At 40.1% G+C, this 113,757-nt stretch overlaps 3 protein-coding genes across 3 annotated transcripts; 1 reads left to right on the top strand and 2 right to left on the bottom strand.

Annotated features, from left to right (window-relative positions):
* The first annotated feature begins 22,190 nt into the window (after positions 1 to 22,190).
* On the top strand, positions 22,191 to 35,519 carry LOC145994224 (toll-interacting protein-like). Its single transcript, XM_083130320.1, has 6 exons — positions 22,191 to 22,303; positions 22,745 to 22,909; positions 27,116 to 27,249; positions 30,196 to 30,397; positions 33,201 to 33,392; positions 34,482 to 35,519. The coding sequence occupies exons 1-6, from the start codon at positions 22,244 to 22,246 to the stop codon at positions 34,590 to 34,592; spliced, it is 864 nt and encodes a 287-aa protein (XP_082986446.1). The 5' UTR covers positions 22,191 to 22,243; the 3' UTR covers positions 34,593 to 35,519.
* A 7,943-nt stretch (positions 35,520 to 43,462) lies between these two features.
* On the bottom strand, positions 43,463 to 87,523 carry LOC145994223 (ganglioside GM2 activator-like). Its single transcript, XM_083130319.1, has 4 exons — positions 87,351 to 87,523; positions 47,531 to 47,698; positions 45,738 to 45,908; positions 43,463 to 43,892 (listed from the first exon to the last, which is right to left on the bottom strand). Exons 1-4 carry the CDS (start codon positions 87,423 to 87,425, stop codon positions 43,746 to 43,748), a joined length of 561 nt encoding a protein of 186 aa, XP_082986445.1. The 5' UTR covers positions 87,426 to 87,523; the 3' UTR covers positions 43,463 to 43,745.
* A 3,501-nt stretch (positions 87,524 to 91,024) lies between these two features.
* LOC145994222 (ganglioside GM2 activator-like) lies at positions 91,025 to 105,969 on the bottom strand. Its single transcript, XM_083130318.1, has 4 exons — positions 105,746 to 105,969; positions 101,158 to 101,316; positions 100,009 to 100,179; positions 91,025 to 91,817 (listed from the first exon to the last, which is right to left on the bottom strand). The coding sequence occupies exons 1-4, from the start codon at positions 105,833 to 105,835 to the stop codon at positions 91,671 to 91,673; spliced, it is 567 nt and encodes a 188-aa protein (XP_082986444.1). The 5' UTR covers positions 105,836 to 105,969; the 3' UTR covers positions 91,025 to 91,670.
* Between the last annotated feature and the right edge of the window lie 7,788 nt (positions 105,970 to 113,757).

The raw sequence follows: 113,757 nt of genomic DNA, 5'->3' as shown, positions 1-113,757 counted from the left end.
CAGTAGACGTAGCATAATGTAAAGGAACGATTCTTCAAAAGGTCTAATTCGTAGAGTATCCCTAGCTGCACTCTTGCGGAGAAACTAGGCTGTACCGCTCAGACCCACAAGTGATAGTAAAACAAACCAAATCAATAATATTTTCAACACTTCCAAAACATGAAGTATCCCTTGGGACCCTTCAATGCACCCACAGGATAGGCATGACCCTGTTTAGCTTAATTGATATTTTATCTCACAAATTCGCATTATTTACTTTGCATTATTCTTCCTTTGCTCTCGAGTTTTCGTTTCGCTTCAAACTGTTCTCTTATGCAAAGAGTACTTCGAGATGGCAAATGAGAATAATGAATAATTCACTTCCAATAAGAATTGTATTTGCCCGCATTTTGCCGCGTATCCTAAAATTCCGTGATTTCACAAAATCAAGATTTGCACAGGACCAGGTGAACAGAACCCAGGTAATATTAATCATGTAGCTAGCTATACGTTTCTCTTTCATGATGAAAATCTTATGTACGCAGTTGTGTGCCACAAAAATGTGAACAGCGGTTTAAAATGTCGGCACCCTCAATTATTTCCGTTAGTCCCCTTTTTCCACGTAGTACACACTGGACTGCATTTTGCAGACTAGCCAGGCACTGGCGTCTGGACTCTCACCTCTGTTGTGTCGTCCCTACATGCTTGTGATTTTTCATTCATTTATCACCAGTTAGCCAAAGTGGCAGAAAAAGCGAAAGAAAAGGTTAAAATTTATTATCCTTCGGATACCAATAACTTCTTCGTTCCGTCATTTTTTTGACATTCGTACTTACCTATCTGCTTTGCGGAACATTCCTTAAGGCCTATGACGTTTTTTTCATCAAAGTAATTGCAATTTTTCACATTACGAGTACTTCTTTCTCGTAGTCTTTTCGCTTGCCTGAGACACAATACGGCGCGTACACCCTCCTACATAATCGCGCGTCGTGCTTGTGTTTTGTCGATTTTCATTCGCTATGCAGTGTTTCAACCTTCGGAACCCAAGAAATACCCGTGAAGAAAGCTCATCTGACCATTTTTCTTTTAAAAAAAAAAAACTTTTTCGCATTGTTTTACGAAGAAAATTGTAATGTTTCGTGGCGCTATCCATGAATGGTTTTTGGGGCTATCCGTCCCGGAATCGGTGGGAAATTTAAACTAAAAAATTATTTTCGTTTGAAATTTTTGAGTCCAATTTCCAACCGATTCCGGGCTCCGCCCCTGGGAAAATTGACCTACCGCTACCGCGGCCCCGCCTCCGCTCCGACTACCCGACTTTCTCTATAGCGTTCATGTTAAAGGCATGTTAGAAATTGCCCGGAGTCACCAGCCCCCAAATGAGCCCCAAACTTTTAAATTTGAAGAAATCCGTTTCCAGGATGCGGAAAACTTACCTGAATTTCACCACGCATCCACGACACGTCATATTAGGCATATACCCATAGCCCATTTCTTTTAACTAGTAGCTTACATTTACTGCCACATTTTCGACATTCCTTTCCTTTCATCACGATCCCGTGTTCAATTAAATGAAAAAATCCACTGGATCTTCCACACCCGGTACGAATTTCACCACGCATCCACGACACGTCATGTTTCTAACTTTCGTTGGAAACACAGACAGTTCGAAACACTGGATACCCAATGAACATGAACAAAACACCATCACGACGCGTGATGATGTACGAACGTGTACGCGCCAAATGCTATTGTCCGTCGGAGAATTAAATTCCAACAAAGAACATGAATTTCCCCTATCATACATTCCCACATCACACAACACACCTTCCCGATGTTAGACAATACTACAGGAACTTATTACCGTAAGTAGTTTCTTCTGTAAAAATGAAGAAATATGTCCAAACAATAGTAAACTAGTACCGAACTAACAAGTCAAACTAGTTTCTGTATTTTGCGGATTGCAGGGTTCAGTGTCCTTATATTGAATGATTGAGTTGGTGTTTTGAGTCCACTTTATGCACGGTAAGGCTAATCGGGACTGGACCTACAGTTTAAAGTGGGATCCGAATCACTATGTGTCTCCACCGGGCATCGAACCCCAGGGTCCTTAGAAATGGGGCTCTTTGTTGTTCGTTCCTTCTGTGTATTTTCGATATTATTCCTGCAAAATATATTCGACTTCAAAATTAATTGTTTATCTTTGTGTTTTTAGAACAAAAGCTCCCCCCAGGAAAGTTTGGTGGAAGGGAAATTTTAGGACAAGATTGTTGGTGAAGGAATTCCCCCCGTGTACCCCCCGGGATTTCGCACTCTGCTGCACACTATGATAAGGTATTAATGGAGGATTTATTTAATTTCACATTACCTTTTTCATTTTTTCAGCATTAGGTATTTCTTTTTATTTCCTAACGATCTGATATCTACGTCATACAAATTTATTTGGTGTTGAAATATGGGTATATTCCGAACAAATTATCTCTAAACTTCTAGGCTTCTTTGAATGTTAGCAAATTAAATCAAATACTTGCAAAAGCAAACGTACCTTAAACACAACGCAAACAAAAGGCTGCTATTTCTTAATTAAATCTCATACACATGAGTCAAAACAAAGTGGTGAGAATAAGGCAGGTCAGCTCGGTATAAGAAGACTCGTACATCGTCCTAGCACAATCGGCAAGAGAATAAAATATTCAATTTACGTTCTGCTTACAATATCTAGTAAAGCTCAAGCTGAACAGAATGACGCACAGGCACAAAACGATAAAAAATCTAATTACCAGCAGAAACTATTTGAGCGTGGGAATATATTTCAAAAATGCGTTTTGCTGAAATTTCTAAGAAAACAATAGCATGGAATCGATCAAAAAATATAGTTTATGCTACGTGTCAATGAATGAAGAATAATGACCTAACCTGAAAGTAATTTAATCATCATTGTTTTGGCTAAAGGGTCTGGAATAGTATGGCGGCGGGGGCCTTGAGTGATTGTACCTTCACGGAATTACGTCGATTTTTTCCGATGGATAGATTTCGACGTTTCATGTGTTGTGATTCAGGTCGGGGAAAGCCCGAAGTACGACTCGCGTATGTAAAAAAAACCCTATCCCGGACTACTTTCATCATTTTCATTCGTAAAAACCAGTCATATACACACTAAAAAAAATCACGTGCAAATGCTAACAGCATCAATCCTAGCACTCATAACCTAACAAAAACGTCTGAGATTATTATTATAAGCTCTTTTAGTTGTTACGGCGTCCGCTCTAGAAGCTGGCAAGGGGAAGTGGAGAGCGGGGAAACGACCTATCCAGCGCAACCAGACAGGCCGGTTAGAGAGAGATACTGCAGCGTTGCCAGAGTAGGGGGAAAGGCGAGTTGAAATCGAAAGAACCATGAAATACAGACGTCCCATTGTTCGCGTATGGCCTGAGAATGTGTATTATCCCCATCTTGTGGTCAGTAGAATACCGATAAGTGTATGATATCAAGTAGATACGTTGTAGGAATTCTTTCCAAGTGTACCGAATGGTAGCTGTAGCATTGTCCATTACAATCACTGCGTCTTTGATGTTCCTTTCGTCAAGCGTATCTAAAAACTACAAACACCACTGAAAACTAATTTACATTCCTGTAGAAAACCAGTGTGACTGGAACCTATGTGACAAACACCCACGGGCACTTTTAAACCCTCTGTACCCTCTTTATTTTGCCAGATTTTCGTTGGAGCGTAATTCTGATGTATATGTACGTTTCATCTAAATAAAATACCTATATAGGACAAAGGTTCCTTATTTTTTAGAAGATGCATTTTTCGCAACAACGTTCATCTGGCTGTAACTATATCGGCTCTCTCCATCAGAAATCGTTTACCATCATTGCTCTTTTTGTACTTGAACCCCATAGACTTCAGTATCCTCCACTACGACGAAACTCCCCACTGAAAGCTTATTAGTGCATGCAAATCAACGAAAACTTGTTCAGTGTTGGATATTCACCCTTTACATAATACCCGAGGATAATTCTTCTTATTATATCTTTATCGCAACCGTCGATTGCCTTTGTGATACTGTTCCTTTTGATTCGTTTGCGCGGTGATTAAAATGACGTGGAACCCAAAGCCTCAAGACTGTCTTTGCCTTCCCTAACAATACGCTGCACAGTTCGCGTACTGACTCCACAATCTTCCGACACTCTCTGTTGCACTTTGTGCACACTTACCAAGGGACCACTGTTTTCTGCTTCCTTTTGAAAATTTTCATGAACCCTACTGATTATTTTCCTGCCTTGGCTACGAACTACCTTCTTCCTGCTCGCCATCGTACGATACTTACTGCGTTGATAAACACAAAGCTCCCAATGCAACAACGAGAGTACAAATTAACGTCACATCACATGCCACATACACGTTTAACGACGAAAGAATGCAGTTAGGCAATACACGACGCGACAACAATTACTCCCACGTATGTTATTCCTACATTCCGCTCATAACAAACAGGAATCAACACTGGGGCAAAACACCATCAGCAACGCGGTGAATTGGCAACACAGCAACACGAAGTTATAACCTGCCGCAAAATTAGTTTGGTATTGACGCTTGTGAAGCACGTGGAGAAATCGGGTCTACGTCACTGCGGGAGGGTGGGTTGCTGGCATTCGAGCCAATCAAAATCTTCCCAGTGCTTCACCCAAGCCCTGGTTACCTAGCAACAGAAAACGTTTATCTCGGTGTTGCCGCTTATCGGGCGATTCTTCCTGCGATCAGTTTTAATGTTGTTGGGAAAGGACGTGTTGTTTGTTTGTTGCGTTGCGTTGCGTTGCTGTGATATTTTAACCGGTCCATTTGTTTAGTGTTTATTGAATTTAGAGTATTCTTTGTTGTATATAGCGTGTTGTTTTAGTGTTATCTTTTTGTACATAATTTTCTGTATTCTGCTTGAGTGTGTCGTGTGCTTGTGTGAAGAATGTCAAGCACAGGAGGCAATACTCGAGATGACAATGTACCAAAGAGGCCATGCACTAAAAGAAAAAGGAATTCTTCTCAAAGGCCAAACGCGGGAGATGGTTTGTTCTGAGCGCTAATAATTTGAGCAAGATAAAAATAATGGGGGTCTAATCATTTCTGTAAATAAAGTTCTGGACAGGACTGCTGCTGCTCTCGGCGTGTCTAAGAACACTATTGTTAACATAGGGAAAGAAAAATATAATGTGGTGGAAATAAATAAATAAATACGAGGTTTCAAACTGGAAACCCCAGGAAAGAAGAGGAATATCAATAAACGCGTAACAAATTTAGATAGCTTTCAGCAAGACGCTATTCGTCTCCATATTTACTCCAGTCGTCTCCATTTATTATAGGAGGAAAGATCATCTCACTGTTGGGAAACTGCGCGTTTCGTTGAAAGATTCGGGACTTTTTCAAGGTGGGGAAACATCTTTAAGGACAGTCATAAAATCTCTGGGATTCTCATATGAAAAAATTAATGGACTCAAAATAAAGTAAATTATGGAGGCATATGGGGATGTGGAGGTAGGGCTCCACACATTCTCGACCTCGAGAGGTGATGCGGTGATGTGGTTCGCCAAACGCCTTTACCCCAGATACTACTCACTTGGGCTGAGTCGACTCCGGAGCCGCTCGGGATATTTGAAAAAGTTCCACAAACCACCGCGGGTCTCCCGCGTGAAAGTCAGACCCCCCCCCCCCCAACTGGACTTTGTGCAATTCAGTTGCGGTATAATTGAAAGATGGGCAGACTTTAACGGCGACTTCGGAAAGAAATGATTATTGAAAGTACATATATTCAATATTTCCAGAATGGATTGAAAAGGTAACATGTAAACAATGCTCGTTTCGTTAATTCGTTCATGTTATAAGGGAGATGGAAATGAAGAGAGAAAACAATAACATATTTCATCATTCTTGTTCCTTTTCATAACAGGCTTTCCTCGACACAGCGTCAGAAGGCTGCACTGCGTACCGTACCGCATGATATGGCAACACCGTGACGCGTGTTCCTTCAGCTCTCAATACCAAACTAATTTTACGGCATGTTCCCCGCTCCCAACTCCCCCTGCCAGCTTCGAGCAAGGAATATAGAGATTAGGTAAAGCCATCCGAAGATTTCTGATCTTGCACGAACGCGTGACGTCACCGGAGAAGCAGTGAGCTCGGCTGAAGCAGACGGCCCCTAGCATTTATATGGGAGATTCAGAGAGCGAAAGTATATTATTACTTTTAGGAGGAGGAAAATAATAATTGTCATCCTTCAAGATGGTATTGAGACATCCTTTTAATGATTAGTAACATAATTGAAAACGCGCTACTTTTAAAAGGGGGCAAAGTACATGTGAAAAAATGTATTTTGAAAATCCATATTCCTGAAACTTTCTGACCGATGCGCTACAAAGAAAGTTGCGTGTTCTCCTTTAGAATTTCGTCATTTTACAAATCGTAATATAATTTTAACAAAAACGTGGCATGCTAAAGAAGAATTAAAGAGTTTAAAAAAATAATTGATTAATAGACTTAGTTTATTTTACTTCGCTTATCTGTCACATATGGCTAATCGCAAAGATGAGGATGCGTGATGATATGATGAAATTGAAGAAAGGAAAGTAGACCCATGCCCGGGCGGGGATTCGAACCTGGGGGCACTTGGCATCGTAAAGCGTTGTGCTAACCACTTCGCCACGGAGGTCAGCATTACAAGGAAATAAACAGAAATTGGCATCTATGTTTTAATATGCGAGACGTTGTGATGAAAATTATTAATATATCTGAAATATCGGGAGTTGACCTTGCAGTCTCTAAATGTACTTTTAGGGTTACACAAAACCTTTACTCAAAATTGCTAGTGTAAATTTATAAGCTATTAAAATTTAAAACTTATTCCTGTTCGAAAAGAGAAACTACCAAGTCAAATTAATATTTCGTAGAAATACATATATTTGTATTTTATGAGGCCAAGAGAGTATTTGGAGGGGACACTGGCTTGGGAAGGATCTCGATCTGCAAAGGGGCTTCCAGTGGGAAAACATTCCTATGAAATAGTCCAGAAAAAGGGGCGAAATGATTTTTTTTAAATGGCTCAAGAATACAAAGATATAAGTGGATATTTGACAAGCTTAGTCTAAAACTTACAACTGAAGTCGTACGTGTGGGGGGGGGTGGCTACGTGAGGTAACACAGTGGAATATGATTCACAATACTAAAATTAAAATAAATATGTGGGAACAATAGAAATCAAAATATGTTGTAGCTAGTGACAGCGCAATAGTAAAGATGGAGGGGTAAATCATATTTTCCCCGGGCAATCATTTTTATTATTCCGTTACATACGACACAAAAATGCATATTTTGGCTAAAAGAGCATTCATTCATTTATTTATTTTGTCGTTTTACTGGAGGCAGATAAGAGATAGAGAGAGAAATTGTCGAACGAGAATTGGGGGGCGTTCCTGCCCCCCCTCCCCGTAGTGTGGTCACTGCCTATGGCTATGCTGCAGAAGAATGTACCAATTAATACGCTATTAAATAAAACAGATACTTTTAAAACTTTTAATCAAATTATTTGTGAACTATGATTTAAATTTAGAGAGAGCACATACCTGTTTAATTTAATTTGGATGAGTTAACTTCTGAAGCCTGCCATTTCCGAGCCTTCTTCCGGTGTAACTACACTGCCCTTTGAGCCGTAGCTGCTGCGTTCAGGTGGCGGAACGAGCAGAATACTAATTAAAACAAATATGTGACAAATATATATAAAAAAACAACGTGTTGAAGCTATTGACGGCGCCAAAGAAAAGACAGAAGAAGAAGAACGTGGAGAGTGTAGTGATATTTTACGGGAAGCAGCAGGCACGTATCCAGGAAATCCTTTCGGGGCGGCGGCTGAACACCATTTTTTAAAGGGGTATCACAATTGTATGTTTAAGGCCAGTGGTGGCAATTGGGTTCCAAAATGTGGGGGTGGGGGGACAAGGAGACAAGCATTAAGAGGTCATAGTGTGATAGTGTGGAGGCAACTATCTCCTAAATCGTCGCCACTGTTCAAGGCTGTCATTTTAATCAGAACGTGAAATCGGGACATTTTCTACCACTCAACTCCTCTGTTTCCATGCATTAATATTGTGTGCCCGAACCATCTCAGTATGTATGTTTGTTCATTTCTTCTCCTCAGGCATCAAAACATCTATGTACCAGAAGTGTTTTTACGAAGGTGTTACACATGCACGGAATGCACAATCCACTCGGCAACACAAGATTCAAACTGTGTGCTGGGAACTGGAATCAGACAGTTCATGAATATTTCTCTCTCATTCGAGCCTGAACACCACTAATGTGTCTTGTCCTCCCATGTTTGCAGCTCTTATAAAAGCCGAAACCCACCAAATTGTTCATATTCATGCCTAAGCACTCGCAAGTGTCCAAAATTGTCTGTTGAGTGTGTGTCGAACCCAGTAGCCTTAAACAAAAGTATTTTTTTATGCCATGAAATTCTCGGGCTGTATACACAAAATTTGGTCCTGGCACAACCAAATCATCACTCAAAACTTTGATTTTCAGTTGATCTGTGCAGCTTATTTCTTTTTTAATAAATCGCTCCAATGCCCAGCCCGATACTGCCGAAATATTTATTCACTTTAGAGAGAGATACCTTCGATTTCTTCGTCTTTCGACCCGAACTACTCGTAGCACTACTCGAAGTTCCGCTGTCGTCAATGTCTTTAGCTTTGGGACCGAACTGGAACTAGTGGTAGACTTCGTTACTTTACGGTATTTAGTCCATTTCATTTTCGAATCACTAGATCTTATAAAGCAACCAATGGACACTGACTGATCACTAATCGACTGTATGAATTGTCACACTTACCTCTGAAGTCTCCATCTATTCTGTTGTACAGATCAACCGGGAAATTGAAGCCGCGTATTAATATCCTCATGATATTCTAGAACGTTTCGCAGATAAAACGATTCGTAAATATTGCCAGTAGTTCGACTCCTTCTCTTTTTAAAGAACGTTCCCTCTCGCGCTTTCCAGAGATTAAAAAATTACAATGAATCCGAATCGCCCTACCTGCGGCGCTACCTTTGTTGTGCACCTTCCAAATGCTGACAAGTCTCTTCTACATAGTGTTCAAGTTCGCTACGACAACACCGAAAGCGTAAGAAAAGTTTACGTGCAATTTTATCAACAACAGGGTTATAGAACATTCTCCGTCTTGCCTTTATAAGTATTTCTCTCCTAACATTATCGTCACATTATTCAAGAACACAAAAACCTAATTTTATCTAGTGTAAAATGAAAACTTTCCTGGTGGGGGGAGTCCACGAGTTACGATCCCCACCTAGGATACGCGCTATAAACAATAACAGGGTCCGTAGAACATTCTCCGTCTTACCTCGATAATTATTTATCTCCTTAAATTATCGTCACAGTATTCAAGAAGTCAAAAACCTAATTTTATCAGTGTAAACTGAACCACCTGATCCCTACCTTGGATACGCGCTATTAACAATAACAGGCTTATAGAACATTCTCCGTCTTGCCTAGATAATTATCTCTCTCAAATTATCACCATATTATTCAAGAAGCCAAAAACCTAATTTTATCTAGCGTAAACTGAAAATTTTCTGAAGGGGGGCTTGAGCCCCCTGATTCCCACCTTGGATATGAGCTGTTACCAATAACAGGGTTATAGAATATTCTCCGTCTTTCCTCGATAATTATTTCTCTCCTTAAATTAACGTCACATTATTTTATTTGACACGACAAGAAACAAAAAATCTCATTTTATCTAGTGTATTTGATTTGATTTAGTTTATTTTACTTCGCGTTTTGTGCCTCTTGGCTAATTTGCGAAGATGGGGATGAGTGATGAAATGATGAAATTGATGAATGGACATTCACAAACAACCAAGCCCGACCGGGATTCGAACCCGGGACCCTTGGCGTCGCAGCGCGATATGCTAACCACTCGGCAACAGGGTCGGGCATTTTATCTAGTGTAAACCGAAAACTTTCGGGGGGGGCTTGAGCCTCCTAAGCCCCCTTGGATACGTGCCTGGGAAGCAGTCACGTTTATTACACCCTTACATTTACATACAATATTATAAAGTTCTGCTTTTAGATCTCGCACAATGCCTTTTTCACAAAAATGGGCAATCTCGCATTTTTTTATATCAATCAAGCTGTTATATTTTAGATTTCTTCCGTTAATTTTCTGATAATAGTTTTCACAGCTTTCCATAGCATTTAGGCATGATTTCAGTTGACAAGAACAAAATAATCTTATTTCAAAACATAGAGCAAAAAGAAATCCAACGCGCTTAAGTTAAAACTCCCTTACATTGGAAGCCTGGAGAGAACAAAACAGAGGTTCCTTCGTAACACGATTTCTTGAAAACCATTTTACACATTTGAATCAACTTTGTGATAAATTGATTAGAAAGGATGAATCTTAACAGTAAAAGTTGTAACTTTTCCCTTGCTACTATATTTTAGAAGATATTCGTTGTCAAATTTCTCAATATTTACATAAGGAACCAGCCTTTTCCGTGCCGAGTGTTTCTATGATGACGTCATGCATCCACGGACAACTGCGCATACGATCTGCGCCGCCGAACGAGCACCCCCTGAGCTTCTAGAGCGCACGCCGTAAGAACTGAAAAGTGTCAAATCTACCACTCCTAACACAACGAAACAAATCACTATCAGCATTAATCCCTACACTACTAAACAAAGAACGTAAAATTAGCACCGTTAAATCTAACATATTCAAACAAAATAAAACCGATCATATCTAAAAGAACATCATAGTAAAAAAATGTACGTACGTACAGTGAATCCATGAGTATTACAGTGGAAATTGTTCATCACCACGTTCGTGCACTTTATTTGACCCAATGAGAGCTTCAAGAATTAAAAGAAAACTCAAAACAAGCTGTTGACAACTTCTGCACCAGCATCAGGGCCGGATCAACCTATGGGCAACTGGAACAATTGCCCCGGGGCCCCCACCAAAAAAAAATTAACCAGCTGGCTATGCTTGTGAAAAATTGTCGTATGTCTACACCCTTCTGGATCCAATTGTAGCACAGCTCTCAGTCGATCTGTTTTTAGATATCTGAAGCTCAGTATACTTTATACCATGGATGAAAGACAAGAAAAGTGTGTCTACTATAAATGTTAAGCCTTTGGGAATTTTCTTGAAGAAAATGTAGTTACTACAATTTCCACAATGAACCTGTCGGTAATTGTCCAGTAGATGGACCGTGCATATGTAAATTGTAATTGTAAATATAATAAATTATGTACTTAAGTACAGTCTACTGCTCAGTTCTCTGATTCCGTCTGAACCGTCTTAGTATTTATTACATATTGTAGTTACGGTGTTCACTCTTTCATAATATAGCCTACTGTAGACATTTACACGCAGAATTTTACTGCTGCTATAGCGCTACAATTTTCGTTCTGTAACTTTATTTTACTGCGCTATTCTCCCTGCAAACCTATCTGCGACATCTTCGATTGTGAATGACTACTGATTCTAAAATCAGGTCTCCCATTTCAACTGCTGAAAATTGGTGGTTAACATATTGAGTTAATAAAGCTCCTGTAGAAAAATAATAAAAAAATGGGGGGCCCACAAAACATTTTGCCCAGGGGCCCCCACAAACCTTGATAGTACGGCCCTGAGCAGCATACATAAAAGCACATCGCTTAAAAACACACAGGATGTAAGATAAAAATTAATGAAAATAGTCATGGACAATTTGCACGGTAATACTCATGGATCCCACCGTACATACATATCTTGATCGTTTGATTGACTTGGTTTATTTTACTTCGCTTTTCTGCCAATTTTGGCTAATCACGAAGATGAAGATCACTGATGATGAAATTGATGAAGGAACACTCGCAAAGAACACCTATGCCCAAGCCTGGATTCGAACCCGAGACCATATACGTATACCTTGAAAAATGTATCAAGTTGCACAAGAATGACGTTCTACAAACGCAGTGTCGTATCCCATGGAACTTTCTTTGCACCGTTGTGTACACAAACATAAAACAAAAAACACGTGGAAATTCTAACAATGAACCTGACGATAACGTAAAATTACTGTCAAACCTGCAACCATGCTCACGTACGAAATCCACCTGCATGAGTGAGTTTGGTTTGAGTTGGTGTTTTAAGTCCACTTTATGCACAGTAAGGCTAATCGGGACTGGACCTACAGTTTAAAGTGGGATCCGAACCACTTGTGCCTCCACCGGGTATCGAACCCGGGACCCCTTGATTACAAGGCAATGACGCTACCACTGTGCCATGGGGGAGGCCGTACCTGCATGAGTGAACACTAGGATTATCTCTTCGCAACCAAAGCCATGAACAGTGGGTTCTGTTTTATACTCCAGTGCAGGGGGGGGGCACTTTGACAGTGTAGGTGCCACAACGGAGCCGTTTACCCAATGCACCCCCTCGAGAATTACGTCGAATTTTTATTTAGTCGACAGATTTCAACGTTTTACGTAATATAAAAGTGGTTCCAGCGTAAGGAAACCAAAAATAACGGAGATATTTGATCGCAAAGTATGACCCGCGTAAGCACAAGAAACTCCTATTTCGGACTACTATCACTCATTTTTCCCATAAAAAAATTACCAAACAGCAGCAAAAATAACACTCCTGGCATAATAAAAACGTGAAATCACTATCGGTACCAAATATGGCCCTCCTAACCTAACAACCATTTCCAATACGAACGAGAATACATAATTTTTTAAAGTACTAAGAAAACAACGTGAAATCACTATTGTGGCCAAACCTGGCCGGTAAAATTTTCGTTTCCGCAAAACATATTTCTTCAATTTTACAGGAGAAAGAACTTACCGAAATGAGTTTATTTATACTTTAGGAAGGTCTTGAAAATGCGTTTTCCCCTCGCCCAATTTTTTTTTTGCCGGTAAATCATGTAATTTTCGACATTAATTTCACTCCGATGCACGAAAGCCGTTCCCTAGATGTCTCTCTACTACGTGAACCAAATTTTTGCGTGCGTTTCATGACGTAACAACCGGTCAGTGTTTCCAAATACGCGGTTTTGTAACTGTGTAACAGTTGTATAGCGTAAATAAACGTGCGTTACTGTTCATCATTTCTGATTACGAACTTGCGAAAACATGACGTGCACAGGGTGCGTGGTGAAATTGCACGGCGTTGAAGATCCAGTAGAATGTCTAATTCACCATGTAATTGTGAAGGAATTGGAATGTCCCAAAAAATAAATTATCTTCAATTTTTCTGATTTTAAAAAACAATTTTAACTATGTTTGCCTAACCTAACAGAACCTAACCTAACCTTGCCGTGCATGGTTCGTCGGGCTATTTATGAATGGTTCGTGTGGCTATACGTGAATGGTTCGTGGGGCTATACGTGAATGGTCCGTGGGGCTATCCGTGAATGGTTCGTGGGGCTATTTATGAATGGTTCGTGGGGCTATCAGTGCATGGTTCGTGGGGTTTTTGAACGATTGATAAATAGCCCCACGAACCATGCACGGCAACGTAAGGTTAGATTCTGTTAGGTTAAGAAAACATAGTTAAAATTGTTTTTTTAAAATTAGAAAAATATTTATGTGTTTGTGTTTGTGTTGCAACACTGCATAACCATTGATCATGAACAACGCTAGTCAAGATCTCTCCGCCATATTGCGTGTAACGCAAGCGAAAACGAACAAACAAGAATTACTCGATATGTCGAAAGTTGAGATTATTTGCGTGGAAAAAACGAAATGGCACCTTGAAGAATCCTTAGGAATGCAGAATACGTAAATACCAATGTTAAAAAGAAGAAAATAAGGGAACAACACAGATGGCTGCTCTGCAGTTGACATGTTTCCCGCTTGGAAGCAGCACCGTAAAGTGCATTTTTTTCGAGGGATTACTTTGCCCCAGGGGATCGTTATGCCCCGGTCTCCTATACTGAAAAGAGAAAATGTGAGGGGGTCAACTGCCCCTCCATAATAGCCGCCACTGGTTGGATGAGTAATTCCACCTCGAATTCCTCATCCAATAACACCGAGACCGGATTGATTTTATTTAGTTTATTTGACGCCGCTCTTTGACATTTGGCTAATCGTGACGCTGGTGTTACGAGCCACAAGAGCAGCGAATTTAAATAAATGAAAACAAGTGTCACTACCAGACACTAAGAAGCTTCGAAGTGAGAAAATTAAATTTAAAGCGGACAATAAGTTACTTGAAATAGAAAAATGTGCATTATATAACACTATGATACATACGAGCAAAGAATGTAAGATAATTTATGGGTAAGATAATAATATTTAATTATAAGTAAGGGTGCGCATATGGAAATAATCGCTATATGCTAAAAGTACTAACTAGACGCCGATCATGGATCTGTAATCCTTGTGAAATGGATACAATTGTTTTTAGTTGCCATTAAACTTCCTTTGACTTGAGGGGTAGCCAGTGTAGCCAAACTGGATCCGCATAAAAAAGCTAGATTTTGGAAAACGCCATAAACTGCCTCCTAGGGTAATTTTAGGTATAAATAGGGAGGGGGCTGCTATTAACTTTAAAGTGATGGCAATTTATTCGTAGTCTTCAACGTCTTGATCGGGCCTTACCACCCCTCAATAATCAACCGTATGAAATCGAAAATGAAGGATTATCGGGGAGTAATACTTCATCTGCACATCAGCCACGGCGCTAGAAAAAAAAAGTACCTGGGGAGGCAGCGGGGACAGCCGATATACATCTAATATCATGTACAAAATGCATATTCAGAGCAAAAGCTCATTGAATTATTAATTCCCTCTTTGTCTATGAGGGCCGGAACTAGTGATGGCACCATAAATATTAAAATTTAAAATCCATTATTGAAACTGCAACTCACAAATCTTTTATTAATTGATTAATAACAATTATACAAGAATCATTAGATGACTGAGAGGCCAGGCTGTATTTTACAGCTTAATTTTGAATATTTGCTCCAATGAGTAACATCGAAAGCATTTCCCCTGTCTTCCCTTTAGAGCTTACTACCTCTATACAACATAGAGTTCTGTAAGCCACCCGTCTGAAATATAACATGATTTTTACTTCGTAAGCTGAACGAACAGTGTTAGCTATCATGAAGAACACACTGTGAATACAAATTTATTGACAGTGTAATACTAAAAAGGCTAGATTTGGAGGTAAATTTACCCTCGTAGAGCTAAAAAGCTCCTTGGAGTATTTCGAAATTTTAGAAGCCAACCGAATGTGCAAAAGAGCTAGATCTGGCTCCAAAAGAGCTAAATTGTCAACAGTAAGGGTAGCAGAAGGACCACACAAACAAAGGATTATCCTGGCTGTGGGTCCACGCGCTGGAGCCTAGTCAGCCTGCAAAAGTTCTGTTCAGGGTGTGCTACTTGGAAGAGACGTTGGTATTGAGTGCCTTCAGAGATCACGCCTTTCTCTAGAGTACTAAGCGGCATTTGACCGATTAGGCCGGGCATGGGTAACTCGTGCACGAATGTGCAGTCTCGCAAGCGCTCCGTGACCTCCTACACAATACACAAGGCCTGCCTCACTCACGCTCTACCAGCCCAGCGTTGTCAGTGTATGTGTAATTTCATAAAATGTGTGTATTATCGGTGCCTAAGTCTAATCCTGTGTGTGATGGAATGATGTGTCTCTATTGTGTGAATTGTTTAAAAACGATATAATTTCAGTGACGTGCACTGAGGAGTAGCTAGTCTAGCAGAGATAGATCAATCAATCTAAAATCTCTAATTATTTTCAAATCACAATATTTATTGTTTTGTTGAAGCCACAGTTCATATGCAACACTTTTTTCACGCGCTTCTCGTCCCTCGGTGCGTTCAGCGGCCTAGCTCGCTCTTCTTCCGCCTTAGCAGTTCCAGGTAGAAACGGGTTTTCGAAGGGAAAGGGAAGATTTCTGCCTCTACCTCCCTTGCTCCCTCGCCCCCGCTCCCATGGTTGGAAGCCCGTGCTTTCAGGTCCTCCAGTCTATCTTCTATAGGACATATAGGGGATCGGATTCCCTTCCCTTCCTTTGTAAATCCTCTAAAGAACTAAGTGAAAAATTTTCTGCAGTACTTCTGTTCTACGTATTTACACTACTTTTTACACGTTGTACAATATGTATGGGATGTACTTTTATTATTTATGCAATTGGAACGTCTTATGTGCAGACAAAAATGTTATGCTTTTTTTAAAAATATGGAATATATAATGATTAATTAACAAATTTTGCTCACGCTCTCTCTTGTTCTCGTTTTAGTAGTGTTTTATTTAAATACACTAATCTCTTGGCCTCCAATAAAAAAAAAATGGATAAGCTAAAGAATCATAAATACGGATGTACTTATTTGGGCAAGTGAACGCGCGTTCTAATTCTTGTTGTTGGTTTCGTTTATTTTACTTCGCATTTCTGCCACATTTGGTTATCGCGAATATGAGGATGAGTGATGATATGATGAAACTGATGAACGGACCTCACAAATAACAATTCAGGTCGGAATTCGTGACGAGCGTGCATTCTTGTTCTTATGTGTTGTACTCTGCCTGCAGTGAATAATGAAAAAAATAGAAATGAAAAATGTATCCTAGAACTCAGAAAACCAAATGAATATCATTGAAGAAAGTAGAAAAAAGGTTTGTTTAAAGGTGTGTTTTGTTACCCATCGCTTTTTCTAGCTGTATAGATTTAATCGGAATAAGTAGCTAAGAGCTTGGAAAGTCGAGAGGGACAACCATAAACAGAGAATTCTAGGCTCCTGATTTCACAGTGCCCTGCAGATGCACTGGGAAGAAATTATTTGTATTTTCTTCTCTCATCCATCGCTTTACCTAATTTCTGCCATGACGATGAACGTTGATTAAATTAAACTGGTGAAGATTGGTTGCAAAGAAACACTCATGCAAAGGGCAGGGCTTGAACCCGGATCCTTCCATCGTGAGATGGGGAAATGATGGAAATCAAGCAATGCAAAATTTTTGAAAAAAACGTTAATCATATATAAAGATAGATGGTATTTCAAAAATTCAATTGAAAATTACTACTCAGGAAAAATGCAGTTTGCTTTACCGATACCAACGTATCCGAATGGTTAGCGCCTTCCTCACATGTTTGCTGTCGGTCGACCTCCGTGGAGGACTGCAAGTGGTCCCGGATCTGTACCCGATGGAGGTATATAGTGGTTCGGATCCCACATTAAACTATAGGTCTAGTCCCGATTAGCCTTTCTGTGTATAAAATGGACTTAAAACGTCAAATCAACCAACCGAGGGGGGGGGGGGGGAGTGATTACCACAACGCGCTACAACACCAGAAGTTGCGGGTTCGAACCCCTACCTGGATAGGGTGTTCTTTGTGTTTGTCCCTTCATTAATTTTGTTGTATCATCTTCGCGATTAACCAAATGTGTCAAAAAAGCGAATCAAATCAAATCATTCATTGATTGATTGTTTGATTTGGTTTATTTTACTTCGCTTTCCGCCATTTTTGGTTAATCGCGAAGACGATACGATAGAATTGATGAAGGGACACACAAAGATGTGGCATCTCTGGCTCAGTAGTCAAATCAAATCGTTTTTGATTTTCGAAAGTGGGTGGAAGTTATGTGTACAATTTTTTGTAGTCATTCCTAACTTTGCGATTTTTCCTGTATTTGACGTTCTTCTTTTAGGAATACTGGGCCCTAAAGGGGAGGGGGGTTATGACCCGTTCGGCACGCCACTCATTGCTACCCCAAGTGTCGACGTCACCGCACGTCACTGTATAATTTATAAAATTTTATGAGTAACAAGGGAGCCCGTAAGACGGGGCAGAGGGGCACATGCCATCCTGATAAAGCTGGAAAAGTTACAACAATTACCGTAATTCCATGTCAAAGAAAATAAAGAGAGAACATTCTTCATTGATTACATTCAGCCAATTTTCTGTTCTCACGTTCTGCGGCTCCATTAAGGCAAGGTGGTTCTGAACTTGACTCCTTTTTCTTGCAATAAAGACTTCACTTTTGTATTATCAAATTCCTTCCCTCAGTCAACAATTCTTTCACTACATGACTTGAAGGACTGACTTAAGCAAAAAACTGTTTTAGTTTTGCAGCATTATCTTCGTGGCAACCGGGCCCTCCCGATGGCGCAGTGGTAGCGTCGTCGCCTTGTAATCAAGGGGTTCTGGGTTCGATACCCGGTGGAGGAACAAGTGGTTTGGATCCCACTTTAAACTGTAGGTCCAGTCCCGATTAGCCTTACTGTGCATAAAGTGAACTTAAAAACAACATATCAACATTCTTGGCAACCGGAGAATATATTGACCGGAGCGTGGTGCTGATCACACTTCATCTACTATGCCAGAGAGCGATGTATTTGCTTTTATAGTTAGCCTCCCTTTTCTGCCACTTTGACTTATCGCGACGATGAGATGAGCGATTAGTTGATGAAATTGATGAAGTGACACAAACATGGACGTCCGCAGGTTTTTCTAGGGAGGGGCAAGGAAGGTGTTTTTCCAGGGGGAGCAAACAAGCCATATTTTACCCAATAATAGTGTTGTTCCCTCAAAAAACATTGCTTAAATTTGAATTTATCATATTCATGCAATTATTAACACATATTATTGTAGCTGGAATGAAATCATATGTGAAAATGTATAATTTTGGTTGACTTTCATTTTCCAGGTGGTCACGGCCCCCCTTGCCCCCCTTCCGGACGCCCATGGGCACAAAGAACACCCATGTCTAGGCCGGGACCCGAACCCGGAAACTTTGGTAGCGAGAATCCCGGCAGAGATCAATGGAACAGTGCTACATACGCAGGGAATTACTTTGGTGTTACAGCAATAAAATATAATAAATTAAATATCGAGTGCTATGTTCAGGTTTTCTCGTCAATAGTTTTAAAGAAATCACAAGTTTTCAACGGTAATTTGATGAAAGAGACGCACGCACTCATTTGGCTTTCTACACACCGTCGTCATCTCTCTCGTAAAATAAATGAGCCTGGAAGTAGTTCCCAGAAGTTTCACCAGAGAACACTAGCAACAACGGACAGAGCCATCTACGGCAATTGTGTGAACTACGTGCAATGTGGATACACGAATTTCCATATGACTGGAAATTTTAGCCATACACTCCTCCCCCGAATTATTTTGTAATTGCTACATTAAATATTTCTCCAGTACTTAAAAAATGGAAAATGCGTTTGATTCTCAGGTCCTGAAGGTAATTTGTTGGGTCACTCGAAGCAGTGCTCGAAGTAGAGTTCCTAGCTGGGGGGGGGGGGGAAGGGGTCCAGATCGAATTGGAACACAGGTGGATGGAAGTATGGATCAACATGGAGACAATGCTGTAGGTGGGAAATCTAATGCAAATTATCCTAGCTGGAGAGATACTTTATAAATATTTTCTTGACTGGTGGGGGATACCATCTCCCCCCTCTCCCAACTTTGAGCACTGGCTGAGAATGATCTGCACCCCATAATGTAAAAATGTTGGATCAGATGGGAGAGATGAAAAACAATGTACTGGCCACAACAAAAATTATTAGCATCTGTAGCCATGGACGTCCGCAGGATTTTTTCCAGGGAGGGGCAAGCAAGGTAATTTTTTCCCAGGTGGGGCAAAGGACACATATTTTCTTCCAAAATAGTGATGCCCTTTCAAAAAACACTATTTCAGTCTGAAATTATCATGTTTCTTCAACTAATTTATAATAATTAACATAAATTACTGTGATTGAAATGAAATTATGTGTGAAATATATAATTTTTAGGTACACATTCATTTTCCAGGGGGGGCGTGACCCCCCTTGCTCCCCTTCCGGACGCCCATGTCTGTAGCTTATATGCTTCACAGACAAATGAAGTTAAAATGCTTTTCATGCATTCAGGCCACTGGCGTGTGCAGGGTGTTTTTTTGGGGGGGGAAGGGGCTGGAATTGTGCAGGTGAATAATAGGTACATAGCTGTTTTCCAGGGAGGCGGAATAGACAACATGATATTTTGTATATTTAGAACTTTCCACTCTCAAATATAGCAATCAGGCCTCATTTTAGGTATTTCGGTTTTTCCAGAGTTCTTCACTGCTTTTATTCGAAAATGTTGATTTTCTCTAAATTTCGGAGGGAGGCTGTAGTCCCATCAGCCCCCTCTGCGTACGCCAGTGATTCAGGCTACACTATCATACTCAAGTTTTCTTTTCATTTGTTACCAGGCGCTACAAAGTACTTCATAATTCTATGAAATCAGTTTATTATGAATATTTTGATTCAATCACATGTCTACAATGTTACATTTTGTTTGTAAAATGTCACACACATAACGCTGGAATGCTCCAAGTTGTTATAATTTTGCATAAAAGACAATGGATAGAAGACAATTTGTACTTATAAATAAAAACCTAACTTGACTGAATGCAACAAAAAAATAGTCTAAAGACCTGACACATGTACATGTACTCAATATTTACATTCGAAGTATTTTTTAAAAAATAATTTATCGCTTAAATGTAATCTTGGAATAACTATTAAAAAGATAGTGTTCTTGGGCTACTGAAAGTTTATGCCCAACCCTTTTCACATTTTTTATCTACGTTAGAAATGGGAAAGATCAAAGTGTGTTCTACGCTCAATGCAGAACATATTATGAAAAGAATAACGAGTTCATACAACATAGTCTGGCTTCCTAAACACTTGAACTACTTTTCATTAGATAAAAATATACAGTATTCAGGCACGGCTTTCGTGTGTTTTGTAGAAAAATGAAAGAAATACAACTCTAATGTTCTATTGGAAGATCACGGATTGGCTTTATTACCCTTCAATTTTCTCCCTCCATGAAGACTTATTGTCGTACTCCGTATTTCCCTGTCCTGCCATGGAATGTTACTCTAAGTTCACGGGGGTGTAATAATTGTGCATTACTATATATTAAATTCTCTAGTCATCCCAAAAATGTTAACGTTCTTAATTAGTTCTAATTTTATAATGCAGAATATTGCCTTTGGTTCATAAAAGATGGATATAAGCAAAGATAAAAATGTTGAAAATGCAGTAAAATGTTAAACTCTCATCCCTATTACTAATACTTTGTAACTTATCTCGAAATGAAGTATAGAATACTAAAGACAATACACTGAAATATATTTTAGTCTGTATGCTTCACATTTCACATATAAAAAAAACATTCTAGTCGCGGGAACAGCACGCTGACTGCATTAACATTTTCTCTGGTTTTAACACAGGAAAACTACAATATAGTAATGCATATATTATATTCAGTCCGAACTACTAAACTTCCAGTGAGAAATTAACACACAAAGCCCCTTCATTACTAACCGTTAAGCTTTGGAAAATAAACTGTAATGAACATCGGTAACTACCGATCAAAACAGTTTAGAAATTCGCGATTTTTGTTTCACAAGAACTAAAATAGAATCGCCTAGTAGAAAGGTGAAATTTTTACCGAATTGTAATGTGAGTTTGGCTATAACGGAATTTGATTATTCACTTGAATTTAAATACTGTAGCATTGTATCATACGGCATAGAGAAAAATATCCTCCCAATCATTCTGCAAATTTTCCTAATTGTAAATTATACATGTATAAAAACACTAAACATTCTACTTTTTGAAAATAGAGTAAGTACTTACATTATTTATAAGTTACGTCTATCTTTTTAAGTATGAAACTTGCTAACGTGCAAGTTAAGAATATTAAATGCAATCCTTTCCATCTACAGAAACATGAACAGACATGTTCCGAAAATATATATATATTAACAGGATATATCTCAAGGCCCGCAAAATAGTGACAAATTCACTAGCGCCACCAATCGGTCGGAACTAAGAAATTGCACCTTTACTGTCGAATTACGAAATGCAGAAGCGTAGATGAATGAAGAATGCTGTGCTAGATTTTAAGGTTTGCACAAAAAGGAATTGAATAATTCTCAGTGTTATGCAGAGGAGTTTGTATAATTCTAAAAACTAAACTAATGTAAGGAACCCCGCCCCCCGTAACCCCACTCTGTACGCCACTCCCTCATTGCACTATTGACTTCGAATTTAATTTGAAATCATCTCCGGTGATTTTTTTCTAGTTAGTGCCTATTAGTAGAACCCTGCATTAGTTTTATGTTCTATTACTTTCCGATCACTATCCATTCGCGAGCAACCCACTACCATACGAAAAGAAAGAAGAACAAACGCGAACATGAAAGCAAATATGGCTGACGTTACAGCTGTTGAGAAAAATGCTGAACGTAGAAAACGCGTAAGTTATGTATTAAATCACATGGGAATGTATTTGTCACGTAGAAATAAGTGTATAAAAATTACGTTAGGCAACATTATATTAAAATACTGGATCATTGGTATCCATTCCAAATTACGTCAGGAAAAAAAGTGGGCGAAATTATTTATCAAGTATTATGTAATTTCACCATAAAAATTATGTTTTCGTCAATTTGTAAGTTTTGGACTTGTAAAGTGTATGTCTTTATCTATAGACTTTTAAAAAACAGTGCACAAATTCATATAATAAATAAATTTCAGAATATAGCTTCAGAACTCCTCTGCTTGAAGAACTGAAGTGTACACCAGTGGCAGTGGTATACCATCCCTATAATTACAAATAATTTAGCTAATTTTGTTGAATGTTGATAAGTTAAATTTCTGCTTTATTAGCAGGTCTTGATTGATAATTTTTTTCCAGGTTTACCTTGGAAATTTACCACCAGATTTTCTTCGTATAACAGCAGTTTCACAGCAGCAGCAGGAAGCTGCAGATCAACAAGCAGCTCTTGCCTTGCAGCAGCAAATGGTTGGCCTTCCATTTTCCCAAAATGCAGTTGGCAGACTTAGTATTACTGTTGCACAGGTAATCATAACATCAGATGGTTATAAAATTGTTATAGGTAAAAGTTTACTATCCGTCGGGCACCTATAAATTCTGAGTTTCGTCAATTTTTGACAATGGTACTTACCTATCTGCTGTGAAGTGTTTTTGGGGCCATCCATCCCAGAATCGGTGCGAAATTTAAACAAAAAAAATATTTTCGTTTGGAATTTCTGACTCAAATTTTCCACCGATTCCGGGCTCCGCCCCCAACCGCTAACGCGGCTCCACCTCCACTCCACTCTGGCTCCCCGGCTTTTTTCTATATACTCCCTGTTATAGGAATGTTAAAAATTGGACAGAGTCACCTGCCCCCAAATGAGCCCTAAACTCTTAAAGGTAAATGTTTACTATCCTTCGGACACCCATAACTTCTGAGTTTCGTCAATTATTGACATTTCTACTTACCTATCTGCTTCGCGAATCATTTTTTAACGTGTATTCACGTTTTTTTGATCATTTTTTTTTTAAAAAAAAGTGTTTTTGTAACTGAAGAACGTACGTTTCCGCAAATGGTTTGTGGGGCTATGCGGGAATGGTGTGTGGGGCTATGCGAGAATGTTGTGTGGGGCTACGCATATTTTTTTCGAAACCAATTTTTAACTATTGTAACCTATTGTGACCCTACCTAACCTAACCTTACCGGAAATGGTTCGTGGGGCTATGCATCAATGGTTGAATTTCCGCTATGAAACATTCCCACATCACACAAAACACCTTCCAGATGTTAGACAATACTACAGGAACTTATTACGGTAAGTAGTTTCTTCCGTAGAAATGAAGAAATCTGTCCGAAGGATAGTAAACTAGTACCGTTAGACAATGCTACAGGAACTTATTACGGTAAGTAGTTTCTTCTGTAGAATTGAAGAAATCTGTCCGACGGATAGTAAACAAGTACCCGGTTATATTTGATACCACATGTTAAAAATGCATACCTTTATTAGTCGTAATTTTCAGATCTATGTCGATCCTTTTTACAGAATGGGAGACATGGTGAAATGTTAAAAACCTTGGTTAAAATTACTTAAAATGACAAAATGTAACGTATATAATACTGGTGCAAAACTAATGAAAATATTCAATTTTGCATAATTTCCCAGATAATTACACTCCGTAAAAGTGATGCCATGAATTTTTATTATTATTATTACTACAAATCCCACAATATATCAGATGCCAGAAGAGTATCAGCTGGTGTCTGGTATTAAATTCCAACCAATACTTTCAGACACGGATGTATTGACATTGTTAAAAGCTGACCACTATTAAAAACATGGTAAATTTCTCGTAAGGGACAGACGGATTTCATCAAATTTACGGGAGAAATTACTTACCGAATGCAGTTTCTTTATACTTCTGGAAGTTCGGGGAAATGTTTTCTCGCATCATTCATTAAATTTTGCGGTTAATCATATATTTTTCGATATAAATGTGTGACCGATGCACGAGAGCTCGTCCATCCGTTTACTTCCAGTTGGATGTAGCCTGTGTGTGATGACGTAAGTGTTTCCAAACATGCGTTTATGTAACTGGTCACACATTTAAATACGTATGTTCAGTTGAACGTGCTCAACATTTTGAAAATGACGTGTGCAGGATGTGTGGTGCAATTGAAAGGGGTTGAAGATTTTGTAGAGTTCGTAGTACAGTATGGTATTGTTAAAGAAGAAATTGAATGTCTGAAATGTGGTTGCACATTTTACGTACACGTAAATGGAAATTTGTTTGTACAAAGCGAGTGGCAGGACGTGGCAAAATGAGGCACCAAAGAGTTCCCTGTGGTTTTTGATGATGTATCATGATGATTTGTGATTTTTCATTTCTTACATCCCTTTAACAGGGACTCTATAGAGAAAGGCGGAGAGGAGGCGGGGCTGCTGTAGTGGTAGGGGGTGGTAGGTCAATTACCCCAGGGGCGGAGCCCGGAATCGGTGGGAAATTTGAACTTAAGAATAATTTTTGGGTCCAAATTTCCCACCGATTCCGGGCTCTGCCCCTGGGGTAGTTGGCCTACCACCCCCTACCGTTACCACGGCCCCGCCTCCACTCCGCTCCGGCTACCTGGCTTTCTCTATAGAGTCCGTGTTAAAGGCAAGTTAGAAATTGGCCGGAGTCACCTGGCCCCAAATGAGTTCCAAACTTCAACTGCGCATTCACTATTAGGAGACCAAAAATAGCAAGTATAACGAATTTCACATTTTCGACATTCCTCTTCACCGGTAAATAATGAGCAATTGTGCCGATCATGGTCCACTCAATTTCGCTTATCTTGCACTTTCTACGCGTGGTGGGGTGGAAACATTGCATAGTGACTACGGTGGTGAAACTGTGACGGCCATTTCACGTGTTACGGAAGGGAAGAAACAACCAAGAAAACTTACTCAATATGTCGCAAATATAGCTTCTTTCGGTGAAACAAGCGAAATGTCACCTTCAACAATGTTTCTCAATGCAGAATACGTAAGGAGGAAAATTGAAATAAAAAAAAGTAGCAAATTTCATCCGTCTGACCCTTACGAGAAATTTACCAAAAACGTATATAGTAGTATCATTGACTAAAAGTTTGGGAATTTTGTTCACAAGAATTCATTCTAGAGTTTAATTATTTTTTAACTTAAATGTGGCAATTTCACATTATTTGCTAACACATTTCCTGGTAAAGTATATTGTTTACTCTGAATAGTAGTCTTACTTTCTGCTTATATTGATCTTGTAGCCCAAAGTAGAGTCCAACACAGATATTTCTGTCATGCGATGCGCGTCACAACTAAAGAAGCAGTGTTGCTAATGGAGCAGATAGAAAAATCACTGCAGTGCACCGATGCACAGCTGTTACGTACAACAAGAAAATTAGAGAATTCAGGTCTATCTAGCGTTGAGTTTTAAACGTCATGCATTATACCAGGACTAGGATTAATATGTACTAACAAGTGGCTTTGTATGTAGCTACATACATATGGACTAAAAATTCGCAAAATATGAACTAACACATACGTAAAATTACCAAAAATGCTGCAAAGAAGACTTCTTCATACGATTCCTTATTTGAGTGATTTCAAACAAAATAAAAATATTATTATTTTTCATTGCATTAATGCACTGGTGGCATTCTAACTGTTCACTCCCAAAACCCATATACACTGGTACGGAACTGCAACAGCAGATAAATAACATGCCAACGTGTTAAAACCGCGACAATTGGACCACAACACTCCTCCTCAAGCAGTATTATTATTTTCTCTCTGTGATCGGTGACAGTCGGTTGCCTTTGTTGTACATTTACAAATGATGCCGGCTTCCACAACAATAACAAGTACATATACTGCCACTAGACGATAAGCTGTGCGGCTTTTTCTTTTGCTATGAACCAGGGCCGGCACTAGTCATTTTGCCGTGCTATATTGCCACATTACCGTCCCTGCTGAACGGTGTGAACCGCGAGCTGGAGCGCTATTCAATTGTTTTCAATGATGTGTGCGCGAGTGTGTCCAGGAATGGAATGACAATATGGCAACAATAGCGAAGGTTGGCGAGCAGGGCAGAACACGTGATGCTAAGAGAGAGGGAGACGAAACGAAAATTGGTATCTACGCAACGGCAAAGATATGTGTGTTGTACTCTAAACATTAAACATAGGCAGGTTGAGACTGAACCTACAGTTTAATGTGACTGGCACTACATGACTGCAAATTGGTTTTGACATGTATTTTTTCAGTATTAAATATGAAAATATTAAAATGTTATTTATCATAATGGATATATGGTGACTATCCCAGTATAGTTTGCTATCTAGAACTCAATCATGTTAATTTATAGCCTTGTCAAACTGTTAGATATTCCACACTTGAACACAAACAAGTGATCTCAATATTTCGTGACTAGTAGCTGCCATTCTCCAAAGATATTTGGCAGAACACTTCAGGGTATTATCAATACCCACATGATTGGCAATATTTTGTAGGTATAAATCATTGACACATGTAATTAGGTACTGTTAAAGTGTATCACTTCTAACAATGATGTTTATTTTCTTCATTACATTTAAGGAACTAGCAGTTGCACATGGATTGTACAGCTGCATTAGAATTTTTTAATGTAAAATACATTTATTATTTCTTAAACATTTCTTATAGCAGTGAGAATAAAATGTACTGTATTATCTAATACCTGAACTGATATTTGCAGGCCAAATTAGTGAAGAATTATGGCATGACCCGAATGGATCCATATGTTCGGTTACGGGTTGGGCATTGTGTGTACGAAACACATACTGATCCAAATGGCGGGAAGAATCCAAGATGGAATAAAGTTGTATGGTGGTATGTTTGAGTTTTGTTAATATTTGTAACACATTTAGAACTAAGTAATGGACTTTTAATTTTATAACCAACTAAGCACTTTGCCACAGCTGATGAACTCTAAAAGATGCTATCACTGCATGGTTGAATACATTGGCTGCAACCGAGTACAATTACTGTATGAACAAGCTGATATCACACATGATCAGTTCTTGCATGGGTATGACAAATATGCGGAAAAGTAGAGTAAGGTATGCAGTTTCTGCACTGTGAATTTTTACACACATGATTTGTCGTTTGCGTTTTACACTAAAATGTTTCTTTTTTTCTGGATGACCCTCATATGTAAATAATAGCCTGTGGTACAATGGCCCTTGAGGGCCAGGGCCTACCTACCGACTCTGAGCTTCACTCCCACCTAGGTGGGAGATAATTCACCCAGTTACGGGGTGACATGTAGTCAGCATGACAAATCCCTAAGTCATAGTTGTAGGTTTCTGCGACCAGATTATGGTACTCATTCGTAGCTTCCCAAGTTCATCAGGATGGTGGGTGGCCACCTGTTCCATGTACAGTCAAGGGCAAAGATAATGTTAGGCAAAAGTCCATCTGTAATTTCATTACATTTTTATTCTACATCCTGTATTGTTTTAAGAAATGAGACTATGTTGGTTCGAAGCAGGCATTGTTCTCTGTTTATTGACGTCTTTATTTCAATTCATTGTCATCACATTGTGTAATACAGGCCGAATGAAAATGGTGGTGGACAATTCACCTACTGTTTCTTTCGCCGTTGGGTGTACTTGTCAAAATCTCAGGAGAAAACTTGTTATACTTCTTCCCAGGAGACTTGAATTATGTGCGTCCTGTAGCCCGAGCCCAAAGCCTGATGGCTGAGACTGTATGCCCCCAGTGTGGGAATTTTAACCAACCAACAAGTCTATTTTGCAATGAATAAATCTTATATTACCGAGTGTTTCAACACATTTCACACATATCCTTCTCTAGAGCGATTAACAGAATGAAGTGTAATGCCAGTTAGAACAAATAATTATGAACAAATGATTAAGCAACGAAATATGAAACACAATTACATTTGTAAAACTTGCCACATCACAATGATTGTTCTAAAACTTAACCAAACGCTCTGCCACGTTCGGGCAGAATGTTTGGGTTTGTACTTTTCAAGCACCAGTAACTGTAACTGAGCTACTTTTTAAAATGACTAACTGTAACTACGAACACTGCAATTGTGTGTGTCTTCTGCAAAAAATTCATTCATTCACACATCAATTTGGGTTGCTGTCTCCACTCACAGAAGACATAACATTAGTGAAGTGGTGACAGTGAGTCTCCCAAATAAATATGCAAAATAAGTAAGAGACGGAATTATTACAAATTTTGCAAGAAGTGAAGTTAAAGTTACCAGATCGCTGTAAGGGAAATGTAGGACATGCTGTCCCAAAATGTAGGACACAACACGTTCTCAATAAATAATACATAATTTCTATAGAACATGTTATAAAGTAGTTGTAAAATGACACTTTTCAGTTTTAAAAAAATGAATTCTTAATGAATTTTTAAATGCAAAATTTCAAAACTTGCAATCATACTAATCAATGCACCTCTTACTACATGATTTAAGTGGTACTTCTCAGAGAAGACATTTTTTATCAAAATTTCAGGTTTAGTAAAACTGTATTTATTTTAGAGTGGACAGTCAAACTCTTTGAAATTATAGGGACCAGTACCAAACATTTTACAGACTTTATGAGAAAATAATTTCTCTCGTGAGTCTGTTGTGTTGATTGTATTGAAAGAACTCTCTCAACATTTGAATTATGACCTGTAATGGCAAACAAATATTCAGCAATTACCGTAATTTAAAATGGTTCCAGAAGTTTCATCTTGAGTAGTTCAATCACCAAAATAACACATCCAGAATTGTGGACTTTCCTAGACCTTTTTTTTTTTTTCATTTTTCTTAACTTTTATTTAATCAACCCCTACTTAGGTAAAGTTGGAAATTAGTAATTAAGAAAATAAATATTTATTTAATAAAAACCCCTACCAAAGGGCCAATTAAGATAAAAACTGAACCTGAATTTAAGAAGAGAATTAGATCTGCTTTCTCATATTAATGCATCCTGAACAAGCGAGGCTTTGGCATCTGGACTTACAACCAGTATAATCTTATGTGGGGTTTGTGTCGGTTGTCCCTATATGTTTGTAATTATCCCTTCATCCATCTTGTCGTAAAACCATTCATCCTCATCTTCGCGATTAGCCAAAGGGACAGAAAAAAGTGAAGTAAAATAAACTAAATCAACCAACCAGTCATTATGATAGCAAGAATTCTTGACCACAAGAATAATTTGTTGATTTTTTATTGACTTCCTTGACCTACTTGTTGATTTCTTGACTGGCAGACACCCTGCATAACTTTATTCTCTATACCCCTGCTTTACAATCAAATTATATTGAATAAGAATGGGCAACACCTTGTTCCATCAGTATAAACCCTAATGCAAGAAATTCTGCTCAGGCATTGAACAGTGACGTTATCTGAAAGTGGTCCCAAAACTTTGTTCATTAATTGCTTCCGTTTTCCCGTTTGTTTAATAGCAGAACAAACGTTTTCTTTCTTTTTGGGCAATGACTGAATCAAAATAAATTTCACTATTGAGTTTGGAAGCGCAGTCCATAGACTTGTAACTTGCATGATTTTTTATGTTACGTATTTTCCTAATTAATATTATGTGATGCTCAAAATGTAGGACATTTATGATATTTTTCAAATTCCTCTCGGACACCGGACATAAGGCTAAAATGTAGGACATGTGCGGGAAAAACCTGACGCCTAGTAACCCTAAGTGAAGGCAACCATGTTTATGCTATAAATTTAATGTTGCATAATATTTATTGAATCGCATGTTCAATATTTCATGTGCATTTTTCTCAAACTAGCTCTTTGCCGCAAGGAGTGTCCAGTATATACTTGGAAATATTTGATGAGTGTTCATTCACCATGGATGAGTTGATAGCATGGGCTCACATTCCAATACCACAGCAGGTGATGAAAGGGGAGACGTACGAGGATTGGTTTGCACTAACAGGAAAGCAAGGAGAAGGCAAAGAAGGCATGATCAACCTAGTCCTAAGCTATTCAGTGAGTTTATTATAATTACTATTAAGTCATAAGCTCCTTTGGGGTGACAGTTTTAATAAGATTTAGAAAAGTCTGTAGTTCCATTGGCTGACTACATATTAGCTATTTTTCGAAGTAATGTTTTGCAAGTGCTCCTTGAATGTTTGGTGAATGGTTCATTCACCTCCTTTATTAATGTACATAATCAGGCGATTGTGGTGGGTTTTGCCTTCGAAATTTAACTACCTAGCCTATTTAGACATTTATTTTGCAAAATCATTAATTGAAGGGCTCGGATGTAAAACATGGTAAGTGACATTTTGGTTATTTTTTGAATTACAAAGTAAAATGTGCAATCCTTCAATTTTCCAGTGAAATTGCTATGTCATACAATTTGCACTGGACTCAGTGAAGCCTTCTGAAACTGATAAACACAACACAAAAACAATTTATCTACATTAGAGTTTCTAATAACCCTTTTTTCTTAATCATGTCAGAAATAACCAAAATGTCACTTACTATGTTTTACGCCCGAGCCCTTCAATTACATATTCTTATTCATAAAATAAGTAACAAGATGGCAGAAAATATTGCACTAGATTACAGATTCTTTATAAATATATCAGATCATAATGTTACTGATAAAACAGATGCACCATAGGCCATTGTAAAATATATTTAGAATAGTAATGTACTGGGTATTGAGTACTCTGGAAAAATGCAGTTTGAGTTTAGCTTAAGGGAGCCCACATATTCGAGCATGATTCATTCGTTGTAAAATATGCAAAAGTGTGTTGAAAATCAGCAGTTGCATAAAGTGACTAGAATATTTTGTTGTTTTCATCTATGTAACATTTTGAAGTCTCCTCTTTTGGCAAGTACACACAGACAGCTGCTGCTTTTCATGGAAAGAGCGGTTCCTAAGTGGTTTCACTATTTCTTTCGTGACACACGTGTTGTCTACCTGTAGTCATAACTAGAGCATGAACATTTTAATGTAAATTTAACTTTTTGAAATATGTGGCTAAAATACATAACTTCCAAAATGGGAAAATATTGGTTGCAAATTCCCACTATTCCAATGATCTATTTATTTTTCCAGAAATAAAATTGTACTTGCCAAACATAATGTTATTCATGATTGGGAAAAGAGAGACGCGGTAGTATATAAATACGGAGAAACTAGTACTCACTTTTATCCGCGAAGCTGTTTTTTCTTATTTTTCGATTAATTTCAGTGGCCACTGCCACCATCCTCGTTCCAGCAAGTTCCAACGAGGATGGTGGCAGTGGCCACTGAAATTAATCGAAAAAGAAGAAAAAACAGCTTTGCGGATAAAAGTGAGTACTAGTTTCTCCGTATTTATAATGTTATTGTATTGCTCATTTTTATGAACGTCAAACAATGGGAAATTAAACCGTTTTTGTGCCGATGTGGGTGATAGAACTTATGGGGGAGTTTTGTAATGAACTGCAAATGCGTATATTATTATTTTTCATTGTTGTTTTGAATCACTACCAAAGTCGCCTAAGTGTGAAGGTCCAGTTTTCAACAGTGATGCATGGCTTTGTGACCTCAGTATGAATGCTTAACATGTGGTTCTGCATGTATTAAACATTAAGTACATGCTTGTTAAAATCAGCACAAAACTCACAAACAGCACAATAAAAATTCTCTAAAGCCTTGATGATGATTCCGACATGGAATCGATAGCTTGGATAAAGAGTTTTTCATCGTGCTGTTTGTGTGGATTTTAACAAGTATGTTGCCGGCATGTGATGTGATAAGTTTTTTACTGTCTTATTAAATAAATGCATTATGCTTCCAAGAAACCAAACCACATATAATTTAGTCTGTCTTCTTTCATGTGATAGCATTGGCTTGTCGCTTCCTGCATCAAATAGAAATGAGAAAATCATCTTTAAACAATGAGGGGCAATTGAAAAGCAATGAATCACCACCTAGGTTGCCACTTTGTAGATTAATCCTCGCGAGTTTATATCTCGGTCACACTGCGGAAGGTCGTGCAGAAAAAATACTCGTCATTGGTCAAGCGGATCACTGTTGCCATCCATAGAATATTATCGTTTTTACCCACTACTTGTCAAAATTTATCTAATTTTATATCCAGAATGTCCTTTGTAAAGTATTCTGATTCAGTGAACAAAAATTGTGTTTTTTCACTCAGAAAGAAGGACATTCTAAATCTAGTGAATTACATTTGAATGTGATGAAACCAAACAAAAATACCGGTACATATCTTAAAATCTTACTTTCATTATTCCCTTTTCCCACGAGATTCACAAACACACCCACTTCATACATTTTATAGCAGATTTTAGAAGCATGTACTTATATATACATACATGTCTGAAAACACTTTCATCAATAGTCATGGGACTCACTATTGTGCTGCACTCAAATGTGTTCTAAGAAGTCAACAACGGATATATTTCAAATAATGGCTGAACAAACAAGTTCCTGCACTGTTCCAGGAAGTACACAGTGTTGCCAAATAGCAGTAGTTTCTGCTATATAGGCCATTGCTTGGCAAGCTCGGGAAGAACAAGAGGTTAGACCATACACAATGTAATCAATGAAAAATGTTACCTTATTCATTGACATAACAAAAAGACTGTAATCTTGTGAAAGAAAAATCAAGAGAGTGTTCTGAAACATATGAAAGTGCTCCATCACTGTTTGGATATGCAGAAAGCACAGAGGTATGCATACTTTCAGAAAGTTGTATCATAATAATTCTAAAGTAAGTGCATTCAAATACCTTTTGTTTTGTTTAGAAGTGTGATGTTCTTGTCTTTCCAGACTGCGTTGACAGCTCCATACACAGTATACCCACCAGTATCACCAATTGTGATGGTTCCTTCTACTGGCAACACAATGTTTGGGATGCAAAGACCTTACGCACCTGTTCCTGTGTATACAGCACCACCTGCTCAGGTGGCGCCGCCGCCTCCTCCTCCTCCTCCTCAACTTTCTGAGCAGGAACTTAAGCTGGTAAGTATAAGTGGTCAGTGGATTTCACAATAGTGGAAGCAATTATAATAAACTGAGTTCCGAACAACTTCAAATTTTTACAAAGTTCAAATACGAGAGTTTTTGAATCTCTAAGGCTCCTTTCTGACCATTGGCATCCGGAAAAGTGGCCAAACAGGTCTATCAACCCCCCCCCCTCTCCCCTGGGAATTTACATCATTCATTTCAAGTTACAATAAATTAGAAAACTTGTTAATTCTATTGTTGATAATGGAATATAATTCAGTTAGTTCTTTACACACAGAGTTGGCGAGAAGTCACTAGGCATTGAAAATTTGCTGTAGTTTTTGTACACGTATTTAAGAAATCTGAATAAAACTTTCCGTACATATACATTATGGAATAGGATTACACATGTGCATACGACATCTTTTAAGTAAGATAACCAATCATTTGACTGTCCAGGAGCGAGTGCAGATTGCGGCACGCTACGACGAGGTGTGGGATTCAGTTATTGCTGTGCAACCGAGCCTGTGGTCACATGACAGTTCTTGTCTCTAGCCTAATAGTTGCAATTCTACCCTTCACTATACACCATAACCTCCTCACAGCAATAACCGAATTATTATTAATAGAACAACTATGCATTTCAGAAAAAAAGAACTGTTGTGTTGGATATTCACTGATTTGGTGGATAGAGTAGAAATGTCTCCCCAAGTATACGATAATAATAAAAGTAAAAAAATGCAATAGAATCAGTTTATTGAATTTATAATAATAGTCATATTGGGGTGGGTGATTTAAGGTTGGCATTTTTCCATTTTAGCATCAGCTTTGAAAATGGGTCAAGTTAATAAGGACACCACTAGACATCACAATTGTCGGTTCTCTTCAATGAATTTATACACAAACTTGGCAAAAAGAGTTTGGTTTCTTTCTGAACAGGCCTTGTACAAGAATATGAGTGCATTAAATATATAATATATATGTATCAGTCGGCCCTAGGTATGTGCGCTATTCATGTAGCGATAAACAAATAAATATCTATTATTTCTCCTTTGATGTATTAAGTGAATCTAGTTTGAGAACACCATTCTCTTCTTTTTGCAGATCGAAGATATGTTCCCGAACATGGATAAAGAAGTAATTAAGTCAGTTTACGAGGTGAATCGTGGTAACAAAGAGGCAACGATCAACTCTCTCCTGCAGATGAGTGAGTGAGAAACCAACTATGCCTTCAGTTACTCCATAGCAAGGTACAACAGGAAGACTTTTAATTCAGGTTTTTTCTGGTTCTATAAGTTACACTGCTATGAAGTGAATATTGGAATTATGTGCCACTGTCATGTTGATAATATAAAACAAGTTTATATCTTACTCGGCAAAGCTTCTGTATGTCTGCATAAATATGATTCCAGAGTATGATAGAAAATATATTTTCAGATAACTAACATCATAAACATTAAACATTTTCTAGTTATTAATGTATGTAAACTTGTTTATTCTTTGTATAAATCTTTGTCAGTATATGCCTAATGTATTTTTAACAAATTCCACTTTGAGAGATTTATTGCAGTGTAGATGTATATCACAATGAAATATTTTTTTTCTGATTTGCATCATGATGTTTGTATTACTGTACAGAATGTGTAAAGTTTGTTATCGAAAAGTTATTAAAGCTCAGAACTTAGTGCCATGTTAAAAAGCATCATGTAAGTGATGAAGGCTTGATATGAATGTGTTAAAACACATCACATGTAAAGATTGTATTATAAACTTGAAATTTTCTCATTTGATGTTGAACAAGTCATGATTTTTTTCCCTCGTTTCATGAGAAAGTTAAAATTCAAGAAGAAATATATTGTTTGTATTTTTGCAGAATGACGTGGACCATTCCAAAAAAAACAAAGCTTTAAGTTTGTTCACACATGTATTTATCTAATGTGTATGAAAAGTGATAAATAAATGTAACAGTTATTATTGATATCGGTATGTGTTGATTACATCTGAGCAGAATATGTAGAGCTTAATTTTTTGCTTTCCTTTCTTTCTCTGCATGTGAGCCAACAGAAATTTTACAGTGGGTGATGCGAAACATTTAGATTACAATTACAGGCATGATTATGTTATAACATTTAGATAGAACAAGTACACGAAGGCTTTCCACTGAACTAGAGATCTATGAAAAATCAGGGAGGTTTTCACTGGACTGGACTGAACTGGCCTGGCCTGAAAATACTATCTTTTTCCAAGGAGACTGTTATTTTTCTGTTTTTCAGAAAATCTTAGAAAATATGTTGCTAAGTTACTATTTACCAGATGTCCTCTTTCCAAAGATATGTGTGTTACATTTTACATTCATTATCTTGAATGTTTTTCTGTAACAATATTTCAAAAGAAAAAAATTAAACATTGTAATAAAAGTTACTGAAAGCACATTTTATATACATAATTTAGAAATAATTAATGAAAAGTAACCTAAAATCTTCCTCTTTGGAATAGAAATTGACACTAACTGCAAAATCCGATGCGCAATCCTTGTAACAAATTTCCACAATATTCACATAACTTGCTCAGTGCAATTCTCCACAGTATAAGCAAGAGCACAATGTAATTCGACAAGAGTACAAGTAAAATGCAGCAGTGAATAAAATGTGGCATCTAGCGGTTGGAATTTGAAAGAGGTGGTTACAACACACATACACAAGAGATGTGGTATGATTATAACCTGTTTTTCGTTCACAATACGAGTGTAGTGTGAAGGGCAGGCTATTCCAGAAAGAACAGGATTAGAAAAAGGAGTTTCACAAAAATATTGTAATTCAAGAGTTCCTGCGAGTCCTGCAATAAGCCGATGTGAATAAAAAAGTTTTGTTGGTTTGTTACTTACTTAGTCGCGTCCTCTTCTACCTGCCGGTGTCGAGGGGTTACAGAGAGTTCTCCAGACGTTTCTGTCCATCGCCTTTTCCTGTGCCTCTTTCCATCTTATGCTTCGTTTCTCCAAAATCTCTTTGACACTCATATTCCATGTCTTTCTTGGTCTTCCTTTTGGTCTTGTTCCTTGTGGACGTGCTTCCCATATCTGCTTTGGCAGTCTCGTCTCACTCATTCTGCTCAAATGGCCGAACCATCTAAGTTGATTACGTTCAACTGTTTCTTGTAGTGGCTGAGCATTTAAAGATTGCCGAATGGTTTGATTCCTTATCCGATCTTTCCTGGTTTTCCCACTTATTCTTCGAAGGTACCTCATTTCCATTGTTTGTACACTTTGCATGTGTTTTCCAGTCAATGTCCAATTTTCACTGCTATATGTAAGTGTTGGTATATAAATTGTTTTGTATACAGTGAATTTTGTTTGGGTAGATATTTCTTTTTTGCCTATAAATCCTCGGTTTATCATTTGATATAGTTTTCCTGTCTTCATGATTCTATCTCTTATTTCTTCCTCTTCTTTTCCTTGACTGTTTATAATTACTCCAAGATACTTGAAATTTGTCACTTGTTCTAAAGGTTCGTTATTCAGTTTTATCTTATGGTTTGTCTTTTCTCTGCTGATTATCATTGTTTTAGTTTTCTCCGTATTTATTTCCATATTCTTCTTCTTTAATTCTTCATTAAGAATATTTAGATTATATTGTAAACTAGCCTGTGTATTAGCTATTAGTATAATATCATCAGCGTATATGAGCTCTGTTAGTTTAATTGATTTCATATTCCAGTATCCTACCTGAAATTGTTTCTTTTTTATATGGCATTCCTTTATTACTTCATCTAATAGTATTATAAATAGATATGGTGATAGTATATCTCCCTGTTTAACTCCTGTTGTTATTTCAAATTCCTCTGACTGGTGGTTTCTCGTCCTCACGTAACATCTGCATCCTTTGTACCAACTTTGGATTGCTTTTATTAGGTTTTTATCCACTCCTTTCTTCTCTAAGGATTTCCATATCTCATTCCAAGGAACTCTATCAAAAGCCTTTTGTAGATCTACAAAACATACATGTGCCTTTTTATTGTATTCTATTGTCTTATCTGTTATTTGTTTGAGGGTGAAAATATGGTCTTGTACACTTCTTGCTGGTCTAAAGCCTGCTTGACTTTCTTCCAATTGCTCTTCGACATATTTTCTGAGTCTATTCTCCAGGATTCTTGAATATATCTTCCCTGGCACACTGAGCAATGAGATTCCCCGATGGTTTCTACATTCTCTATTATCCCCTTTCTTGAAGATTGGGATTATTACTGATATCTCCCATTCCTTCGGTACAGTTTTCTTTTCCCATATAACATTCAGTAGGTTCAAAAACAGTTGCTCTCCAGCATTTCCCATGTATTTAAGCATTTCTGGTGTTAAACCATCATGTCCACTAGCCTTACCTAACTTCATTTTCTTTAATGCTGCTTTTAATTCTTCTACTTTGATATCATTTATTTCCTCTTCTTCATCCTCCATTTCTATATCTTCTGTTCTTTCGTTTCCTGCTTGAACCTCCGTCCTGTTAGTTTGTGTTTCATCCTTCAGCAATTCTTCGAAGTATTCCTTCCATCTTTGCATGATTTCTTCTGGTTTTGTTCTTAGTTTACCATCTTTTCCTTTTATGTATTTTAATGGGCTTTCTTTATCTTTTCTCAAGGTCTTTAAAACTTTGTAGAATAGTTTTTGATTTTCTCTGCTGTTCTCTTCCATACTTTCCCCAAATTTTCTCCACGAGTTCTTTTTAGCCTCTAACACTTTCTTTTTAACTATATCCCTTTGCCTCCTATACTCTTCGAAGCTTTCTAAATCATTAATTGATAGGTACTTTTTCCACAGTATTTTCTTATGCGTGACTTCTTCTTTCAGCTCATCTGTCCACCATGCCGTTCTTTTCATTTTGTTTCCAATGTATGTTGTCCCGCAGCTTTCCTCTGCAGACTGTAGCAAAATCTTCTTAAATTCATCCCACAATTTATCTACGTCTCTTTCTTCCTTTTCATGTTTCTCTTGTATCTTTGCTTCTATTAGTTGCTGATATTTTTCTTTAACTTTTGTATCTTTTAATTTGTATGCCTTTATTCTTATTTTATTTTGCTTTTCCTGTCTTCTTTTTCCATTAGTTTTTAGCACTCTACTTCTTTGTACTACTCTTTCCATTATTAATAGTTTATGGTCGCTCCCAATTTCCGCCCCTCTTTTGACTCTGGCATCTCTTATCTTTCTCATTGTATTTCTCTCTACTATGAAATAGTCAATTATAGATTTTTCCCTTCTTGTTGGTTCTTCCCTGGTGTATTTATGGATTTCTTTATGTGGGAATTTAGTATTTACCACTACCATGTCGTTTGTTACACATAATTCTAAGATTCGTGTACCATTATCATTTAATGTCTCTTCTCCATGTTGTCCTATTACCTGTCTCCATTCTTCCGTATTGTTTCCTACTCTTCCATTTAGATCTCCTACTATCAATACTTCTTCCTTTCTTTCATCTATGATTTTCTGTAGTGAATCATAGAACATGTTTTTATTCTCTACTGTATCAGCTTCATTTGGACCATAAACTATTATCATTACTATATTTTCTTCTTCTTCTTTAATGTTAACAATCATTATTCTCTCACTTATGAATTCCCAATCTATTATATTGTTTTTCTTTTCTTCGTGGATCAGAAGTGCCACCCCTCCTCTAGCTCTTTCCATTCTCGGTACTCCTTTGTTGGTTTGTACAATACTAAAAAGAGCATAAGTTTCTTTGGCAGTAAACTACTTAGTGCTTTATTGTAGGTACCAGACATGGATATATTCTGTGGACCAGAAGTGACTCTTTATAGTACCAGGTGGTTATAATTAAAGTGACTGGGTTCAGAGTGGTACAGCACGGGCTGAAACCATGTTCATGACCTCCGTCGCTTTAGTTTTCACAGATTCTACGGTCGTAAATCTGGTTCCTTTCAGTGCTGATTTGACCTTTGGGAATAAAAAAAGTCGCACGAAGTGATATCCGGCAAATAGGGTGGATGTTATAACACTGGGATCCCATACTGAGCCAAAAATGCCTTGACTGACAATGCCGTTTGGACAGGAGCATTGTCCTGATGAATAATCCATGACTTGCTTTTTCACAAATCAGGTCGTCGTCGTCTTACTCGCTCATGAAGAGTCGCCAGTACCATAATGTTGGTTGTTTTGCAATAGCTCGAATACACAAGCGACTATCTTTCTGAATCAATTCACCGATATTTGCAATGTTTGATTCCGTTCTTGATGTGCAAGGCCGTTCGGAACGCGAGTCATCCGCGATCAGTTCTCGTCCCTCTTTAAACCTTTGAAACCACTCAAACACTTGCGTGCGTGATAAACACTCATCTCCGTACACTTCCTTCAACAAACCATACGTTTCTGTGGCGGATTTTCAGAGTTTCATAAGAAACTTCAAATTGATATGCTGTTCCACTTTCACACTTAACATTTTTCCGACTGAGCAAAGATGTACGGTTCACTTCGTCCACAAGCTACAGTGGAACTGAGCGCTGCGCACCCTGGGCAATCACACAGTCGATAGGCAGGATATCACGTTATACACTCATGCACCGCTTGATCTTGATGCGCTAGTCGTTTGTCGACAGCAACATCAATCCAGTTATGTTCTAGCCACACCTCGTACGTTGTGTGGTAATAATTTGTCTGTTTTCCAATAGAGGTCAGTCAATCACAATACTGTGCTCAGGAGTCAGATTTTCCGATAGGAGTTCGTCTGAATGCAACAGTCAAAAGCCACATTGTAACGACATGCGTTACTCAGTGCACTTCAGTTGTAGCTGGTGTACTGAAGTAAAAAAAAAAAAATAACAAGATATTCCGGGTGAACAGAAACTATAGGGACAAACTTCAGGAGGTGATTCCTGACAGGTAAAGGAACAAAAAAGTTCATATCAACATATGTCTGGAAATGGACGGTGAATCTGCAATAAAGCAATTAGTACCGGTACACATTACATGGCATGACTTTCATCCATGTTACAACAGGTGTTCAAAGTGGTCTCCATGGGATGCAATGCAAGCATCCTCATGTCGCATCATGAATTGCCTCACTCGTTCGAATGTTCCAGCCTGTACCCGAATAGCATCACAGGCTACACGGACACACTGTTCAAGAGCCTGCACATGAACTGGCTCAGCATACACAACACTTTTCAGATGCCCTCAAAGGTAAAAATCAAGGGGGTGTAAGTCCGGTGATCGAGCGGGCCATGCCACAGGGCCTCCTCGTCCAATCCATCTTCTGGGTAAGATGATGTTGAGGTGTTGACGAACAATAATGTGAAAGTGGGCTGGCGCTCCATCATGCATCAGCCACATTACTTGTTGTATTGCCAAAGGCATATTCTGAAGCAAATGAGGCAGATTGTTCTGCAGGAAATCCAGATACGTCTGTCCGTTAAGGTGTTGTGGAAGAACAAATGGTCCTAGTAGGTGGTCGCCAATAATCCCTGCCCATACATTGATGCTGAACCGTTGCTGATGAGACGATTCAACCATTTCCCGAGGATTGGCTGTAGCCCACAGATGACGATTGTGTAGGTTGACGATGCCATCTCTACCAAAGGTCGCTTCTTCATTAAACAGGACTGACAGAAATCTCAATATGGTGGTGGCCTGTTGCAAAAAACAGTGACAAAACCGTTCCCTTGGAGGAAAATCCGCTGGTGGTAATCCCTGCACACTTTGCAGGTGATAGGGAGAGTAGCGGTTTTCATACAGGATACACAACACCGTCGCTTGACTTACATCATGCTGGCGGGCCACTTGCCTGAAGCTTGTACTGGGGTTGTTGTTCTCAATATTGTGTAGCACATGTTCCTCCAGATCTGGTGTACGCACATGCCGCGGTCGCCCTCCATGGTCGCCTGTATGGAAGGCCCCAGTGGTGGTGTCTGTCCGGGTACGTGGCTCGATAAATCCGTGCGGCCTCTCGACTGTTTCCATCTACTTGACGGTATACGAAAACCATCTTGGCTTGTTCCTGGTATGAATAACGGACCATGGTGCTTCGACGTAGCTCCACAATCACACAATCTCCAACACAAAAAAGCACACTGTGAGTGTTGTTATGAGAGGATGATGTCATTCTTCAGTGCCATCTACCTTGGCAAATATGTGTTTCCGGACATATGTTGATATGAACTTTTTTGATCCTTTACCTGTCAAGAATCACCTCCTGAAGTTTGTCCCTATAGTTTCTGTTCACCCTGTATATATTTTCAGGATAAAAGGTTTTGTTCAAATAATTTCTTTAATTCTTTTCCTTATTACCAAACTGGTACTACTGAAAGTACATCAAGAGCAACTAGCTAATGTGATGGAAATCTTTGTTCAGTGCAAAAAAAGAAATCAATGTTTTACGAATGACCATGAGCTGTTTGTGCAATATTTCATGTTACCACTGCTGTTCTTTCAGTTCTTTTACTACCAAAGATTTTTTTTCTTTTATTGAAGGTTGGATCCTCACAAGAAGAAAATAGTCCTGGCGACACTCCTGGTGTCAAAAATATCTAGAGCTATATTTTTCATTGTGTAGGACTGAGTTGCAGGTGAAGATGTATAAGGGCATTCCACAAAAAGTGGTCCTACTCCATCTAAATAACAACGAATTAATTCATACTATGGGAATGAGAGATGCGATTATAGATAATTAAGGTACCTATGTTTTCCGCATAGCTGTTTTACATTATTTTCTATTAATTTCGGTAGCCACTGCCACCATCCTCGGAATTCGTTAATATGGAAATCATTATTGTTTTAATGGCATTAAGGTTTAAATGTTTGTGAATGCACATAATTTGCCCACTTCACCAATAAAAGTTACTAACATCTGCAGCATATACTATATGCTTCACCAGGGGTGCCCATTCCCCCCCCCCCAAAGCCTATGATGCACTCCCCTTTAAAAGGTAGAACACCCCCCCTTTTATGCCAAATTATTTACTCAAATTATTTTAACCAGACAAAATTTACGGAACAATATAATACTGACCATAGCATACAGCAACCATATTTGCATTAAAACAATTTCAAAATGTAAGAAATAGCAAAGAAAAACATGAAACTATTAAGACATTACTTATCTTTCAATTAAGGTTTGTTTGTTTCCAGATTTAGGCAACTTTTAACATTGAAATTCCAACCACTTTTGAAGTTGCACTCTTGCAGAATGCAATGATCTTTCACATTTGGATAAATAAGTTCCACATCAGTTGGCGATAAAGGTACTTTTGGATCGCTAATTTATTATCCTGGAGACGAAGATATTTCATCACGGTTGCCCTAAAGTCAGGTTTAAACGTTGGCGCTTCGATCAAAGCTACAGATTCTCATGACAATCATCGTGCAATCTGTAGATCAACTTTCATTGCAACAGCATTCGTTTGTTTGCCAAAACTGGATGAAGTCATATGCTAACTATCCTAACTACCCACAGTGCGATGAATAAATGACGTCAAATTGAATACCATCCATTTCTTCCATCCTTTCCAATCCAATCTTCCTGTCGTGATTAACCACAAGCTAGAAAAGCGACGTTAAATAACTCAAGATGAATAACATTTCCCTTTGCAAAGCTTCAGAAACACTTTACAATCAAATCATGCGAACAGGAAGGATAGTATAAAAAAGTTTTTTATAAAATTACCTTATGGTGCATGACATTCGAAACCTTTCGTTGCACTGAAGAGAGAAAAAGCAAGGCTCACTTTCATGTTCGCTAACAAAAACGTATAAAACTGCTCAGGTTCACTAACATTGTTAGTGTACTTAACGTTATTCTTAACAGTTTGTCTGCTCGACCTTGTATTCATGAGAACAGTACCCCGCCCCCTTTCCAAACCTATTCTAAAGGCATAAGAGGTGTTGTTTTTTTTCATTTGTTAGCAGACACCACAAAGTACTTATTAATTGTATGATACCAGTTCATTATGAATATTTTAATCCAATATCATGTCTAGAACCTTACATTTTGTGTGTAAAACGCTTGAATGTCACACACGTAACGCTTGAATGTCCCATGAGTGGAACCGTGCACATTTTCGTTGAACATCTGGAAACAGGTAAACACACAATAAAATAAATTAGATAAAATTATTTGAATTAAATTTAATTAAAAACATAACTTTGTATACCACACTGCTTGCGTCAAAATTTGAGTAAATCTTACGATTTATCCAACTGGTCCCAGCCTCAGCAGTTATGCAATTGTAATCTGTTTTAAAAATTAAGATATATTCTGTGACATATAATAATTATCCATTAAACAAGTATAAACTTTGCATGGAATACATAATCCAACAATAATAGAAGTTGATGATTCCACACTTTTCCTTCTGCTTTGTTGATAATTAGTGAACGTTGAATCCAAATCTCATGCACCCCAATTGGTTGCCATACGTGTGAATCAGTGCCTGTCCTCCATATGTACCTCTCCCGAGCCATTCAGGCATTCCAGGATCAGTGTAAAACTGAAGGTTGTTCATTATGTAATGCCCCTAGAAAGTCAAAGGAAATATTTCAATTATATAAAAAACATTTCAGACATAAACAACATTGAAAATGTTAATGAGTCAGAGAGGGAGTGGGTACGTAATGTTATATATACTTATATAAGGTGTCTACCAAATAAATCCAAAGTTCTTGACTTCTTTCATTTTTCTTAAGTTCTATTTAATCGACCCCTACTTAGGTACAGTTGGAAATTATAAATTAAGAAAATAAATAATATTTGTTGAATGAGAAACTCCTACCAAGAGACCAGTTAAAATGACAGCTTTAACAAGAGAATTGTTCAGAATTCATCTTGAATGGGGAATGGCCACATTATTTCATGTAATATTTTTACAAAACTTCACACATACAAGAATGTAATTCTTAAGAAACAAAGATGAACAAATCTCAACCACAACTTAATGTAATTTTAAATTTCCAAATATTCATAAACCACTGCCAGAGAAAGTTTGCATATGATAGGTGTAGACCTGAAAAATAATAAAGCAAAACAGCTATCATTCAGTGAACTGCTCAAATTATCATAAATTAAGAACAAGAGGAATGGCCACCATTGTGATAGCAGTGTGTGAGGCAGAGGCGTGGCGTGCATGTAACCGGTGTTACCACAGGTAACAGAAAATTATAAATAAATTAAAAAGTTTTTTCTTAATAAAATAACAACATTGTTATATAAGTTAACCGAGTTGAGTGTATATTGCAGAGGACATTTTTTCTGCAGCCGACAAAAGCGAAGAGACAGGCTGTTCCGCTACCCACAAGAGGCAACAGGAGGAAAGGGTGCCAATGCAAGGGAATGGCGGGAAAAGACTTGAGGAGGCAAGTGTGCTACGGAGTTATTCATATGCCTGTTTAGGGGCCCTGTTGCCGCTGCGTATCAGCAAGTGTTGTCACATTGGAGTTCCAGAAAAGAGCTAAATACCGCCTAAAACGGGGATACTATTTCTCTGAAGCAACAAGAGCTAGACTGCAAAGCCAAAGCTGGATTTAACTACAACTGAACCCGTTTACGTAATAGACAAAAAGATAAGTACTTGATACGATTCGTGATTTGGAAAAAACTTGCTCCAAAAAACTAAGTTGGACTTCCCTTCCACCACTGGAGGAGGGTAATTCTGTCGTCTGCTCACCGCAGAAACGTCAAACTGACCCGAATGTGTGGTTCTTCTTCCACTTTCCACCTCTTTGCAAAGAAACAGAGATGGTTCACAAAGCTCGACTACTATTCACTGGATTTTCGCGGTAACTCTCTCATGAGTGGTAGTTCTTTCTAGGAGTGATTGTGGCAAAATAAATCTCTGAGGGGATTGAAAAAAAAAAAAACATGAATAAAAATCCAGATCAAAGGCATGTTTTTTTTTTTGGGGGGGGGTTAGGGTGGAGATGATAATGTCTGATGACCACGACTGGTAAGACTTTTGAAAAAGTCACACCACGCCACTGGTGTGAGGGGTGGTGATCCTTTCGAAAGACACCGAAAATGTCAACCTGGACTGAGTTTGGCAGACTAGCGAGGCTATGATATCTCTACTCTCAGCCAGTGTAATCCTCGTGTGGGGCTTGTGTTGTCCTCCCTATATGTTTGTGATTGTGTCTTTGTTTCTTTTAGGTTTTCATATTTTAATACTGGTATTCTTATTTCATGTTGTTGTTAGAGTAATCACGATGTTTAGCCTATTATTTAGAAATTTGATGGAAGCATATTCACCCAGGCCACAGTTTGAACCCTGAACCATTTGGTTACTTGGTAGAGAGGTCGGTCATGAGTGTACTACTCAATGCACTGATACAGCAAGATAACTTGTATAATGTTAATAATGGTAACATACCTCAGATATTGGACAGTGACATGGTACATTGTTCGCTATGAAGTCAGACGGACACTCGTCAGTGTATGGCACAATGGAGCATATATCTGCGTAACGACATGTACCAATATTATCTGTGCATCGTATCGTGATCCATCCAAAGAAAGTCTTCTTCTTTAACAGTACATTCAACTGCAAAGAAAAAAAGGGGGAATTACACTGTTAAAAATGCATTCCCACATAGCATACAAATCTATCTTTGATATTCACATCACATATATCCATATGTCTGTCCAAGAGATAACCATAGGATCTCCAGGAAGGATTTTTCATGGATATTCTTTGGATAATATTTTGATAGATTAGATTTATTTCATCCATGGATCACATGTTTACATTTACATGATGATGTTTGACATGTCAATTTGTGTGATGTGAACAGAGCATTCGAAAAGTTCCTGTACTCAAAGTTTGAGAATTTTTTGCTTATAATTTATTGAACTTGTCAACGTAATGAATACATACACTTGTTAATTATATTTTGAAATACACAAATAATAATTTGTAAACTAAATGTGAGTGAACCCAAAAAATAATTTGTAAACTAAATGTGAGTAATATTGCAATATCTGCAGTTGGTAACACTGATAAAGAAGAGAGCAAACCACTCTCCGCACCTTGAAATACACAAAAAAGAATATTGAATCTAAATTTGAAACAAATCGTCCATGGCAGTTTTATCTGGTGCAGGATCATCGAGAAGTAGACTTCTCCATTTCTGCACACATTTTTCTATGACATACTCTGCTTCCAACATAGCGATTCGCTGTGTGTGCATAAAGCTGAATGCTCACTGAGACAGAGCAATGCAGCAACAGAATACAACAGGGGTGTTTCCGGCATCTTAAGCGTTATGCGCTCCACGTCTCTCACACCAAGGACTGTAACAGCGGCACTGCTCTATATAACATAAACTCGTTCTTCAAGGTCATACCAATCTCTCCTGGCCTTGCCAACTAATTCACATGAATGTGTTAATAGCTTTTTTTTAGTATGAGTGTGAGGACTTTTTGAATGCACTGTATAATGTAGTGAGTTAATGCAATGAAATAATACCTTAGCCTGTTATAGTTCAATGCTGGAAGGTGTGAACTCGTAGTGATACAGTCTCTGATATTAAAGTAACAGTAAATCAACAGTAATATCAACAAAAGTGAAGATTACGTGTTATATCTCCCTGCAATGAATCTACTCTCACCCGTGCCTCGTCTTTAAGGCTAATGATGTTAGCCTTCTTTGCACTCATTTCTAAATAGTAGTGAAGAAACACAATTTGATATTCACTTCATCAAAATTCCCCAGCACATACTATTAGTCATTATCACTTGCCTTGCTACCTTGTACATAACATCTTGAACAAATGCCATGTAATAATGGTTTCCAAGCAAGAAGTATGAACATGCTTAAAGCAATTTTGAGGACTATGAATATCTTGGCAAACTGATGATAATTTAATAGAGCACCAATATTTTAACAGTGTGCTCTATTAAATTCCTTCTTTCAACTTTTTTCTCTTCTTTGCTCATTCAGCAAACCCTGCCCCTTGCAACTTGGCATTCAGATGAGGGATCCCCTATACTACTCTCCCCCACCCTCTCCAGCCAGCTATTGTACAATCAAAGTAGAATCAAAGTGGAGGTAATGTCTTTAAAGAATAGAAAGAAGAATTCAAATACTGCATGAGAACCTGGAATGTAATTACAGTAACTGGTGCTGACAATCAAATACTGCATGAGAACCTAGAACGTAATTACCGTAACTGGTGCTGACACATTAGCACCAACTTTCACATTGAAGTTGACGTTGACATATCCTGGGAAGTGAAGGGGATCTGGTGTTAGTCCAAAATGTACCATTTTTACAGGATTGCTGCTGAGTCCACATTGCTTCCACCAAAAGCCTACCAGCTTCACTGAGTTTTTCTGAAAAAAAAATAGTAATATTGTAGGAATACCTTAATATGTGATTTTAAAAATGTATTAAATAAATGGCATACATTTAATATAATATTAAATATAATTACTCTAACCCATTATTATTTTTTTACTTTCTGTCTGTAGCATTGCTACAGAAATTGGTTTACACTGTTGTTAAAGATGAGATATTAAAGTTGTATCAATTGGAATAATAAGGAACAGAGTCATACCTATGGAGGAGGCAGGGGGTGACAACTCCAGGTGCCGAAGGAGAGTGAGTGTCAAACAAGAAAAAACATATAAGGTTAAATAAACGTAAATGTTGCAGCATCCTGTGAACTATTATCGTTAGGGTTCTGGTCTTACATGGGGAAACTGTCAACAGAAGGTTGTTGGTGTACTCGAAGAGGAAAGATAAGATTTTCTGTTTTTGTTGTAAGCTGTTTGGGAAGAACCGAAGAAGGGTGGGGCTATGCTGGCAAATGAAGACTGCGATGATTGAAGGCACTTAAGATATCGACTACAAAACCATGAAATATCAGAAAGTCAAATTCAATGCCTTAAAATGGACCGAATGTGAATTCAGAATGCAGAAAAACATAACTATTGATGAGCAACAGGGACTGTCGATTTCATAGGAAAAGCAGCACTAGCGTGAGGTCTTCAAACGAATACTTTATGTCCTTAAGTATTTGGCAGAGCATAATCTTGCATTACGGGCCTGCGGCATAAATATTTGCGGGAAGGATAAATCATTTTTTTTTTTTTCAATTTTTGTTCCTTAGTCTGAAGTACAGTTGTCTTACAAAATCATAATGTAAACACTATTACATGTTTATTTTGTTTTCATTCTGATGTAGGTCGTTGCCTTACAATGAAGGGGTCCCGGGTTTGATACCAGGTTGAGGCAAATGGCACAGTGGTTCGGATTCCACTTTAAACTGTAGGTCTAGTCCCGATTAACCTATCTGGGCATAAAGTGAACTTAAAACAACAAATCGATCAGTCAATCAATCTCATGTCCCCCTAGTAGCCTAAATATTTAATTGCAAAACCGAGAATGTTCAATATCATATTCTTAATTTAACTAAAAAAAAGTAGCAATATTTCATCATATCATATATTTCATTCTGTAAGTAAACAAACAATATATGTTAAGTATTTTTGATACAAATAATTGGAACATTATCTTTATATAGTAGCTACTTTGTTTATGATTTCAGTAATTTTGGATGTAATTATGAAATCTAATTGATTTACATTAACATAAAGTAAAAACTAATTAGAAACTTACATATAATAAAACCACTTCAACTATTTCATAAAAAACAGTTAGTAAAGTAATTAGTTTGCCAGTTTATAATATCTGGTATGTATAAAAGTAACAAATTGATTTTTTTATTTGTAATTAATGATAATAACAATATATTTTTAATTTAGTATTTTTTACTTTTAATATCATTATAAATATGTATATTGTATAATTTATACATATGTTTGTGTGGAGAGGGGGTTGTAGATTAAGATTTTTCTCCCCTTACCAGTCTTCAATGATTTCGCACCCTGCATCACCCAAATAAGATCCCACGTTCCTAGCAGAACGTTAGGACTGCTTCATTCTGCCCACTCGATTTCCCACCGCCTTATCAAACTCAAGACAAGAAAAAATGCTGTTTAATCTGTGAAATTATGCTAAATGCTATTACATTGTGCTAGGGTCTATAATTATAATAATGAATAATTACTCTTATTGACAATTAGTAATAGTAATTTATTATTATATATATTTTCGGCCGAGATGACTTCAACATTGAACTAGAGAAAGTTAGAGACGATTCGTCGACTACAAAGCGGATCATTTGTTCTATGAGGGCAATTAAAATGAAAACCGAACACCCACCATAAAACACATTGCTCGCAAAAGTTGGCAACACTGTTGTTACGTATCGATACTGCCATCTGTAGGGTAGGAGAAATGCATAGTGAAAACGCACAGGTCCACACAGTTGCTTCGTCATTGCTCAGGAGGTGAGCGTAGTGAAAAGTGTTTTCGTCCAGCATTGGAAATGGAGGCAAGCAAAGAACAGCAGAGAGGCGTGGTTCGTTTCTTGGTGGCTGAGGGTGTTGGAACATGCGAAATTTATCGTCACATGTCTGCAGTGTATGGCGAACACTGCATGTCCCTGACAAGTGCGCGCGAGTGGCAGAAGAGATTTCGCGAAGGATGCACATCACTGCAAGACGATCCGCGCCCGGGACAGGCACATCGAGTCATTACGCCTGATGTGATTGCGAGGATCCATGGTCTGATCCGGGAAGACCGACGAATCACAGAGAAAGAAATTCGTGTTCAGGTTGGCATTAGTCATGGCTCTGTGCATGCCATTATCAAAGATCACCTGCAGTTCCGAAAAAATTGCGCGCAGTGGCTTCCGCATCAACTGGCGGAGGGAGAAAAGATTGACAGAATGACTGCATGTCTGAGTCATTTGCAGCGGTACCACGAGGAAGAGTATGCGTTTCTGTCACGTATCGTCACAAGGGACGAAACGTGGTGCCACCATTTTGAGCCCGAGAGCAAACGGCAAAGCCAACAATGGAAACACGTAGATTCTCAACCGCCAAAGAAATCCAAGGCTGTGCATACCAGTGGCGTAGCGTGATTCTATGAAAGGTGTAAGGCTTCCTTAGATAAACCTGACCTGAATATTGGATAAAGAAAACCCAAAGATATTTTAAGTAAATAGAATCTATTTGAATGTAAGTCATGCATGGGCATACTCAATTTCAAACACAGAATGCACACACTCTATGTTAACAATAATAGCATATGCGTGTATTACTTAATGAAAATTCTCATTTATACTGTAACTCGATCCGACGATCCTTTAGTCTGAACACCTCCAACACGTCGTCGTAGAATCGGGAGTTTCTGGTCAATGTCTTGAGCAGCTCCTTTTCAATGGATATCAGTCCCAAGTCAGATTTCCTTGCCTGAGTCTTTGTGCTGCGTTGAAATGTGTGAATCCTCTTCAGTGCAGAAACAAACTTTTCCACAGACGAGATTGAGGCAGGAACAGTGGGGAAGAATTCTGTTAGTTTGTACACTTGTTCAACAGCTTCATTCAAATGGGTAGTACGCAAGTACTCATGAAGTTCAAACACACTCTTTACTCGATATTCGGCTTCAGAATAAATTACCTGTAGCTCAACTTTCAACTAATAGCAATTGACAAATTTCGCATACAGCTTAGTTAAGGACACATGTCATATTTTTATTATTCTTTTTCTTTCACTAAAAAGCCATTTGAGGGAAATGATTAGGATACAATTTGCAAATGCAAATGCATTCGAGAATATTACGCCCGACCCTGTGGCCGAGTGGTTAGCACATCGCGCTGCGAAGCCAAGGGTCCCGGGTTCGAATCCCGGTCGGGCTTGGTTGTTTGTGAATGTTCATTCATCAATTTCATCATTTCATCACTCATCCCCATCTTCGCAAATTAGCCAAGAGGCACAAGACGCGAAGTAAAATAAACTAAATCAATCAATCAATTCGAGAATATTACTCATTATCATGGTTACGATATTTGCGCACATTTTGAAAAGCATATCAAGCAATTTAGTCAAAGGAAAAGGTAAAACAAATCTGTAAATCATAACGCTAAGTATTACGCGTATGCTTTTAATATTACGGGCAAGTGGGATGCAGGCGCCTAACTTTGCGGACGCTGCCGGATCTAGGATTGTCAGGCATTCCTCCTCGCTGCTTCTAATGAAGGTAATATCCAATATTAAACCATCTCTTTGTGAACTTAATAGTTAGTTTACACATTTAAAATGACGCCCGTTTTGTTAGCTACACCTACCGTCAAGCATTGTTGAAACAACGGGAGTCGATTTTTTTGGTTCTCTTCCGACCGTGGCAAACAGACGCATCGGGGACAGAAATCTCGCCAGTTAGTAATGCGCATTACAGTGCGTCAGAATCGGGGCGCCCTGTCATTGGTTGAGTAGATACTACATAAGCAAACACACCCACCATGGGCGAGTCCAAATCATTTCTTCCATTCACTCGCACGTAAGTCCTCTCATGAAGCCTTACAGAGAAACAACTCGAATCAAAACAAGTCCTCAATTGTTTCGTTAAAAGTTCTACTTGAAGTCTGATGTGTGTTCAAGCGATAAATATGGGAATGAAATACTTTTTCTTCAATAATTTCAACTTGTAAGGTGGACTTACAAGCCTTACGTGGGCACTACGCCGCTGGTGCATACGAGTTCCGGTAAGGTCATGCTGAGCTGCTTCTTCGACTGCAAGGGCCCTCTGCTTGTCGACTTCCTAGAGCGTGGAGCCACAATCAATTCGCAGACACGTTGCAGAAACTGCGACGCGCCATAAAGTCAAAACGCCCTGGAATGCTGTCGGACGGAATCATCCCTTTGCATGACGCCCGTCCCCATACTGCCAATCTGGTGAGGGATAATCTTCAGACATTTGGCTGGGAAACGCTTGAACATCCTCCGTACAGCCCGATCTTTCCCCTTGTGACTTCCACATTTTTGGTGACCTGAAGAAAGACATTTGTGGACGTCGGTTTCATTCGGACGAGGAAGTGCAACAACAGTGGGTGAGGTTGTGGATCCGTCAGCGACCTACCTCTTTCTACAAGACTGGAATTGATCGTCTCGTCTCCCAGTGGGATAAATGTCTTAACACTTGTGGCAATTACTTTTGAATAAAACAAACTCCATTGTCACTTTGTAGCGGGTGTTCGGTTTTCATTTTCATATTTGCGCCCCACGACGTTCTATCGATTTCTTGATTGATTCACCCGGTGGAGGCGCATGGCACAGTGGTTCGGATCCCACTTTAAAAACCGTAGGTCCAGTCCCGATTAGCCTTAATGTGTGTAAAGTGGACTTAAAACACCAACTCTTGTTTGATTCATTCATTTAGTTTACTTTACTTCGCTTTTTGTGTCAATTTTGGTTAATTTGCGAAGATGGGGATGAGTAATGATATGATGAAATTGATGAATGGACACTCACAAACACCCATGTCCAGGCCGGGATTCGAACCCGGGACCCCTAGCGTCGTAGCGCGATGTGTGTTTGGACCGGAAATATGATTAGTAGTCCAGTTTAGACAGTTGACCAACCTCTTGTGAGGAGCTGAAGTGAGGAGCTCGCCTTAATGGATTTCTATCGTAAGGCATGAGCTCTATTTGATAGCGCAGTGTTGCTAGCTCCTTACTCGAAAAAATCACCAAGGTTTTTGGGGTAACCTAACCTAAAACAAGGAGCTGGAAACCTTTTTCTCGCAGTGTTGCCAACTCCTACCTACATTTTTTTTAGTTGGCAAGGGCTAGAGAGAGAGAAAAACTTATAGCTGGGAACAGTAATGAGCGAATGCGCCATATCGTAATTTTCCAACTCCCGGGGGCCAATGTTTGTATATCGCGACTTTTGTAAACCTCTCTCTCTCTCGGGGGAACGACGTGCCGCACACACACACACACACACACGCGCGCACGCACACGCGCACGCGCAACCAAAATTTTTGAATTTACGGCTGGAAAAATGTTTTTCTATGACATGTTTTCGTTCGAGGCAAATTCGTAGGTAGATATTGTTAAATAAATATTAATATTGTAAATATATATATTGTATTTAGTTTTTCGGTATCGAAAAGCGACTGTCATATTGTATTTGAAAAAATATTATGCTTTTGCCTGTGGATATCTAGAAAAAACGACAATTTCGTTCTCTTTCCCTCTCTGTATTTTATACGGAAAGTATCTCCCGTCAACTAGAAAGAGTTGCCAACACACACGCTATTGTAAGAGAGATGGATGACTGGGAGGGGCAGCATTTCTGGCTATTCACAGTGACGGATGTACTTCCTGTTTTTTTTTAAAAGCTAACAATAATAATGTTGACGCAATAACGCAAATTCAACAAATACGTATGTTTGGTGGCAGAGAAAAAATACAATGAATTTTCCGGTTATTTATTTCATAGCCTTGATAGTTATTGCGTGCGTCACAGATTGCCATCTGCCGTATGCTTGGTGGCAGAGAAAAAATACAATGAATTTTCCGGTTATTTATTTCATAGCCAGTTAACAGCATAGGTAACAATGATGCGATGCATTAACTTGTGAATTTTCGAACACAACACGTAAAATGATGTGGCAGAAATGTAGGGGGGGAGAATGTTCTAGAGAATTTGGTTCTTGGATTTCTATTGGTCCACGTTGCGTTGGCTAACATATCATTTTTGACGTTATTAGAAAACCGTATAAAACTTTAAGCGCTGGTGTATAAAGTTCTGTTTCATTTTCAACGTTAGTGAAGAGCATTTCCGCAGAATTTCTAAAAGTAAGTAACTTTGTTTCTTAGCTCGCATGAGTTGGTTTTGATTTATAAGTATGGCAATGCTTTTGCGGAAGAGAATATACTCACAAAACATGCAAAAAGAGAGAGAATATAGAAGGTGTTTCATGTCTCTCTCTGCTTTTATATATTTGAAGCATGCATCTTGGTAGCTGGAATATTTTTTTTCTTCCGTGTGCCGTTGTTGGTAGGTAGGAAATATGTGTGCGGGGTATATTTCAAAAAATAAATATGTTAAATTGTTAGAGGAAGACAGGAAAAATAGAGGAGAGTTGCGTGTTTTTGATATCTAGTGGAAGTACTGATTAATTGATTGAGTTGGCGTTTTTTTTTTGTTGTTTAAGTCCATTTTATGCACAGTAAGGCTAATCTAGACTAGACCTACAGTTTCAAGAACCACTTGTACGGGTATCGAACCCTTGATTACAAGACAACGACGTTATCGCTACGTCATCGCAGAGGTTAGTGGAAGTACTGATTGATTTGATGTTTTAAGTCTATTTTATGTACAGTAAGGCTAATCGGGACTGGACCTACAGTTTCAAGAACCACTTGTACGGGTATCGAACCCTTGATTACAAGGCTATCGCTGTGCTAACGCAGAGGCTAGTGGAAGTACTGATTGTTTTAAGTCTATTTTATGTACAGTAAGGCTAATCGGGACTGGACCTACAGTTTCAAGAACCACTTGTACGGGTATCGAACCCTTGAATACAAGGCTATCGCTGTGCTAACGCAGAGGCTAGTGGAAGTACTGATTGATTTGAGTCTATTTTATGCACAGTAAGGCTAATCGGAACTGGACCTACAGTTTCAAGAACCACTTGTACGGGTATCGAACTCTTGATTACAAGACAACGACGTTATCGCTACGTCATCGCAGAGGTTAGTGGAAGTACTGATTGATTTGATGTTTTAAGTCTATTTTATGTACAGTAAGGCTAATCGGGACTGGACCTACAGTTTCAAGAACCACTTGTACGGGTATCGAACCCTTGAATACAAGCCTACCGCTGCGCCATCGCAAAGGCTAGTGGAAGTACATAGTTATTCGAATCTTATTTATTTAAAATATTTAGTTTTTTTTTTTTTATGCACGCTTATTGATTTTAAACCTAAAATTAAATAAAATCCGGCAATTATATCCAATTATACTTATGGCTACAACGAGCATTGAGATTTTTTTTTTGCTACGTAAACAAAATGGCTGACATGCCAAATATGAACAGGCTATATAGATTTGAGAGAGAGATGGATAAAAAAAAGTTAATTAAAATTTAATTTTATGATTGCAACACGGAACTTAATGATTGATTTAGTTTATTTTATTTTACGTTTTGTACCTCTTGGCTAATTTGCGAAGATTGGGGATGAGTGATGAAATGGACATTCACAAACAACCAAGCCCGACCAGGATTCGAACCTGGGACACTTGGCGTCGCAGCGCGACCACAGGGTCGGGCAAGTGCTGGTATATACATAGATCAAAGTTACATGGTTCTAGGCCCCATAGGAGCCGAGAAAATCAATGTCTTGGAAAACGTCTTAAGACAAATATCTCAATCTTTAAGAAAGTCGACTTCCGGTATCTCAAGATGTTACTTCCGGTCTGTCAAGAAAATTTTCTTAAGACAAAAATCTTAAGACGTTTTCCAAGACATTGATTTTCTCGGCTCCTAATTGAGCTAGGATGATGATTTTAGGTTTGTTGGATAGGATTCGACGAGAACTATTCGACTAGCAAATAAAATCGATTCTACCCCCTCAAGTTTCGGAAATACAGACAATTTTTTATTTTTTTGAGAAACTTGATTTGCCGGCTTAGTTTTTGCTCTAATTCGAAAATTTTAATAGCATTCGATACAAAATTAGAAGTACTCTACAACTTATTGGAGGGATGATGACTACTGCCTGCTGTTTTCGAGTTATTTTGGATTAAAATTTCAAGATGTAATTTCTAAGATGTTTTGTAATTCATCAACTATGGGTTGTAGGATTCTTGCTCTATCTGCTATCGCTCGACGAATACTATAAACATAAATAATGCTTATGGTTTGATTTTTAAAATGGCGAGCGGAAAATAACCATGTTTTCTGAAATTATGATTTATACTTCATACGCCAAGAGGGCTGATGGTTAGAAAAAAAAAGATTGTTTGGTAGAATTATGCACACATAATATTTTCGTGTTTTCTATACACAAGCTTAATTATTTTTTTTTCAATTATTTACAGGATTCATTAAGAAGCAAGAAGTAGCATAAATAGCACACTCCCACCAAACCCAACACCATTGTGAATTATTGCACAGTATTTATTTTGTGGCACTCCACTATATATATATATAATAACATACCCCACAAATATTTTCAACAAAATGCAATCTGAGAAAAGTTGCCCTGTGTGCAAGATAACCATATCAAGCCAAAATTTTGCAAGACATTGTCGTACCTGCGCACCTGGTAAGCGTGTAACCGCTAAAAAACCATGTCCCAGGTGCGGTATACCTATTACTATTAATAATTTAAAGAGGCATATAACATCATGCAAAGTTGTCGTCGGAGCACCTGTTCCCCAACCGTCGACCAGCTCGACCAAGAGGAAAGCGGAAGCCGACTCGCTACCATCCGCCAAACGCGTCAAGCCTGTGGCGAAAGCGAACCAGACTGCTTTCGAGCGGTTGTTAGAAGATTTTGTCATCACTTCGGAGGGCTCATGCGACGTACGTAGCTTTTTGGAGGAGAAGCGAGCAGAGATTATTTCCATCCTCGGTGATACGCTTGCAACGCACTCCACTAAATTCTACGCATCGCTACGTTGCCAGTACAAGAAGCCGTCTGACGAAATTTACAGCTTCTGCCACAACACCAAGGCGAAGACGCTGCATCTGGCGGATGTCGACAACCTCGAGGTTATCTACAACCAGTTTACCGATGAGCTGGTGGCAAAACAGGAGGAACATCAAGCTAAAGGCTCGGGGGGTTCGCTGTGTGGCGAGCCTCACGAACTGTGCGTCAAACTTTGTAAGTTCATACCTCTCTCCGCCTCCAGCTACGTCCCCTTACCACCTACCATTGTGGCAAAGAAGGCCGTCCTGAACATTCAGAACAGTGACGCCAAGTGCTTTCTCTGGTCGGTGCTTGCAGCATTACACCCTGTCCACTGGAAAAACCAACCACACCGAGTTAACCACTACCTACCCTATGAGGCAGAGCTGGAAGTTGCGATGGCTGGGATCGACTACCCGGTAGAGGTCACGGACATTCGAAAGTTTGAGGCTCGTGCGCGGCTGGCCATCAACGTTTACGGTCTCACTGACGAAAATGCGGTGTACCCTATTTGCGTGAGCGACGTAGAGGATGATGGTGCGCAGGAAATTCACCTTCTGCTCATCAAGGACGAGACCCATCACCACTACACCCTTATCCGTTCCCTCTCCCGGTTGGTGTCGAGCCAAAAAAGCAAGCATGATGGTAGCATAGAAGTTTGTCGCAGGTGCTTGTCAACTTTTGACAATCAAAAACAGCAGGATTATCAGCAGATCAAAGGTCCCAACATCGCTGTCGAGAAGCTCGCTCGCCACAAGATCTACTGCAATGCCAACGAGCCGGGTGTGGCAGTCTTGCCCAAACCTGGCACCGTGGAGCGTTTCCACATGCACGGTGCCATGGTAGAGCATCCCGCTATCATCATCGCGGATTTCGAGGCCTTCCTCAAACCCCTGTCCACTTGCGATCCCGACCCCGAAGTTTCTTCCACCACCCCTTACCAACTCCACGAGGCATCCAGTTTCGCATACGTTGTGGTGCGACGAGACCAGCACATAGCCTCCGAGCCCTACGTGTACCGTGGTCCCGACGCAGCCAAACACTTCCTCGAGAGGATGGTTGTCGAGGCCATCGAGATAGGGAAGGTACTGTTGGCCCCCAAGTCTATGCTCCCACTGTCCCCCGACGATCAGCGTAGACACGACGAGGCCATCACTTGCCCTGTCTGCGTCAAGGAGTACACCGCCAACAACCGTAAAGTCCAACACCACGATCACTTTACCGGTAGATATGTTGGTCCATGGTGCAACGGATGCAACCTCATGGCCCGGGACCCTCGATTTATCCCGATCTTCTTCCACAATGGCTCGGGGTACGACTTCCACCACCTGATCAGGCATCTTGGATACGACAACAAGGGAATCAACGTTCTTGCCCAGAACGAGGAGCGTTACATCAGTGTGAGCAAACGAGTGTCGATCCCAGGATCACACTCTACCGTCGAACTTCGCTTCCTCGACTCCCTGAGGTTCCTCCCGGCCAGCCTCGATGCTCTCGCAGGGAAGCTTAGCGACGAGCAAATGCTCATCACCTCCGGAAACTTTCCGAACTTGGGCGCCGGCCTCTTCAAGCGTAAGGGGGTCTATCCCTACGAATATATTACAGACCCTTCCAAGTTCGCAGAGACGTCGCTACCCCCCCAGGCGAAGTTCTACAGTCAGCTGCGAGGCTCGAACATCACCGAGGATGACTATCACCATGCCCAGTCCATGTGGCGCGAGCTGGGCTGTCGAACTCTCGGGGACTACCACGACGCCTACCTCAGACTTGATGTGACGCTCCTCGCCGACGTGTTCCAGACGTTCCGTGCGACCGCCATGAAGATCTACCAGCTGGACCCTGCCTACTTCTATAGTCTCCCCGGACTGGCGTGGTCAGCCATGTTTCTGGTGACGAAGATCGAGCTGGAGCTTCTTTCGGACGTGGACATGATGCTGTTTGTGGAACGTGCCGTGCGGGGTGGAATGGTCCAGGTGTCGCAGCGACACTCGCGCGCCAACAATCACCACATGGCCACCGGTTACGACCCCTCACAACCGTCCAGCTACATCATGTACACGGACGTCAATAACCTCTACGGACACTCCATGATGCAGCCACTCCCCTTTAAAAACTTCGAGTGGGCTGACCCTTCCAACTTCGACATCGAAAGCTTCGACGATTCGGAACATGGGTTCTTCGCTGAGGTGGACCTTGAGTTCTCCGAGAAGCTGCAGGATTTGTTCTGCGATCTTCCCCCTGCACCCGAGCTCAAGTGTCCACCCGATTCCAACCAGAAGAAGCTCGTCATGGACTTCGAGCCCAAAGAGCGTTATGTCCTACACTACCAGAATCTCCGGTGGTTGATGAAGCAAGGGGTTACCGTCCACGCAGTTCACCACATCCTCAAGTTCGAGCATTCTCCATGGTTGAAGCCATACATCGAGCTCAACACCGAACATCGCACCGCAGCTACTTCTGATTTCGATCGCGATTTCTTCAAGTTAATGAATAATGCGGTGTTTGGCAAAACTATGGAGAATGTACGGAAACGCATGGACATAAAATTGGTAACGAGGAAAGCACAATGTCGCAGGCTCGTAGCAAACCCATTATTTAAATCGAGGACCATTTATAATGAGCAGCTTGCTCTGGTGCATATGAGGAAGAGTGAGGTGAGGCTCGACAAGCCAATTTATGTTGGTGCCTCAGTATTAGACCTGAGCAAGCTGCACATGTTCGAGACGTACTACGACATATTACGTCCACATTATAGCCACAACATCTCGCTTCTCTACACGGACACGGACAGCTTGGTGTACCACGTCCACTCAGCCGATGCATACAGGGATATAGTCACGGTACCAGCTTTGGTTAACCTCTTCGACACCTCGGGCTATCCCCAGCCGAACCAGTACGGCATCCTGCCCCGAAACAAAAAAGTGCCTGGCAAACTCAAAGACGAGAAGGACGGTGATGTAATTCTCGAGTTTGCAGGTCTTCGCGCCAAGGCCTATGCCATTAAAGCCGAGGGCAGCGTTACCAAGAAGGCCAAGGGTGTCGGCAGACAGGTGGTTCGGGAGCATCTCGCATTCGAGGACTTTGTCGATTGCCTCAAGACCAGGTCGTCGGTTCTAAGAGAAGAACAGCGCATCCAGAGCGTCGACCATGTGTTGACCACAAACAAAGTTAGAAAAATTGCGCTGGATCCCAACGACGACAAGAGGTGCGTCCTCGAGTGTGGTATTCACACATTGCCGTGGGGGCACTATCGCTTAGCAGAAAGCAAAACCTGCAACATATGTCCATCTTCAACAGAAGATTCATAAAAACAAAACAAAACAAAAAAAAATACTTTGACTGTCATTACAAAAAACTTTGACTGTATTCTTAAATAACCAGCATGCCTATGAATTTGTTCGGTTTCAAAAAACAGATCATTATGGAAACCATACCAGATCATGAAGTCTTACCTTCCGTGTTACCTAAACTCAACGGTCTGTTGATCATTCACCTCAACAGCATTTGGACGAAACTGAATGACGATGTGGGCAAGATGTTTTATGTTTTTAATAACAATTTACATTTCTACGAAATTCCGATCGACGGGAAACTTCAAATCACCGTGAATCCGGAAAACGCAGGCGAAATCAAAATTTCTACCGGCAAGAATATTTTTCGAATTAAGCACGACAAGATGCTTTCTAACATTACGTACGATGTTTCCGCAGGAGATTATCTTTACATGGAACTCCTCGGAGATTACGACAAACTTATTCCTCTCTTCGTAGAATTACGAATCGTCTATCCTATTATAAATAACCGTTAACCAAAAATGCCTAACGACATTTTCGGCAACACCAAGCGTGTAGACCATGCAGAAGAGATTCTCATGTTGGACATTCGAGTTAAGAAGTTGAGGACCGATTTGATCGCTTTGCAGGAAACCTTAAACAAAAGTTTAGAGTCGGAAATCGCTACGCTCCAAACGCAATGTCTCGACCCCATTCTGAAAATCGATTCCGAACTAAAAACGCTGATAAAAAATTATGTCGACGTACCTTCTTACGACAGCGTTCAAAATATACAGTTGAGCGTGGATTCGCTTCAAAATGATTTGGCCAAATTACAGCAATTTCAATCGAAAAATGAAGATTTGGAAAAATTGAAACTCGAAATCGAAGAACGAACTTCCGCAATAGAAAAGAATTTATCCGAACTTCAAACCGTGGTGAACGATATAGACGCAGAACGCTTGCACGTCGTCGTTTCCAAATTACAAGAAGAATTCACCAGCACGTTGGAAGAAATTAAATCCAAGTTGCAGACTTTGGAAGATACAATGACGAACCTACCATCGTCGGACGAACTGCAGGTCATCGGTAAAAGCGTCGCGAACATAAAAATTCAATTGGAGGCCTATCAAGATTTCGAACACATTCAAACCACCATCGCTACGCTTCAGGCGTCTCTGGAATTGATCAACGAAGAAATTAAAAATATTCACGCTGAAGCGAGAGCGTTGACGAGCATTCAAGACACGTTGAGCACGGTTCAGCAGAAGATCGAATATTTAGAAAATTTGAACGTCGAAACGAATCTCGCTCATTTTCATCACGTACTCGACAACATACAGGGTGACTTGGAATTGTTACGGACGAGCGTGCCTTCGAGCGAAGATTTGGAAAAATTGAAAACGGCGGTGACGGCACTATCCGATTCGAGCGACATCAAAAGTTCGTTGAGCGATCTCGAGAGTAAAGTGGCCAATCTCCCCACCTCCAAAGAATTGCACGCTTTGAAAAGAAACATATCTCGAATGCTGAAACGACTGGAAACGGAAACGGCGAACGTGGAACAGATTCGAGACGAAATTAGTTCGCTGGTGTCGACGCTGCCCACTTCCCAGAGCGTAGCCGACCTTCACACGCAGTTTACAGAGATGCGAAGCATCGTGAACGATCTTACCGAGAAGAGCTCGAAATTGAATCAAGTCGAGAACCTTCAGAACATCGTCGTCAACATCAGAGATCAAGTTGGAGTGCTGGAATCCACGCAGGAATCGACGCTGGCCTCTTTCGGTGCCAAGTTGCAAGAACTCAACGAAAACTACAAGCAGTTGAACGTGGAAGTGAAAATCAAACCGTCGTTTTCTGCCGTAACGGATACCATAGTCGAGCATTTGCTGCCCATCGAAAATAAACTCGGACAAGTTCACAGTAATCTGCTCGGCGTCGACACTAAATTCGCTAAACTGCATTCTCTGCAAGCCATCGAAATCAACAGCGTACCCAATCAACAGAGAATCTCCACGTTCGTCGAAGGTAACAAACTGTACATGTTGCATCCTTATCATCCGTACTACAAGTTTCTCCTCGATGGCACGATTCAGATAAACGAATTTTCGTACTGGTCTCACGGTAGAAAAGCTAGCGTTCCCACCATGACTTTGATATCGAATCGTGGTGTCCAGAAAGCAGGAAACATTCCTCTGGCACGTTGGAACGAAACGCGCAACATATATGAAATACACGAAGACGAAGATCTTACCGTTTTCGACGTGAGTGCCGGCGATAAGCTGATCATTCAAAACACGAGCGAAGTGCCACCCTCTTTGAATCCCATCACGCTTGTGCTTCTCTTGAAACGTAATCTCTAAAAAAAATGTCTAGGCTAGCCATCGTCGAAGAATTGCATAAACCTGCACGCCGGAACTACGAACGTTTGGCTGTGGTAACCAAGGGTATCGACGACCTCTGGCAAAGTGACCTCGTGGAGATGAGTAGCGGCAATTTGAAAAACGTGCATAAATTGAACAAGGGCAACAAGTACCTCCTCACCGTCATAGACACGTTTTCGAAATTCGCATGGGCTCTACCTTTGAAGGCGAAAACGGGATCGTGCGTCGCGGAAGCATTCAAATTAATTTTTCGCGAAAGCGGCGGCAGACGACCTCGGTTTCTGCACACGGACAACGGTAAAGAATTTTACAACGCCGTATTCCAAAAGTTTATTCAAAAACATGGCATTCGACATTATTCGACCTTCAGTCACATCAAAGCCAGCATCGTGGAAAGATTCAATCGAAAGTAGAGTAAATATGTACTTCTGACCGCAACTTTGATTTCTTGACCAAACGACCACAAAAAGTTGAAAAACTCACTTTCTCTCCCCGTTCCGCGCCTCATTTATTGCGCTGACGATGTTTCACGGGGACAAAAAGGCAGTGATGAGTGAAAGATGAGCTCTCATTCTCTCATCCTTCTCATCTTTCTCATCTTTCTCATTGTTCTCTCATTCTCTTTTTATTCTCCTCTCATCCTCTTATTTTTTTTTATTCTCTTATTTTTTTATTCTCTTATTTTCTTATTTTTTGAAAGATGAGTGCATCTTATCGTAATTTTCCAAGTCTGGGACCAAATGTTTATATATCGTGACCTACGTAAACCTCTCCTCTCATTCTCTCATTCTCTCATTTTCTTATTTTTTGAAAGATGAGTGCACTTTATCGTAATTTTCCAAGTTTGGGACCAAATGTTTATATATTGTGACCTACGTAAACCTCTTCTCTTATCCTCTTATTCTCTCAATCTCTCAATCTCTCAATCTCTCAATCTCTCATTCTCTCTACCTTTAGAATATTGTCGTCAACATTAGAGATGAAGTTGGAGTGCTGGAATCAACGGGGCCAAATGTTTATATATATCGTGATCTTCGTAAACCTCTTCTCTCGGGGAGGGAACGATGTACCACACACACACACACACACACACACACACACACACACGTATGCCTCTTATTATTTTCCGTATTGTGACGCAAACAAACAAACAAAATAATAATTGTTGTTTTTTAGAATACCTGGCCCCTAACCCGCCAGGGTGCGTGGTGCCCAACCCAAAAAGGTTCTAACGGCTACGGCTCTAGATAACCGCACCTCTGTAGGGTTTCACGTGTTTTTTTTTTTCCCCCAAACTTCCATGAAACCCTACAGAGGACCTCCGTAATGCATGCAACGTGTACTAACGACTCTAGTGTTATTTGATGTTGTGATATTTTTTGGATATAGAGTTTTATTGTGAGATATAGATAAAAATAATTATGTTTATTATAATATTTTCTTGATGAAGATGGAGAATATGTGCGTGTTACAAATAAAGTTGCATGCTTTTTTTCTAGTGTGTGTGTATGTGTTTTTGATGTTTCGACAGCATCTGAAACGATAAAAAAGAAATTTTATTGTTAATTTTCACGTGTAAAAACAACAACAAATTTTTTTTGTGCAAATTTTCTGATTGTCTCTCGTGCTATAGTGCAAAAAAGATATTGTAACTTATAACTAATGAAATTGACATTTGTAACTGATCTGAACTAGTGAAATTCGTATTGTGCCATTGTAACTGATTGTGCTAGCACTAAAAATTTCTTATTGTGCAAGAAAATAGATGATAAAAACTTGTTAAAACTGCTCTGTGACCCTCTCATTCTTCACGTCGTAGGCGAAGGACTTCTCTGCAATCAGGATGACACTGCATAGGGTATCCTCGGGCAAGGCATCGTGGAACTCGCAGACGACCTTGATGTTGGTTCGATCGTTGACCACAACCTTTTTTCTCTTAGATGTGTTGATGACGGTCATGGGTCTCCGTGTTTTGAACTCGCTGGGCGTGTAGTACATGTCCACACTTCCCTCGGTCACGCGTTTGTAAGCCGAAAACGCTTCGTAAAGTTTGAGATAATCGTTTTTGGTCACGTCGAGGTTGTAATTCTCGCGCGGGAACACTTCGTTGCGTCCGTTCTTGAGATATACGTTCTTGATCTTGCAGTCGTCGAATTTGCTGGAATCTTTTTCCTGATTCTTGTCCCTCCCGGTCTGAAAAAGCACTACAACGAAATCTGGCATGTCGAACTGTATGTTGTTGAACTGCGTCGTCACGTCGAATTCCATGTGACTTCCCCTCGCCATCTTCTGCACGCACTGGTAACCGTGAAAGTGAATCGGTACCTGCGGACTTTTCAAGATCTCCGCCTTGTACTTGAGGGCATAGTTTGTCTCGTATTCCACCACCGGCATTCTCAATTCCATGCTCCGGATGATGCACTTGGCTGCTTCGGGTAAAGTGTTGGCTATTGGTGTGGTGCCGTCCGGACCCAAAGTAGCGTATCGCATCAGTGCGTCGTTGTCGTTGGCCGCTCTTCGAAACGTGACTCTCAGTCCTCCCTTCCACATGATCTCCTTGTAATCGGAGAAGAAACCAGGCAGCAGACGCATGGGAAAGAGCACCGTGTGACTTGTTGTCGATATTTTGGTCCCCGCTTCGAATCCTCCCGCCTGATAGTATGCTGCGTCCGTTTTGGATAATTTCAACGTTCCCACTGCCGTCGACGTGATGCCTGGATAATCTATTCTGTCAATGACGGTGTTGTGTTTCCTCACCTCCACCTGCGAGAACAGGTGAGGCACGAAGTTGTCTACGAGTATCAAGTTTGCTGCTGCGGGAAACGCGTCTCCGCTTTCTTTCTTCACCACGTCGAATTGAAGGTAGAGGTCTGCTCTGTGAGGATGAACGAACCCGTCGCCTACGTCAACGTCGTATTCGATCTCCCTGTTTGCCTCGTTGAGATTGGCAAACGTGCGACGGTTGGGAGGGAAAGATTGCAATTCGTAACTTTCGATTTGCTCCATTTTATATGTATGGTTATTTATTATACGTTGATCTCCACGATGGCAGTAGTTGTTGCACCTGCGAAATCCACCACGTCTCCTTTCTCGTTCGTCACCACCAACTCTATGTCGTCTATGCGGTTGCGACATACTGGAAAATAGATCGGCGAAGAGGGCGTGTAGATGATCGGTTCCATGAACTCGGAACTTGGTTTGAAAGTGGCTATGATTCCCGTCTGCTTGTGACTTCCTAACAATCCGTCCGAAGATTTCGTGATCATACCTTCCGCCACGTTGCAGTGTACGTTCAGAGTCTCTATGGCCAAAAATTTAGGAATGTTTGTTGCCACGTGCTTGATGCCAGCTTCGAGTTTTGTGTTGTTCTCGAAACCTAAAAGTTCTCCTATGGTGCCCAGGTCCACGGTCTCCGTCGCGGATAGGATTTCCACTCTGTGCGTGACCGAATTTTGAGAAAGGTACGTGCCTTTGGGTAATTGAGCTTGCAAAGTGGAAAGATTGTATTGTCCTGGCGTGACGACGATGTGTTCGCTTCCGACGCTAATTTTGTTGTTGTGCTGCGTAACATTAGGTATGAGGTACATGCTGTAGAATGCACGCAGAGCCACGGATTTAGGATAGACAATGTCGTCGTGCAGCGTGAGTTTCAAGATTGAAGATTCACTCGTGAGATGGAACACGCCCATCCTAGTGATGCTGTTTGAGGTTCCACAATGCTTTCTGGAAATCCTCGATCGTAGGGTTATTTATTTTAGAGAGAAACGCGAGCACGGAGAGGCAGAGATGACCGCAGTTCACGTCTCCGAAATCTTGAATGCGTTCGTCGTTGTAGTATATAGAGGTTTTGTTTGTTTTCAGATAATGAACTAAATTTGTAGGTGGAACACCTCCGAAAGAATCGAAAACGAATGCTTTATCATTATCGTTTTTGTGGTAACATATCCAATGCGTGCCTGGATTTTCTTGACCGTCCAAGTTGACTACTCCGCATTCTCTTCTTTTAACGCTTGAAGGTAACGAGTCGGACATGAAAACTCCTCTGAAGTATTTGATTCGTAACGGTTCGATCAGAGATTCAATGTCTCGGTTGGTGAGTGCTTCTGTTTCTATTTTTTAAACTTCTTCATCACGCCCTTCCCCTTCTTCTCCATGGCCAGGTTGTGACGTTCTGTTCTTCCAACTCGGCTTTGTTCTTCTTCGAGTCGATGACGGTTTTCGCGATGGCGGCACTTCCGCCAGCCAAACTTCCAACGGCCCCCAATGCTGCTAGGATGGCCGGGATGCTGAATATGAAACCTCCGATCTTTTGCTGTTTCCGCGAACGCTGCAATCTTTTCAATTGAGGTGTGCTGAGCAGCAATTTCATTCCATGTCCTTTCGACAAGCAAGAACGTTTCTTCTCGCGTTGTTTCTTGGTGAGTAACCCATCGAGGGCACCTAGATTTTTAAGATTGGAGTATGGTATCTGGTACACGACACCCTTGGGCTTCATGTTGATGCTCTATGCGTTATTTTCGCAGTATGTTATTTATATATATTCTGAGATTTTTTCTTGTGTAGTTTTTTACGGTATGTTATTTATATATTTTCAAGGCCTCGCAGTCGCTACACAAATTCTATTACGTGCTTTGTTTTCTTGCCAAGAAGTTCCTTTGTCCCCTTGTACACGATTTTTGTTTTGTTCTCGATTAAAATAGATAGCTTCTCGTCCGATAACATGTTAGCGTATCGATCTGGTAAAAATAAACTGTATTGTGCGTTGAGCAACAGGCGTACCTTGGGACCATACTGGGTAGAAACGATTGAACCGGAAGTTATCGTGTAAGATTTGTCGACTTCCAATTCCCGAATTTTTACATACTCAAATGACAAATTTAGCATTTGTTTTAATGCTTGGAGCTCACTTATTTTTTCAGTTGTCATATCGAAGAAGAGAAATTTTCAGTGTGCGTGTTAGAGAAATTTAATTGTTTTTTTTTCACCATGTGTGTTATTTATATATACCGAAGATTATATTTTTCACGATGTGCGTTATTTATATATCAAGTTTTTTTGATGCATATATATATATATTATTATTTTTTAACAGAGGAAGAAAGTCCGTGCTTCGGAAAACGCGATGATGTGCGTAATGATATCTTCTTTCTCCTGCATAGACTTGTACCAATCATCAGTATACCGTCTTCTTCCCTGCATCGCCTCGTGCAGTTCCTCCGACCTCTCGCTCAATTTTTCCCCTGCAGCCGAAAGCAGAATGTTGAGATCACTGCACCTCAGGCCGCTGATCTCCCGAAGATGGTCCTTGAGAACCATTTCACAAGGGATGCGAAATTCCGGCGTTGTTCTTGCCATGATTACAAGTTTATTAACATCTCCGTTAACTACCTTTTTGAATATTTTAGATAGTAGTTCGGGCGGCAAATCAGTTATGCAAGCCATGTTTATTTTTTACTGTATGTTATTTATATACCCCACCCCAATTTTTGTTTCGTGTTCATGGCGATGGTGGTGCCTAGTGCGGCGACCCGTTCACCCAACGATGCGTCTCTGCTCACGAACCTTTCGAAAGCTGCGTGCTCTAACTTTCTGTCTGCTTCGTGACGTGCATCCAGATCCGTCTGCGTGGTGTTGTAGGCGATGTCGTGATCTTTGCATGCCGCGTCCAACGGATTCACACCCTTGTCTCCTCTCTCCAATCTTTTCTCGAGTTTGGTACCCGGTCCGCAGTACTGGTAGCCAGGTAAATGCATCTCGAAAGGTAACTTGTTGATGATGTCGTTCACAAGCCCCTTTCCTTCGGCCATGTTCCAAAATTTCGGAGGCAGCGTGTTGATGATTTTGATGAGGTAACCTATGCCCTTGTCGTCGTTCACGATGAAGTTGGAAAGTTTCGTGCTGATCATGTCCACGATGCCAACCTTCTCGTTGTAGAAATTACGGTTGCCTGCATTCTCTTCGCCGGCTATCACCAACAATCGGTCCACGAGCTTCCTCACGTCGTCCACCCAAACGAATTCTTTGGGTAACGTGTTGTAGCGTTTGACCCCGCTGCCTGTTTTGACCTGGTTCCAAATCGGTTTGATGAGATTCCTGTACTTCTCGCCGCTGCTTGATTTCACCCTATTCTGCGAGGCGTCGTTGTTCTGGTACAAGGCATCCGTCATGATCAGAATTTCCTTGTAACTTTGGTAATCTTCGTCGGTGTAATCTTTCGGCTGCTTTTTGGCAACGAGTTCCCACAGTCCCACCGTACCCGGATACCTGTTCCAACTATCCTTGTCGCCTAAATTGACTTTAATGTCGTTGCCTTCGAAGGTCACCTTCGATTTCCCAATCTTCCACACCACACCGCCGCCTTCGCTGGTTTCCATGCTGGGATACAATCCGAACACTTCATCCTTGTCGAATTTCCCCGTGCTCAGGTAGTCTCGTGCCAAAGGTCCCAACTCGATTTTATCCGAAGACGTGCTACCTATAGCTCGACGTCGTGCCGGTACATCCTTCAGTTCGAACGGCGTCGAAGGAATGCTTGAAATAGGCGTGGGTACAGCGTAACTTTTAGCTGCGAGCGGTACGAGTTCATTAATCAAATTTTTATTTTGTTCCGTGACACTTTTAATTTATTTACCTAGACCGCTGATGGCATCGATCACAGGTTGATCCTGACGTTTTTTCTCTTCGTAGAATCCACGATTCTCGGATTTCCAACCTTTGAAGCGTTTCGCAAGGTAATTGCGAAGCTTGAGATTTTCGTCTTCGATTTTTCGTTTCGTCATGACGTTATTTATATACGTCGTTTCTCACAACGTTGCAACGTTTAGAAAGTCGTTGATTTTGTTTCTGTATTTTCCATCGTTGGGTTTTCTCGTCATGTCGATCGTCACAAATCCGAAATCGTCACCGTTCCAGCAAGTAGAGCAGCCTTCCGAAAATTGATTGTAGTTCATGTCTCCGCCTACGTAGTCATCGTACGCATGCTTGAGGTTGGTGTGATCTTGACGAAACAAACATATGAAATTAGCGTTGTCGCGTACTAACTGTTTTGGAATTTTGGAAAACGTTTGAGCTAGGTAGAAGCAGTCCATTCCTTTGTGACGGCCTTGCGTGAAAAAGTTGCGAATTTCATTTTGATTTTCCAGGATGGCGTCGTCGAACACAACGACTGAATTTTCACGACAATCGTCGAGTGGTTTTATTTCCGAGGCGAACGTTGCAATGTCCAGACCATCGTACAGTTTCATCAGTTGCTGGTATTTGGATTGCTCTAAACTTTTCGAGAACACGTACAGGTGCCTGTTCTTCCAATCTAACCAATTCGGTGCAAGGAGAAAATTGTCCACGAGCAGTGTCGTTTTTCCACACCCCGAAGGTCCTACGATCAGACAGCGGATGCTGTCGGGGAGCAATTCACCGTTTTTTTTTCTTCCTTCCACTTTCCGAATTAGGTAAACGTTTCACAACATTCCACGTACTCATAGAATCACTTTGTTTGAATCGATCCAACTTGTTTCCGGAAGTCCCAGCCATTTCACCAAAAGTTTGTTGCCTCTCTTGCGCAAAACTTTTTCGATAAGGTAGGTGTCAGGGTATTTAGTTTTAGAGAGTTCCTCCTCGTAGAAGCGCCCCAATAAAATTTCACCGCCACTGTCTTTTATTATATACGTGTGACGGTTCCCGGGTAGAACCCGAACCACGGTAAAAAGTTCAGTACTCCAGTTTCGTGTGAAACCCCTGTCAAACGTTCGCTTCAATTTACTGACCCTCACCTGTTCTCCAATTTTGTATTTAGCTTTTTTTGTCGTGGGCGTGTATTTTGGACAGTAAACGCTAGAAATTAAACGTTGCTCGTCAGACTTGGTAACGTCAGCTGGCTTCATGCCTATCGTTGCGTGCCGTGTGTGATTATAGTCGTTAACAAGTTCCGGGAGAATAGTGACCCACTTGTAGCTTCCCTGAAGCGTGAAGCGTGACCACATGCGCGATTTCAGAGTGCGATTGAATCTTTCCACGATGCTGGCCTTGACGTCACTGAAGGTCGAGTAATGTTGAACGTTGTGTTTCCGAATAAACTTTTGGAATGCGGCATTGTAAAATTCCTTCCCTTTGTCCGTGTGCAGAAACCGAGGTCGTCTGCCGCCGCTTTCGCGAAAAATTGTCTTGAATGCTTCCGTGACGCACGTTCCTGTTTTCGCCTTCAAAGGTAGAGCCCATGCGAATTTCGAAAATGTGTCTATGACGGTGAGGAGGTACTTGTTGCCCTTGTTCAATTTATGCACGTTTTTTAACTTGCCGCTACTCATTTCGACAAGGTCGCTTTCCCAGAGGTCGTCGATTCCCTTGGTTACCACAGCCAAACGTTCGTAGTTGCGGCGTGCAGGTTTATGCAATTCTTCGACGATGGCTTGCCTAGACATTTTTTATTATTTTTAGAGATTACGTTTCAAGAGAAGCACAAGCGTGATGGGATTCAAAGAGGGTGGCACTTCGCTCGTGTTTTGAATGATCAGCTTATCGCCGGCACTCACGTCGAAAACGGTGAGATCTTCGTCTTCGTGTATTTCATATATGTTGCGCGTTTCGTTCCAACGTGCCAGAGGAATATTTCCTGCTTTCTGGACACCACGATTCGATATCAAAGTCATGGTGGGAACGCTAGCTTTTCTGCCGTGAGACCAGTACGAAAATTCGTTTATCTGAATCGTGCCATCGAGGAGAAACTTGTAGTACGGATGATAAGGATGTAGCATGTACAGTTTGTTACCTTCGACGAAGGTGGAGATTCTCTGTTGATTGGGAACACTGTTGATTTCGATGGCTTGCAGAGAATGCAGTTTAGCGAATTTAGTGTCGACGCTAACGAGGTTGCTGTGAAGCTGACCCAGTGTGTTTTGTACGGGCACCAAATGCTCGACTATGGTATCTGTTACGGTAGAAAATGACGGTTTGATTTTCACTTCCACGTTCAACTGCTTGTAGCTTTCGTTGAGTTCTTGCAACTTGGCACCGAAAGAGGCCAGCGTTGATTCCTGCGTTGATTCCAGCACTCCAACTTGATCTCTGATGTTGACGACAATGTTCTGAAGGTTCTCGATTTGATTCAATTTCGAGCTCTTCTCTGTAAGATCGTTCACGATGATTCGCATCTCTGTAAACTGCGTGTGAAGGTCGGCGACGCTCTGCGAAGTGGGCAGCGTCGACACCAGCGAAGCAAGTTCGTCTCGAATCTGTTCCACGTTCGCCGTTTCTGTTTCCAGTCGTTTCAGCATACGTGATATGTTCCTTTTCAAAGCATGTAATTCTTTGGAGGTAGGGAGATTGGCCACCCTACTCTCGAGATCGCTCAACGAACTTTTGATGTCACTCGAATCGGATAGTGCCGTCACCGCCGTTTTCAATTTTTCCAAATCTTCGCTTGAAGGCACGCTTGTTCGTAACGATTCCAAGTCACCCTGTATGTTGTCCAGTACGTGATGAAAATGAGTAAGATTGGATTCGACGTTCAAATTTTCCAAATATTGGATCTTCTGCTGAACCGTGCTTAACGTGTCCTGAATACTCGTCAACACACTTGCTTCAGCGTGAATATTTTTAATTTCTTCGTTGATCAACTCCAGAGACGCCTGAAGCGTAGCGATGGTGGTTTGAATGTGTTCGAAATCTTGATAAGCCTCCAGTTGAATTTTTATGTTCGCGACGCTTTTACCGATGACCTGCAGTTCGTCCGACGATGGTAGGTTCGTCATTGTATCTTCCAAAGTCTGCAACTTGGATTTGATTTCTTCCAACGTGCCAGTGAATTCTTCTTGTAATTTAGAAACAACAACCTGCAAGCGTTCTATATCAATATCATTCACCACGGTTTGAAGTTCAGAGAAATTCTTTTCTATTGCGGAAGTTCGCTCTTCGATTTCGAGTTTCAATTTTTCCAAATCTTCATTTTTCGATTGAAATTGCTGTAATTTGGCCAAATCATTTTGAAGCGAATCCATGCTCAACTGTATATTTTGAACGCTGTCGTAAGAAGGTACGTCGACATAATTTTTTATGAGCGTTTTCAGTTCGGAATCGATTTTCAGAATAGGGTCGAGACATTGCGTTTGGAGCGTAGCGATTTCCGACTCTAAACTTTTGTTTAAGGTTTCCTGCAAAGCGATCAAATCGGTCCTCAACTTCTTAACTCGAATGTCCAACATGAGAATCTCTTCTGCGTGGTCTACACGCTTGGTGTTGCCGAAAATGTCGTTAGGCATTTTTGGTTAACGGTTATTTATAATAGGATAGACGATTCGTAATTCTATGAAGAGAGGAATAAGTTTGTCATAGTCTCCGAGGAGTTCCACGTACAGGTAATCTCCTGCAGACACATCGTACGTAATGTTAGAAAGCATCTTGTCGTGCTTGATTCGAAAAATGTTCTTGCCGGTAGAAATTTTGATTTCGCCTGCGTTCTCCGGATTCACGGTGATTTGAAGTTTCCCGTCGATCGGAATTTCGTAGAAATGTAAATTGTTATTAAAAACATAAAACATCTTGCCCACATCGTTATTTATTTCCGTCCAAATGCTGTTGAGATGAACAATCAGTAAACCATTGAGTTTAGGTAACACGGAAGGTAAGAGGTTATTGAAATTTGGTGCTGCAGTGTCCATGTTGCTTTGTTTGCGAAAACCAAAGAGATTCATTGTTCTTGTTAGTTATTTAACACATCGTGCTTTTTGCTATTCTTCAAAACATACGGAGGAAGAGAATGAAAGAGGGAGCCCTCGGGCGATGAAAAGTTGCAACCTGTTATTATGTTGTTAAGCCCGCTCAAACCGAGGCTCATTAAATTCAACTCTTATTTTTCATCGCCCGAGGGCTCCCTCTTTCATTCTTTTCCTCTGTCTGTTTTTGAAGAAGAATGGCAAAAACACAGCGGACTTCATGGCTATGGGGTTACGGTTAACACAGGCCACATTTATCGCTTTTATTGTAGTGCCCCCACTCTCGCGTGTGGATTTGACAATCGAGAACACGTAACTTGTTGTCCGTTGCATCCAATGCGACCTTGGTTACGCGCGTCGTGTGCAAATCATGCAATTTACTTGCAATGCGATGATCGGTGCTGAGTTGCCTTTTACCATGAAAAAGGCATTCTTTGTAGTCTTGCATGCTAAATTTGCTGGTACTTATTTTTCCCACCCCCTTCGCCTTCTTGATCTCTTTTTCTTCTGTAATCTTTACACAGTACATTTTGGCACGAAGCCCCGCAAATTCCCTGCTGTAATTACCAGCCGCTTCATCTTTGAACTTTCCAATCGTCATTTTGTTTTCTGTCGAATACAAGTGATGGCCTGATGGTAAGTTGCTAAAATCAAACAGATGCTTCATCCTAGTCAGATCATGTTCGAGGCTTGGTGTTTGGATTAGAAAAATGAAGCTATCCGTATCAATGTAACATATTTGGATGTTATCTCCATAAAAGGGTTGAAACTGATCGTAGTACGATTGGTACATGTGCAATTTTGATAGTTCAAGGACAGTGGCACCTATGGCAATCGGCTTGTTGAGCATCACTTGCTTCTTGTTCCTCTCAACAAATACTAGATTCTCGTCGAAAATAGTGAAGTTTTTGAAGTAGGGTGACGCGACGATCTTCTCAAATTTCTTTTCGTCCGTGACCAACGTTGCGTCGATGTAATTACGCACGTTCTCCATCGTCTTGCCGTAGATGGCGTTATTGAACAGTTTGTACAGATCCTTGTCTGCAGGCGATGTCGATTGCACTCTGCGCCGCGTGTTCTCGGCTATGTACGGTTCGAGCCACTTGCTCTGTCGGAACTTCAATCCTCTATGAACTTTCTTCAACTGCAAGCCGTGACTTATGTAAAATTGGAGGAGTCGGTAGTGCAGAACGTAATTCCGCTTGTTCTCCATGCTTAGTATGAGTTTTGGCTCCGATCCTCCAGGTGGCTTCTCCTTGGTGGGGGCCAGGGCCAATCCGTGATGTTTCTCGTGAAGCGTTTCGGGATAATCGAGATCCACTTCCAAGAAACAGCCCCATTCATTATCTTCGCTCCAGTTAAGAAAATCTTCGCAGGAGAGTTCCTCTTCGGTCATCCACCCGTAGTCGCTGATGGGAAGACACTGGGACATGGAGTGGCCGTACAGGTTGTTGACATCCCAGTAGACAATATAGGTGTTGGGTTTCGATGCATCGTAACCAGGCGTATGAGGATTGTTTGCTTGAGCATGGCGTCGGGGACATTGGACGATGCCACCCCGTATCGCACTCTCCATGAAAGCATACTGTTCCTTCTCTGCGATGAGGCCCAGTTCCACGTTGGTGTATTTCATCATCGATTCCCAAGTCAATCCCGGCGTGGTGAAGAAATACGCAGGATCCAACTTGTATATCGCGATGCATCTCTTACGAAACGATTCGAAAATATCCATCAGAAGTGTCACGTCCAATTTCAGATAGAGATCGTGATAATCGCGAAAAGTTTGGCAATTGAATGCCGTCCACACACTACGAGCGTGTTCGTAGTCCTCTTCGGAACAGACGTCCTCTGTGAGAGAAGAATAAAATACCTCCCGGGGTGGAAGTTCCGTCTCGTCAAATTTCTCGAAATTGTTGACGTACTCGTAGGGGTAGACGCCCTTGCGACGCAACAGATTCAAATTCTCATCTCCCCCCGAAAAACACATTTGCTTGGTGGCCACAAGATCTTCGTCGCCAAGTTGAGCTGCAAGGCTTGCGAGGCTGGAGGACAGGAAATTGTACGAGTCCAGAATTCGCACTTCCACACTTCCTCCTTCTTGGAGAGGGATCCACACTCTCACCACAATATATTTCTCGCTTGTTCTCGGGATGATGCTGATTCGAGAAGTTATGTTGTGGAGCTCTTTGACGAAGAGATGTGTGTCGTACTTCTCCGTGTAGTGCAGAAACACGGCAACAAAATGCGACTCCTTAATTTTAAGATTGCACGAATTACAGATGGTGCTTAGAAATAACCCATTCTGGTGGTTATGGTGGACGACCTTGTAATTTTCGGCGGTGAAAGCCTGGTTACACTCCTCGCATCTTGTCGCCGCGTCATGTCTCTGTTGTTGTTCTGTTGTGAGAGCAGGTGGAGAAACGTAAGAGCCTTTCAGGCTGGGTGCAAGTTCTCTCGCGCATTCCGCTATCTTCTCAACAAAATGTTTTGCCGCATCGGGTCCGCAATACAAGATGACATCATTCAATTTTTCTCCGTAGATGGAGAAACTGCAAGGCTCGTGGTGAAAAATTTGGGTCGTGCTTGAGGTAGAGGGATCAGGGTCGCAAAACGTCATGGGAACTTGGAAGCTTTCAAAGTCGGCATAAAGGACGACGGGATGGTGGAGAAGAGCCTGGTGTTTCTGAAATTTCATCTTGGTCCCGGGTTCCGGCATGACATCTTCGGGTTCTGCATTCACAGAGCCAAAACACTTGTGCGGTTCTCTCATCTTTTTACCTCCGCGAAAAATTCTCAAACACCGATCGCAAATTTCGATCTTATCGTGATGCTTGCTGATCTGTCTTCCTACTAATCCTGAGAAATTCCGTATCAAACTGTAACGGCCATCTACAAGCAAGAGTCGAATTACATTATTCTGGCTTCTCGCAGGTCTTAACACACGAATGTTGTCGCAATCGTCAACCCCAAACACAGAAATATTGATATCTTTTCCTTTTTCCTCTCTATAGTTTTTTTCAAATTGATTGATCTTATTCAGGGGCACAGGATAGGAAATTCCTCTCATCATATTCTCGTATCTTCCCTCGTATCCTCTGTAATTGGACAGACGTTGGGGGTCATTATTATTAGCTGGGTGTAATGCGGCGATGACAGACCATAAGAAACTCTTCTGATCATTACTTTGTATGTTCAACACTGCATTTTGCTTTTTTTTTGTTTTTTTGTTTTTTTTGAGCGCTGCGTAATGGTTTGAAATTGCAGACTCGAAGTTCTAACATGTGGCTGCGACCGCAAAGACTCCATCCACTTCCTCTACCTTCAAACTCTTCTTGTTTTTGTGTCAGGTGATCAAATAGCCGTGTCACTATCTCGTCAAGATCCTCGTTATTGTCATCGTGTAAGGCTTCACACCCTACGTAAAAGCTAAAAGTACTTGACTCGGACGAGACAACTTTCTCATACAGCAGGGTCAAGACGAGATGAATTTTAATTGCAACATTGACGAGGCAATCACGTAATTTATCGACTACCAGAGATTTCACATTGTTGAGGAAGATGCTCGAGTCACACTTTTCATCGCTTCCAGATTTATATGTTATGATGCGTGCACTTTTATTCAAAGCACCGCCTTCATGCTCATCAATGCGAGGTTTCTTTGCCGGGGGGGCGTCATCATGTTTCGGTAGACGACATTTTTTCAAATGCCTAGCAATATTAGGTTTAGAAATCAACTTTCCACAGTTGCAACATGCCACTTTCTCGCAAAAACCGGAGGGACCTGGTTGCGGTTCCATTTTTTCTCTCTGTTATTTATATATACAGAGAAATTTTTTTGGGGGGGTTGTGGTAGTGGTAGTGGAAAGCGCACTGAAACAGAAGAAAAAAAAATTGAAAAAATGCTCGACATTTTTTTTCTTCCACATATATATTAGAGGCGAACAGTATGTATGTATGTATGTGTGTGTGTGCACTGTTGTAGGAGGTTAAAAATATGGGACATGTAAGTGTGTGTCAATTTTTTATGGCTCCTCTGAATATGTGTGTGTCAGACGCAAAACAAAAATATTAATATATCATGAAAATAAAAACTTACCTTTCAAGAGAGGTGGAGAGAGACTTCAAAATAAAAACTTGTAGCTCACTAAAACTTCCACGATGATATATATGTATACTGCCAGACAAACAATTAAGAATACTGAACTGTCACGATTGATGTTCACCCTTCAAGAGAGATAGAAAAACTTCAAAATAAAAACTTGTAGCTCACTAAAACTTCCACGATGATATATATGTATACTGCCAGATAAACAAATTAAAAAATACTGAACTGCCACGATTGACGTTCACTATGATAATGATGTACAAAAGAAGAAACTAGTACGTTATATAGGAACTCCTCTTTTTTTTCTCCTTCTCTCCTCCCTACTCCACGCGACTCTCTTTGGTGAAAACACAATGAGGGCTATGGTCAATATCCTAGCAAATAAAACCCTTGTTAACTAATTCATTCATGCCATATTTTTTTCAACAAAAGATTTTTGTGATGTGCACAATATCCTGTAGGGGACAAATAACAATAAACGAGACGTTGATAGTTCCACCCATGCATGTATTGTCGATTATTTCCCCTCGGCCTCTATTCCACGCCCCGTCAGGGTGTGGTGTGTGAAACAAACAATTCCCAGCACAAAACTCAAAAAGCGGAAGATGCTGCTGTGTTTGCTTCCGCCGCATCCGCTTCTGATTCTATTGTTATCGGGGATGTAATAGATTCTTTATTCAGAACCGTGGGAAAACTGAAAAAAATAGAATCTCTTCGGGCGAAAGAGGATACAAGGTGAATGGGTTCGGGGAGGGGTTGCTGTGGATAGTTTGGTCCGTGATGAAAATGTTACATTGGGCGACGAAACACAATTTCTCCACAGGGACAGGAAAAATTCTACCGAGCGTCGCTATCCACGCGAACATTAGAAATTGCCTGAATGCCTTGGGGGCTTGGCATAGGATTATCGATTTTCGTTTTTAGAGAATAATCTATGTAAGATTCTAGCATCGAGAATAAACAACATTGATTAAATTTTTGACAACATTCGCAGTACAAATCTAAACTCGTGATGATTTCGCCGTTACCACGCACCCCTGGCGAGGTTATAGGGGCCAGGTATCCTAAAAAACGACAATTATTATTTTGTTTGTTTGTTTGTGTTACAATACGGGCATACGCGCACGCGCGTGCGTGTGTATATGCCACATTCTTCCCCCGAGAGAGAGGTTTACGAAGGTCACGATATATATAAACATTTGGGTCCCGGACTTGGAAAATTACGATAAGGTGCACTCATCTTTCAAAAAATAAGAAGATGAGAAGATGAGAGAATAAGAGAATAAGAAGATGAGAGCGCCCGCGTGTGTATATGCCGCATCGTTCCCTCCCCCAGAGAAGAGGTTTACGAAGATCACGATATATATAAACATTTGGCCCCGTTGATTCCAGCACTCCAACTTCATCTCTAATGTTGACGACAATATTCTAAAGGTAGAGAGAATGAGAGATTGAGAGATTGAGAGATTGAGAGATTGAGAGAATAAGAGGATAAGAGAAGAGGTTTACGTAGGTCACAATATATAAACATTTGGTCCCAAACTTGGAAAATTACGATAAAGTGCACTCATCTTTCAAAAAATAAGAAAATGAGAGAATGAGAGAATGAGAGGAGAGGTTTACGTAGGTCACGATATATAAACATTTGGTCCCAGACTTGGAAAATTACGATAAGATGCACTCATCTTTCAAAAAATAAGAAAATAAGAGAATAAAAAAATAAGAGAATAAAAAAAAATAAGAGGATGAGAGGAGAATAAAAAGAGAATGAGAGAACAATGAGAAAGATGAGAAAGATGAGAAGGATGAGAGAATGAGAGCTCATCTTTCACTCATCACTGCCTTTTTGTCCCCGTGAAACATCGTCAGCGCAATAAATGAGGCGCGGAACGGGGAGAGAAAGTGAGTTTTTCAACTTTTTGTGGTCGTTTGGTCAAGAAATCAAAGTTGCGGTCAGAAGTACATATTTACTCTACTATCGAACCTTGAAAACACACATGTGGAAACGATTCACGCTTCGGGGAAATTACAAATGGGTCGACATCCTGCCGGAACTCGTCGACACCTATAATGATACGGTACACAGAACGATAGGCATGAAGCCAGTTGACGTTACGAAATCTGACGAGCAGCGTTTAATTTCTACAGTTTACTGTCCAAAGTACACACCCGCGACAAAAAAAGCTAAATACAAAATTGGAGACCGGGTGAGGATCAGCAAATTCAAACGCACCTTCGAGAAGGGATTCACAAAAAATTGGAGCACGGAACTCTTTACGGTGGTTCGAGTTTTACCCGGAAACCGACACACGTATATAATAAAAGATAGTAGCGGCGAGATTTTGAAAGGAAGATTTTACGAAGAGGAACTCTCTAAAACGAAACACCCCGACACGTACCTCATCGAGAAAGTATTGCGTAGGAAAGGTGACAAACTGTTTGTCAAATGGCTGGGACTTCCGGAAAAGAGTTGGATCGACGCGAACGAAGTGATCTTGTGAGTACGTGGAACGTGGTGAAGCGTCTACCGGATCCGGAAAGTCAAACGAAGAAAAAGAACGGTGAGTTGCTTCCCGACAGCATCCGCTGTCTGATCGTAGGTCCTTCGGGGTGTGGGAAAACGACACTGCTCGTGGACAATTTTCTCCTTGCACCGAATTGGTTAGATTGGAAGAACAGGCACCTGTACGTGTTCTCGAAAAGTTTGGAGCAAACCAAATACCAGCAACTGATGAAACTGTACGATGGTCTGGACATTGCAACGTTCGCCTCGGAAATAAAACCACTCGACGATTGTCGTGAAAATTCAGTCGTTGTGTTCGACGACGCCATCCTGGAAAATCAAAATGAAATTCGCAACTTTTTCACGCAAGGTCGTCACAAAGGAATGGATTGTTTCTACCTAGCTCAAACGTTTTCCAAAATTCCAAAACAGCTAGTACGCGACAACGCTAATTTCATATGTTTGTTTCGTCAAGATCACACCAACCTCAAGCACGCGTACGATGACTACGTAGGCGGAGACATGAACTACAATCAATTTTCGGAACGCTGCTGCTCTACTTGCTGGAACGGTGACGATTTCGGATTCGCGACGATCGACATGACGAGGAAACCCAACGACGGAAAATACAGAAACAAAATCAACGACTTTCTAAACGTTGCAACGTTGTGAGAAACGACGTATATAAATAACGTCATGACGAAACGAAAAATCGAGGACGAAAATCTCAAGCTTCGCGATTACCTCGCGAAACGCTTCAAAGGTTGGAAATCCGAGAATCGCGGATTCTACGAAGAGAAGAAACGTCAGGATCAACCTGTGATCGATGCCATCAGCGGTCTAGGTAAAGAAATTAAAAGTGTCACGGAACAAAATAAAAATTTGATCAACGAACTCGTACCGCTCGCAGCTAAAAGTTACGCCGTACCCACGCCCATTTCGAGCATTCCTTCGACACCGTTCGAACTGAAGGATGCACCGCCACGACGTCGAGCCATAGGTAGCACGTCGTCGTCTTCGGATAAAATCGAGTTGGGACCTTTGGCGCGAGACTACCTGAGTACGGGGAAATTCGACAAGGATGAAGTGTTCGGATTGTATCCCAGCATGGAAACCAGCGAAGGCGGCGGTGTGGTGTGGAAGATTGGGAAATCGAAGGTGACCTTCGAAGGCAACGACATTAAAGTCAATTTAGGCGAGAAGGATAGTTGGACCAGGTATCCGGGTACGGTGGGACTGTGGGAACTCGTTGCCAAAAAGCAGCCGAAAGATTACACCGACGAAGATTACCAGAGTTACAAGGAAATTTTGATCATGACGGATGCCTTGTACCAGAACAACGACGCCTCGCAGAATAGGGTGAAATCGAGCAGCGGCGAGAAGTACAGGAATCTCATCAAACCGATTTGGAACCAGGTCAAAACAGGCAGCGGCGTCAAACGCTACAACACGCTACCCAAAGAATTCGTTTGGGTGGACGACGTTAGGAAACTCGTGGACCGATTGTTGGTGATAGCCGGCGAAGAGAATGCAGGCAACCGTAATTTCTACAACGAGAAGGTTGGCATCGTGGACATGATCAGCACGAAACTTTCCAACTTCATCGTGAACGACGACAAGGGCATAGGTTACCTGATCAAAATCATCAACACGCTGCCTCCGAAATTTTGGAACGTGGCCGAAGGAAAGGGGCTCGTGAACGACATCATCAACAAGTTACCTTTCGAGATGCATCTACCTGGCTACCAGTACTGCGGACCGGGTACCAAACTCGAGAAAAGATTGGAGAGAGGAGACAAGGGTGTGAATCCGTTGGACGCCGCATGCAAAGATCACGACATCGCCTACAACACCACGCAGACGGATCTGGATGCACGTCACGAAGCAGACAGAAAATTGGAGCACGCAGCTTTCGAAAGGTTCGTGAGCAGAGACGCATCGTTGGGTGAACGGGTCGCCGCACTAGGCACCACCATCGCCATGAACACGAAACAAAAATTGGGGTGGGGTATATAAATAACATACAGTAAAAAAAAAAAACATGGCTTGCATAACTGATTTGCCACCCGAGCTACTATCTAAAATATTCAAAAAGGTAGTTAACGGAGATGTAGGGAAACTTGTAATCATAGCAAGAACGACGCCGGAATTTCGCATCCCTTGTGAAATGGTTCTCAAGGACCATCTTCGGGGGATCAGCGGCCTGAGGTGCAGTGATCTCAACATTCTGCTTTCGGCTGCAGGGGAAAAATTGAACGAGAGGTCGGACGAACTGCACGAGGCGATGCAGGGAAGAAGACGGTACACAGTAGATTGGTACAAGTCTATGCAGGAGAAGGAAGATATCATTACGCACATCATCGCGTTTTCCGAAGCACGGACTTTCTTCCTCTGTTAAAAAAATAATAATATATATACGTGCCAAAAAAAACTTGATATATAAATAACACACATCGTGAAAAAAAAATAATCTTCGGTATATATAAATAACACACATCGTGAAAAACAATTAAATTTCTCTCTAACACTCTGAAATTTTTTTTGATATGACGACCGAAAAAATAAGTGATCTCCAAGCATTAAAACAAATGCTAAATTTGTCAGTTGAGTATGTAAAAATTCAGGAATTGGAAGTCGACAAACCTTACACGATAACTTCCGGTTCAATCGTTTCTACCCAGTATGGTCCCAAGGTACGCCTGTTGCTCAACGCACAATACAGTCTATTTTTACCAGATCGATACGCTAACATGTTATGCGACGAGAAGCTATCTATTTTAATCGAGAACAAAACTCGAATCGTGTACAAGGGGAAAAAGGAACTTCTTGGCAAGAAAACGAAGCACGTTATAGAATTTGTGTAACGACTGCGAGGCCTTGAAAATATATAAATAACATACCGTAAAAAAACTACACAAGAAAAAATCTCAGAATATATATATAAATAACATACCGTGAAAATAACACATAGAGCATCAACATGAAGCCCAAGGGTGTCGTGTACCAGATACCATACTCCAATCTTAAAAATCTAGGTGCCCTCGATGGGTTACTCACCAAGAAACAACGCGAGAAGAAACGTTCTTGCTTGTCGAAAGGACATGGAATGAAATTGCTGCTCAGCACACCTCAATTGAAAAGATTGCAGCGTTCGCGGAAACAGCAAAAGATCGGAGGCTTCATATTCAGCATCCCGGCCATCCTGGCAGCATTGGGGGCCGTTGGAAGTTTGGCCGGCGGAAGTGCCGCCATCGCGAAAACCGTCATCGACTCGAAGAAGAACAAGGCCGAGTTGGAAGAACAGAAACGTCACAACCTGGCCATGGAGAAGAAGGGGAAGGGCGTGATGAAGAAGTTTAAAAAAAAGAAACAGAAGCACTCACCAACCGAGACATTGAATATCTGATCGGACCGTTACGAATCAAACACTTCAGAGGAGTTTTCATGTCCGACTCGTTACCTTCAAGCGTTAAAAGAAGAGAATGCGGAGTAGTCAACTTGGACGGTCAAGAAAATCCAGGCACGCATTGGATATGTTACCACAAAAACAACAATGATAAAGCATTCGTTTTCGATTCTTTCGGAGGTGTTCCACCTACAAATTTAGTCTATTATCTGAAAACGAACAAAACCTCTATATACTACAACGACGAACGCATTCAAAATTTCGGAGACGTGAACTGCGGCCATCTCTGCCTCTCCGTACTCACGTTTCTCTCTAAAATAAATAACCCTACGATCGAGGATTTCCAGAAAGCATTGTGGAACCTCAAACAGCATCACTAGGATGGGCGTGTTCCATCTCACGAGCGAATCTTCAATCTTAAAACTCACGCTGCACGACGACATCGTCTATCCTAAATCCGTGGCTCTGCGTGCATTCTACAGCATGTACCTCATACCCAATGTTACGCAGCACAACAACAAAATTAGCGTCGGAAGCGAACACATCGTCGTCACGCCAGGACAATACAATCTTTCCACTTTGCAAGCTCAATTACCCAAAGGCACATACCTTTCTCAAAATTCGGTCACGCACAGAGTGGAAATCCTGTCCGCGACGGAGACCGTGGACCTGGGCACCATGGGAGAACTTTTAGGTTTCGAGAACGACACCAAACTCGAAGCTGGTATCAAGCACGTAGCAACCAACATTCCTAAATTCTTGGCCATAGAGACTCTGAACGTACACTGTAACGTGGCGGAAGGCATGATCACGATATCTTCGGACGGATTGTTAGGAAGTCACAAGCAGACGGGAATCATAGCCACGTTCAAACCAAGTTCCGAGTTCATGGAACCGATCATCTACACGCCCTCTTCGCCGATCTATTTTCCAGTATGTCGCAACCGCATAGACGACATAAGAGTTGGTGGTGACGAACGAGAAAGGAGACGTGGTGGATTTCGCAGGTGCCACTACGACGGCCATCGTGGAGATCAACGTATAATAAATAACCATACATAGTGAGAATGGAGCAAATCGAAAGTTACGAATTGCAATCTTTCCCTCCCAACCGTCGCACGTTCGCCAATCTGAACGAGGCGAACAGGGAGATCGAATACGACGTGGACGTAGGCGACGGGTTCGTTCATCCTCACAGAGCGGACCTCTACCTTCAATTCGACGTGGTGAAGAAGGAAAGCGGAGACGCGTTTCCTGCAGCAGCAAACTTGATACTCGTGGACAACTTCGTGCCTCACCTGTTCTCGCAGGTGGAGGTGAGGAAACACAACACCGTCATCGACAGAATAGATTATCCAGGCATCACGTCGACGGCAGTGGGAACGTTGAAATTATCCAAAACGGACGCAGCGTACTACCAGGCCGGGGGATTCGAAGCCGGGACCAAAATATCGACGAGAAGTCACACGGTGCTCTTTCCCATGCGTCTGCTGCCGGGTTTCTTCTCGGACTACAAGGAGATCATGTGGAAGGGAGGACTGAGGATCACATTTCGAAGAGCGGCCAACGACAACGACGCACTGATGCGATACGCTACTTTGGGTCCGGACGGCACCACGCCGATAGCCAACACTCTACCCGAAGCGGCCAAGTGCGTCATCCAAAGCATGGAATTGAGAATGCCGGTGGTGGAATACGAAACGAACTACGCCCTCAAGTACAAAGCGGAGATCTTGAAAAGTCCGCAGGTGTCGATTCACTTTCACGGTTACCAGTGCGTGCAGAAGATGGCGTCGGGAAGTCACATGGAATTCGACGTGACGACGCAGTTCAACAACATACAGTTCGACATGCCAGATTTCGTCGTAGTGCTCTTTCAGACCGGGAGGGACAAGAATCAGGAAAAAGATTCCAGCAAGTTCGACGACTGCAAGATCAAGAACGTTTATCTGAAGAACGGACGCAACGAAGTGTTCCCGCGCGAGAATTACAACCTCGACGTGACCAAAAACGATTACCTCAAACTTTACGAAGCGTTCTCGGCTTACAAACGCGTGACCGAGGGAAGCGTGGACATGTACTACACGCCCAGCGAGTTCAAAGCACGGAGACCCATGACCGTCATCAACACATCTAAGAGAAAGAAGGTTGTGGTCAACGATCGAACCAACATCAAGGTCGTCTGCGAGTTCCACGACGCCTTGCCCGAGGATACCCTATGCAGTGTCATCCTGATTGCAGAGAAGTCCTTCGCCTACGACGTGAAGAACGAAAGGGTCACAGAGCAGTTTTAACAAGTTTTTAACATCTTTTCTTGCACAAATAAAAAATTTTCTGCACTAGCACAATCAGTTACAATGGCACAATACGAATTTCACTAGTTCAGATCAGTTACAAATGTCAATTTCATTAGTTATCAGTTACAATATCTTTTTTGTACTATAGCACGAGACAATCAGAAAATTTGCACAAAAAAATTTGTTGTTGTTTTTACACGTGAAAATTAACAATGGAATTTTTTTATCGTTTCAGATGCTGTCGAAACATCAAAAACACATACACACACACTAGAAAAAAAGCATGCAACTTTATTTGTAACACGCACATACATTCTCCATCTTCATCAAGAAAATATTATAATAAACATAATTATTTTTATCTATCTCACAATAAAACTCTATATCCAAAAATATCACAACATCAAATAACACTAGAGTCGTTAGTACACGCTGCATGCATTACGGAGGTCCTCTGTAGAGTTTCATGGAAGTTTGGGGGAAAAAAAAAAACACGTGAAACTCTACAGAGGTGCGGTAATCTATAACCGCAGCCGTTAGAACCTTTTTGGGTTGGGCACCACGCACCCTGGCGGGGTTAGGGGCCAGGTATCCTAAAAAAACAACAATTATTATTTTGTTTGTTTGTTTGTGTTACAATACATAAGCGCGCGCGCGTGTGCGTGCGCGCGTGTGTGTGTGTGTGTGTGTGCGCGGCACGTCGTTCCCCCGAGAGAGAGAGAGGTTTACAAAAGTCGCGATATACAAACATTGGCCCCCGGGAGTTGGAAAATTACGATATGGCGCATTCGCTCATTACTGTTCCCAGCTATAAGTTTTTCTCTCTCTCTAGCCCTTGCCAACTAAAAAAAATGTAGGTAGGAGTTGGCAACACTGCGAGAAAAAGGTTGCCAGCTCCTTGTTTTAGGTTAGGTTACCCCAAAAACCTTGGTGATTTTTTCGAGTAAGGAGCTAGCAACACTGCGCTATCAAATAGAGCTCATGCCTTACGATAGAAATCCATTAAGGCGAGCTCCTCACTTCAGCTCCTCACAAGAGGTTGGTCAACTGTCTAAACTGGACTACTATGATTTGGATATATTTTTTTTTTAATTTCTCAAATTATCGTCTTTTGAGGTGAATTTCTCCCTCCCAGAGAGCAAGTTTGCAAACCATACTAGATTATCCCGTTATGCAAACACAGGGTGCTATGTGCCAACGAACCTACAATTGTGCTAGGTTTAGCCTCATTATGCTAGGTTTAGCATCGCTGACTTCCCCCCTTCTCTTCCCCTATGTGCGGCCTTGATCCAGAGATTCCGAGGATAGTATACGAGTTCCCCGGTACTCATACTAAAGCGCGGTGAAGGGCTAACGACGCCAATAGGCTTTGCATCCGAGTTTCAGTTTTTATTCCACTTTTATGCACAGATAGGCTAAACGGGACTGATCCTACAGTTTGGAAGCGGGATTTACCTCGGCCGATCATTGAACCCCGGGACCATTTGATGACGATGCGACGACGGTACCACTATGCCATCGGGAAAGTCCCGCTTTGTATCTATCAGACCTTCAATTATTTTACGCTCTTACCCCTCGGTTCGATACCCGGTGGAGACACATAGTGGTTCGGATCCCACTTTAAACTGGAGATCCAGTCCCGATTAGCCTTACTGTGCATAAAGTGGACTTAAAACCTCAACTCAACCAATCTACGCTCTTACCACACATAATATTTTGCATTAAAGCAATAGAAGAAACAGGTAATTTTGTACTTACTTGGATTACTTCATTCTGTATAACTTCTGCACTTGCAAGGAAAAGTGCCAACAGCAATATCACGTCTCGGAGCATTATTTTGTGTTCTGCACGCACACGCACAGACTGCGAGAAGTCAAGACTCAAGAAGACCTTGAATGGAATGGGTCATGTTAGTGTGGAGTTTTGAGCAAACCAATCACGTGGTGACTGCAGAAACCCTCAACTTATCTGCCTCGGGGGTCAACAGCATGAAATATTCTCCATAAAGGGAATATCCCGACAGTATTGCCTCGCTATTAATAGCAACAGGAGAAAAATGTCGGAGTACGGAAGCTCACAGTTATATTCTTTCCCGTCCAGTAGCGTATTCTGAAAATTTGACTTGTTTTACAGCAACAATTCTTATTTATTAATTTATTACATATATATGTATTATACATCGCACCTAGATTAATTAGATGTAATAGAAATAAAACACCAGTGTAGACAGTGGTGCGCCCAAGGGGGGGGGGGTTGGTAGGGGTCATAACCCTTTGACCAAGTATTCCTAAAACAAAAGAACGTCGAAGGCATAAAATTATGGTAAAATGAGGATTGCGGTAGTGTTGCCCACGGGACGAGACGGGACAGGCTTTTAAAAATTCGAGACGAGACGAGATTGATCATGTGTCCCTTTGACAAACGAATATTTTCGAGACGAGACAGCATTTTACAGCATTTCCACGAGACGAGACAGGCCAAAGTCTCGTCTCGTGGGCAACACTAGATTGCGGATACTAAAAAAGTATACGTAACTCCTTCCTTTCGAAAATTCTGGTCACGTCACGTCACTGAGTACAGGCATACAAGTGAAACAAAAACAGAAGTCCGAACAACTTCAGGCTCTGTCCGAAAGATCCAAAACGCCAGTGGTAGCGTTGTTGCCTTGTAATCAAGGGGCCCCGGGTTCGATACCCGGTGTAGGCACATGGCACAGTTGTTCGGATCCCACTTTAAACTGTAGGTCCGGATCCAATTCAAGATCCAAAACGCAGTCTATACTCTGTTCCGTCTGTGGAGCAAACGAACTAAAACAAGTAACTGCGCAAGTAGTGACGCGAGACGGCTCCACCAATGAACACGTGAGAGGGGATGGGATTGCTTGGGGGTGGGAAAGCGACTGGAGTTACCAGCATCCCCAGCAGCGCGTACTGCTTCGCTCTACCCGATCCCCTCCCCTTCTCTGCCGCTATGCGCAGCCTTGCTCCAGAGATCACCGAGGACAGAATAGAAAAGTATGGTCTTGTCGGAACTGACGTCACCTAGTGCAGTTTGAATGTGCCAAGTACACGAGGAATCGAGCCCATAGCGCGCCACACGCGAGATTGCAGTCTTCTTTGCTAGACTTCTGCACTCGTTCTCTTATTTGAAATCGTGGAAGTCGAACGTCAGCCAGATGTTGGTTGTAGTTCTTCTACTGTGTGAGCATGCAGTACAGGGATACCATAAATGATCCATCCGATTTCAAAACACTGTATTTTCCAAAGTATTGCACATACAGATATGAACTCACCAAGTTTTCCTCACATTCTACAAATGTTCTATTTGTGCTCCTCTGGCCACACGACACACATCCAAGCTGTAGTACAGTTCCGCCCATATATTTTGTAGCAATTCAGTGTCCTTAAACTGCTGAAACCAGTGCAAAATGCTGTTGACATGGTGGTCCTTTTCTGTACTCTCTTCTGAATGCAAGCTGCACTGCAAAAACAGATGAACATCTCGCATATTCCAACACACAAGAACTCTTTTCTCGGTTTGTCTCAATTTTGAACAGGCAGCATTCGTGCTGCCAACTGGTGTGTCACGACGGAAACTTGGTGAGCTTACAGTTATTTTCATGTATCATTCATATCTGTATGTGCAATACTTTGGAATTGGAATCGAATGAATCATTTATAGTAGCCCTGTAAGAGAGCTTTACTGTGTGATTTCTTTGGTGAAAAACAAGCGTTTAGAACGCGGGAAAGACAATGTGTCCTTAGTTTTATCTACCGATCGTATATGGCGCTGCAGTCGAAGTGCAATTCGAAAGATTCCCGCTTCCAGTCCAGGACTTCGAGACCGAACTGTGAAACTGTTCTGGAAGGGTGTTCGCTTCAAGTATGGTCTTGCGCCATTCGAACACGGCCCCAAATTTTCAAGTATTTTCGACATTTTTCATAAAATTACATTTTTACCTTTTATTGGACCTAGATTTTCCCCTTCCTGCAGCAACACTGCTTCTGTCAAGCTCCGTACAGAAAGCAGGAAGGAACCAGCAGTGTTCTTCTGCCAATGGTTGCAGCAGTGGAACTGACGCCCAAAGACAGCGTGTTTTCAAATAGCCAGTCGCCCACTTTTTCTTCCGTTCCCCCGCTCCCCCCGCGTACAATAGGGGAGGGAATCCGATCGTCAGAAGGGTGCCATGAAGTTTATTTAAATAGTTTGCACAACATATAATGAGCCATTACTCACATATATAATAACATATGCAGGAAAAAAGTTGGTTTACCGCCATCATGGAGATAATACGCCACTCCTGACTAGTGACCAGTGTTCGAACCTGGGACATCTGGTTTGGAGGTCGGTGAATAGGCTACCTATAAGCGTTTATGTGATTAATTTGTGTGACATTTTTCATATATGCGAACATGGACACTGGCGTACCCAGGATTATTTTTCGGGAGGGGCTGGAATTGTACAGGTAGTTAGTACATTGATGCTATTTATGGGGGTGGCATACGCAGTATGATATTAGGTATTTTTAGAACTTTCCACTCTCAAAAATGCAATCGTGGGTCATTTTAAGAGAGGTATGCATTTGCCACTCTGGTTAAACCTACTTCTTCGCTGCTTTTATTTGAAAATGTTGATTCTTTTCTAAATTTCGGAGGGGTCTGTAGACCCATCAGTCTCCCCTCTGCGTACGCCAGTGAACATGGGTGAACAAGTCTGGAAGACCCCAAACCATATACCCGACAAAATGCTACCTGGCTCTATTCCTCTGCAAAATCTTGAAAGAGACCAGGCTGCCAACTGCCGAATTACTATCTTAGTAAAATGAACTATTCCTTGCACATCATCTAATATATTTTATTCTGTGTTTCAGTTCCTAGTAGGCTTTGGGCTTTGCAGATAGCCTAGCGAGCGTAGAATATGTATTCCTGATAAATTTATACATAGTGTGAGTGTTTGGGGGGGGGGGGGTCATCACAGGGTGCGAAATCATTGAAGACTGGTGGGGGGAGATCTTAATCTACAAACTCACCCCACACATATTAATAAATTATACGATATACATACTTATAATGTTATTAAATGTAAGAATAAGTTACTAAATAATTAAAAATACATTTTTATTATTTAAATACATATAAAGAAATTAATTTGTTACTTTTATACATAACAAATATTTATAAAGTACCAAATTAATTCCTTCACTAACTGGTTAAAAATGTCAATAAATTAAGAAATAGTAAAAGTGGTTTTTATTTTGTTTCATTTATTGTGAGTATTGATGTAAATATGGCAATGATCTCTTGAGAGAGAGAGGGGAGAGAGAGAGGGGAGAGAGAGAGGGGAGAGAGAGAGAGAGAGAGAGAGCATTCAACACTAACAACCACTAACAACCTTGTGTGTGTTTTCGATATTATTCTTAGTAAAGTATATTTTAAGTCAAAAGTAATTGCTTATCTTTGGTTTCTTATAACAAAAACCTCCCCCCAGAAATTTTTGGTTGGGGGGATTTTTGAGGCCAAAATTGTTGGTGGGGGGAAATCCCCCTGTCCCCCAAGGATTTCGCACCCTGGGTCATGTTGAGAAGAGGAGATCATTTCTCTAAAACTGTTCTTAAAAAATAAAATAATTCTTCCTACCTTAATCACAAGGTGATACACTTAATATTTTCTGTGTAAACTGAAACATTTTAAAGGATAAGTACCGATTATAATGTATTAAAACACATAAAACAGTCTGGAGCAAATTAAAGTACAACGTTTTTCATGTACAAGTTGCATAAACTTTCAAAAGTAGTATGTTCAACTATGTGCTCAGGAAATCATTGGACCTGAACAAAACGGCACACATGATATAATGAACATAAAAAGTGACATATTGATGAAAGTAGACTGATGACATTAATTTCCTTTAATCAAAAAGGAATATATGAGGCCATTGTTGCTCAACGTGTTTCCACACGTGTAAGTAGATAATCTTACTGTCCATATCTTCACAGCAGTTAATGTCTTTTTCAGCATTGCTTCCGTCCTCATTGTTGTCGGTGTATAGCACATAATGTCTACGATGTGGTTGATGTCTTTAATCTACAGAAAATTGAAAATCTAAGCATGCCAACTCAATGCCATTGGAATGAGCGTTAACACTCCCCTTATATTTTCCACGCTCTAACCAAGATGGTATCTTGGGATTAACATACTTCTTGCTGGTTTTCATACTGTATCTACCCTGGAAAATAAAACAAATTGAAAATTAGTACCAAAAACAGAAAAAAGATGTCACTATTTTGAACACTGAATATATGATTTTTGAAGCAATGTAATCAAAGCATCAACATTTATTTACGATAATTTATTTAACAAGACACAGCATTGTTTCATGGTTAAGAAGTGGTTCTAACATAATTTCTGGCCGTAAAAAGTGAAGCTAGCCACAATAATATTGACCTAAATATCAAAACTGATATAATTTCACTCATGGGCGTATATATAGTTCACATAAGGGGGAGAGGGTTCAACTTTTGGTATGATGAGGGTTGTGCTGTATTTAATAAGTGATAATCCGGGACACTGCTGACCGGAAGCTTGTTGGGGAGCGGGGGGGGGGATACTGGATCCGATAAAATTGTGTGTGTATGTACATATACATTATTATATTCTTTACACTTCTTAAGGGAAAAAGAAACCAGAAATCCACTTCGAAGTATATCATTCACCTTGCATTCCATTCGGGGTCGTAATGAACTAAGCTGCTATCTCACAATATCGAAACTTTATTTGAGAACTGCGGACTGAACAGTGCGGGCACCCAAGCACTGACTGTTTACAGTAAACAGCTTACCATTAGGGCATTGCATGTAGGTATGGAAAAAAATATTTTTAAAAATTATATGGTGCACCCCTCCTATGTTGTTTCTACTGGCAAAATATGAATGAATACAAAATTTTAGGTGATTTGGTGATGTTTTGACCCCCGCCCAACACGATTAACTGATTTAGTTTATTAATCATCGTTTTCCTACACTAAAATCATGACAAAAATGTTTGCAATATAAGACAGTTTATTATACAGAGAAGACAAACTCCATATAGTAACTAACAAGTATGGTAATAGTGTACACACAATCATATGAAATCACTTTACTGGATTTATGGTTTTTTGGAGGAGAGTGCTGTTAAGTTCTTTAATGTCCCTTTTTGAAAGTTGGGAATTTTTTTGCGGTGATATTCGACCACTTGCAATAAGAACTGTTTTTGTGTTTCATCATTGGTAACACTAGTTGAGAAGTCTTGGATTAGTTTCACAGCCCGTTCCGACAGATCATTCACCACTTTGACATGCCGCACATATGTCTCAGCTTCTTGGTAATTGGGATCATTATGCCATTCACTAACAGGTTTTCTTAGCCAGTCGCCGCCAATTCCCATACTGTGAAACAAGAACCAGGATTTAGGCCCAAAAAGGGATGATAGTTTTGTACTGTGGCTAAGAATAGGAAAAGTTGGATGGCCCCTTTCAAACTCTTTTGGTCAAGGAATTCGGAGCAATGTTCGAGCAATCTGCTGCCGTTCTGAAGAGGAAAGTCTGTTTGAAAATAGAGAGAACACAGCACATTCTTCGGTTAAGTACCAGAAGTGCCTTTCCATGGCTTTTATGGCTGCATTTGCAACTTGAGGATCATGCTTGCAATACTTGTTCAAGTCATGCCATAGCTTGAGATCATTATACACTGCATCGGCACCAATGGATGAAGAGAGCCAGTTTTCAACGTAGAATAGTGCATTAAATTTGCATAGTGCTTCCAGTTTACTGATCATGTCCTTGTCATATCCTGCTTGAGCACTGAAAGCAAACATCTTTGCAGGATACAAAATGGATGGCATCCATCGAGCTTGATGCGCTGCTCCTGGTTTCAGCCAGGTTATTCCTCTTTCAGGTGTCTCACCCAGAAGTATCAACATCAATTCAGCACACTCCCGAAAGTCAGCGCGAGGTAGCAAGTTCTTTCTATTTGGAGTAGAAAGTATTCTCTTCTGTGATTGTATAGAATTTTCCATAGTGAGTTTCAAACTCCTGTCTTTGATTTCTAGGATGTTAAAACCAGCTTATGTGTTAATAGTTGACCAAATAGAGTCTCTAAATTGAATGAAATTGGTGTTTTCAGGACCTGATGCTGCACCAAACAATTCTTTGTGAACTGAACTCGGAATTCTTTCAAATATGTGATGCCGACAAGCCAGCATAAACAACTTTTTGTCAAAGAGGTTTTCCAGCCTAACACAAGCTCCAATTTCTCATCCTGAGTTTGAAGCTGTAGTGTCAAAAACAAGGGATTTCACATTATCTGAAATCTCCCACTCGTTTGCTAGGGCAAACGTAGCGCTTGCTTGTTCTTCACCTGTTGTGTTTGTAATTACAGGGATACCAAGAACTTTGCCTTCTTCACAGACTGGCATACGAGATACCAAAATCGCTAGTCTTTCTTTGTTTTCTTTTTTGAACCACCTTACCATCCCAATGTAGTGTTGAGTGCTTCGGTGCTGTGAATGTAGCCTTAATTGCTTGCGCTATTGATTTCCTAACTTCTTTACCTGCTGTCCATGTGCTTTTAATTGAAAGAGTTGTTTTTTTCAGTGGAACTCCACCTTCTGTAAGAATTGCTCCCATGAATGCTGTTCGTTGACCAGCTGATAGATTAAGCCTGTCTCCCATGGTTGATATGATTTTGCTTGTAAATGGATTTCTGGGTAGATTTAAAGCAATTGATGAACTTTTCTACGAAGTGTTGTACCTGTACCTGTTGTGCCACTGCTAGTTGAAGGGAATACAAACTCAGGATCTTCAATTGCATCAGGTTCAGCATCAAAGCCACCCGAATCACTTGAATCAAGGCTACCAACTTTATCAAATTCTAGGCTAGTACTTGTGTTTATGTTTGTCTTGGTTGAAGCTTCTTCTTGGCGATGCTTCTCCCTCGCAGCACGCTCAATTTCTTTTTCGTTATGAGATAATTTCCTCATAACTTTTGCAAAGTATGTCTTATCAAAAACACCTAACTCCATTTTTCGACATGATCTTTGATCTTCTAAGAATTGCACATCTTCCAGAATCATTTTTCTAGTCCTACATCTGTCATGTTCTATAATAGAAACAGCATTGTCATGTGCTATGTCAAAGAGTAGAAGAAGAGATTTGAGAAAGCTTTCACTCTCAGCTGGGAAGTTCTTCCTTGTTTTATGTTTCCGAAAATTTTCGTATTGCACAATTAATTTATTGAGTTTTACTTTGGAATGTCCCGCTCTGACAGGCGTCACTGGAATGCCAGAAAGCTCCCAAAACCTTTCTGCCTTCAGGATAACGAATTTTATAACATCATCCCTTTTATCTTTCTGCATGGGTCCACGATTGAGAAAAACAAAGTAGCGAAGCACATCCCCATTGGTGGGCAGTTGAGATCCTTTTTTTGGGGTCAAATCTTGCAGTAAATTACTTAAGAGCCACGCTTCAGACACTTCTCTATCATCCTTTCTAAGTACCGGGCGGTTTGGTTTGGATGAAATTGAAAGAACTGCTTCATGAGGTGGTTATTTTCCCATATTTACACTCATTTATGCCTTGGTTACAACCTATAAAAGAAAAATATAATAGGTTGCAACTTGTTGCCATGTTGTCAATGTCCGTAAAATGAACAAAGTATATAAAATTACAAACAACAGATCAGACAACTATTTTTGAGGTGGGCGGGGGTCAAAACATGGCCTACAGATTGAAAATTTGCAGGCGATTATGTTTCAATAATAGTAACAATATGGCAGGGGTGCACAAGAAAGTTTCGAAAAAAATTTTTTTTGCAATGGTCTACTTACCATGCAATGGAAGAGATTTGCAACTGAAATTCAGTGCTGCTAGCAGACGGCGGCGCTATCGTGAAGTCAAATATCTTTGTAACTCCATTAAGCCTTGTTTCCATGATTATGAAAAACTAAATATGCTGACCAAGGCAGTAATTTATTTTATTAAAAACATAAACTAACGTAACGTTTCAACCTTCTAGCAAGGTCTTCTTCAGACTCTGTATCAAGTACAAAAGTCTTTTGTACTTGATACAGAGTCTGAAGAAGACCTTGCTAGAAGGTTGAAACGTTACGTTAGTTTATGTTTTTAATAAAATAAATTACTGCCTTGGTCAGCATATTTAGTTTTTCAAATATCTTTGCAGCATCTTCATGTAACTCCATAACTCGTGTATTATCGAGAGGGAGCGGTTCAATGTAGTTAGTTTGTTTAGTAAAATAGTCTTAATCATTTCTTCTTTCCCACCCGATTCCAGGACATTTGTGCCGGCCCCCGTGGTGGAGTGGTTAGCATATCGCACTACAACGCCAGGGATCCCGTGGTCGAATCTTGGCCTGGGCATGGATGTTTGTGAGTATCCATTCATCAATTTCATCATATAATCACTCATCCCATCTTCGAAAATTAGCCAAATGTGGCACAAGAAGCGAAGTAAAATAAATCAATCAATCAATCACTTATACAGATTAATCAATCCAGGACATTTGTGCATCTCGAAGAAACTGTTCGGGACACCAGGACAAATTATATCATTCCGGTATTGTTCTGGAAAATCCGGGACGTATAGCAGACCTAGGTATCAAAATCCAATCTATCAAACAGGCCATCCAACATTTTGACACACTGTTCCAATCAATGAGGGATAGCCATTTCACATTTTTGGAATAAGTTGTTGCAATTTTGCAGTGTGTTTGACTGTGTTCAGAGAAACGTAAAGTTTCTACAATTAGTGAATACAATTCCACAAGTCACACTACTTAGAATTTATACTTTTCTGTCCATCTTGTGTCAAACAACTTGAGAATATTACGGTGTATCCCTGGTTTTCTTTCACTGCGTTTTCAAAAACCAAATTCCTTTAAGAAGACTCGAGTGGGAAAAAATATAACTGATTTGACAGTCCAAATGCAGTTTCATATCGCACAAATTCCGAAACTATCAGGAAATTACAGACATTTGGTCTGCAGTTCCATCTGGTGTTAGAATTACGTAATTTCCTTCCCATCCGTATCCCGTCCTATACGTCTCTAATTTAGGAAAATAAAATAAGTGCGAATAAATTTTTATGAACAAGCTGATAGAACAGGTGATCTGGTAATTTTACTGAACCAAAAGGCGGGAGTTTGGACTCATTGAACCCCCCCCCCTTAAATACGCCCATGATCTCACTCTTGCCATCGGTAGCAATGAGAGAGAAGGGTCTTCTTGAAGATGCAGGAAGGTGAGAAACGAAAACTAGCAGATTGCAAAGTACAGTGGGATGCATAAGTATTACCCAGCTAGTTGTCTATCACAATGTTTATGCCCTTCGTTTTACGCAACGAGATTTTCATGAATTGAAAGAAAATCAAGCTACCGACAACATCTGCACCAGTTCACATAAAAAATTCAGCCTTAAATGTACGTAGGAGTCAAGAGAAATTTTAATTAAAATAGTCATGGACGATTTGCCGAGGAATACTTGTGCATCCCATTGTACCACACCGCTAGTCCATGTCCAACTGCTATAAATCCAGAAGGAAATCTAGTCGGGCGTGATTCAGCCTTAAATATAATAACAAAAAACAGTAAATATCATTAGCTATCTTCACATACATACATATAAATGACACATTGTGACGTTCACTAGTCAATCATTTGCACGATTACATTTCGTTCATAAATATTTCGAATTATAACGCGAAGGTGAAGATACAACTTCTATGGGTCTATATATTAGTGAAATAACTGAGCAATATGCAGTTCACTATTATCTATTTCCAATTCCATTACATCCATTGCTACATAGTGACTATTGATTCTCGTTGCTATAGCAACATTAGAATTCCAAAAATTACCTAATTTATACAGCGTATAGCGCAATAAATAACATAAAGCATAATTGACGTTGTACAAAGTAGTTATTATACATTTTTTAACTGTTATTTGAAAGTGACTTGAAATTAATAATTTCAATAAACATATAGCCTAATTATATTGTGCGGATTCACAGGACCGTCACAACAAACGCCGCATTTGTTCCCGTAAAGCACCACGCGTAAAAATGATGATAAAAATGATGGCGGCAGTCAGCACGCAGATGAGGATTGTCTACTCGACTGAAAATTTCTTAAATGGCATAACAATTGATTCTACCAAGTCTCTTGCTTTTATCACAAAGTCAATGATTACGGAGTTAACCGCCGGACTATGATAAAGGCACACTTTTATTAGTACCATCCTCCATTTGAAGATGCATTTTGTGGTGTATCTTTCATTAAAATACCGGGTGATCCGTTTGAGATGTCAAAAAAATAAACCGTTATCTACAAGAGGTTAATGCAAATATCTGTGAGCAGTTTGTACTAATATAAGCACAAAGTATGTAAGTTTCGAGTGATTGGAGGTTTACTGACTTCAGCTGCGTGGTGGCAGTCGCACGCCTGTAATACTCGAAAATTTCGCATACCATACGACATACTGTGTGCGCTGTTGTGACGTGATCACCACCTTTGTTACCATGCACATTAGCGCCGCCATGTGGCTGAAGTTTGTAAACCTCCACTCATTCGAAATTTACATCCTTCATACTTTATTGGTTTTAGCTGTTATACCAGCTCTAGGTAAACCAAGTGTCCTAAAAATATATTATACATGATACTGTTACATCAAATTACAAATTTTGAATATATATATACAGTTTTCATATACATCATATCATGCAAAATCTAAAATTGATTATAAATACAATTGTTACATCTGGTGACTATATCAAGTTACACATTTTGAATATTTACAATTTTCATATGTCTATATTAATATCATGAAAAAAATCTAAAAATGATAAATACAATTGTTACATCTGGTGACGATATTAAAGAGGCTAAAGAAGTTGGAAAAGGTATCCTTTTTGTATTAAATTCTTGAATAAGATCTCCCTTTGAGCGGTATAAAGTGGACATTGAAATATAACATGATTAGCATCTTCCTGGTCTAGACTGCACTTGTACATAGTTGAATTAACTAAATTAATGTTATATAAGTGGTGATTTAAACGTATATGACCTGATGTCAATCTTAGTATTAAAACTAAAAACTTTCTGGGTATATTGATTGTATAAAACCACGGATTCTCATTGTTTAAATTTAGTACATTTTTATATGAATGACCAATATATGTAAATTTTTGTTTGACCCATATCTCCCAATCTTGTTGAATTTTGTTTCAACGCTTGGTAACATATCTGTATATGATGATAATATATTCGTTCTGTGATCAATTATTCTTGCTTCTTTAGCATTTTTATCTGCCACTTCATTATAATGGAACCCTTAATGTGCTGGTATATATGCAAAATGAATTGTCCTTCTCTCTGTAGTTAACTTACATCCTTTGTGCTTATACAATGTATTACAGTACAAAAAACTGCTCACAGATATCTACATTAGCCTCTTGTAGATAACGGTTTACTTTTCTGACATCTCAAACGGATCATCCGGCACATTAAAACCTACATCGTTTTAAAACTTATAGGCTACAACTTTTATTCGAAACAATTTCCTGTCATTTAATTTGTTCAAAAGTTCCAAGGCAAACACAAATTTAATTTTTTAAAGAATAATTTAAATATTACGATAAAACCACTGACATTATTAAAAAATAAACAAAATCTTTCTTGTAGTCCATCTAATGATGATTAAGACTAAAAAATATTATCTGCCTGTAGGGGTGTGCGGGATCCCGAAAAGTCGGGACCGGGATCGGGGAAAAAAATTTCCGTCCCGATCCCGACTTCGGGAAATGACTTCCCGACTTTTCGAGATCCCGAGCAGTCGAAAAATACCGAATGGTCATTTTAAAAAGTTGTTCATTCTCGACGTTTTCTGCATTGCAAGTGTCTGGAATTTATCGGAAATTGGTGGTTTTTATTTCAGAAATGGAAGAACAATCACTTAAGTTGAAAATGACGTGTAAAATTCGAGATTTTCAGAGTTTCTGGAAATTTCGAACATTTCCCGTCCCGAAAATTTCCCGACTTTGTCGGGAAATGGCGATTTTTTCCCGTCCCGGCCAAAAAAAAATTCTGTCCCGTACACCCCTACCTGCCTGTGACTATTGGTTAAGGAGATATAGGCCAGGAACTGAGAGTCTGCGAAATTGATGTTTGGGGGAGAGGCTGGGGAAAAAGCACCGCGGGGAGGGGCGGAAATTTTTGGGGTTTTGCACTACTAGTAGTTGTTCTAACAACTGACCAAAATTCAGCTTTTACGGAATTATTCCCGACTTGAAATTTTTATTGACTGGTCTAAGAAGGGCGTTCTGAAACCTTCCGTCAGCAACAAGCTTCAACATAGATTTGCTTACCTGTTGTATCGGACAGTGACACGGTAAATTGTGTTTTGTAAAAGATGGTGGGCAGTTATCCTTGTACGGCGACATGGCACATACGTCCGCGTAGGTACAGGAACCGACGTCATCCTCGCATGGAATCTCAAACCATCCTAAAAACGTCTTCTTCTTCAGTTTTAGATCGACCTGAAACAATTTGTTACATATATTAAGCAAAATTCAGTATGTTGTTCCCTCCGTGACGTCAACATGCGAAGGTACACTAGCATGAAAGGGCAATGTAGAAACAGGCTAAAAAAAAAACAATCCTGGAAGCTATGCAAAATTCGAAGTTCATTTTTATTTTGTACAAGTCTTGTGAGAAAAACTGAATTTTATGATAATATGAAATTAAATATTCTGATGTAATTCTCGAATATTTTAAAGCAATTATTTTATTAAATTTATGCAAATGATTCGAGTTTAATATTTACATCACTAATAGCAACCAATATTTGGACTAAGTTTTAATTATATTGCAATTTTCAGACATCTGTTGAAAGTTGTATCGGCACAGCCGTATAAATAACTTATGTGTAGGTATTCAGACCGGTTTGTAAATAAAAGAGAGATAAAAGGGTTTTACCGCCTTGCCATTATCAAACTACACAAGATAGTTCAAAACAGTTTGCCGTCAAAAACGTAAATGGGTGATATTCAACTTGACTTCATCACGCAGTGCACATTGGGAAGAAACAGTTCAAGTCCGGCAAACCGATCGGCGGGAAAGCGTATGAGAAGCCTTCTGACATAGATAAAATTTGTGATATTTTATACCTACACAATCCTCATGTGATGATGATAACCATACCATGAATCATTTCGGCAAAAAAAACAAAAACATATGCACAATGCTTACCCGGCATGTTTAGACGCAGGATGTGATTTGTTTGCCGGAAATATGGCGGCGGAGCGTGATTTCGTGCAATGAATTGTGGAGGAAGTTGCTCGCTGAGTATCATCCATTATGTATTAAGTAACTGAGCAATAGCGGAAATCTAATTGGAATAGCTAACCTCTTAATTTCTAATAACGTTTGTAAATAGCATTGATGCCACAAAATAATAGAATAAAAGGTAGTAATTATTTTTGTATGATAAATTCAAAATTTCTGACAATACTTACTTGAACAGGCGACGAAATGTTTGTACCCACTTTAATATCGAATAGAATACTGATGTATCCTGGTAAATGTACTGGGGTTGGTGATAACACTAGTTCCATTACTTTTATGGGGTCACTAGGAGAACCGCATGTAGACCACGACAAACCTAATTCGTTTTTCTGAAGAAGAAAAAAAACATATATATATATTTTGTAACCCAATATCAAAACATGACAGATTCTTAACATTACGAGGATCACTATTTATATTTTGAGCCTTGGCAACACTGATTGAAGTTAGGCGCGATTTGACGTTTGCACGGAATCGTCTGGCATTATTGACCATAACGTACTTCAAATGTTTTGTCAATAGCTTCATTTGTGTTGTTTATGTTGCCTTGGAGATTGCGCGACAACAATAAAATGGAATTAACTCGTGCGAAGATTTTTTACGATTTTCGACGTGGATTATCAAGACAAGAGTGCATCGATCAACTTACTTCCACATTTGGCGATGAAGCCCCATCCTTTGCCACTGTGAAACGCTGGTATAACGAATTTAATCGTGGCCGCCATTCGCTCACCGACGAGATTCGCGAAGGTCGTCCAAAATCAGTTGTTGTTCAAGAAAACATTGATGCTGTGCAAAACCTAATACTGCAAGATCGTCATGTGGATATATGCATATGAGCCGGAACGTAAACAGCAGTCGACTGTATGGGTGTTTCAAGATGAACCCAATCCAACAAAAGTTGTTCGCGCTCGAAGCACATCGAAACAAATCGTCGCCTGTTTTTTCGGGAAAACTGGTCATGTGGCAACTGTGCCTTTAGAGGAACGTAGAACGGTCAACTCTGAATGGTACACAACAATTTGTTTGCCAGAGGTTTTCGGTCAAATACGGAAAACAAACAAACGCCGTCGGATCATTCTTCATCAAGACAATGCAAGCTGTCACACATCTCGTCTAACAACCGACTTTATGAACAGTCAAATAATCGAATTGATGGGTCATCCGCCGTACAGTCCTGATGTGGCACCCAATGACTTCTTCTTGTTCCCGAATGTCAAGAATAAATTGCATGGACAACGATTTTCGTCGGCAGAAGACGCCGTTGATGCGTTCAAAAACCATATTATGGAGGTGTCTCAAGAAGATTGGAAAAACTGCTTTGACAAATGGTTCGAACGAATGCAAAAGTGTATTGACCATAAAGGAGAATACTTCGAAAAACAATAAAGCAGTTTTCAATGCCAAATTCCTGTTTTTTCATTGTTAGGCTCAAAATATAAATAGTGACCCTCGTATAACACCATTAAACCTTCTTTCCATGATATGAAAAACTAAATATGCTGACCAAGGCAGAAATTTATTTTATTATAAAACATAAACTAAACGTAACGTTTCAACATTCTAGCAAGGTCTTCTTCAGACTCTGCACCAAGTACAAAAGTAACAAGGTACAAAACAGGACGATATATATACACAGAAATAACTCCTCTCCAGTCTATTAGAAAGTTGTTCTGGAACATTCTAGTAGGTGGCTTTCCATTGTCAACTACTTTCACCTGAAAGGCTAAATATTTTCTTTCATCTGGAATGTGGTTGGACTCTTAATCTCACGCTCTTTTTCCTTCATTCTTCTTCCTTCTTCTCTCCTCTTTCTCTCTTGTCTTTACCACTCTTTCTAACACCATCTTCCATTCTTTGTTTACCTTCAGTCCTCCATTCCAGTTCATTGTGTCTTCTTCACCTTTTTTCTCTATTTTCTTGGCCTCTTTCCATTTTCTCACTAGTATTCTCTTCTCCCTTCCTATCTGCTTAGCCTTATCCCACTCTGTCATGTCCTGTTTCTCTCGTGTGTTTAAATGTCGCATTTCTATCTCTCTTAAGTCGTACATCATCCCTATGTTGTTTCAACATGTTTAGCCTTTCAGGTGAAAGTAGTTGACAAGGGAAAGCCACTTGCTAGAATGTTCCAGAACAACTTTTTAATAGTCTGGAGGGAAGTTATTTTTGTGTATACGTGTATCGTCCTGGTTTGTACCTTGTTACATTTGTACTTGGTGCAGAGTCTGAAGAAGACCTTGCTAGAAGGTTGAAACGTTACGTTTAGTTTATGTTTTATTTTTGCCTTGGTCGATAGATTCTTATATATTTGTTCAATTTAGGTAATGTTAGGCCTGCTACTATCATCTATACAAAACTCATGTTAAAATCAATCAATTGCCAGAACTCTTGGTTTTCCCCGATTTTAGTCAAAATTGACCAAAAATAATTTATCCATTTTGAACAGTGAATTCAGTGGCGGCGATTGGGTATCAAAACAGGAATGGGGGCAAGATGCCAGAACTGTGGGGGCAAGGACAGTTTACTTTCCCTTGGTAAATAAGATTTAGCATAGTGCTGAGCAAACGTGGCGAAAAGTGGTGGGGCAATTGCACCCCTTATCGCTGCCACTGACTGTGATCAATTATTCAATTTTGACGAATCATATTTTCAGCGTTTAATGAGATAAAATCACATTTGGAATATTCTTAGTCTTATTTTAGAAAAAAAAATATGAATCAGAATTGAAAAAAGAGACAGCAAAATTTGTTTAGTCACATTTTGAAGAACTTTTTAGTCAAAATTGAGAGAGAAGTGGATACGAAGGTTGAAGAGGATTTAACCATATATACGCTGTACGTTCAATCCAAATAGCTTGAAAGTGAATATAAACAAGGACTTTATAGAGCAACATGTATGTGGGTCTTCATCTTTCAGTTGCCAACTGATAACATATTAGCTTCTGTCTCGAATCATTCTGTGGCAGATATCGTTCATTCACATGCGAGCCTCAGATAACACTGTTGCCAACTTAACACTTTTGTGTCAATAGTTAGCACCTAATAATCATATGTTATGAGTAGGGCTTGGAAGTTGAAGACCTATAAATTGCCAAAAAGAGACCTATAAAAATACCTAAAAATATAAAAAAATGACCTGAAAACGGAAAAAGGACGTATAAATGTGATCCAAATTAATTAATAACTTCAATTTAATTACATATTTAATGAATAAAAAAAATACAAAATTCTGGTGGTATGGAACACACAGTGCGAAAAAACTGAAAGCTTCAAAACAAGATAAAGTTGCCACTTACAACGCGACTTTCCAGACAAGTTACGGTTAAAGGACCTTGTACCGTACCTGCTTCAGTCGTCCAAAAATGTTTTTTCTCTCGTTTCAGGGATGGTTCAAATATATTTCGTTCTTTCTTCTTTTTATTTCTTTACAACAGAAAGGTGAACTGACGATGATTCGAATTGAGAATGGGCATTAAAAACGTAGTCGAAAGAAGGTGAAGTTGCAAAAAAAAAGCCGATAAGACCTAAAAAAAGGCTAAAAAAGGACCAATAAGCCAAAAAAACTCCGAAAAAGGCAAAAAAGGACAAATAAAACCCACCTTTTTCTGGCCTACAATGACCCAAAATGAACATATTTTATGTTGGGCCTCGTCTTCGGACACTAGGGGAAAAAAAAGGATTTTTCCTCAACTTCCGAGCTCTAGTTATGAGCATTTTAGCCTTTCAAGCGAATATAGTAGCCCCAAATATAACTCGTTTAGTATGGATATTTCAAGCCTTACGGTGCTGTAGTAAGGATTAAATTGCCACTTGTACGTTTCTCAAACGTCTACTGTTTGGCTATCTTGATAACATAATGGTTCATGCTATCTCCCTGCTATTACCGTCTCATAGGTTTTAATCGATTGATTGATTTGCTTTATTTTACTTCGCTTTTTGTGTCACTTTTGGCTAATTTGCGAAAATAGGTATGAGTGATGATACGATGAAATAATTGATGAATGGACACTCACAAACATCCATGCCCAGGCCAGGCTTCGAACCGGGACTCCTGGCGTCGTAGCGCGATGTGCTAACCACTCTGCCGCGAAGGTTTTAATTGAATATGTGCATTACAATGATTGCAATGTTACTTGTAAACTGTACATTCGGTCCTGATTAGCATAAACATACGCAAAGGGGACATAGCGCGGTAAGACGCCAGGGGTCCCGGGTTCGAATTCCGGGCTGGGCATAAGTGTTCTTTGTAAGCGTGGACGTCCGCAGGATTTTTTTCCAGGAAGGGGCAAGGAAGGTATTTTTTTCCAGGGGGGCAAACAAGTCACATTTTCCCCCAAAAGAGTGTAGTTCCCTTAAAAAAACATTGCTTAAATTTGATGATGTTAATACAATAATTAACACATATTATTGTGGTTAAAATGAAATTATATGTGTGAAATACATCATTTTTGGTTGACTTTCATTTGCCATTGGGGCCACGGTCCCCACTTGCCCCCCTTCCGGACGCCCATGTTTGTAAGTGTCCCTTCAGCAATTTCGCGATTAGCCAAAAGTGGCGACGCTAAGTAATAAAAAATGAATCAACCAATGAAGAAAGCAATTGTAACAGACGTTCATACACCCTGCTCGCCAAATCTGATTTTCATGAAAATTAAATAGTTCTTTTCTACACCTTTGGTTTGGCAACACTGTTTGCCTCGAAAAGAAAACACGTGACTGAGATAGATACACGAAAAGACGTAACATAACTTTCACTTACCTGCGACACTCCCCTTGCCATTTCAGTCTCACAAAGCACCGTTGTGAATACAAGTAAAGTTCCAAGATATAATATGCTTCTACAATCCATTGCTTCTTGTTCTGCGTATGTTCCACTATCCGTACGAAGCCAAACCCACTCTCGTGTCGCTTCACTGGCCTATCCGTTACGGCATTAGCAAGGTTTCAAGGTTAAAGCCTTGTTTAATTCCCGCAGATCTGGCAGCTGCCGTCTGACTCAGTGCGGTAGTAAGAATTGATAACAACTCAACCCAATGAAATTCCTGCCTTGCGTAATGCGACGTTCAAAACGAAACACAAAAAAAATAAAAAAATCAGTCGATGATAACACCATTATGTGAATGGCCGCGACCAGTGATAGGAATCACTTCCTTAAAATTTCCCTCCCTGTAGACAAAAAATCTTCTTTTATTGAAAAAAATCCCCCACTTCATTACTAAGAAATATTGGTTGTTTACATAATAAATAGTTTTTACAATAGATGTATCAAATGAATTGAAAATATAATATACATTCGTGATTAATTAATTAATGTATGATAGCAGCAATGCGCATATTTTACAAGAAGTTTAAGAGACAAGTGTAAACAGACTGACAACTGATGGTACAATCTACGCCCAGCACAAATACTCTTATTTTTACTAAAAGGTTTTATTTATGCAAAAGGGAGAATGTAAAATATTCGCAGTTAATGGTATGCAGACCCTATGTTCAACAGAAATACGTTTATTTCAGTGATTAATTCAGTGGGTGGCCAGGGAGGTGCGGGGGGGGGGGAATCCTCCCCGTAAGAAAGAACAAAGTGGTGTCTACTTATACTATTGAAAACAATCGAATCCAAAACGTTTCCACCCAAAAGGACCTAGGTATTATCATGGATGAAAAACTTACTTTTAATTATCATATTATAGCTACCACTAAAAAAGCTATGCGCCTTCTCGGTCTTCTATACACATTTAGCGAGATTCAAAACCCATCATCTCTTGCTTTATTCTTTAAATCTTTCATCTCGCCCATCCTTGAATACTGTTCCCCAATTTGGGAATGGCCTCAAAAAACAATCTCACCAGAATAGATTCTGTTCTCAGTTTCTTTCTTGCAATTGTTAGCCATAGAATACCTTCCTTTCGACATGTATCCAAATCAGACACCATGGCTGCTCTGAATATTCACACTACATCCTTTCGTCGTGATCTAGCTGACATGAAATTTTTATTCAAGATAATAAATGGCAAAATCAGAACAGATCTAATCAGTAAATTCACACTTAGGGTACCCCAAAAGCAAATGCGCAACCTGCAACTCTTCCACAACCCAACCACTAGGCTATCCCTTTTAGAACGCTCCTTGTTTTACAGTCTCCCAGAAATCTACATCAAACTTCCCCTGAATGTAGATATTTTCCTTCCAGAACGTAATTTTTGTATATTACTGAAAAAGAACATGTAAATCTATCCCACTATGTTATTGTTTTTATATTTTGTTATTTTTTGTTTCTACTTTATGTTGTTTCAGTGTAAAATGGCCAAATAAGACTGTATCTGAAACTCTGAGTAAATAAAAAAATAAATATCAGCAACCTGGCAGAGCATTCGGACAATAGCCAAGAAAACAAGGTTCACTTTGGTTTTCTTTCGTTCACTTTAATTTAATGTAGAACGTACTTAATCTGGTCTTGCGTAGTAATAAGTAATAATTCTCTCTGTTATCATTACAGAGAAAATAATGAACTAATTTGAAATATTGTCCATTTTTAATAACTGATAAATTAAGAAATGTGATGCATCAGGATACGCCTCAAGCTTGTGTGAAGGTGTCAGCTGCTGAGGGGGACGAGGAACCTACAGAAATATTTATCTTTTAAATTATAGTTAATTATATCTAATTACAATTAAATTAATTTAATTACATATCAGAAGTAAAGTGCAATTTATAAATGTTATAATTGTTTTATTGGCATTATTATTTGACGGAAAAGGGACGAGGAGACAGGTGACTGGAGAAGGTTACAAAATTTAGAACTGCATAATTTGTATCCATGTCCTGATATTATTAGAATAATTAATTAAATCAAGAAGACTTAGGTGGGCAGGCCATGTGGCACGAATGGGAGAGGAAAGACGAGCTTACAGGATTCTTATTGGGAAACATAATGGTAAGAGACCTGTAGGAAGGCAAAGACGAAGATGGAGAGATGACGTTGAGATGGACCTAAAGGAAATCGGTAAGGCTGGAAAAGATTGAATTGATCTTTCCCAGGAGAGGGACAGGTGGAAGGTTTGTTATGCTGCAGCCATAACACTTTGGGTTTAAGAAGGCTAGAGTTATAGTTATAATTTGATACCTATGACACCCCCCTCCTCCCCACACGGCAGGGCGTTTACGATGTAGTAGGTGCGCTGAAAAACAATAGTTAAGAAATCAACAATAGTTTTTCATGAATCATATGTTTTTAAGTATTGTTTCTAGCGAGAATACACCAATCCAGAAATGAAAGACAAGTCCAATGCAATTCGGACAGTATTCTCAGGGACATGATAATATGCAGCTGGCAGAATTTGCGCTGTTGCCATATCTACTCATTGATTTCTCCACAAGGTTATATACAATGGATTTATTCTTTGTACTCTGCCTTTGTTATATACGTGATACAAGAAATGGCATCAATGTAGTGTGACAATGGTTTTATTTACCTTTTGTTTGACTAGGCAAGGTTGCCATATCGTGCAACTGAACCAGCGATTCCTGACTTTAGCTCGCAATGCAATTTTGCTCAGTGCTATGAGACTTCTTGCCATAAGAGCCGTGTCTAGAGTTGTCTTCGATAGGAACGAGAATAGCAACAATAGAAAATTCGCAATTTCCCGTATGTAATTCACAGCTAGAAATTACATCAATCTTGTCTCAAATGAACACACCTCTCTATAACAGAACTCTGGTCCAAGTTCTTAGTGTGCATTTGGTTTGTTTATTTTTTATATTGACAATTTATAATTACGTAACTAAGGCAAACAAAGAACAAGTGAGCAAGAAAACTTTTACTACATTTATTACAGTGAAAACCGACATCGGTAATAATATATGGCGCCAATACTTTCAAGAGTTCCATCTAGGCTATTCGTTAATATATTGCTTGTTCCGTGCATTTGTTGACAGGATAATTTCTTTTAAGTGGGCCCATGAGTGCACGAAATAATGTGAAATCGATTCTGAATCTTCTCTCTTCCAGTATCTCAGTTTTATACACGGTTTTTCCTTGTTTCTTCTTTCCTCTATTTTTCCTAACTTTCTCTCTCTCTTCACCCTTTGCCACTCCTTCCGGCATTCTTTTTATCTCTCTTCATCCCAGTCTGCTGTTATTCATTCCTTCCTTTCTCTCTCCCTCTTAGATCTTCTGGTCACCCTGCTTTCCTTCCTTCTCTCTCTTTCTTTCATCCATCCTACCTTTCTCTGCCTTTCTTTCTTCTTCCTCTGCTTCTTTCTTTTCTTCTTTACTCTGTTTATCTTTCTGTACTTCATTCCTTCTTTTTTCATTTGTTGCTCTGCCTTCTTTCTTTTTTTCCTCTCTCTATTTTTCATCCTCTCTCTGTTCATCTACCTGAACATCCTTCCTTATTTTTATCTCTCGATTGCTGTTGCTCTGTCTTCTATATATATATATCTCTCTCTCTCTCATTCTAGCTCTCTCTATCTACCTGAGCCCGACCCTGTGGCCGAGCGGTTAGCACATCGCGCTGCGACGCCAAGGGTCCCGGGTTCGAATCCTGGTCGGGCTTGGTTGTTTGTGAATGTCCATTCATCAATTTCATCCTTTCATCACTCATCCTCATCTTCGCAAATTAGCCAAGAGGCACAAAACGCGAAGTAAAATAAACTAAATCAATCAATCAATCAAATCTATCTACCTGAACTTCCATCTTTATTTTTTCTCTGTAGCTGAATATAAAACCTGAATGCATGATGTGACTCACAAGTCAGACGCTAGATGGCAGGAACGGTCGAATTCAATGAAGCTCCTGTAGAGCTCTCTGTTGGACAAATGTGCAGTACCAGTCTACTATGTATAATGTCGAGAATCAACTAATTTCCAGTGTTCTGAGCAACACCCTCGCTGAGGTTAATCGTAAGAATCAACTCTTAATCCTTCATGGCTGTTTTAGCAAGTCTCGGACAATTGTGACCGCAGACAATTGCAATCGCTTACCACTTTAAAAAGTTGAATGAAGGACAATTGCGAACATGTCAACAGACTTTGGACGAAAAAAACTGGAATCCCACCCCACCTACTCTATTCACGAAACGTTACACTCCCCATGAACGTTCGGAAGGGAAGTCAACCAAAAAGTACATATTTGACACATATAATTTCATTTCAGTCACAGTAATATGTGTTAATTATTGCAAGGGCGTTGCAGGAACATGATAACTTCAAACTGAAATAATATTTTTTTAGGAAACAATACTATTATGGGGGGATGTGCCTTGTTTGCCTCCCCACTAGAAAAAAAAATACATTGCTTGCCCCTCCCTCCTGCGGAGGTCATTATAAGTTTGAAAGTTACCTGCACGGCAGCTTTAATATCCTTCTGGACCCCAACCTTGACCGTGAAGAAGAACACTGGAGGGTCTGGCTGGAAGGTCAGCTGGTGGATTTTCACCAGCATCTTCTTCCTCTCGCTACAAGGGCGGCGCCAGGGCGGAGCGAGGGGGAGCTTGCGCACCCCTTAATTTTCTTCAACACTCCCTACGTTCAACTGAAAACACTAACTAGTGTATATTATGTCATGTCACATTGAGCGCCGAATGTTAGGTACTGAAGTAAGACCGTTATTATTGTATGCAACGGACAAGCACTGAAAGAGATGCCGATATACCTACTTTTCTGTACTTGCGGCAGCCTCTATAAAGATAAGCGGCCGTTTTTTCCTTCCGTCAGCATTGTTGTTATGATTGTTTTCATCTTTTGTTTCTTTAATTGCTCTGTGCATGGATTTCGATAATTACCTTCAGCAGGGGTTCCCAAACATTTTCGTTTCACGGCGCCGATAGTTTTTCAAGATTTTTCGGCGGTGCCCAAGTCAGAATGTAAGCCCATCTAACACTTGTAATGCTCAGTTAGTGTAAATAAATTGCTTGCCTTAAGTTAATAAATAAACAGATATTTCAAATTCAGAAACATTTTACACATAATAAAAAGTACTAAATAAGCACATACATTGGAATAAGTGTCATTTTACTAAAATATTAGAACATTTCGCGGCGCGCCTGTCAGCCATCCACGACGCACACTTTCGGAACAACTGGCCTATAGCTTGATGTGAGTTATGTTTTTCTTTTTGACATTGTTGATAAACGGTATATTTTCCGCCTACTTGTTCCTTACACTGGAGCAAATATTTCAGCTGCTTTCAAGGTATCACCAAGTCGAGGTCGGGAAATTATTTAATGCGAGTTGTAACGTGAAGGGTAGTTTTCTTGTTAATACGTTCTATGTATTTGTTCCACGTAACATGTCTAGTAAACGTACCATTTCCGGCTTTTTTCAGGAACTGTTAGGAATAGGCGCAATGTTCACGAAGAAATTTTACAATTCATTGTCGGCGATAGTGGGGCAGAAGGGATTTTAACGAAGACGAACTTGCTGGCTGTGCACTTTGTGTTTTGTCCTGAAGTGGCAGACGGAAGGTACAGTGGGATCCATAAGTATTACCAAGCAAATTGTCCATCACCACATTTACTCCCTTGGTTTTATGCAATGAGAGCTTTAAGAACTGCCACAACACACCAAACAATCTGCTTACATCTTCTGAACCAGTATACGTAAAAACACAGTCCTTAAAAATACGTAGGAAGAAGATAAAACCAACGAAAATGGTCATGGACAATTTGCTGAGCAATACCTATGGATCCCACTGTACAATGTACTATGTATTTTGTACCTCCATGGGTTACATTGAAAAAGTTCAAAAATGGTGTTTTTAAAGACAAGGATAATTTCATTTTCTATTTCACTACATAGTTCAATGAGACTGCAACGTGTATCTTGTGTCGCCCCAGTCGAATTTGTTCATGTTACCATTTGAAAATAGAAAGTGCAACATCTGCGGGTGCATACGTTATCTATGACTCGCACAAGATTGAGAATGTTCGAGAACTAATTTAAATTTCTTTAAGACAACAAAATTAATCATTGTATAAACGGTTTTGGCTTTGAAAAAATATATTAGAAAGGTATGTTATTTACAACTTTAACTATTTTATGTAAATATTGTAAACATCTATTTTACATGTCGTAATTATGTAAATCTATAGAAACCTCGGTAGGCTACAATTATCGTATGAGGGAAACACCTACGAATCATATATTTCGGACTTCTTTACATTGCTAACGTGTTGTGGAACATTTCTTAAGGCGAAATAATGCATTTCTAACTAAGATAATGTCTATTTTTTCTATTTACGAGTACTTACTGTTACTTCTTGTTTCGAATCTGTAACACATTATGGCCGTGATAGCGTACTGGTTTACGGGGCGCTCTGAGAGTGTTTTGTCGATTTATGCAGTGTTGCAACCTCGTTCACCGGAAAATATCTACTTTCGTGCCCGGATTTGAAGTTATGCTAATACGTCGCATTTACGTGTAGAACTTGTAAAATAACCTTCCGATTTACCACGTTCATTGTCCATACACAGCAATTCGGAACCATCTTTCTTTCGCAATTCGTTAATGCTCTTCCTTTACGCACAACAATCGTGCAACCTTGAATATTGACGTCAGACGAGGAATGCGTACGTGGTTAGGTTAGGCCTGTTAGGTTAGGTTCCATTAGCATAAATACAAAGAAAAATTAATATTTTCGCTAAGAGACACGTTACCTTTGTATTGCCTAACATGAAAAAGCTCTCTCCTGTGACGTCAGAACACAATGTTGCTACAGTGTTGTGCGATAAGTGACACCCATTCGGGTCGGAACCATCTTTCTTTCGCAATTCGTGAATGCTCTTCCTTTACGCACAGGAATCTTGCAACCTTGAATATTGACGTCAGACGAGGAATGCCTACGTGGTTAGGTTAGGCCTGTTAGGTTAGGTTCCATTAGCATAAATACAAAGAAAAATTAATATTTTCGCTAAGAGACGCGTTACCTTGTATTGCCTAACATGAAAAAGCTCTCTCCTGTGACGTCAGAACACAATGTTGCTACAGTGTTGTGCGATAAGTGCCACCCATTCGGGGAAAATGGCTTGTTCCGTGGAGCTGCTGTTCTTATGGTAGGGTTACGTTACGTTAAGAAAACATAGTTTATTTCGTTTTTTTTTATCGATTACCATACTTGACCGCCAATTATTACATGCAGATTCGTGATTAGGAGGTCTCAATTAGTGAGTAGGCGAAATTTTATAGCAATTGGAGAGTGGTCCGGTATTGTAAACGCGTTCCAAAAAAAAATTAAAAATACTCGACACGTGGTTCTAGTGAAAACACGGCGAGGCTGAAACACTGGCTACGGGATTGCATCATCTTAACACACGGAACATTGCACTCTCATGCAGAAAGCAAATGGCGGGAGCAGAAACAGCGTGTCGGACAGAGATTTTCGCAGAAAACAACACGCATTCACATTAAAATGGATCAAATCTATATTCGGGAACTTCCACAACGCTAAAGAAAATTATTTCCGTAAGTACTTTCTCCTGTAAATTTGAAGGAAATTTGAAGGAATCCGTTTCCCTCATACGATAATGTTACCGAAACCTGTAAATATCCACCAAGTTTCCTTGTTTTTTTGGTAAATAACCGTGTTGTATAAAAGGAAGCCGATTTTCTGTATATTTCGGCTATCTTACCCGAATGCCGGTATCGCAAGTTTACCTTGTAGGGAGAACTGCCCGCTCTTCGGAGGCTGCAATTTGCTTGGGTTAGTTTCTCAAACCAGCTGCTTCGGCTCTAGTTGCTTGCGATACCGAAAAGCAATCGTGACTAATCCTGG

The sequence above is a fragment of the Lepisma saccharinum genome, chromosome 10, assembly GCF_977018435.1.
Source record: "Lepisma saccharinum chromosome 10, izLepSacc3.1, whole genome shotgun sequence".
In the NCBI taxonomy this organism is placed as follows: Eukaryota; Metazoa; Arthropoda; class Insecta; order Zygentoma; family Lepismatidae; genus Lepisma; species Lepisma saccharinum.
Note: the sequence above shows the minus strand (reverse complement) of the source record. Positions and strands in the feature narration are given on the sequence as shown.

Coding starts and splice junctions, on each gene's coding strand:
- LOC145994224 (XM_083130320.1), top strand. CDS start 22,244: ATGAAAGCAAATATGGCTGACGTTACAGCTGTTGAGAAAAATGCTGAA. Junction 22,910..27,115: donor TTAGTATTACTGTTGCACAG/GTAATCATAACA, acceptor TGATATTTGCAG/GCCAAATTAGTGAAGAATTA. Junction 30,398..33,200: donor ACCTAGTCCTAAGCTATTCA/GTGAGTTTATTA, acceptor TTGTCTTTCCAG/ACTGCGTTGACAGCTCCATA.
- LOC145994223 (XM_083130319.1), bottom strand. CDS start 87,425: ATGCTCCGAGACGTGATATTGCTGTTGGCACTTTTCCTTGCAAGTGCA. Junction 47,699..87,350: donor TACAGAATGAAGTAATCCAA/GTAAGTACAAAA, acceptor TTTTTTTTTCAG/AAAAACTCAGTGAAGCTGGT. Junction 43,893..45,737: donor GTCACTGTCCAATATCTGAG/GTATGTTACCAT, acceptor TTGACTTTCTAG/GGGCATTACATAATGAACAA.
- LOC145994222 (XM_083130318.1), bottom strand. CDS start 105,835: ATGGATTGTAGAAGCATATTATATCTTGGAACTTTACTTGTATTCACA. Junction 101,317..105,745: donor TGGCAAGGGGAGTGTCGCAG/GTAAGTGAAAGT, acceptor TTTCTTCTTCAG/AAAAACGAATTAGGTTTGTC. Junction 100,180..101,157: donor ACATTTCGTCGCCTGTTCAA/GTAAGTATTGTC, acceptor AAATTGTTTCAG/GTCGATCTAAAACTGAAGAA.